The sequence below is a fragment of the Cyprinodon tularosa genome, unplaced genomic scaffold (assembly GCF_016077235.1).
Source record: "Cyprinodon tularosa strain WSP-4 unplaced genomic scaffold, ASM1607723v1 ctg30, whole genome shotgun sequence".
In the NCBI taxonomy this organism is placed as follows: domain Eukaryota; kingdom Metazoa; phylum Chordata; class Actinopteri; order Cyprinodontiformes; family Cyprinodontidae; genus Cyprinodon; species Cyprinodon tularosa.
In genome coordinates, this window is record NW_024039008.1 from 6,219,541 (window position 1) to 6,363,719 (window position 144,179).

Below are 144,179 nucleotides of genomic sequence, written 5' to 3' on the forward strand. Positions count from 1 at the left end.
CATCCAGGCAAACATACAAGGTAGACCTAATGATAACTTTAAAACATTTTAGTGTGTACATGTAAGTTTTAGTCTTTGAAAGTTTAGTTAATGCTAACCAACTAGCTTCATAGATCCTATTTAACTTCTATCTGATGATCCTCTCTACATGCTTTCTGTTCTTTTAGTCAGTATATTGAATGCAGTGCGTTCACGTATAAAAATTTGCTTGATTCACTCAGTCAACAAAGTGTTCAACCAGTAACAGGTTGCCAACTCTATGCAAGACCACAAAAATAGCTCCTATTTAGGAAGACGAGCAAACCAAACCCACATATTCTTTCATAGAAGCTCTCATCTACATCTTATGTTTGCTTCAATCTCCATGTAAAGATGGAACCGCAAAGAGTTTCAAGGAGGCAGATTTTGCTTTCTGTCATACCAATGGCAGATGAGATATAACCAGGAGCAACCTTGTGTTTTATAACTCGTATGTCTGATATTTTGTGAGTGCATACAAACTGAAAAAAACTAAAAATCGCCCCAAAATCTGAGGAAATACGGTATTTTATTCGATATAAGATGAAAAAGATCAATGCTATGCGTCTTAAAAGGCTGTTGTACATAAAAAAAAAAAAAAAAAAAAAGTGTAATCTACACTTTTCATGTTGGTCTAGCTATTTTGAATGTAGCTTGAACCCTAGGGATACAAAGAGAGATTAACAGGAAGATGTAGTTTTCCTCTCTGTACCAGTTTGTTTTTATTGCATTTAAAATATATTACCAGTAAAGGAAGCATAAAACACAACTTATTGAGTACTTAAAGAACATACTGCTCCAATCTTTCTACTATTCAGAATCCAGAAACCACCACAAAGGTTCAGGGAAACATCAAACCATTTTCTGGGTTAAATCTTTTTTACTCTGGTAGGGGGTCAGTGCAAATAAATAGGAATAAACTGGCTTTGTTAGTGAGAACACCATTTCTGTTATGTGATGGACAGGCCATTAATAATGAATGGCCACACCAGGCTGAATTGTAAGCAGGTGGAAGATAAGCTCATAGGGTTAAATGTCAGATCAGAAACAAAGCAGTAATCGCAATACCAAAAAAAATTAGGACCAAATTAGGAAAAAGCTTGAAAAACTGTATAACCTCTTGAGACCCAATCGAGCAGGGCTAGCTGGTTAGCATGAACCTTCAACTGAAAACATCTGCATAAAGCATTGTCAAAGTGTGGATTTTTCTAACTCTACAGTAACACTGCTTTCACAAAGCATAACACAGCATCCAAGAAGATATTCATCATTTTTCTTTAAATTACCCCACAACCCCCACCCATATATAGCTCAAATCTTCTGTTGCACTTGAGTTAAAAAATTATATCTGAAATAAATTCAAAAAATTATACCTTATACTGTACACAAGGTTACCCAACTACACAGATAACAAAAATGCAAGAGAATTCCAATATTTATACATTTAAGGGTTCCAAGTTGTGTGATACCATTCAGATTCTATTCATATACAGAATCACGTTTTTTATTTTACAACAAATAGTCGTCATCGATAAATAAAAATAGAATGTCGTCATGTAACTCTGGTGTCTAACACTGCTGTCCTGGGAACAACAGAAAGGCTATCTGACAATACAAGGAAAACACCAAACGCCCTTTGAGATACATGTTAAAATGACACTGTACAACTCTTTTGTTCTGACAGGAAAACCTGATTTTTTTCTGTTATTTTTTTCAATATTCAACCAGTGAACTGACTCATCAATGCAGCTGCCTAACACTTCAGTACAAGTGTGAAATTAAGAGTGATAGCTTTATCTGATGGTAGCATCAAATAGGATGCAATGAATGTCATAAGACCCTGTAGTACCAGCATGTAATGCTTGGAAAACCTAACCTTATGTAGCCACTTGGATTTGTGTTTAAATAGATTGATACAAACCACTGACAACAATCATTAACAACATGTTTGTTAATAGATTTGTGATTAATCATGATTGTAGAACTTCTTTAGTACCACTGTAGGTACTACAGAGCCCCTAAAGTGACATGGAGGGAAAAAATCGCAAAAATTCGCAAAAGATTTTGCAAAAGTTTTGCAAGATCCCGCAAAACTTTTGCGAAATCTCGCAAAAAATAAACTATTGCGGGATCTCACAAAAGTATTGCGGGATCTCGCAAACGTATTGCGGGATCTCGCATAAGTATTGCGGGATCTCACAAAAGTTCTTTTTTTCCCCTCCATGTCCCTTTAGGGGCTCCGTACGGTACTGGTTTTACTCTTTGTAAACTGAGATGTACGATTGTGGAAAAGTTTGTCACAGAACAAAGGAAAAATACTCTGTCCAGGTCTTCTGTCAGGCAGCTGCAGTGAAAACTTTAACAACACAACCAGACACTGACCAGAGGAGGATGGAGACAGAGGCACAGACTTTAGAGAAGGAAAGAACCCAGCTGTCTAACTGCAGCAACACAAATGTTATGTATGAGATGTGTACAAATACTATAGTTACATGACGTGAAACAGTTCCACAATGCTATACGTAAGTTATACAATACTGCTGGATAGGCTGCAAACCTGTCGATTGGGTTCAAAAAGGGTTACAGGAGTGTCTGGTTTAGGTCTGTCCTCCGGTCAAGCTGCTAACCTTGGTCCACGATAGACGTTCTGTTCAACAGTGCCGCTCTTGGTGGGGGTCATTTTTCAGCCAGATATTTTCCTAAAACATAAAGATAAATTAATTCATCTCTTTATCGGCTTCAGGTACATGTTATATACATGATTAATTTCTGTCTAGCTTTAGATAACCTTTAATGTAAATGTAGGCCTACACCATGGACAGATCGCCAGTCTGTTGCATGAATGATTTTTTAAGTCAAAATACAGTTCCTGATGCTCCATGTGGGCAGCTCTTCTAAAGACTCGCCCAAGTAACTTAAAGCTAAAGCTAAAGGTTGGTGCTAACCAATGTTGTGGGAAATAGGTACTCAACAGCCAGAGTTCTAATGAAAATTAAAAAGAGAGATCATATCTCGCCTATCCTGGCTTCTCTTCATTGGCTTCCTGTTAAATCAAGAATAGAATTTAAAATCCTCCTTCTCGCATATAAAGCCTTAAATGGCCAAGCAGAGATCTGATTGTTCCTTATGTTCCTAACAGAGCACTTCGCTCTCAATCTGCAGGTTTACTAATGGTTCCTAGAATTTCTAAAAGTAGAATGGGAGGCAGATCTTTTAGTTATCAGGCTCCTCTCCTGTGGAACCAACTACCAGTTTTAGTCCGTGAGGCAGACACCCTGTCTACTTTTAAGGCTAGGCTTAAAACTTTCCTTTTTGATAAAGCTTATAGTTAGGGTGGCTCAGGTTATCCTGAGCTATCTCTATAGTTATGCTGCTATAGGCTTAGACTTTTGGAGGACATAGGGACCCCCATTTCATCATTCTGCTTCATTCTCTCTCTGTTCTCCTATTCTGCAGAATCTGTTAGTTCAATCTCTAACCTTCTGCTCTCTCTGCTTTTCCTCAGAGTAGCTTTGCCTCGTCTGTTCCTGTTTGGCTGTGACGTCATCCTGGAAAGAAACATCAGCTGTGCTGCTTCTATCAACACCCTTGTTTATAGATGTTGGAGATCGGCCTGTTTTCCAGTGTGGTCCTGTTTCTCTGACCGTGACTGAGTGGATGTGCTCTCTTCGTCCTCTGGCATGGGAGCTGCCTTGGAGCTCGTCTGCCTGGCTGCGTGTTTCCTGGACGGGGCCGCCTTTTACAGCTGCTTTTTGTATCTCTGCTTCTGTCTCCTTGAACCCCAGTCGGCCTCGGCAGATGGCCGCTCACACTGAGCCTGGTTCTGCTGGAGGTTTCTTCCTGTTAAAAGGGAGTTTTTCCTCTCCACTGTCGCTACAAGCATGCTTAGTGTGGGGGATTGTATTTGAGTCAATGAGTCAATGCAATCAACTGGTTTTCCTTAGATAGAAAACTTTGTATCAATTTGACTGTATGATCTGGTTGAACTGTAAAGTGCCTTGAGATGACATGTGTTGTGAATTTGGCGCTATATACAGTAAATAAACTGAATTGAATTGAATTGAACTATGCCGTCCAGTTTTTTTATTTATTTATTTATTTATTTATTTTTATTTCCTTTATTTAACCAGGTAAACCCCGTTGAGATCTGGATCTCATTTTCAAGGGGGACCTGGGCAGAGATCTGCAATACACTGCAACCTGGTTACAAAAATAAAACCAATAAATACGTATGCACAAATCTAAAAAAATAAATAAAAACAATTTAAAAGCAGTGACACGGTTTCATGGAAGCTTGTTGTCTATCTTTAAGAACCGTTCGAAATAAGCCCAATGAAATAGTGTCTGACATCTTGAGCTCAGACTGGAGCTGATTCCACTCGGTAGGAATCAGTTAAATAAATGGAGATCAATGCATTTGGTTGGCATATTATTTTACTTTGCAAAGTAAAAAAAGAACAAGACAACAGCACTCATTGCATTGTGCTCAGCCCTGTTCTGAGCTAGACAGAGTTTGACTCTCTAATTAACCCTGCAGAAAGGCTCTGAAGGTCTCCATATATCTTTACCCAAACAAAGACGGATTGGTATGAAATAATCCCTGAGAAACAGTCTAGCTTATTACGAGAACAATTAATTTGATCCCAAATGCTCCCTAATGGGATAAACAACCCTGGCTCTCTTAGACACCTTGTACCCTTGCAGTTCTGAGGTCTGAATGAATCTAAAACTCAGCACTCAGAAAATATTAATTTACATAAATATATATAAAAGGGAATTGATAGGAGATAATTTTTCCCAACACCACAACAAAAGAGATATGGGGCTTACACAATCAGACATATTTTTATTTATTTGATCTAGGATTTAATCTGCAGGGGTGAAAGAGGCCTCGTCTTCCCTTGGAACTCAATGACATCTAAATCTACTGGTGAAAGTGGTCGGCTATCAGACTCCAAAACACAGACAGAGACTGGCTCATTATGCCATTACTGCTAGTTACTTTCAGGGGAGCTAAACCTGGAAATTACAGGTCTAGTGCCCCCACTGGCTAAAATTTAAACAGATATATGTACTAAAATATGTGTCTGTTATATCAATAACATATTGAGCCATATCTGTTCACCTAAAACATTATTAAAATGAAAAGTATCATAAGCTAAATACCTATGAAATAAAACAAATATAGTTAGATTAAACTGGTAAAAGTTCCCTATGAAAGTAAAGCTTTTATACATTCAAATGTTTTGGTTTGCTTTTGATGCAAACAAACTGACCTGCAGCAAACCTCTTTTTAACTAGAGAAAAGCGGTATCCTGGTCCAGCCAGTTCAATGTCACATCCTGACAGGTTGCTGCCCTCACTGGTGAACTGCACTGCCAGTGGAGCCGGTTTACTGGGACCCTCTGTTAGCTGGAAGCGTGCTAATAAGGACCCCACACCTGTTCCAAGAAAATGAATAAAGAAAGAATCAGGAAAAAGAAATTCAAATTACCTCTTTCTATATAATAATAGATATTTTTCCAAGGTGAATGTATTTGAAAACACATGATTCAATGGACATAAGTAATCACACTAAATGGCTAATTGATCTAAAAATGCAATGGAAGTGTCCTTCTAACCACGTCTTATACAGTATTATAGATCTAACGAAATTAGTTTGTATCTTGTTTTGAGATTGATATACTTGTTTGAGAATATATATCATAATTTCAAATAGACCTGGTTAGTGATATTGTTTTATTGCGCAGAAAGATTATTACGGTACCTTTTTTTCAATAGAATTAGTAATCCCAGAGAATCTGCTTTTGCTTAGTATATCAATCTCAAAATAAGTTCAAAAAGACATTTTGCTATATTTTAGATTGTTAAACTAGACTTGGTTAGACGGACAATTTTTCACAGTAAATGTCACCTAAACATGCCAGTCGGAATATTCTGATCAGATTTGAGAGGAATTAACTTTAATTCTAATCCCTCTGAGAGGGGAGGTTTTTGCCAATTGACAATCCAATGTATGAAAGTGCTTGCCAGGGTGAATTTATTCTAAACTAACAAGTTTGAATGCATAGCCCACACTTATGCACTGGAAAAACGATCTTGAAATAAGTAAAAATGTCTTAAATTAAGTGTATCCATCCTTAATTTGAGTTGGTAAATGAGACAGTTTGCCAATGGAGTGAGTATTTTTACTCTTAAAATAAGATCATTAGATAATATGCACTTGGAGTAAGAGAATGCAATTATGTTTTCTTATTTTAAGTGTAAATTGTCTTGTTTCATTGACAAAATGTATCTTTTATCTACTCAATCCAAGAACAAATGCACTTATTTTAAGAAAAAAATCACTTATCTGGATTTAAATTTTTTCCAGTGTGTGAGGTATTTCCACTTTGAGTGGCTGGATGCCTTCAGAATATTTTGATTTACATTTTCATGACACATTTTCAGTCTGATCAGTAATTTTACTCTGATTATTTACAGTATCTCCATATATTTTTGTTTTTTAATTACAAACCCCATTTTAACCTGATCATGACGTTTTGTGTAAAGTAAACATGGCTATGGTTGTATAAGTCACAGGTTAAAGGTGCAGTAGGTAACTTTTGTAAAATGTATTTTTAACATATTTATTAAACCACCACTGTATCTGTCAGGACTCTTCCTTCAGTTTATGTTTATTTTTAGTTTCTATGATATTCTGCATCTTTGTAGTTGTTTTCTGTCAGTTTGGTATTTCTTTAGTTATTCTCTGTTGCCCCCTTGTGCCCGTTTCTTCCCCTTTGCTCCCTCCTAGTTAGTCCTTTTCACACCTGCTGGATATCAGCTCATCAGCCCATCCTTTGTTCTGTTCCCCATATATGCACCACCTCTGCAGCTCCTCTTTGCTGGTTTCTTGTTGTTTTGTTGCTTTCTCGTCTCTTTGTTCCCCATGTGCATTTTCCCTGACTTTTATTGGAATGTGTTTTTGTTTTTCAGTATTTTTGCATTTCTCTGGATTTTTGTTAGTCCTTAATTAAATCAGCAACACTCATCTCTACCTACTCATCTCTGCATTTGGGTCCTCAAAGCCTCCGGCCTTACCTGAAAGTATCCTGACGTTAGAATATGAGACAGATAATCTATTAAAAAAATCGATCCCAGTGGCGCTGGCCTCTCTCAATAATAAGAAACAACCAATTAGAGCCAGAAGGAATATTTTTGATGTGTCAATCAGGCTCGTGGCAGTTACACCGCTTACATGAGCAGAGTGTACCATCATACAAAAATAAGAGAGCAACAGGGGCAGGGATCTGTAAGCAATGTTCACAGAGCATTGCACTGTGCAGTAAACAGGTGCTTCTTAAACTATGTGCATTTGGAGAGCAGGGCTGTTAGAAAGTGGTGATGGTTTCATTATTCAGGAAGCATAGACCGGTAAATAATTTGGGCTGCCAGATATTCCTCTTCTTTTGATGCACTGAATAAGAACATTTGCTGAACTTTTATATAAAAGACACTGACATTTTATTAAACATATACATCCAAATACAACTCTCTAATATGTTTTTTTTATTATAAAACTGATTTGATATATGAAATTGGCATTGAAAGAGTAGCCACAACAGCTAGATTTGGTTAATTAAATAAGCCAGCTTGCACATCAAGCATCCAGCAGGCTGAGATGCTATAAGAGCTCAAACAAAATAAAATAAAGATATGTATTTCATGTTCATACTTTTTTTCATTAGTATATTTAATGTGGTATGGCAAGCAAAAGAGGTTATCTGTTTCTCCATATTATGAAACATACTTTGGGGGACGACAGGGCAGTTTCTCGTATTTTAATTTGTTGGTTCTAAGTTGTAAATGATACACAGATTCAAAATGATACAGAAAAAAATGTATTAGTCTGATTTACAGTTTATGTCAGATTTTATTCTATGCGTTGCATTGATTTTCTTGTGCGCGTAGAATGTGCACAAGCACGCAGCTTAGAGGGAACATTGCCTGTATGGTGTCCTTGTTCAAATTTTCAGGCTAAGTCCACTATGTCTTTAGAACCACCTACTGCAGCTTTAATGATAAAATACTGATGCTGGGCATCATTATGTTTCAGGCACTGGATGTTTACAACATTTAGGAGAGTAAAAAAAAGTTTTACTAACACATTTTGTAAATACTTGGTTCAGTTGTGGGACAGCTACAATATGGTCAACTGTTCAGCTGGACCTTGGTTATCATCTGCTTGAAGGTTATGATTGTGTAAGTCTTTCAAAAAGTCCCCAACTGTGCATCAATTAGATCTTCTGATTAGTTTTTTTGGTTCTCACCTTCTTGGCTAATGTTTTGGGATTGTCCATATTCAGATAAAAATAGAATTATCCAACCCCTAACCCCTAACCCTATCCAATTAAGAGAAATATCCAAAACTGGTTACAAAATGAGCTGTAACTTATTCACACTCGAAAAATAAAAGGATTTGTTAGCATACTGCAGCACAAATATCACTACAGTGATCTTTATTTGCAGTTGCAGGGTTTCAGTTTTTAACTGTAGATCCAGATGCAGACAGCAGAGGGCAACGACAGCTTCAAACACAGCTGTTTCCCATGAGCACAAATCATGCCCTAAGTTTTTGCCCTCTGGCTTGAACAGCAGCATTGTAACCCCTTGAGATTAACATGGTTCGGGTTCATCGAGCAATATTTCTGCTTAGATCCGTCTATTTTCAAAACATTATACTTAATGCTATCCTCATAATTACAATGAAAATAAAATTAAACAATTCAAATAACAGATTCTAAGTCTGGTTTGTGGACAAAGAATATCTTCATGCACCCAGATAATTAATATTATGTATATAATTGTAATCAATACAGTTTAGATTAAGAGTTGGTTAACAAATAAATGATCAAAATGATGTTTGTATGTTGCTACCAATGTATGTTGGTACCCACAACAGTCTTTATCTCCAGCAGTTTATGCCATTTTGGCTTCTCTGAGCTCTAAAGGTTTTATTATTGTTAATCCACTGTTTCATTTGTAAAATAAATATGACTTTTTAGCTACTAGACACTAAACTAAAATATAATTTGTGATCAAATATTGCGAAAAGGCTTTCTGCCAAAGAAGAGTCTGTATTACAATCATTAGCTCCTTTCTATTCCCCAAACAGTTACATTGAATTGACAGCCAGAAAAAAACACCACCAAAATACCTCCTGAACATAAAGATTTGGAGTTAGTCAAGCTTTAGGGGGACTTGTATGATTGAGATTGACCTTTAAATTAATATTGAAGGATAGCTGTGCAATAAATATGCAAAAAGCCCCTTTAGGCCCAATATGAAGCAGGGGGAACTTGTTTGGGTGCATAGTTCCATTAAAAAAAAACAGAATATTAAGAAAAACTCTGGTAAAAGCGCTAAAAGGGGTCTTTCAACAGAAAAAATATTCAGAACAATAAAGAAATTATCAATTTGACACCTTATCAACTCATTGTGAGTTTGGAAGAGAGAAAGGCATTAAAAGAGCCAGGATTGTAGATGATCATGAGGATTTGGTCAAAGGTTCCTCCTTCTGTATGTTCCAACCAAGTTAACGGTCATCGGAGTAGACCAAGAGCTTTTCTGTTAGCAAAGAGGGATTGTAAAAGGAACGAGCAGAACAGCCAGCAATAACTGCTCTGAGTGTCATTTTAATAAATACAAATATTTGTTAAAATATCACACCATCCAATTTAAAAACTGCACTTGATTTTAAGTGCATAAAGATTTTTCAGAGTGAGACATTGCGTTAATGCAAAAAATAAATAAATAAATAAATAAATAAACAATGAGATTAAAAGAAAATTAACTTGGGAAGCTTACTGCCTTGTCAGCATCCGTTTGTGGTTTTATTTTCTGTATCATTTACCGTGAAAACAAGGCATCTGATAATTGGTTTATAGATGTTGGAACAAGGAGTATTCCCACAGAAAGAACTTGACTTACTTATTTTTGGTGCAAGTTAAAATATATTAAATTCTGCCTTTGAACCAACAAACAGATTTGACTGCATTGCTATCACAGATGTTAATCATACCTCCGTTTTCTGATTTCTTGGAGATATCAGGGATTTTCCATAAGATTCTCTGCTGCTCTGCATTCCTGTATGCATAGAGGAGGAGACATACAAGCAGATCAAATCAGCGTTCTATACTGTAATAAGCCTACATTGTAAAATTAATGTTTAGATTTAAAACCTAAAGCAAATAAAATTGTTTTTCAACAAACAAATCTAAACAAAGCCGTAAATCATGTACAGAAAGCCTGATCTGTGTTTTATTGTCTGTTTTAATGAGGAGGTTTAAGGAGCATACCATACAGCAGGAGGTAGGATAGCCTGTAATTTGGAAACGCCCCCATCGATTGGAACGAGGAACTGGACGTTGTTTAGAGCAATCGGCGTGGACATGGCCTCCCCGTTGTATTTGTAATCTATCCTCATGTCAGTGCTGGTGGGCTCACATCTCCAGCTCACAGCCAGGTTCAGAGGAGCCGACTGGAGGCCCTTTGTTGATACCTGAACACAGAAATGTGTCAGGTACCCAAAAAAAAAAAAATCACTTTTCTGTGAAAATGTTTTGGCCTCTCACTGTGGAAACATCCAGAGGGCCGAGCTCACCTGATACTTGAGCATGTCCACATTGTAGTATGTCGCCTGCGGCTTCTGCTCAGCCACCTTCTTTAGATGAGATATTAGGATTGGCATATTAACCCAGAAGTCCTTTGCATCAGCCTTGGCTTGTGTGGTGGTGTCACTGGTTGGTGGAATAAAAAAAAAAAAAACACAACAAAAATTAAAACAGAAATGGCACACGTGTCTACTTACTTAAATCAGATCTCTCTCTCTCTCAAAAAAAAAAACAGTTGTGGTTGGAAGGCAGTAAGGAATAAAGTATTATTGTAGTATTGTAAATACCAAAAATCAAGATCAAAATTGCACTTATTCTGTAATTTCTAAAAGAAGGTTATGATACCTGAGATGAGGTAAACTTTGACCTCTCACAAGGTAGACAGCAGCGAAATGATTCTGAATGGTGAGTTCTGCACTGTTAAACATGCTCTAATGTCGGGTTTTTAGCCAACGCAATACTGTGCAAACATAAAAAAAAAAAAAAAAAATATATATATATATATATATATATATATATATATATAAACCTGTGTCTAATCATTTACACAGTCTGACACACTGAGTAGATTGAATAAAATAAACAATAAATTTGTTATTCATTATTTTTTCAAATGTATGATGCCTAAGCTCCTCTCCCTGGTGGTGTTCATACTTCAGATTTAGTCATGTATTATTACTACATTACATAACATAACATAAGGCTTGTCTGAAAAGCACGATTTGATGATGAGTAAATATCACTACAGTTTGCTCATTTCCTGGGTCAGACCTAAAATCATCAGTTTTTTCAGTTGCAGGCTTTTTAATCTAAAATGATTTTATGTGGCATTTTAGTTGTTTTAAGTCTACTATGGTCTACTAAACAAAATGTATACAAACACGTGTTTACATGTTCCTGCTGCACTTCATGAGTGCTGTGTTCAGGACACGTTAAGTGAAAACTAAATGCAAGATTTTTTTTTTTGTGAATTGCGATTAACAGGCATAAGGAAGTATGATAATTTTTTATAACAACATTTTTTGAAATATAGATTTTTTCAAACAGAAAAGCAACAATTTCTTCAATTGTCTTGTAGGTAAAAGACAAGTCAGTAGCCAGCCTTGAGCCAGCTGACTAGCAGTGCACAACAGATGGAAACATAATTTTTAAGGAGGGGTTATAAAATTGCATCTTTTTAAAACTTTGATATATCTTGGTACCAATTAATAAAAGCTTATATAACATCAACCCAAATAGAAATGGAACAACAGCAACTTTAACATTTCATGATTTCTAAAACCCAGAATGAGATCTTAACCTACATATAATACATATACCATAATGTTAGTGTGTAATGTTTTGGTTTGAAGAGGTCACAGGAGGAGGATGCAGTCAATAATCTGTTTAATTGTGAGACTTAGACCTTTTTTTTTTCTTTTGGTGTGTTTTGTTTCTCACTAAAAGAGTGGTGAGTTCACAGTGATGGTATTACCAGCAGAGCAGCTGGGGGTTAGGCAGGACATGCTCCAGTCGGCTGTAGTTGGTTATGCTGAAGGTTAGCACGGCAGGGGATGGGTTATTGGCAAAATGCCGTGTAATTCCCGCCGGAAACGATAAAACCATCTCACCTATGATCTTTACAACACACCTGGAAGAATGAAAAAGTCGTAAGTCAGACATAAACCAAACCCCAACACTTTGTAATAATCTTAATTGTGTCTCCTTTCCTTTTTCCTTTCGTAATTTAACTAAATAGTAGCTGTGCTTTTGTCTCCATTTTAAAATGGAATAAAATCAGTTTTCAGTCAGTATAAATTAAGAAAAAAAATAATTTAAGTCACACAGAAGCAATGCAAACAAAAACCTGAATAACATAAGGAAATATATTTTAAAAAATGCAAACCAACTTTGTTACCTATTAAAAATATAACATTCTTAATATATCAAAAGAGTGATACAGTGGGGAAAAAAGTAGCAGCAATATCCTTTTTTTCCTAATAACTAAGAAAGCTGCATTCTGAAATTCAAAAAGGGAAATAGTGATAAATGTTTCTAATGAGGCATGACTCCAAACAACTAAAGTTGCTCTGTTCTGTACAAGTACTTTCTCTAAGAAAAGCTTGAATGAGTCCCTGAGGTTCCCATAGAAGATCTTCTTTACACTTGGAGATGTTGAAAACCAACAAAATCAAAACCTTGACTGGAAGTCTAAAATGCACCAACTATCTTAACCATCGATGCTACACAGGGGGCCAAAAGGTGACATATTATTCAAAACATCTTGATATCATTTACATTAGTTTCTTTCACATAAAAATTCACAAAAATTTTTTAAAAATTGCGTATGCATGAATACATACTTGCTGGGGTCAGCTCCTTTAAACAAGGCATTGACTGTTTCTGTGAAAGCAGCAGCAACAGGAAGTGTGTCCTGGGCTCCCATGGTGAGAGGACTCGGTCCTCGGGAGCAGCCTAAAATCAGGACAAAGCAACACACAGAGTTAATCTTATATGGTGCATAATGAACATACAGTACAATCTAATCAATTTAAACATATACTGAACATTAAATGGTGATTTTTCATAATTTTTTTTCTTCAGACAGATATGCAACTAAACATTTCCAGGCCAGGAATTTACACTCTTCCTATCCAAAAGTGCAAGAGTGAAATGAAGACAAAACGAGTACAGGCGGTGAAATGACATGACATGAAAGATCACACAAATATATAATGAAGAGAAATACAAGTGTTAGTAAGGAAGAACGGCAAAGAACACACAGATACGACACATTTCTCTCTGCTTTTTGACTGAGAAATATCACCTTCACAAGTACATTTTTATTCATTTGCGTAGCTCATAATAGAGTGAAGTTTCCCCCCCACTAAATAAGCATTGCTAGGTGCAAAAGATGAGAGCAAGGCAGACTGAGAGAAAGAGAGATATTTGCATGCTTATTCCAGATGTTTTTAGCTGAAGTAGTTCGAAAAGATCCTAAAAAAATAACATCTAGAAGACCACCGAGGGAACAGGTCATGACAAATAGATTAATAAAGTGCACAAAGAAAGATGAATCTTCAAGGAATAACAGGTCAGCGAAGATGAAATGAGACCGAACAATATTAATAGAGAAAAAAAAGAGATAATATCGAAAGAGATAGTTCAGTACACAGGAGTAATGCTCAGCCACATATTTAAATGATGAGGGTTAGAAGATGGAGGGATTTCTAAAGGGTGGAGGTTTAGGAAAAGGGCAGGGCAGAGGAAGGGCCAAGCTTGCACAAATGAGTCTCAGAAGAGTGTTTTTATGTCGGTGCACGCTTCCCTGGTATCGAGCAACTTACCTTCAAAGGTTAAATAAAACTTCCCTCTGTCAAACCAAACAAGGGATGGCTGGTCATTCTCTGTGTGGGGTGGAGGAGGAAGGGCCAGTGAAGGGAAGGAGGTAGAGGGGATGAGAAGGTGGGAGGTGGGTGAGGAGGGGGAGAGAAGGACAGAAGCATGAGTCTCACATGGAAAGTCTATCACACGTCACGGTGAAGTGAAACGTGGGAGGTGAGGGCCGGGTGAGAGGAGAAACAAAGCGCTGAGACACCGCCAGGGCGGAACACGTGACAAGATGGGAGAGACGCCATGTTTTCCAACACAGGTGAATGAGACTCAGGTAGAGCTGGGGACCAGCCAGCTGCTGCTGGGACTTGGTGGGGATACATTTAAATATTGAGTTGAGCTAAACAGGAGAGGAAATCTCAAATGATCAAATACAGAGATAACTTTAATCTGTTGTATTATGACTGCTAGTCTATGACCATGTTCTTTTGTGCAACCATGATCTGTTGGGGTGTTAACTCCACTAGACCTCTTAGGATGGTAGAGTCAGTATGACATCAAGATGTTAGCAGTCAATCCTTCATGTCCTGAGTTGAGAAGTGGGACCTCCATGGATCACCTTTGCTTTCTTAGCAGATCACAGATATTTTTCTGAACTGATTTCTAAACCAATGCAATGGCAGTGTGTGTAAGGGGCTTCTACTGTATGAAAGGAACAACGCCAACATAGACAGCACAGGAAATGACTAAAATGTCATATTTACTCTGTCAGATTCACTTATTTTTCCTATAGGAACTTATACCATAGGATCACCAGGTCTGCCTCTGCCTGAGGTCTCTCTTGAAAAGGAGATTTTTAATCTCAAAGGGAATTTAAGGGTTAAAAAAAATCTTGCACATCCCCCAACAATTTGTGTTACAGTTTGGATTCACACATGCCCTTATAGGTGGATCAGGTGGTTCTGGGGTCAGCATGGGCATACTCGGTATCTTACGACTATTCACTCATTCATAGGAAGCTAACATGTATTTTATTCAGATGCCTTTCTATCAGAAACAACACTAAGCTCTTCAGTGGTACCAGCAATACTAACTCAGCTGTTGAGAACCAGCTTTCACTTCTGAATGCACCCCTATATAAACATAACCAACAATGCAAAAACTTCACAGAAGCTACAATTTTATAGATGGGTGGACCCAGTAGTCACAATGAGGCCCCAATATCCCCAGCTATCATTATGAGGTATGTGTGACTCATGTCATTAATGGTCATAGTCTTTAGCGTTTTATACACCTTTCTTATGCAAATCTATGTTTAGACTTTCATAAAGATTACCTTCTTCACATTATAAAACAGAATTGATGGATGCAATAGATGAATGATGCTTTAGATGGCAGTATTGGCAGCTAATTGGTACAAGTGGAGAACAGGATCCCACATTTTAGGTGCTTTGCCTTAAAAGTCCATCAGACAGCTACAGCTGGCCTAAAATGCTGCTGCCCGTGTTCTCACTAGAACTAAGAAAGTAGAGCGCATCAGCCCCGTCCTTCCACTGGCTCATTGCAGCTCAGAGAATAGACTATAAAATCCTTCTCTTAGTCTATAAATCACTGAATGGATCAGCACCTCAATATATAACATATTTGTCATCAGTGTAACCAATGTGCAGCTATATTATAGTTTTTTATTTATTGACTGTGCAATATCCTGTGCAATATGCTGAATGTGCAATATTTCTCCACCTGTATCTACAGGTGCTGGTCATAAAATTAGAATATCATGAAAAAGTAGATTGATTTCAGTAATTCCATTTAAAAAGTGAAACTTGTATATTATATTCATACATTACATACAAACTCATATATTTCAGATGTTTATTTTGTTTAATTTTGATGATTACAAATGACAACAAATGAAAATCTCAAATTCATCATATCAGAAAATTAGAATATTGTGAAAAGGTTCAAAATTGATGGCCCCTGGTGCCACACTCTAATCAGCTAATTAACTCAAACCACCTGCAAAAGCCTTTAAATGGTCTTTCAGTCTAGTTCTATAGGCTACACAATCATGGGGAAGACTGCTGACTTGACAGTTGTCCAAAAGACGACCATCGACACCTTGCACAAGGAGGGCAAGACACAAAAGGTCATCGCTAAAGAGGCTGGCTGTTCACAGAGCTCAGTGTCCAAGCACATTAATAGAGAGGCGAAGGGAAGGAAAAGATGTGGTCGAAAAAAGTGTACAAGCAATAGAGATAACCGCACCCTGGAGAGGATTGTGAAACAAAACCCCTTCAAAAATGTGGGGGAGATTCACAAAGAGTGGACTGCAGCTGGAGTGAGTGCTTCAAGAACCACCACACACAGACGTATGAAAGACATGGGTTTCTGCTGTCGCATTCCTTGTGTCAAGCCACTCTTGAACCACAGACAGCGTCAGAAGCGTCTAAAGAGAAACAGGACTGGACTGCTGGTGAGTGGTCCAAAGTCATGTTCTCTGATGAAAGTAAATTTTGCATTTCCTTTGGAAATCAAGGTCCCAGAGTCTGGAGGAAAAGAAGAGAGGCACTTCATCCACGTTGCTTGAAGTCCAGTGTAAAGTTTCCACAGTCAGTGATGGTTTGGGGTGCCATGTCATCTGCTGGTGTTGGTCCATTGTGTTTTCTGAGGTCCAGGGTCAACGCAGCCACATACCAGGAAGTTTTAGAGCACTTCATGCTTCCTGCAGCTGACCAACTTTTTGGAGATGCAGATTTCATTTTCCAACAGGACTTGGCACCTGCACACAGTGCCAAAGCTACCAGTACCTGGTTGAAGGACCATGGTATCCCTGTTCTTAATTGGCCAGCAAACTCTCCTGACCTTAACCCCATAGAAAATCTATGGGGTATTGTGAAGAAGAAGATGCAATACACCAGACCCAACAATTCAGAAGAGCTAAAAGCCACTATTAGAGCAACCTGGGCTATCATAACACCTGAGCAGTGCCACAGACTGATCGACTCCATGCCACGCCGCATTGCTGCAGTAATACAGGCCAAAGGAGGCCCAACTAAATACTGAGTGCTGTACATGCTCATACTTTTCATGTTCATACTTTTCAGTTGGCCAACATTTCTATAAATCCTTTGTTTTTATTGGTCTTCAGTAATATTCTAATTTTCTGATATGATGAATTTGAGATTTTCATTTGTTGTCATTTGTAATCATCAAAATTAAACAAAATAAACATCTGAAATATATGAGTTTGTATGTAATGTATGAATATAATATACAAGTTTCACTTTTTAAATGGAATTACTGAAATCAATCTACTTTTTCATGATATTCTAATTTTATGACCAGCACCTGTAAGCCATCCGGATTGTACATATTTTTATTTCTTATTTTTATTTTGTTTTTCATTGTGTGCGATACAGGTACACTTGCACCTTAATCCTATTTATCTTGATATACTGTATATACCTGGATATAGGGTGTATATATATTGCTTATTCTTAATGCACCTTTTTCCTCCATGTTTGCACCTTCTGTAACTTCTATGCCAATATGTGACAAGTGAATTTCTACGCTGTGAGATCAATAAAGCTCATCTAATTTAATCTAACCTCCCAGACCACTCAGATCCTCTAGTTCCTGCCTACTCTGTTCACCCAGAACTAGAACAAAACATGGAGAAGCAGCATTTAGTTCCTATGCTCCACTGGTCTGGAACAAACTCCCAGTGGGGAGTGTTGGTCTAGTGATTAGAGTAGTGCGCTTGTGCTTGTTCCCCACAGCGTGCACTCTGGCTCCCTGAGCAAGACCCTTCACCCAACACTGCTCCCCGTGCACTGCACAGTGGCAGCCCACGGCTCTCAAGGGGATGGGTTAAATGCAGGAAGTGAATTTCTCCGTTGTGAGATCCATTAAGTTCAATATATATCTAAAAGACTGTAAAAGTGCTGAAGGTCTGAGTTCTTTTATATAAAAGTTGAAAACCCTTTTGTTCAAAGCTGCTTTTGACTTTTGAAATTAAACTGTTAACTTAGTTTACTTTGTGGTCCAACTGTTTTATTTGTTTAACTACCTGATTTTACCATGTTTTTATCTTTATTTTATTCTGCTTTTATTTTGCTTAATTCATGTAAAGCAGTTTGAATCGTCTTTGTACTGAATTGTGCTATATAAATAATCGTGCCTTGAACATGCTTGAAAGAAAACAGACATCTGAAGGACCCCAAGACAAGGCTATGTTTGAACAGACATGTTCACAGAGAAAATCAGCCATGACCTCATAAAGTACTGATAAACTACAGTCACAAAAGTTTTTCTAAGACCACTACTTTGAGAACAGATCAGGGTAGAAAATATTCTTTAAAAAACACTTTGTTTCTTTAATATGTAGTGAGAGAATGTGTAGTTGTTAGTGGAGAAAAACCTTAATTAAATTGCAATCATATAGGCAAACTGGAACGAAACGGTTGTGTGTGGGGAGCCAAAACATGACCTGGAACTTCAAACCACCAAACCACACTGTTTTCTTTTAAAACTCTGGATTGTTTGACAGTTTCAGGTGGCCAAAGATAAGAGCAATAGAAATATCAGAATAGGAGAAGACAAAATTATGGTGCAACTAGGATGGTTCTTTGTGCCGGTAAGACATCAGCAAGAAAAGCTAAATGCACAATTATTCTTTAATCCTGTCAGGTTATGTGTTTGAGCAAAATGTTGGTTCCTGCATATCCTACATTTGTTGTAGAGTAATAAGCAAATCGCTGCTGTTGGAGGAGTAAACCGACCAAGACTTTAGAGAAATGGAACAAAAGAAGCATAATGTGTTATGTGGCAAAACCAATATAAGGCCTCTTGATGTTTTTGCAGGGATAAAAGGTTTCTATGGCTGGGAAGCGCACGAGAGACAGATGTGAAAGGTGAAAGTTCCAGATCAAGGTGCATCAATGAGGCCAGGTACGCTTAAAACTTGTTCACCAGTTATAGGGAGGCGAAGGCATGAATACCAAACAGCTGCCTGTCCAATTCAACCCGACTCTTATGCAAGACTTCAAAACAGGCTCCGACAATGTGTGTGTGTTTGATCTCAAGGACCCAATCATGAGGGCCCTTCAGACTAGTCCACACAGAAAATCAGCAGACAAAACATTTTGTGTTGAATACAGAAAGCAAAAGTATCTAGGACGGACTTTGCTGCACAAGAAAGGAATCTTGTGAAAGAGATAGGTGGCTGCCATGGTGACAAAGCAAGGCAGTCAGTGGTGCACAGTCATAAGACAGAGAGAAAGGTCTCACAAGCAGACAGATGAACGAAGCAACATAAAGTTGTTTCAAAGTATCAACAGTTTAACTGTAGGTTTCATTATTAGTTGCATTTCTTGACCGGAGGGAGAGATAAACGGGGTGAAAAAGAAGTCTGTGTTCTTAGATGAGATAAAGACTAAATTTCTTTGAATGTGTGGGAAGGTATGAGCTGGCAACTGCAAAACAATGAGAAATGATTTCACCAAACAGTTAGAGGAATGACAGCTGAATGTGTGGAATGTCTTTACATTACAATAACAAAAAAACAGATGTAAATGAGGAAAAAAGGTATTTCAACAATGGCAGAAATGGCCTTATTTGGACTATCTGGTGTGTGCATTTGCCCTAAAAAGCTTTATAGAATATTTTAAGCTGAAATATTTTTGAAACAACTGCTTAGTTTATTGTTAAAATACCTTCATTTTTCACCTACATTGCACAAAGGGGCAACAATAACACTCAGGACTGGCCTTAATGGTTCTCAACCAGGTCAGTTTTAGCCAGAAATCATCAAACGGATTACAAACTCACAAAAAAACACTTCCATCCTACACCTTATAAAATGCCATTAAGTCAATATAAAAAAATACCTTCAAAAGCACAAAATAATATTTAGAAGGCAAAGAAAAGTTTACATACATTCACTGTGTGCATGTAGATCTGAAATATTGGGCTTTAAAGTAAACATCCACGATTTTTTACAATGGAGTGATCAAACGACAATCAGCTGGGAGGAAATAAATGCAAAATACAATCAGAGTTAAAATTATAAATATGGAGTCCAATAATGTGTGCCTTGCTATATTGCAGCTCAACCCCATACTTTCTATAATTATAGGCAAGCTTTAGTAAAACACTGGATAATTTTATCTTTGTTGAGGTCAACAGTAAGAACTTATCTTGGCTAGGAGAGGAAGTCTGGACAGCTGTGCTGAATCCGGACAGCCCTCAGCCCTCCAGATGCCATTACATGACCTAAACTCACATGGATGGTGTGTGTCCAATATGGGGCTACAGCCATATGGAAAAGAATTAATTCAGATTGAGCTATTGTCATTAGTGTTTGATCTCTTATCCTGTCAGAAATGAGTTTGTTAAAATAGGTTGGTTTCCTAATAAGAATCAGGTCTACTCTGTAAACATGATCACACATTATTAGTAGGATTGGTAATCAGTTATTGAAGAATCAAACTTCACCTGTTGTATTCATTCCATTAGATGAACATTAAAGATCATTATCAAAGGAAACTAGAATGTAAAGTTAATAAGAAGTTGTAGAATATAAAAGTAGTACTTTCTTTATTTCATCCAATTAGCTGAATGAGCCCATAAATCTAGTAGGAAACCTTCCCATGATTTGATGTTTCCTCTACCATGCTTGACAGTTGAGTGAGTCCTCTTTTCTTTTAGGAGGCCTCATATTGAAGATGTTCTGATCAACATGGATAATTAAGTGAGGGTTCAGAAAATCAGGCTTTTGGAATGGCCAACAACCTCAAACTTAGTGAAAGCTAAATCTATTCCACTGAGTGTTAAACAAATCTACCAAGAAGCTGGTTAAGTAATACAAAAAAAAATTAAAATGCATTTAATGTGGAACTTGCAAAGATATTTATATTACTATATAAGCTGGTATGCATAATTTAAAATCTGTGCGGTTCAGATGAAATCAGAAACAAATGTTTTAAAAATCTTTTTTCTTCTAATCTATTCAAATTGAATGTTATATAATTAATGCATCCTAAAGGAAGAACCTTGATGGGCATCTTTTAAGAAGCAAGATTTAAAGAAAACCTATAACATATAAACTTTTCTGCATTACTTTAAACTAATTCGAGTTGGACAGAAATCAACTGCAGTGTTTATAAATATGAAATACATGCAAACAGTGATCCAGAAGTAAGGTTTTCTTTGTCTTTTATGTCACATTGGTTTATTTCCCTCTTAAAAGGTCAGAACACAGTTTTTTGTTTGGTTCTGAAAAGCAGCATCATCTTTTGTCAGGTAGGATTTCATTAAGGTGAATAAATATTAATGAAAAGGTGATTCATTTCATATCAACCTAATTGGCATTTTACGTGTCCCTGCACCGCCCCAGTTGCTCCTTTAGACGCAAACTTTACCTGCAAATGAATCAAAGTGTCTCTCAAAGGTGGGCAGTTTGTCTACATAAGCATCATCTTCTGACAAGCCAAAGAGGAAACAAAGGGAAAACAGCAAAACAAACAAACAAACAAAATTAAACCAAAAGTAGTAAAATAAGCATACAATCAAGCATTTAAATAAAAAAGGCAAAAATGAAATAAAAAGCAGCAGAAAATGTCACTGTTAAAAGCAGAGGAACGACTACTATTAAATAGAGCTTGGATTTGTATCTTTTTAGATAAATAGCAATAATTAAATGTGTGTAAATTATGGGAAGATTGGAAATTACCTGTTAATCTCTATTATTGTTGCAATTCATTAGTGTGTGATTCAGTGAAGTTGTTTAGCTAGAGTCATAGTAAAACAAAAACACAAAACCCCAGTCTGCCTCGGCAGATGGTCGCTCACACTGAGCCTAGTTCTGCTGGAGGTTTCTTCCTGTTAAAAGTGAGTTTTTCCTCTCCACTGTTGCTACAAACATGCTTAGTGTGAGGGATTGTATTTGAGTCAATGAGTCAATGCAATCAACTGGTTTTCCTTAGATAGAAAACTTTCAATCAATTTGACTGTATGATCTGGTTGAGCTGTAAAGTGCCTTGAGATGACTTATGTTGTGAATTGGCGCTATATAAATAAACTGAACTGAATTGAAAACTAGCTATTATGGCCTCATAAAATGATCTAATTATAACCTCCAAAAAATCCCATAAAGAGACATTGATTCCTCTTTGTAATTACTTGGTGAAAACAAACTTTGTGGATTAAACTCATGCCATACTGCAGTCACAAACCCACATGAATTCATACACCGATATGCAGATCAGATGGTAGCTTTGGGCCTTGTTGCAGGAGGAAGTTAGAACCAAACCTACAACTTTCCAAATGATCCTCAATCTGAAGAGGAACAGCTGTGTGTGAAAAACTGAGTTACTTCCAGACAGATTGAAGAGGAAAAAGTAGCAGTCTGTTTCTGCTAATAAAATACGCATCAGCATGTGTGACCTACAGTAAACATCAGGTTTTAATATTTTGTTTAACTATACAGGTGTTTGTTATGAATAACACCGATGATAAAGAACATAAATAATGACCCTAGAGATGCAAGAGTAAGTAGACTAACATTAATCTGGTTATAAACCAATATTTGTCTAATGTAAAGCCAACCTGCAAGTTCAAACGCTTAGAGAAATCACAAAACGTCCAAAACCTCCATCAAATATTCAGCCCGGCCTTAGTTGACATGCTAAATGCTGAAGCTAATAACTAATTGCTTTGATCATTAAAAAATTAGGAATTTCCAGCTAAATCTGTTTAATATGGAGGATAGAACTAAAATACTTTGCTGTAACACACAGCAGTTACAGAGAAAGTCAAACAGGTCATATCATCATAAACACCTCATATCAACTGTAAAGGAAGCAGATGAATGTTTGGGCTGGTTTTGCAGCCACTGAACCAGGGCACATCTGCAATCCAGTCTCAACTATAAACTATTCAAAAGCATTTAATTATTAAAGAGACAAATGCGAGACCATGTATCCGACAGCTAGCATTTGGACCTAACTAGGTGATGAAACAGAAAAACAATCTGATACGGCAGAAAATGAAGAACAGAATGGCTGACAAGGAAAATCAAGGGTTACGAGGGCTCAATACGTCAATAGTGGGATGTTAAGAAGAAAGAAATGTAAACCTCAATAAATTGACACAATTTGGTGAAGAGCCGTGAGCAACGGCGATGAAAGATCGATGAAAGAAAACATTGTCAGTGTATTGGGTGTACTTAATTTTTAACACACAGCTTTTCCACTTTGGTTTAACCCTTATTTCATGAGTTATTATATAGTAGAATGTATGATGTGCTGATTCACACTTAGGGTGCATAATATATGAAATTATTTTAAAGCCTGTTAAATATCCGATCCTATATTTTCCTAATTATGATTTCTAAAACACTGTATTTCAAAGGCTGGGTACTTTCTTCTAGAAACAGGTCCTTGAGAAAAAAAATCCCCCTGCACTCTGCGTTTTTAAAAGCTCCATGGTGTTTATAATTTTTTCATCCAATGACTTAGCCATGTTAAAGCCCACTGAGATTAGATTTTATCTACTCCTAACTCTGCACTGCGGGCTCCTCTACGTGTTAGATCAGGGAATATAAGGTGTTTGGCTGCTAACTCGAGAATGTATATGAGTGAAAACCAACACCCTGCTTCGTAATCTCATGTACCACTCATGTTCTGCAAGTTTGCAAACATAAACAATAATCAACCCAAATGCTGGTGAAGATTCTCAGTCTTCCAGGTCATAGTCATTCAAAAAAAAAGGGAATGAAAAACAATCCACTGGACTTTGTTTCCAAGTTTGAAAACGTTTCGCTTCCCATCCAAGAAGCTTTTTTTTAAAAAAACAATTAAAAATGTCAGGAATAGCGTTGAGTTCAAGGCTTTATACAGTAGCTCAACAAAGCCTTTTTTGTGTTTTTAAAACATGTAAATTGAAACGGAAGAAGGGGTCCACCACTTTGGAATGGGGGTCGTTTGGCTTCTTTTGTTAGCCTGCAATGCCCCATACCCGGCTAACGCCCGGCATACACTGCGATTTTTTTCAATCGTTGCACGCAGCTCCAGCTCACAGCTTATATTCGGCTCGACGCTCTGATGCGATCTACCTGCTCACACTGTATGTCTAAAAACCACGTCGGACTCAGCTCCGCAGTGAGATGGAGCTACACAGACTCGTCTATCCGGAAGCCAAACAAATAGAGAGGGGAATATTCAGCTCATTAGAGTGTAATTTGTGCAATTTTGTCCTGAAAGCCTTTTTTTTGTTATCTATTGACTGTGCAATATTTTGTGCAATATACTGACTGTGCAATATATGTCAATATAATAGTCATACCACTACCTCACCAGTGTTCCTTACCTACTACACTTTAATGTAAAAGTCACTCCACCTGTATATAAGCCATCCTGATTGTACATATGTCACCTCAAATCTCTGTGTTACTCCCTTGTATTTTTTTGTTCTCTTTTATTTTTTTTTATTTTCTTATTTTTATTTTTTTATTTATTTATATTCCTAATGCACCTTTTTCCTCCTGGTTTGCACCTTCTTTAATTACTATGCTAATGCTGTATGTGACCAGTGAATTTCTCCGCTGTGAGATCAATAAAGCTCATCTAATCTAATCTAATCTAAAAAGAAAAGGTGACATGTTTGGAAAAAAGACATGGCTGAGCAAAAGTGGCTACTACGGTCTGTCAATTCTACAGAAAGAATTCCATTTCACTCATTGCATCCCTGCCATGCTGCTGGGTTTACATCTGAGAGGAAGAAAAAAAGAAAATCCTTGTCTGTGGATGCCCACTGAGCGATTAGCCCACAACGGTAGGGAGAAAATCAGAAAACCAAACAGGTTTGATTTTCACCCAACCTCACGATTCCTGATCGGGAGGTGGTCATGAGATGCTTATCGCCCCCCCTTACCCCCTGTACACTAAACGATGAACGACTCAAGAGCAGGCTGAAAGTCGGCAATTCGCAAGACTGGAAAATTGCCCCAAAAATCACAAAAGTGTACGCCCGGCTTAAGTGTCTGAAAGGGGGGGTAATCAGCCAGGCCAACAATACCCCTTAACGACCCCCCCCCTTTCAGACACTTAGACGGGTATGGGACACTGTAGGCTCATAAAAGAAGCCACGCAACCCCAAAGTGGTTGACCTTTCGCCCACTTCACTTTGCATGTTTTAAAAAACAAAAGCAAGTCCAGTGGATTATTTTTTATTTTCTTATTTTTGGAATTAGCCAAAATCACACCAGATGATTCTCAGTAAAGCATTTCTACTATGAAAATGTCACTTTTTTTCACTTTAACTTAAACACAAAAAAGAAAGAAAGGGGCAAATAACTCAAGCAACAAATAAATGAGAAAAAGCAGGGGTTGAGTTCAAAAATAAATAAAAAGTTTAATATTACAAAAGTACAGCTGAGAGCTAGTTGTTTTTAGCAGAACCTTCAAGCTGCAGAGCTTGTTCACACACCTGACACAGAAACACACAACTCCTTGCTGACAGTTGGTGTGGTGGCGGCACTCAGGGAGTTGGTGGAGGAGATTGAGGAGGTGCTCTCGGCTCGCGCCAACGGGGCAATGGGAGGGGGACTTGCTGAGTGGATTGGTGGGCTGAATGGCCGACTCTAAAAATATCCACAGGAAAAAACAAAGGAGAAAAATCAGCTTTTTGTTGAAAACTTTTATGGGGTTCTGCTTAAATCAAAATATAAAAACATGTTTCGCTTCTAATATTTCAAATCCAATGGATTCTTATTTACAACAGAAACCAATTAATTAAACTACTTCTAACTTGGTTAATAACTGGTTATAAAAAAGAAAACTTAGATCTTACCACATCTCCAACAGAAGGTTTTCCAGGAGGAAGCTTGGGTCGCGAAGGGGGGCGAGGCGGAGGTGGGGGTGGGGTTGGATTGATTGATGAGGGAGTGGAAGGTCTGACAGGTGAGGAGGAACCTGCATATGACATACACCAAGCAAAGGCCCAAAATTAGTTATGTAAAAAGATATAAACAATGACACTGATTTATATTTCTAATAAAGCTCATTAATTTAGATGAACTCCTGGATGGACAGCCTACTGCACATTTATTTGCAAACTTAGCAAAGAGACACTTAGTTACAAAATTGGAAAGTAACGGAATGTCACACTGATAAAAAAAAATAAAAAATCAAACCTTTAAACAGTGCTTCAGTCTTGGGCGATGAAATTATCACTATTGCAAACCAAATATTTATAAAATACTTAAATCTGAAATTATTTGGCAAACTAAATTCCTAAAGAACAAATACCATTAAATAAGCTAAACAGCATAAGAACTTAACTAGTCATTTATCAATTTAATATATGCAAATTTTTTTAACATAACAGAAAACAATCTGGAACTCTGAAAAACTAAAGATGGCCGACAACAATCGTTACTATTTAAGAAAGCAAAGAGGGTTGAAAGGGAAATAATGTATTTTTATCTAGAGCTCTTTAAGTCAAAAAGTTTTCATCTCAACCATAAAACAGCAGCGGATAGTTTCATTCTCCTATCTTCACAAACGGCAATTACTGGAGTCTGCTAAACTTTGCTCACTATATATGTGGAAAAGCTCCTCTTGTGCACTGATCATTATAGAGAAGTTATTAGATCATGTTGGCCAGTTTCTCTTCCAGAAGTACATTATCATCATATCTATGTTGGAGATTTAAATCCTTTAAAAAAATCTTTGGAGTGACAGAGAGAAGCGTGCACACGACAGAAACCATGATGCTGGATGATTTATAGCGATGGTTTGGAAGAGGTTGAACAATTTAATGATAGAAAGGTTCAAAATGTGACATCAGTGATTTAGTAACAGTTATATTTTTATCGTTGGGATGTTTCACTTCCAAAATACATGTGCACAAATTAAAGATAGTATTTTCCAAATCATTCCGTGTAATATTAATTCATTTTAGAAATATGTGGAAATGTATCTGTGAAAATACTTATTACTCCAACAAACAGATGTATTATGGTGGTGAAGATTCTCAGTCATCCAGGTCATAGTCATTTAAAATTGAAAAAGCTTCCTGGATGGGAAGCGAAACGTCTTCAGAGTTCGAAACAAAGTCCAGTGGATTATGCTGATGAAGATTCCCAGTCATCCAGGTCATAGTCATTCTGTAAAAGTTTAAAAAACATTCCGTAAAAGTTTTAAAAAAACAATCCACTGGACTTGGTTTCCAAGATTTGAAGACATTTCACTTCCCCTCCAGGAAGCTTTCTCATTTCAAATATGAATTAAGAAAACCAAGTCCAGTAGATTGCTTTTTAAACTTTTATGGAAGTCCAGTAAATTGCTTTTTTAACTTTTTTGAAACACTGTTAAATATCTGCTGTATGCACCTTGATGCTGTATCTCTCCGGTTCGTTTTCCTGAAAAGAGATCACTGTGCAACCAAATCCTTTCATTTGTTTAAAAAAGTGCAACATTGTTCTGGTCAACGCACTACAACAAAGTATTAGGGCCAGGCTAGAGATTTTTTTTTCTTTCGAGAATAAAGTCGTAACATTACGAGAATAAAGTCGTAACATTGCGAGAATAAAGTTGTAACATTGCGAGAATAAAGTCGTAACATTGCGAGAATAAAGTCGTAACATTGGGAGAATAAAGTCGTAACATTACGAGAACAAAGTTGTAACATTATGAGAATAAAGTTGTAACATTGGGAGAATAAAGTCGTAACATTGGGAGAATAAAGTCGTAACATTAGGAGAATAAAGTCGCAACATTGCGAGAATAAAGTCGTAACATTGCGAGAATAAAGTAGTAATATTATGAGAATAAAGTCGTAACATTATGAGAACAAAGTTGTAACATTATGAGAATAAAGTTGTAACATTGGGAGAATAAAGTCGTAACATTGGGAGAATAAAGTCGTAACATTAGGAGAATAAAGTCACAACATTGCGAGAATAAAGTCGTAACATTGCGAGAATAAAGTAGTAATATTATGAGAATAAAGTCGTAACATTATGAGAATAAAGTCGTAACATTATGAGAATAAAGTTGTAACATTGCGAGAATAAAGTCGTAACATTGCAAGAATAAAGTCGTAACATTGCAAGAATAAAGTCGTAACATTGCGAGAATAAAGTCATAATGTTGCGAGAATAAAGTCATTACGTTGCGAGAATAAAATTGTAACATTGCTAGAATAAAGTCGTACATTACGAGAATAAAGTCGTAACACTATTAGAATAAAGTCGTAACATTGCGAGAATAATCGTAACATTAAGAGAATAAAGAATTAATATTACAAGAATTAATATTACAAGAATTAATATGTATTTTATCACAACTCTTACAAGGAGCACCTTCTTCCCCAAAATGAGGAATGTCGAGTATCATGTGAAGTTATACTTTGGCATCGGTTTCAAAATAAGAAAATCTTTTAGCACATCAGCTTCTCGTAATATTACGACTTTATTCTCATACTGTTACGGCTTTATTCACCTAATTTTATGACTTTCTTCTCATAATAAATAAAAACAAATCTCTAGCCTGGCCCTAATACTCTGTCGTAACACACAGTCAGAACGCTGCTGTTTAAATTTTAAAAAACTTTTCTGGGCAAGTGAAATATTTTTATCCTTGCAGTAAAAGTCAGAGATGGTCTTTGAAACAAAAAAATGTATTTGTTTCTGATATAAAGGATAACACAAAGATCAAAGATGACTGCAATATTTCCAAGGCTAAATAGATGCTTTATAAAAAGCTGAAGTTGAAAAACTAATCATAACTCAGAAAAAACAAAGTAATCAGCAAAGATCTTGTGGCAAAAATCCTATTCTATATTCACTTGGGCTAAACCTCCCCCTGGAGACACCTGTTTTTCAAGTTTTATCACAAAGGTGCAACCATTCATCCTTTCAGGGTGAGCCTCCAGCGGAGCTGTCCTTTTAAAACACCAATATCTTGAATCGGTGTTTCTAAATGCATCACAACTTTTTTATTTCTACCTAACATACACTGTATTTTAGTTGACAGATAACTTCAGGAAGTACTCACCACTGTTTGTGCCACCTGCTCCAGTTGTGGGACCCGGTGATGACACTACTGCACGGTATGTTGGAGGAGGTGGAGGAGGTGGTGGTGTGCTCCGACTTCCCTGGCTGGCATCTTTGGGAGAGGTGGCTGCTTCTTCCCCTCTTTCCTCTTTGGGATGAGAGGCGTTTGTGTTCTTAGGCGGCTCCTCTTGAGGGAGAACAAGAGGTGGCGGGACTGAGCAAGCAGTGGGTTCCTCAGATGGTGGGGTCACCACAGCAGGGGTGCCCTGCTTCGGGGCTGGGACTGGTGGGACACCGACCGGTGAGCTGAGAAGAGGAGGGGAGGATGCTGGAGGTGATGTCTGCTCCTTTGATGCAGGAGAGGGTAAGCTGGCAACTGTGGGTGGATTTTTATCTTCTGGTGAAGAAGGGCTTGATCGGACAGGAGGAAGAACGGGCTCTTCTGATGGAGGCGGGGAGGTTGGAAGAGGAGGAGGGGAGTCTTCTTTTGGAGAAAGAGAGCTTGGCAGAGAGGTAAGCGATATAGGCAGGGGGGGAGCAGGGGATTCAGAGGAAGGTGGGGAGGCCGGTGGTGGAGGCGCTGGTTCTTCAGGTGGGGGTGGGGAGGAGGGCATCTGTGGTGCAGGTTCCTTTGGTGCAGGTGGTCCAGCAGGAGAATGTTCACTGAAGCAGACCCACTTTTCCTCTCCTGCTTCGCCAGCAGAGGGAGCATCCTCCGGTCCAAAGATGTTGTCCAGGTCTGCTATGGACGGCTTCCTGCTTGTGCTGCCGGCATCTGCTGCTGCTGCTTCTAAAACAGAAACCATATATCAAGAAATAATGCTGTTCTAATTTCCCTTTATTTTAAATAAATGATTTTTAATCAAAATTTCAATACATTTGATATAAGTGTTATTATTATATATTTCTTAATAATTCTGTAAAATCACTTCATATTAAATGTTTTAGTGCAAAAACGCTCCATTAATAAAATACTTGTTTGATTAATAAAATTAATCAAACAAGTAAGTAAGTCATTAATACATTTTTGGCAGTGAGTCATAGTAGGACTGAAGTTAGTTTTAATGGAAATTAGGATGAAAAAGAGGGAGTATTCACCTGCGATGTCTTCAGAGGGAGCTCCGGTTGTTGGGGGGGAGGTTGGAACATTCTTGGGTGGAAGTGGAGGAGGACCTGAACAAAAAAGTAGAACTCTTTAAAACTCTTACTGATGCAGCAATCCTGCAAAATCATAACAATGTCAATCTGTTGATATTTTGTGAAACAACCCAAAATAAGATTAAAAGCACAGTGATTTCCATGAAACTTTAAAGTGGAAATGAAATGAGATGTTTCTTACTGATATGAATAATTATTTTACAAATGTCAAAAGTTTTTTTAACGAAAAACCAAAAATATGTAGCAATGCTTTGTAATTATTTTTGGCAAGGGCGCCGCCATGTTGCAGTAGTCCAAGCGGTGAAGTTACAGGATTGGTTGATGATTCAGCTAGTCGTTAAATACTATCGGAAATACCTTACAACAGTTAAACACTTTTGGAATTTGGTATGATGGAAGACGAAGCTGAAAGGATACTAAAGCACATTAATCCCATTGCTTATGCTGTTGAGCCCATTTGTTGGATGACTTGAGACATAGTAAGGAGAGAAGAGGCAGCTAAAGAGCCTTGGGTTCTGACTCTCCTTGCTACCCGACAGAACATCGGTTGTAGAGATGATGTAAAGCAGCAGACTTTTGAGTCTGGTGATCTAGCGGCCCTTTGGACAGCCAGATGAAGCCTGAAGCTGCGCTGAATATTTTATTCAACCGTTGCATTTCTGAATTCTACCGAGTGGTGCGCGACTTTACACGTGTGAATAAAGTGAATGTGATTGGTCGTTTATCAAGGGGGCAGGATTGTTGTGACGGAAGGGTCGCAAGCAAGTTTTATTGTGGCCGGTGTCTCAGAAGCATCTTGGTTAGCAACTTAGTGCTAGTAGGTTCCCAACGGGAAATAACCCTGGCACCAATTAGCACTAAATTGGTGACTTAGAAACGACAATGTCAAGGAACGCTATGGACAGCGGAAACATGCAAGAGGAGGAGAGTTTTGTGTCGGAGGTCGTGGATGAATCTCCTCTGTCATTCATTTTTTATTTAGAGGAGGAAAGCGGGGACGAAGATGTTGTGGAAGAGGACGCCAGGGCGGCAGAAGCTTGGTTTGGTGTAGAAGGCTTCCAGCCGTACATGTTTGAGCCCTTGCCTCGCAACGCTGCCAGTTCCGTTAGCTCTACGCCTGCTGAAGACACAGACGTCCATCCCCGTGAACACTAGGATGTAACTCAATGGGAAAGGAAATTATTCTGATTTCAACCGTTGCGTATATTAGCTGCGACATATGAATCAAGATGCTATGACCGAAAAAATTTGATTGACAGATGACTGCTGATATATGATTGGCCGAATTTAGGTGTACAGGCTGACGTATAACTAACTGGCCTACATAAGATAAAAAAAAAAACCCCCACAGATTTTAAGGCGGATTTTTTTTAAAATAGAAATTTTCTAAATTCTGGGACAAGATTGTCTGATAAAGAGTACATTTATATACATGTTTAAACCAGAATGATTTGACATTTAAATATGATTTCCCTACGATTTTAAGCTTCGTCTTTTATTTAATTTCTTTTATTTATCTTTTCCCCACTTTCCTTAAATGTTTCCTTGATGGGCCCTACAATTCCTTTTTAAACATTAATCTTTGTACTAAAATATTCTGTCATGATTTGTGGACATTAAGACATAAAGAGACGTGCCATCTCCTGGTCAGAACCTGTAATTCAGTGAAAGGGTGGAGTCAGAGTAAAAAACTATGCAAGAGGGGATAACTACAGTGGCTGGAAAATGGCTGCCATTTGACAGGGAAGTCATCTATGGTTGTGAAGTATCGCTGGTATTTCAATGTATTCAACTGCTGTCTGAAGCATCAACCAACCCTGTGATGTCATCGCTTGGAGTACTGCAACATGACAGCACCGTGGCAAAAAAACAATGCTAAATTTATACTTTCTAGAAATATATATATACATCTACTATTCTTGTGGATTAAGTTAGTTTGGTTAATAATTTAATTTCCACTTTAAGCTGAATGTCACACACCTGTCAATAAAACATCACTGTTGACAGGTAGACAACAAAACCATCCATCATGCGACACAGAACTTTAATATTCAGTAAACACCATGCCGAGTGCAAGGGTAGGGCAGCAATGGAGGGAAGGGTTGGTGCAAAACCAATACAGAACCTCTTTCTGTATGATAGACATGACACCCAAAAATAAAGGCTGATGAAATTAAACAGGAAACAAGCCTTTGTTTAGAGGGACATGGAGAGGATCATGGCCACACGGCTGTTTGATCAGGACTGTTTGCAGGGTCTGTTTGTTTAGTCAGATGATGAGGGAGCTCACGTGGTGAACTGGTATGTTTCTGCAGTCATTCAAGGCATACGGGGAGTGGAATAATGAAACTTACTTCCTGTGGGGAAGGACCTCGTTAAAGAGGATTCAGGCTCTGGGAGAGAAGTCCCCCACACATCGGGCTCAGAAAGAACCACTAAGTCCAGGAGGGGACACAGAAGGTCAAGTGAAGCAAATTAGTACCACATTAAAAGGTTTCCCATCCCTTTTAAATATATACTTTGTGGGAAACAATCAAAGGTCAGCTAGTAATGAAAGCCTTAAATACAGTAATTAAATCTGCTAACAGACAGGAAGTGTCAGGCAGCTGGGAGGAAAGAGACAAGTTGTCAAATATGAACAAACCACACAACAAAAAGGCTGAGTCATATACTGGAGCAGAGCATCATGTTCATGCCTGAAGGTTCATTTTTTTCTAGTGGTTGTATTTATAGTAGAAGAGGTCATCTTTACATGTGAATCAATGTAAAGGTATAGTTAAAAAATTTTGAATATTGTCAAACAGTTCAAGGTGAAGCTTATGATGCTCATAACTTACTGATCGTGTGAACCTAAAATGTACTTTCTCTAGAAATTAGATTGTTAACTGGATCCACAGAAAATGATTTTTTTCCCCATAAATATCTGGCTTTGGAAAAGTTTGTTCATCCTTATGCATGGGACTGAAAAAAATTTATCTGATTAATCGCGATTAATCGATTATTGAAATAATCCTCAAATTATTTAGTAATTGATTAATCGTTAAATGGAGTATAGAGACTTTACAACATGCGCTTAGCTGACAGAGCAACCAGTATCTGTCAATATGCTCCAGAACTCCTCAAGTGGAAAAGTTTAAGTTTCACCTGGTTTAATTTCAAAGTCTTCTTTAAGGAGCCTTTTGCTATCTGATTATTAATCAAAAAAATAATCGACAGATTAATAGATTTGCAAAACAATAGTTAACATGAATTACTTAATGTAGATTGGTACGAAGGATCTGAAGTATAATGGAAACATATGTCAGTCTGAACGTAGCATTTAGGTAATTAGGGTTGTATAGTTTGGTGTTTGTCATCTTCCTACTGATCATTATAGCTTCTCTATGGGGTTCAAGTCAGACCAGAGTCCTGGGCAATCAATCACTGTAACACCACTGTCATGGAAGCAGCTTTTAGTACCTTTGGCATGACAGGCAGGTGAATCTGAACGGCTATATTTACTGTGCACTCAGAGACAGAGTGGGCTAAATGCAGCAAATGACATTGCACCCTAAATCATCACTGACTGTGAAAACCTCACACTAGACTGCCGTCTTACTCCAGACTGTTTATTGTAAATTCCAAATGAAATCCAAACTTTACTTTCATCTGAAATTAGATAAGGACATTGGACCACGAGACAAGGATTGGCTCAGGTTCAATTTATAATTTTTGACTGTGCATTGTGACTTCAGCCTCAGTCCTCTAAACTATTACATTGATTGAGCTTAAAAATTCCCTCAAGGCTGAAATAAATTCAAGTTACAGTTGTTTTTAGAGATACTTTTCCTACAACACATTTTCCTTCCACTCAACTTTCTTTGAATACGCTTAAGTAAAGCACTCTGTTAGCAACCACCAATTTAGCACAACCTCTGATGGATTCCTTAGAGGAAGTCAGTGACTGTCTTCTGAAGACCTCTCCAGTCAGCAGCCTTCCCCATGATTGTGCAGCCTGCTGACCGAGACAGAGAGACCATTCAGATGCTTGGGAAACCTGTGCGGAGGTTTTGAATGAACAGACTGATCAGGGTATGAGGCCACAGGCATCCCCTATTCACTTATTTAAAATTATTCAATATATTTATTATGAAGCAAGATTGTCAAAACCTCAAGAGGCTTGAAGATTTAGCGAGACATGCCTAATGAACTTATATAATATACGGGTTCTACTTTCTAAAATGGGTAAAGAAAGACGTATGTGTATCATATCAACCTGCATTCACATATGCCTGCTATGTCTGCATCGCAAAACCCAACAAGGCTGAATGTGAGCAAGTGACGGCAGCACGTGCAAATTAACCAGGCTGCAACGTGATCATGAGCACATCTATAACTTTGGCCTCAAAAAAGAAACACTAAACTAAATCTAATACGGCACAGTCAGTCCAGAAGAAGAAGAATCAGTTTATAAATGAGAGGAAGGAGGAGAAAAAGGAAGTTAGAGCAAATGTGTTATGACAGGCAGGCAAGACTAAGCTGACAGCAAAAAGAGAGAAAGCAAGTGTTTTTTTCCCCAGAAAGCCTGTATGAATAAATCTAGAGAAAAAAAAGAGAGAGGATTAAAAAAATGGAAGAGAGAGAACAGGTACCTTCGGTTTTCTCTTCTCCGAAGGCTGTTTCCAAAGGAGGCCCAAATAAGGCTGTGGTGTCTTCAGAGGCTGCTGTCTGCTGAGAGCTGCAGCAGAAGAAGGGGGCAAGTTGGACAAGGAAACTAATCTAACATTAAAATTAGGGAATAAAAAAAAAATAAGGGTAAAACATTGCCTCTCTTCAACTCATCTAAATGAACCAAATATCTAATATACTATTTAGAATAGAACAATAGAAAATCCCTTTATTGTCCCACGATGGCGAAGTAGTGTATATTAATATAATGCTATAATGATTTTGATACTAAAAATATTTTTCTTTCATTATTTTACTAATTTTTCAATTTTAAAAACAGGAAGGTACTTAAAGAACGTATTTGCTGCACAAAATTAATGCACACAGAGACAAAAAATTTACTTGAATTGTAATATTCAAATCGGGTTCATCTAAAATGCATATAGTTTTTGTGTGTTTGAAATAAATTCTTAAAACATAAATTAAAAATGAATTTATCGTCCATTTATCTGTAACGTTTGGTTTTACATTTTCTTAAATTCTTTCAAAAGAAAAGGCAAAAACTCCTGTCATTTAGCTGCAGAACAGCTGTTCATTTTAGTTAAGGGTTCGTCAGTGTGATTCATGGTAACATTGATGAATTAAAGGGTGTAATCTAGGACTCCAAAATCTAGCCTGTCAGCAATTTGTTCAAGGCATTGATTTGTGTGGGAAAAATGACTTCCTTTAGCTCAAGTTTTGCACACTTTGCCAATGTACTCCATATTTTAGAAAAGGAGAGCCACTTTACGATAACAAATGTTATCTTTAAATTGAATAAATGCTCTGTTTCATGCATCAAGACAGCATACACGGTAGATATTAAAGATAGAGGTTATGCATGGAGAAATGAATGCTTGAAGTAGCTGCTGCACACATCTGCGCTCTCTCAGCATTAGAGAAGAATAACCAAGTAGAAAACAAACAGCAACAACAGGAATATTTCTTTAAGCAGAGTCATTTGGGGATACAGGGAATAATCTCTGCCTCTGTGTGCAGAGAGCGAAGGGGCCATGTGACTCATCTGACTCAACAAATAAAAAATAAAGCAACCGGACAACAAAAACACTGACATTCACGCAAACCACTAGAGCCCATGCAGCATGACTGGCCTACACAGCACTCCCCATTTACACGACTGTTTTTATATATTAATACAACAGCAATGTTTGATTTCCCTCTATGCATGTTTACTGTGGTGCACACAAAAGCTAATAAAGGGAAATACAATTTTGCGTAGAAAATATTCAATATTCCTTCAAGGTGGAAAAAGTGGGGCAGCCTTATAATGAGCTCTTTTCTGTTAGACGAGCAAAGAGTTAAATGGAGAACGATGTCCCATTTTCCAGCTCCACTGTGGCGCTTTACTTAGTGAGGCATTGACTTAGTGAAAAATTATCTGTAGACATCATGGTACGCTCTTATGCTCATGTTCAGGATGTGGACGGATATGCTGACAGTTAAAGTGTAATTAGGAATGTCTGTTTTTAGCAGTATTAGTTGATCTACAAGGTGATGCGTACATTAATCCCAGTTTATTTACCCATGACAGAATGTAACATGCTTTGATGCAATGCAAAAACTCAAAAAGCCCCAAATACATGATGTAGTTAACAATATTTGATGTTTGTAAAATAAAAGTAGAACATTTTTCTTAAGGTATAGAGGAGGATCTTTTATTTTCGGGTGGATCATCTCAATAAGTGGTCCTCCTAATTGTCAATCATTCTGGGAATATGTTCACGTTAGTCTCGTTGGCTATGCGCACTTTCACGCGTAGATCTGTATTGAGTTACGGTCAGTGATGGGACTAACGGCGTTGAAAGTAACAAGGTAACAAGGTAACGGTGTTACTAACGCCGTTACCTTGTTTTAGTAACGAGTAATCTAACTAATTACTTTGACTGTAACTATAACGCAGTTACCATTGCAGACAACCTGTTACTGCGCATTACTCAGGTCGCACAATGAACCTTTTTTTCAAGATAGGACTCGTGCGCGCCTTGTCATGAGAGAGGGGAGGATGAGATTGGCTGATGTATAGTGAGATTCCGTCTGTCAGTTGGGTAGGTGGGTGTTTCTGCTGGTGGGTGTTAACGTACAGCACACACAGAGAGATGGAGAGTGAGGAGGACTCCAGCAGCAAAAAAGCGTTTTCCACATGGAAATACCGGTGTTACGTCAAGCTGAGTTTCCCCATCACATACAGTTTCCCCTGCATCTCCGCACAGCGCAGGCAGCACGATTCACCGCGCAAGCGACAGGAAACGCGTATGCTCGCTAAAGGCGCGCAACAGTCGCCCTGTGCTTGCGCCACAGGAGAACTATGGAGATCGTGAACAATCAAATGATAGCCTATGTGGAGAAAGGGAGAAATCTGGATGGATGGATGGATGGATGGATGGATGGATGGATGGATGGATGGATGGATGGATGGATGGATGCTCTGCCTTTTCAACCTACTGTATTTTTTATGTTAAACATTATTTGATGGCCTTTGTGGCACGGATGGAGATCCATATTTTATGTCACACACAGAGTATACATCTATATAGATAGATGGATAGATAGATGTTGCAGTATCTATAACAACCCAAACACACAGGATTTCAGAATTAGACACCCCCAGTTATCAATTTCATACACTCACCAGATCTGAACGCCCTGTTAAAAAACTTCACATGGCTTTCCCCCCTGATGTCATTTACGTTGAGTTGCAATAAATGCAAAACTCTCTGCAGTTTCTTGTCTTTGTCGTCCACTCTATTCAGCTGGCTTTAGAAACACGCGGCGAGAAGGTGGGGGCTGGGTGGTGAGGGTTACGGAGGCGAGAAACGCAAAAGTAACGCAATAGTTACTTTTACTAGTAACTAGTTACTTTTATTGTGGAGTAACTCAGTTAGTAACAGTTACTTTTTGGGAGAAGTAACTAGTAACTATAACTAATTACTTTTTCCAAAGTAACGTGCCCAACACTGGTTACGGTTTCAGACAGTCACTGAAGCCTTCCTTTCTCACAACGGTTCTTTTAAAATGGCTGAAGGTCGTAAGACAAAAATGTGTCAGGTTCTCAATATGTGTACTTGTGCGTACTCATGTGCTTCCAATTCACAAGAACAGCAGACCAAGAACGTACAAAGTCCTCAGATGTTGTTCTTGCCCTTCCCTATTTATAAATACATACATACATTTTGAGTTGCTGCAATGAAATTTCGGCAAAATGGAATAGCCTGCCGCATTATTTGTACACTGTAATTTTTGGGGTGTCTTTGAATTAAGCCCTTTGTAGGTTGATAATTCTCATTTCCATCAAATGATGTGGTATCCTTTTGTTCCTAACAAATCACCCAGTCCATATCAGTAGAAATAAACAGCATTATTTTTTGCCCCATTGAGATCTGATGTTTTTTCAAAGTGTTCCTAATTTTTTTGACAGTGTATATCATTATGTTCACTAAAGTCTGCAGTTGTGCAACAAAACACTAGCATATAAAAGCTGCTATATGGGAATATAGTTAAATATCATCTATAATTATATGCTTAAAAAAAGGCTTTAAGTGAACCGTTTTCTATTGCATAATCAATGATAAGAACATTTCAAATCAATACCAGTTTTTTACAATGAAAAGGTAAAAAGCGAGCAGCATACCTGGGTGGTTGTGGGGCTGGAGTGTGTGTGGGGGGCACTGTGGGGGCAGCAGGAGCGCCACGCCTCGGTCTGGCAATTTCCTCACCTGGGAGAAAGAAGAAAATAAAATTATTAATGATTATTTAACATTAGAGCTACATTAATTGCTCTGAAGGGCAGGGAGAGTGTGACTTACTCGATGTGTTCCTTTTCAAACCCTGTCATGACAGAAAAGAGAAGAAAAGTTTAAAAATCCTAAGATTCAAAAAGTAACAGAAACTTTATCATATTTTCCCAGCGTATAAAAGCAGCAAATAAATGTAAACATTGATAACGGGCAGATAACGTTTTAAAAATATGATTGATTGTTCTCCAGCCTTTAATGACGTACAATCTCTAGCTTTTATATTAAACTAAGGGTTTATAACTTCTTATCAGGATAAAGATCTGCCATAAAAAAATTTTTTTTTTTTTGCAGAAGCATAATAAAACTCAGAAGAACTTTACTAAAGTCAGCTCTTAATTTCGGAACATTTAGGGAGGAACAAAAATCCAAAGAAATCACAAATGACAAATTTTTAGCAGCAGATGAAGAGACTCATTTCTCTTCACTGCCTCGTAGGCCCGATAAGGGTCTAAGTTTCTGTTGCCACCAAAGATAAAAACTGTTCTCAAAGTCCACCACAAGAAAACTAGAGCAGTCTACCAACATATAAATTGGATGTTTAGGAAGCATGCCAAAGAAAGTAAATATCCCTTCAAGTAGAGTGGAAGGACACTGAAATCATAGAGTGAGGTCTAAGAGTGGAGATTGTTAAACAGAACTTGAGTTTTAACTGGAACTTACAGCAACAGACACCACAGATACACCTGATCAATAGTCTAGTTGTTAAAAAAAAAAGGTGGATTTTTTTTTTTTTTTGGAAGCATACATAGCCTAATTAATATAGTCTATTAACCAAAAGCACTATGTATGATATGGTTGTTACATGTCAGGTAGGTCAGTCTTTGACCTTGACCAAGACACCTTACAGTAGAACTGCAGTCAGTCCCTGGACTGGCATGGCTATCACTGCCCCTACATAAGTAGGGACAAATGCAGAGGACAAATTTCCCACTTCATAGTCATGGTAGGCCAGTTCTTTGATTTTATTTGTTTTTCTCAGGCTACACATAAGCCCACAGCCCTCCAAACGTCGAAAAGGCAATATTATTGCCATTACAGTTAATATCTAGTAGAAATCAGAATCAGATATACTTTAATAATCCCAGAGGGAAATTACTTTTGTTACACATTTTTGTTACACATTGTGTAATAAAATGTCACAGGGGATGGTGTGGGAGGATGGTCATTTAAGAAGGTTTTTAAGAGTTTTTTAAGTAGGGGGATGCCATTCCCCCTCATCCTCCATCAACTCAAGTACTGCACCTGATGATAAAAAGTAAAAAAAAAAAAAAACAATCCACTCAAATTTGTTTTCCAAGTTTAAAGACATTTCGCTTCCCATCCAGGAAGCTTTTTCAATTCAAAATGTCAGAGTTAGCGTTGACTTCCATGCTTTATAAAGCGGACCAACAAAGCCTTGTTAGAAAACATGCATTTTCAAAATCTTTTGGAATGACTATGACCTGGATGACTGGGAATATCCATCAGCACCTATTGATAAAGAAAAAAAAGCTTCTGTTGCCCACTGTTACTGTAGGTACAGCTGAGGATATACTGTATGATGATATGAGCCTGTTTCTCTTCCAAAGATCATGGCAGCTTTGACACAGCACCACATTTTAACTAATTTTAGGATCCTCCAGACATAAAATCAACCTCAGCAATGTCCATTTGAAAACCTGCGGGTTGAGCTAAGGAGCACTTTCAAAAAGAAACTGTAAAACAACGTAGAGATGGAGTGATTAGAAGAAATAATAATTCTCAACCACTTCCAATAAGAAAACACACCCAATTTAAAATAGAAAATTTTCTGAATGTTTTAGTTTAGGAGTAAGTTACTAAATTTTAAAAATCTATTCATTTGAAGACTTTCTAAACTGTTATTTTAGCATCGTAATTGAGCAAATTATTCGTTTCTAAATTATTACCATTGACTCTACAAAACATGCAAAAAGTCATTCTTTTCTTAAAATAAGTGCATTTTTTTCTTGAATTGAGGAGGTAAGTGAGACACTTTGCTAATGGAACAAGAACATTTAAATTTAAAATAAGAAACAATAATTGAATTGTTTTATTTCAAATGCATGTTATCCGATTATCTTATTTTAAGAGTAAAAATACTCATTCCTTTGGCAGATCATCTTATTTATCTTCTCAAATTAAGGGTACATACACTTAATCTTAGCCATTTTTACATCGTTTTTGCAGTGTAGTGTGATGAGTATGGCTTTTTATGTGCCTCTATTAATTTTTACTTCCATTAGAAACAAAAGACAAAAAACAAGAATTGTATTATTTTCATGTAACTGGAAAATTGTAATTTGATAGGCTCTCTTGTCTCCGCTGTAGCCAGAACTCATAACAATTGTTAATCTTTAAAGCTTTTAAAAGTCTAAGCAATATGCTTTTTGAGGTGTGTGCAATGCATCAATGTGACAGTGAACAAAGTGTAACACTGTGGTAATATTGGTGTAAAAGGAGTCTTAAATAAGGCGGCCTGAGTGCCCACTCAGACGTTACAGTTTGTCCTGCTGTGATGCTAACAGTGGTATGAATTCATTGTGGTGGAGGGAACCGCCAGCATTAAAAAGGAAGTTAGAGGAGAGCTGGAAAAGAGGGGATGAGACACGAGCAGATGAAGCGACACGATGGGAAGAGACTAGTGTGAGACATCAAAGGGCCAGCTGTCTAAAGTACAAATTATAACCGAGTAAACTGAAAATAAAACATCTTTTTCTTCAAGGCGGAAAACCAAAACCACCATCAGACTAGAGATAGAAAGCAGCAGGATTTATTTTTTTGAAATGCTTACATTTATTTTCATCAGAAAAATGTCAACTCCTGTTCAAGGATAAAGGAAGCCTTAGATCTAGTCTGACCTCAGTAAGACAGATGAAAAGGACACTTACCGGGCTACGTCTCTGTGACCAGCATAAAGGAAGAGAGAAGAGATACCTGATCAGAAAGTGACAAATCAGTGAAAAAGAAAGCATATGCACATAAGAAGACTGTTTGGCCTGGCTGATCATCATGTTAAAAAAATTATATTTCTCTTTTATTTATTGAAATACACCTTTAAGCATTTTTATAGAGGTTGATTTACTGAAACCAATTTGTGTGCCTATGTTTGGAGCTTTGGTAGCGAGATAAAAATGGATAAGATCTTGTAGAGCTGCATCATTAATTAACTATTTCTTCTAACCCTTCATGCATTTCCTGATCAGCTGTTAAAACAGAGACTCCTCCAGCCAATCCCTGCCATGTTCCTTTTTTTTGCATGTATCTTTCCATATTGCCCCTTTGCACACTTGAATTTCCAGTGAAATCACTCCATCAGCCTACATCTTATCCACCTCAGAGTAACCATCTCTCCCTCCATCCCCTCACTCTTTAGCTTGCCCCAGTTGTGCAGTGAGCCATCAGTGATTAAAGTGATGTAACAGAGGGTGGGACCTGCTGGTGGTAGGAATTCATTTAATTGGATACGGCCATGAAGGACAGAGATCAGTGAAGGCTGAGCTAGCCAATAGCTGTAGCTCTACTGAATATAAACAGGAAAACCATCAGAGCTGTAGAAGCTGTATGAGCCAAAAATCATTTTAGTGGACATACTACATAATACTACATTTTCAATTTTCTTTATTATCAGTTCAGTATTGAATTTTGATATATATAATATTTTGTAAAAGTGTCATTTAAACTCAGGAGAGATGAATTTAAAGAAGACAAACTATTTCAGAGAATTAAATGCAAAACACTGCAATTATGTAGCCTGGGTGCCATTCCGAACTTAGTCCCGCCCACAAAGTTTGAGGTCGGGAAGTTTCGGTCTGGCTCTGCTCCATAGTAGCGCGAGTATGATCGCCCACCCACTGGCGATCCAATCAAATTGTCAGGGCGGGCTTTATACGATGATGGACAGATGATCAACAGTAACCTAATCACCCACGTGACCAATGCGCGCTTGGGTGACAACAACAATGGCTTCCGCTGGAGAGTTTAGGTGAGTAGATTCTGCTATTAGGTCTGTTCTAGAAGATATCGACAGCAAATTAATTTTAAAAGAGGAACAGAGAAACGCGATCAAGTCTCATCTTCTTAATATAGGCGTGCAACTGCACGCTTTGATTTTTGTTGACAACAACTATGCCTCGCTTAACATACGTCACGCACTCCATTGCTCTTATTGGTTGTAGGTCTATCCAATTGAGTGCAGAGGCATTTTTTTTCCTGGTTCGTTCGAGACACGCCCCATAATCACAGCTCTATGGAGCAGTATCAGACTCATATTCTGACTAGAATTGAGTCGGACTACGTCAGGCTAGCAATTATGGTAAATACGGTCAAATTTTAATAAAAAATAATAAAAAATAAATGTTTTCTAAAGAATAAATGGGAATACAAACATATATTAAATGAATAAAATAAAGAATTACAGAGATGACGTAAACTGCATATTTATTTGGTTGTCATCACCTACTGAATCTGAATAATCGTTGGTGAATCCCATCTGGGAAAGCATGTCACCTGGTGTGAGTAAAGTGATTATATAAAATCTCCCTGTAATGTCTCAGCATTATGTATACATGTGTATTGTAACCTATGTAATGTTTCCTTTTTATGCATAATTTTGATTTTTTTTTGTTCAGTTTTCTTAAACTGACGTTTCTTTGCAGAAATGTTTCATTTAAATTTCACATGGTGGGAATTTAACAGCATCCAGCATCTTGTCTTGGTAAGATCTGCCTTCTATAAAATACAAAAAATTCCCTATACTGAAGACAAGAGCCCACCGCTCTCTTCAGGTGACCATAAAGCTTTGTTTTTGGGCCGTGACAAAGTCTTAAAATGCACATTCTTCTGCTGCACACTTTTGTTCAGTTAAAAGCAATGTAAATAAATAAATAAATAAATAAAAAACTGCACCATATTTAACCTTCTGGAAAAACACTGAAGGTTTTGACTCCAAGCTTATTCATATTTGGAACCTATTCATAATTGTCAACATCTGGTCAAAAAAACTAAGCTCCATCTGGAAAAAAAGTAACCCACAAACGATGTCAAGATGTTTCACTGTGGATGTGGTGTTCCTTTCTTGACTGATAAGTCTGGACAATAAATATAATTCTATTTTTTATTCCCCCCTCTGGGAAATATGGCTGTAATACAAGGATTTAGATTAGCAAATATATTTTGGGTTGATTAAATTCACTATAAAAGATTCACTAAAAAGATTATGGAAACTTTTGTGATTGTATCACTTTAAAAAACATGTTTTAATTTTTTTGTTGCAAAGTAAAGGAAATATTTACAATTTAAAAAATATTTTGAAATTATGTCTTAATTTTGTGGATGCACTTTGTACACATTGTGTATTTACTTAATCTGCTTTAGATTAAAGTAGACAACAGGCTTCATTGCTCATTAGTGCTGATCATTATGAGTTACTGGTTTAATAATTTTTTCCCAAATTCAGGTCACCAATTAGCAACAGCACAAACTTAAATCGTGTTTTACGTAGGAAGTACTTTAAGAGGTTAGAGAGCACAAAGTTAAGAAAGGCCCAAAAATAAAAACAGATAAAAAGCAGAGTCTTACCGGACTCCTCTACAGTAGTTAGGGTCATTTAAGGCAGCAAAGCAAAAATAATCAAAGGAAGAGAAAAAGTTAACAAAATGTTAGAAGGTGGTGGGGGGGGCATTATACTGACACAGCAAAGCAGACAGGAAGTTATTGCCGTTTCATTGCATTCATTAACACCCATTTGGAGTCGACTTTGAATAGGACAGCGGAAAATTTGTGTGAAATCAGCATTTAACCTGCATCATTATTGCTTCATTACAAACACATCCAGTTCTCCAATAGCAGGGCTTCCTCCATTCAATTAAATATTCTCAAATAGTCTAAGGAATAGCTTTGTAGTGCACTTATTGGGTGTATCTCACACTGCTATTAATTTATGAGGTCTATTCGAGAGAATCTGACTTTTGCTAGTTTAAAAAATGGCTACAATGCTCTTTGATAGTTAGTTATTCAAAACATGCAAATAGTAAGACTAAACTTGGCCGCTCATGATGCATATTAATGACTGACACACTGATTTTGCTTAAAGATCATAGGCTGTAATAAAAAAAAAGATGCAAAATAATTTCATGGCAACAAAAGCTTGTCTGAAAATTTCTGTCCACAGCTTCCCTCAAGGAAATATTTAAAAAGTTTATCGAAAACCTTGAATCTGTCAAGTTGTTTTTTTTTCCCTCCCAAGGCCTCCATACATGAACTTAACCATTAAAAGCATAAAACCTTCACACCTGATAAGGTCGACAAAGGCAGTGGGTGAGACCAGTGAAGCTTGATTCAATTATTGAGGACAGAAGATCAAATGACCTCAAGTAATATCCCTGTATACCGAACTGAAACACAAGTTCATTGTGCCCACTTTCCTATCTGAATAATTTAAAGCAGACACCTAAGCAAACTGTCCTTACTGGGGAAAGGCAGGATCTAAGGCTAACGGTCCAATAGGCATAAAAAAAGCTTACAGCTACATGAGGAACCCCGATGCAGACAAGACTTATCATTGATCCACTTGGATCAATAGCAGTTCTGATTAGGAGAACTCGTTTTAAACTAACACTCAAAACATGTCAATTAATAACAGAAGTCTTACAATAAGTAAATATGCATTTCAAGATTCTTGACAATTCTTTCTTTTTTTTAAGGCTTTCAGTTCAGGTCAGTAATCAGTTAAATTCAATTCCGTTAATTGACACTACAGACCATGCACACATGCTGGATCCTCCGATATATTACAGTATGGCAATAATCATGCAGATGCAAATGGATTATTATGAATGTAAAATAAAACAGGGATGTTTAGTTTAAAAATATGTTAATGTTAAGCAGATGGCTCTTAGGAGATCATGATGCGTCGATCGAAAAGAAGAGAAAATTACATCTACAAACACCCAGATCTAAATTATATAGTTATATAGATTAAAATCACCATGGAGGATAGATTTGAAGCATTTATTTCCCTTAATGTCAATGTTTTCTTAAAAACATAAAAAAGATATTAAATGCTTAGATATGGTCTAAAAAAAAGTTATAGGAAAGCCCAATGACTTAACAGTGGTCCATTAGATCGTCACTGGGATCCTCTACAGCCTTGAGAGGTGGTTTGACAAAAACTTGCTGCTCACAGGGAGCTGTTGTCATTTTAATATTAATAAAGAGTTAAGTAGAAGAAAAAGGTTTGGTTGAAACCTTCGCACAGGATACCCCGTGTTTAAGGGGACTCTGAATAAATCCACTGTCAGCATTTTAGGGCAGATTCACAAACTGTTGACTGGTGCTGGTCACCGCAGATATAAAGCTGGGCGCCATTTTTTATTTATTTTTTTTACTTCCCTTTTTAGGTCAAACAAAATACATTTTTTTCTCTCTTAGAGTTTCAATTCAAAAACATTACTGTTGATCTAATGAACACAGATAATATATGTATAACATCTTTAAGGATTTCTGAATGAAATCAATCCTCTGATTAAATGCACTGAGAATCATGCAAACATCTCAGCAGGAAAAAAAAAGCAACTTCCAGAGCCACAAGATAAAGATTGGATTAGATTGAAGAAAAAAGAAAAAAGCAGATATGAGCTGAACATACACGTGACAATGACCTAAACATCATGAACCAAGTCTGCTAACGAAGGTCAGCAGAAGGAGGACACAGCCGTCAGGCTTACTCACCATAGGAGATGGGGACAGGGCGATGTTGCCTATGGAGGCTTTGAGCTCATCCACCGAGGGAGCCGCTATGACGCAATCAGCTGGCAGCGGTTTGATTTTGATTTTAAATTTCTTATTGTGGTCCTCCTCCTCCTCAGACTCATCAGAGGAGAAGAAGTGGGGCTTTTTTGTAGGTGAGGGTACAAAGTCAAGGAAAACGTCCCACTGCATAAATTTAACTGACCTTCAATCCTTTAATAGCATCTAATTTCAGGTGAAACTTTGTAGGCAAAAATTTTTTTTAGGAGAAATGAAAGATTTCAAATACCTAATGCAATGTCTGCTCTTAATAAAAATTTTTACCGGTTGTGGGTTAAACAACAACCTTTCTTTTATTCACTTTGTCGATGTCCAACTTAAAACCAATCGCTCCACTCCACAGTTTGAGTAGCATGAAGCTCATTCAACATTCAGTGTTCTGACTCATTGTTTTGACATTGTGATAAACTACCTCTAAGCGGTCTAAACAAAGTCATACTTAAACCACATTAGGAGAATATTTAAATAGATAACAGCTGATCCATTTGAAAGCATCCTGTAATTCACTACTGTTGCTGTTTTTAGGATATGTCCTTCTTCAGACTCATCTTCAGGTCTGATACTGTAGCCTTCATCATCCACCTCTGGAGAGTTCTGAAACACATCGACTGGAAATTAGTCCAAACCGTCAAACATGAGCACAGGTGGAACGAGGGAACGCTAACCATGCTTATTGTAGCAGCGCTATTATATAGAGGGTTCTCCAACTGTAATAAAAGCTTTACATTAAAGCATAATTGGAAACTAACTAAATAAAATGTATTATTGACTAATGCTACTTTGAAAATACAGTAAGCAGAGGCCAGTTAATGTAGGCTGATAGCAAGGAGCATCTCAACCATCTCCTCTACTGTTTTACAGAGAGAGCAAAATATAATTCGTCTGTAAATATTTCTTTTTGTCAAAAAGATAAACAGCCAAAAGTTGAAAACTGAAGGTGTTATAAGAAGACCCTTGTTTATAATACACAACCAGGAATCCTGAAAGTTCTTGCTGTTATTTTTGGTTTGCATGTTTAGCTTTGATTTTCCTGTGTGAATGAACAATTAAATAGCTAATTTTAATAGCTAATATCATAAAATATGTTGGGCAATAGGCTATTACTATACGTCATAGTAAATTTAAAGAGTCCTTGTGCTAAAATGTGTCTTAGAGCCATGGTTTAATAATAAAAAACAGACATTATAGAAAACAAAACTGTCATAATCAATATCTTTTAGTAGTATTATGAAAAATAGCTGCTTTTCTGTTTCAAATAAAACTCATTAAATCATCCTTTATGTTTTGTTTTTATATTAACATTTGTTTAAACACACTCCAATGGATATAAATATTAGTTTGTTTCAGTAAAAACTGGTGCATTAATCTAAAATTGGCTTTACCAAGCTATAATGAAGAAAGCTCTATATTTTAACTCTTAAGGATGCTAATGCTTAGTTAAGCTGGTGCAGAGAAAGCATAAAAAAAAAAGCCACTTAAAACAATTAACTGTACTTACATATCTTTCCCAGTCGATATCGCCGTAGAAGCCATTCGGGGCTCCGTTTGTCTTCTTCTGAGACTGAGAAGACAGAAGCTGTTTGATTAAAATCCCTGCAGACACTAAAGAAAGTAAGTTATGCAAGAATGTCCTACATCTATCCAGACTACAACTTAGCAGCATGCTTTAACTGTTCTGTAGATAGATAGATAGATAGATAGATAGATAGATAGATAGATAGATAGATAGATAGATAGATAGATAGATAGATAGATAGATAGATAGATAGATAGATAGATAGATAGATAGATAGATAGATAGATAGATAGATAGATAGATAGATAGATAGATAGATAGATAGATAGATAGATAGATAGATAGATAGATAGATATTTCTGACACTAATTCTATGCTTACACAGTGCTACACTACTGTCTAAGTCTAAAACCTAAGTTCAGTACCGATTCACCCTCTGGGGGTTCCTGGTGAGCAAAAAGAACACATAAAGCAAATGATAGATACCGTTTTCACCAGATTCAGTAAATCTTGTATAAAAATATTGATTTATTAATCAATGAGAAGCTTTTTGCTGATACTTACACCACTTTCCCTGTCTGGAGACCCTCTGTGAAACATTAAGGAAGAAAAAAAGGGAAAAATTAAAGGTTCCTTGCTCTAAAATCTACTTATTAGTTAATTTATTTTAAAAAAAGGTAAAATTAGCTTTCAAGGTATGATTAAAAGACTTTTAATATGATTCAACTTAATGAAAAACATTACAAACCATTCATCAGCTAAATTTATGTATCTAATCAAAGATCATATTTAACATCAAGTTTCATCCTTCCATCTTTGAAAAAGGATGAGAAGCATCAGGAAGCAAAAACTGCACTTACGTTGAGTCGTTGTCCTTCTCTTTCTTTCGTATCCCAAAAGCCTTCCTGGTGCGTTTTTTCAATCCTGAAAAAAATCAAAAAGAGAAACCAAAGGGATGAATAAAGGGGTAACTCCAGTGGGGGGATTAAAGGGTAGCTTGGAGCAGCCGCGCGTCATGTGGATTAAAGGTAAGATGTATTGTTTATTGACTGGCCTCATCACTGGGAAGAGAAAACTGTTGAAACTACAAATACATTCAGGGTCATTAGATATTGAATGACAGCCTTGTAATCATCAAGGAAACCTTTTAGGCAATTGCTATGGAAAATTAATCAGGATTGTGAAAATCAATAACCCAGCAATTCACTTGGGACAGTATATTTGGAGAAAACTACCAAAGGTCAGACAGTTTAATACATTACGATCAAAGCACGACTCAAAATACAATAGCTAATATATTCAAAGAAGAATTCTTCATAAAGTGAAGCAAATTATGGAGAACAGTGATTATCCTCTTCATCAGACTAATGAAAAAAGAACAGTCTTCAATAAGAGGCTTCTCCAGGTCAGGTGTAAGACAGACCTCTAAAGAAGATCCTTCCTGCCTACAGCTACCGACACGTATAACACCTGTTTAAGAAATAATCTATGAGTTACTGCAACATTTATTTTCCCTTGGTATTAATAAAGCGTGTTTAAATTTGAATCAAATTGAATATTAAATAACGGTAATAACATGCTAAAAAAAACTGCGATGGACTGGCGACCTATCCAGGGTGGACCCCGCCTCTCGTCTGTAGACAGCTGGAGATAGGCACCAGCACCCCTCACGACCCCACTTGGGATAAAGTGTGTCAGAAAATGGATGGATGCATGGAAAATGGTAAAAAATAAATAAATAAATAAATACAAACAATCACTGAAGTTTACAGTACAAAAACGACTTATGTCCTGCAAGAACCTGAAATCTTTTGCAAAAGAATAAGGTAGCACAGACAAGAACAGCTTTATAAATAAAGGCGGCAAAGATGTTCATTTTTAGATCCATCATATCTGATTTTAATCCCATTTTTCCTTTAAACATTAAGCATCGCTCTAGCTCAGCTGTTAATGAATACTTTGAAACATGTACTTTAAGGGTTAAATTAACTGAGCTACAGCTTTTGTTTTAAAACATTTCAACATTGCAGCACTTCCTTAATAGGTTTAAAAAAGAACAACTTGATTTTCATCTTCTTCACCCTAAATGAGATCAAATGTAGTTTGTTTAATTTATTTCTGCAAACTTTGACAGTAAAAAGGTTTAACATCGGACACACTGGTAAACCCTGAGGAAGTGATTGATCAGATGCTCCCACCTCTTTCTTACCCATAATAAAAGTCCAGTTGTCCCACTCCATTCTGTCCCTGCTGACTCCTCTACTTTCATTCTTCCTTGTCTTTAGTTTGCAGTGTACTCATGGTGTAATCTACCGACCGACCGACCGGTCTCTTCCTCATACCACCTGCAGACACACGCTGTACCTCTGATCAGGAACCTGATGCTCTGCTAGCTAAAGCATGCGCACACACCTGCACAGATAAGGAGTCCTGTCCTTGATCTGCATCTGGTGCTCAAATTCAAGGGAGTTTATTTATGAGTTCACCACAGATTTAGTTCAGAAATGTTCAGAAAAAAAAAACTGTCATAAGTGGATGCACTGTATATACTATATATATCCCATGCACCTCTTTCTTCCTTTGATTGATTGACTTTATTGATTTCACAGTGGAGAAATTTACTCATTACATACATTACCTGCAGAACTGAAGGGAGAGTCAAACTGGGTCCCTTTTAAGCATAAACTTAAAGACTTTTTATTGAGAGGTCAGACATGTGAACATTAATAATCTAACTGACCTGATCTTGTTTCTGTGATGTTTTAGTGCGTAATTTGTTCTGTTGTTTCTTGTGTACAGTCACTGTGTTTTGTGTAAAAGCCTAACTGGGGACAGGCATTGAGAATTAGCCTTAGCTAAAATGTTTTAGTGTGTGACATGATTCCTGAAACATACTTGTCCCTATCAAATAAACGAATAAAATAAAATAAAATAAAAACATCAGCTCAAATAGTCAAAAAATGTGCCAATCAATAAAACCATTTATGGTTCCCATCAACTATGTTAAATAAGTCAGTCAGTGTTAAAGGAAAGTTTAAATATTTGAAAAACAAAATGTTGGCATTCATTTGGACTTTTATATTATATAATTAAAGTGGGAAACAAACCAGCCCTTAAAATTGGTGTTAATATCCATAGACACAAGGTTCACTGTATTTTAACCTCTCAAAACCCGCTTTAATGCTTTACAAATAATACCTCAGAATGCATGAAAATTACACTGGTTAAATGTTTACCAATATACCCATGTAAGGCATCGTCGGAAAGCTTAGATTCTCCACAATTCAACCACCAAGTTCACTTTATGGACACAGCGAGCACCAAAGCACAATTATAGCAGCATGTCGAAGTGTAGCATGACAAAGCAGCCACAACAAGCAAGCATGTCTTTATAACTGCTGTTCAAAAAAAGACTATTTTTGAGAATAAAAAAACAGCTTTGAGTCATGTTTGAACTGATGCAGCTTGGCCGTTTTACTCACCCAATCTTCATGGATATACTCAGAAATTAGAAGGTGTTAGCTTTTAAATAATGTATCACACATGTAATTTTGGCCTAAGTTATTTGCTTTCTCATTTGGGTATGCAAAATAGGCGAATTTCCCAGAAATAAGGTGGCTATTAAGAGGTTTAAGCAACACTGTTTTAAAGAAAACAAAATCAGTAGAATGATATTAACAGATCTATCCTGTATAATATGGAGCAAACAGTTTATGAGCCGCTGAGGAGAGAAAAAACAAACGGCTTTCCGCACTTTTTGACTAAGGGGTCTCCTGAATGGAGCAGTTAATCTATGAAACAAAAAAAAGAAGCTAGAGACCAGAGAAATCACATCGTTCTAAGAGGATCGACATCACAAAGCAGTTGAGCTCAAGGCCTCCATAGGCAACATCACCCTGTCCCCGTCTCCAAGGTAACAAAATGGCTGACCGGACAAGAAACAGCATTCTGCCAGAGAACCAGAGATCATCCTTGTGGGGCATGGAGTTTTATCAAGGTGAAATCTGATTGTTTTTATTATGAAGTACGATCCATAACGATAGATTTTTTTCCCCCAACATTTAATGATCATTTACTGGGAATGATGATTTATTCAAAAATGACTAAAAATGGGAAATAATCGCAAGAAGAGCTGGAAAGCATCTGACAGGAAAGATAAAATCCTGGCACCAGGAGTTCAGCCATGACAGCAGATAACAGAAGTACTGTAACCAATGAGGAGGTCCAGAAACTGAGACTGGCTGCAGAGCTGATTGGCTGATATGAGTACAGAGTTGACAGATCAGTAAAATGCAGTGCAGCAGAAGCATTTAACAGGAAAAAAGATCCAGCAAATGAAACACTTTTTATTGATACAGGAGGTTAAAAGCTAAATGTATAAACAAAGATCGGAAAGTAGCCTGCTAAGAGACACATAAGTAAATCATGTATTAATTGCTGTGGTAAAATACCAACAAATTATAGATTTTTAAAGCAATGGTAATTTATGCTAACTGGAGTGTCTTAAGAAGACTTTCTTTTTAATTTGTTGTGTATAAAAATAATTTTTTATTTTTAAAAGCCAATCCTGATTATTTTGACATCAGTCTAACCGATCGCCAACATGTGCTGCCGATATTTATGGGCCAATTCTTTGACCCCATATTGCTTTTCCTTTCTCCGTTTGCATGATAAAAATGACACAATGGTAGCAAATGTTACATAACTTTCAAACAACAAAAAAAGATTTATAAAAAACAAAAAACTAGACATTAACAATGGATCGGAAACCGAAAGAATCAGAATCAGAAATACTTTAATAATCCCAGAGGGAAATTACTTTTGTTACACGCTCCAGTTACAGTTTTTTTTACAATATATACACACATCAAACTATAAAATGTAATAAAGATAAAAAAAAATAAGAATAAAAAGAGATAAAATATATACACATATAGCTCTTCTGTATATATATATCTGTAGGTATATCTATGCATATGTAAAAACTAAATCCAAATAAAGTGAAAGTAAAGTGATAAATCCACGTAAAGTGATACGTGGCGTGCGGCGAAAGACCAGCAATGCACCTTTTAAGTGATCCAAAGGCTACTAGACGCACTAATGTGTTTCCCAAATCTTTTTCATCAGCCCCCCCTATTGTTTACAAGAACTCTCTAACCTGTTTCAACCTTTTCAGCAGCTGAACAAAGAAAAGTCCACAGCAGTACATTAAATAATGCAATAAAGTAAATTACCATCTACTTTAAATCGTTAAAATTACCATCTTTAATGTGCAATTATGATAAGTTTAGCTGTTTAGTCTACTGTGGAACAAATTTACAAATTGCTATCCATGAATAAATACAAAAATCTAAGTAATTTATTCAACTACCACACCTGCTGCAATTATACTGCACTATCGCTTTGGGTCGGATTAGAAACCATATGCATATATCGCACATACAAGAAAAAAAGGCAGAAATCAACCAAAATATCTGATGACTGTAGTGGTTTATCTCCATTTTTTATTTTCTAAGGCTTTACAGTTGATACTTACTATGAATAACTAATCCCATGTTTAGAACAAAAACAACAAAAATCCATGTCTTTTACATTCTGCTTAATAGACAAACTTATATAACCATAAATTTATTGAGACGACTTATCTTATCCCGGAGTGGGGTTTCAAAGTTTCATGGTAAAAGAAACTCTCTATTGAACATAGACTTTGTTAAAACTGAGCAGAAATAAAACGCATACAGTGTAAGATTGCAGCAACATGCAGGTTTGTCCTTCTATAATAATACAGCAGAGAAAGTGACAGGCACATTTCCTATCCAGGCAAGGAAAGGTAATAAAGTACTTCAAGAGTTAAATGACAGAGAGCATGTGGTTCACCCTGTTTAAAGATGATTTCCGTTCACAATGATGCTAGGTCAACAACTAATATAATTACTGGGCTATTCTCATGACACACTAATGTAATTCTAGGGAAAGACCAATTGATTTACAGCCAAACAGGAAAAGATATTCAAAATCTTAAAAAAAAAAAAAAAAAAGATGTCCAAAGCTTTAAAAATGTTTTACTAAAGGTGGACAAAAGGTTTATGTTCAGGCTGAAATATATTGTAAAACACCTCTACTATTTCTGTAAATTGGTTGTAAAATTGTATTAATTTAGATATGAAAAAGATCCTACAAGTTGTTGTACGATCAGCAAAGGTAGAACCTACTGTATGTTAAATAAGTGCTTTAATGTGTGAAAAAAAAACATACAAAAAAGGAAAAACTTTTCAGAAAGTCTTGCTTTTATGAAGTCACCTTTTTAATGTACAAGAAATGGTTAATGTCATATCAAGCAAGAAGTTTATAAAATTATTGTAACAAAAAAATAAGATTAAAGTTAGCAAGAACAAGGTTAGCTACTGAGATCCTTACTGTACATCATCAGCTTTTTAATACATGGGTTTTTACCTGACTGTATGTCAGTCTGGTTAGTCCCTTTTATTACAGATGAAGCTGGACAAATTAGCAGCTTGGAGAATTACAGACCATTAGTTTTGGCCAGCATTGTTTAAAACTGTTGAAACAACTTTACTGGACAAGTTCTCAAAAGTCTGTTCCAGTTCGTTTGGCTTCAGAGCCAATGGGTTCAGATCTACATGCTCTTAAAAAAAATAAATCAATGCTAAATATAGGAGTCAAAATTCCTCAGTTTTTACTTGCTTTTTGGAATCTTCAAAGCCTTCGATCATCTTAGAAAATTGTTGATAAATCTAATCAAAAAGCATGCATTAGATTTTAATGTAAGAATCATAACACATTGGTAAGGTCAATGAGGATAATAATGGGAACATATAGGGTTTTCATTTCGAGCGCTGCAGAATGACAACAATTGCTGAATATTGGTTCAGGCTATGGCCTGGAGCATGACCTTAAATACAATGTAGCCAAAGGTATGGTAATTGTATGTGGAACTACGTTAAATATAAGATACAATATAAAATCCCTTCAGCATACAATAACAGAGGATTTATGTAAAGGTAGATTGACACAATGATAGAATGATCTCCATGTTTAGATTAGATTAGATTCAACTTTATTGTCGTTACACAGGTACAAGGCAACGAAATGCAGTTTAGGTCTAACCAGAAGTGCAACAGCAGCAAGTGCAGGATAAATAATGGTTCCATAAATACAGGACATGGTTTTCTACTTGATAAATATAAGGATGAATACCATTATAAACAGAATTTTACTAATAGATTTGTCCTATGAATATAATATATGGATAACTAGTGGTATGCACTAAATTTACAGCTGGGTATGTACCCTGTTATCCCTGTATAAAAGATGTGTTCAGGAACGGTTAATCGGCTGGCCAGTTAATTTGCGTCATGTTAACCAGTCAGGTACCAGTTGTGTTTGGGACATGAAGCTTAGTAGCCAATGGAAGCATTTATCTAGTTGGAGTTGGTGGAGCAGGTGGTAATACTGGGAACCGATCTGGTGGTGCTGACCCCATTACCTTTCCAAATCACTTATAGCGACGTTACTAACTCTCAGCCACAGTGAGCTGAACATACTAGTGTTGCGCCAATGCCATTTTTTGCCCCAGATACCGATACCAGATACCTGGCTGTGCAGTATTGGTCGATACTGATACCATACCGATACCATCTTTCTGAAAATTGATGTTGGTGTCAATATATTAAGAACTGCATACTACTTGGATGTAAAATAATTTTGTCAAGCTGCTGCCTACCTTTGTGAAGCAGGAAAATTACTAATACAAAATGAATCTAGTAGAACTTTTTATTGCTTACCTGGAATGGGTGACAATAGTTGAATAAACTTTTGGCTCTCAAAATGGTATCAGTGCCCTATTTGTTGGTACTCGCCGATATCGATACCACCATTTTAGTGCAGTATCTGGGCCCAAGACGATACTGGTATCAATATCGATGCAACACTAGAACATACACCAGGAACCAGTGAAGCAAGCTGAGCAGAATTTCACCCTGGTGAAAGTAGAAGAGCAGAACATCATATGTTCATGCAAACAAACTAGCATGCCATCTCAGATTCTGTATAACAAAGTGAAACAATGTTTTTTAAATCATGCTATTTGTCTCTTTACACAACTCCATTTTGGTCCAAGCATTAAAAAGGAAGCTTACAAAGGCTGAATTAACGATTATGCTTTTCATGTGCTTCTCAGGGGGCTTAAATGGACCTGTGCAAGTAAGAGTTGAAACACATTGCAAGTTACTTTGATTAAACGTATGTCCGGGTTTCTCTGTTATGTTCCTGGTTGATATCGAACGTAGTGCGATTTGTGACAATACAAGTCTAGGGTGTGGGGAAACTGGTAAAGTTGACTTTTTAAAGTGACATTGTTCTTTCCAAAGCCTGCTGCGGATGTATTCCTTCGGACTTGGGAGTCGATTATAAAGTTTGATTTGAATAGAATAATCCAACTTAAAGTGGACCTCACCATTTTTGAAAACATAACACCGCTCCAAGACAAAATCTGGAGAAAAAAATGGACATGGTCGGTGCAAAAGGTCCTTGAGGGGCAGTAATAAGTGCTGAGGTGACTTCTCTGGCTTATTGACCACACCCCAGCCTGACCCCCACCCCTCATCCCAGCTCTTATCCTTTAGGGTCTGTTGGCACCAACCCCTGTGGTGCCATTTCTTAAAATCTGTTTGGGGGAGGAGCTATGCTTTGAGATAAATTAGATTTTAAGTTTAAATAAAGTATGTATAAGTTAAATAAGAATTTATGATGACTTTATTTGCATCGGTTATTACCACAAGCAAGAAAAAAAAGGAAGGCGTGAATTAAGAAGGGAAGGAAACAAAGAAACATTATATTGTGAAAGGATGGAGGTACAGACAGAAGGAAGGAAAAATTAATGGACAGATGGACAAACAGATGGATGAGTAACTGATGTGATGGGTGATCAAACAATTCTTTGTTGTGATATTGAGCTGCATAAAATCAGTGCAGAGACAGACAATTGTCCCAGGGATGGCACTTTGGACAAAACTGGTCTAAAGAGTGCCAAGATTTATCTCTCGATTCACCACTGAACCAAAATTAATCCTACAAAAACAGATTCAAAAGAAAAAACATGTTAATTTGCATCAGGACAGGCAGAACAGCTATTCAACAAATGTCTCCAAAGGAGGCAGGCATGAGGAGACTATCAGCCAAACGAGTACCCATAAAGAAGCTGCCAACTGCACAGGAGCAAAGCAGGCCCCTCCACTCCAGACACTGAATGGGAGGTTTGTGCTGCCCTGCATACCAAGCAGGAAAAGCAACAGCAGTAAACTTTTTAAAAAGAGGGGTTCAAACCTAGCAGGGAATTATGAATTTGGCCTAATAAAAGAATAGATTTAAAGTAATTTGATTCCCCCCCCCCGAAATTTAAAAGAAAACCTCATGTTTAGGACCATGAATCAGTCTGGTCTGCATGTGAGAACATGCCTAGGTTGCAGAGAAGCATGCAAGGATAACAACAAAAGAAAGAAATGTTTTGTTGTGATATGTTGTGGCATTATGCAAGCATGAGGCAGAGGCAACAATCTCTACTGACAAGAGAGACACGCCACAAGACACGGAGAAAAGTTGGTGTTATACAAGAAATACCGACAAAAAACCCAAAAACATCAAAAAGGATAGACCACAGAAAAGACAACAAGCAGGGAAAATCAAGATAGACTGGCCAGCATTAAGTCAAACACACAGACAGAAAGGCAAACAGAGCAAAATGAAGGCTTAAAAGACTCCTTTGTTGGAATGATCTGGCCTTGAGAGGAAGGAACGGGATGGACAAACATGATCAGAGCAGATACGGAAAGCAGTCTTAGAATATTAGATTGATATTATAGCAATTATTCTTCTGGCATAACCTTATTAGCGCAACCTCTATTTTATTTAATCGCCTATTTTATTTTGACCAATGTTCCTATTTTCCCATGACTTTAAAAATTTGAAATACAATGTTGAGAAGGAAAATAGCAACAGAAACATGCTTATACCAATTTAGGTTAAGGAAATTATATATACAAAAAAAAGAGTATTGCTTCCTATCATTTACATTAAAGATTAAAACTTGTTGCGTGTTAAATGTCACAGTATGAAGAGAGAGAGATAAATTTAAGCTCTTATTTATTAGGATCTTAAAAGTCAGAAGTTTAAATAAGAAAGAAAGCTGTTTTTTTCAGGAGAGATCATGTAAGCTTCTGAAAGGTTAATTTCAACCATTTCATTTGAACTGAGACGCACCTGTGGAGCAATCCTAAAGCAAACTACAAACACACGGGAAACTTGTATGAAGTCATGAAAAACTCAAGAAATCACACATGGTATGAGGAAGAGATCAGCCGACCTGTATAGTCTGATTAATCCTTTGGTAAAAATTCAAAAAGCCTGAAGGTATTGAGCTTAAAAAGTCTCTAAAAAAGGTTCACAAAGCATGCAAAAAGATTTATTGTGTAAAATATGCACATCATACAACAGAATTCAAATGTCTGTATCGTATTAAGTATAAATGCATACCCGAACATTTACAAATCTGTGTATCTAAAAGGTACAAGTTATATACAATATGCACACAAGCCGATAAATGTGTGTTCAAATTGCTAGCTGTGGACAGATCAGTAAATTTGATCGCACGGATGAGCTTTCCTGTGTTTTCGACTCATGAGACTCTTAGTGCGGGTTGACAAATAAAGATGGTTTTGACTGGTTTTCTAAAAAAAAAAAAGTAATTTTGAGAGTTCTTCTTGGAAAGACCTGTCCTGGGACACCAACACCACATCCCTGGCCAAGAAAGCCCAACAGAGACTCTACTTCCTGCGGAAAATGAGGAGAGCAAGAGCCCCGTCCCCCATCTTGCACTCCTTCTACAAGGGCACCATCGAGAGCATCCTGACCAGCAGCATCACCGTGTGGTACGGAGCCTGCACTGCAGCCTGCCACAAGACACTGTAGCACACCGTGAAAGCAGCTGGGAAGATCCTCGGTGTCCCCCTCCCCTCTCTATTGGACATTTACCACTCCCGCCTCACCGGCAGAGCCACCAAGATCGCAGGTGACCCCACCTACCCTGCCCACAATGTCTTCACCCTGCTGCCGTCCGGGAGGAGGCTGCAGAGTCTCCGGGCCAGAACCAGTAGGCTCAGAGACAGCTGCTTCCACCAGGCAGTGAGGATGCTCAATTCCCTCCCTGCCCTGCCCCCCTTCGTCCCCCCGACCCCCTCAATACCCCCGTCCCCCACGTCAGGATTGCTACTCTATGCACTATTTGCACCATTCGCACTACTGTTTGCATATTTAAATATTTATTTTTATATCTTAGTTTTTTATTTCTATTTTTATTTTATGCTATGGTTCATTATACTTTATATTTTATTATGCACCGTGGGGTTGAGAGGACTGAAATTTCATCTGTGTTGTATGTTTAGCATGTAGCACATTTGACAATAAAGTTGAGTTGACTTGTTCTAGAACAAAAATAAACTCCCTTAAAACTAACCTAACCAGCAGCATCTTGCAGAGGACTTTAGACTCCATCATGAGACAGAAAGCACATAATGGGAAGTCAACAACATGGTCTAACTTCTGAAGCAAGTACATCTACGTAGAATATAGTTAACAGCCAATGTCAATGAACATAATACAGTTTTTCATAAAAATATATAAAAAAATTAGAGCAGACATTAGGAACAAACTGTTAACTTTATTCTTTTTCAAGAAAATGAAGAACCTAACCATTGCAAATAAATTATTTTCAGCAGAACATTCTAAAGCCCTACTTTTATAGAATCCAGTAAATGCAAATTCATTTGTCTAATAAAGTGGTTATTGGGCTTCTGCACCAATTTAAAACAACCAACCTCATTATTAATTTGTCTGCTTCTATATCTTTCAACAAAAAGGATCCTTTTTTGCGCGGGTTGCAAATTGTCGGAAACTGACGAAAATCAGGGAGATCTGCGGGAGTTTATGGGGACGAAAATCTCACTTTTCATGCAGTGGGAATAAAGTCATGTATTGCATTTTACCCAACTTCCTGTCTATACATTTTATCTTATTAACTTCCAGTCTTAAGGAACTACTGATAGCATGCAGCAACAGAAACACTTTCCTGTTTCATGAAGAACAATCATTTAATTTCAGCAGAACAGAGTAATTACGACCCCGGCAAACAGTAGCAACTAAATCACACCAGCCTCATTGTGTTTAAACACTGAAGAGAGGTTTTCAGTCAAAGTGTCAGCGTGGCACAGAAAAGACAAAGAGACGGCGACAGTTTGTGTTTGAGACCCTGGTTGCTAAAATGTGGACTGGACTGAACAAAAAAAAGGTGGTTTTAAAGTCGATTATGACATTTATATAGAAAAAAATATTTTAAATACTTATGGTTAAACAGCTTAGCATTGGGATAGGTCATGCATGTTTTTATGTAGTTTTACCAAATCATTCCATTTTAAGAAGAAAGCAGAAAAAAGCAAAGTGTTTTCCAATGATGTCAGCCACTAAAAGAAAGTGGGTCAGAGCCAGAACCCATTTATTAGCGTATTGGCAGCTGGTCCGAGGACGAACAAAAGATGTTGGAAAAAACAAGGATGATGGCGATGCATCCATCTGCGCTCACACTCCGTTTCCATTCAAGATATTCTGTTTCATTATTTAGATGTATCTATTTTCCTGTTAGAGTAAAAAAAAAGTAACTTATAGATCAAAGCATCATTGCTTTTTTTAATATAAGTGAATAATTATTTTTATTCCAGAAAGAAAATCTTTGGATCTGAGCCCAGAAATGCATTTATAGATAGTGGAAAACAGGATATTACATGTAGCTACATGTACGGACGAAGCATTTTTAGAATTATGGTACAGTTTGGCATTAAAAGCTTTGTGTCGGGGTTATTTATTAGACATCTCTGTCCATTTAATCTCTGCCACATCTACTGCCTGCCTCTCCTTTGCCTCCATAAAAAACAGCCCTCTTTGCCTAAGGCTCTATATAACAACCACCAAGGACTGTATGGACAATAAGCTTGATGCAAAACCAGCAAAGTAGCTTTTAACATGGGTTTTTTTTTTTTTTTTAGCACAAAGACACAGGGGGATACATGTATTTTAAACCACTCTTTCTAGACCTTTATAGATCGCAGTGTTAGATACGAGGATAAAGTGTCTTTGACTGGGAATCCATGTCTATGTCTCCAACTAATTTAACAGAATTTTAAAAATCAGCCTTTTTATGTGCAAGTATTAAATAATTTAACTGGCATTAAATTGGGTTGTACTAATTTGTAACCACTCTTTCAAGTTTGCCTAATTCTAATCAGAGGGGATCCTCTAATCCTTTGAAAAATTCATACTACCATTTCCATTTAATAAAAGTCTGTTAAACCAAGTTTCCAACAGAGAAAATGAAAACTGCACAAAATGTAAAAGAGAAAAATAAATTTGAGGGCAGATGGTGAAATTCTACATTAACAGGTTTGGTCATAACAATACAGAACCGCCATTTGCATGCTATTAAAAAATAAAAATAAAAAAAATTCCAGGAAATTCCCATTAAAACGTCCCACCCTCCATTAAGTGGTAATGTGTTGCCAAAACAAATTCATTACAATTCACAAGTTTTAAGCTTAAAATGAACGTTATCCTTATAATTTTAAATGTAAACTGTATTTTGTTAAACTATTGTATTGAAGTTAAAAAATAGCTTTAGAGCATTATGTTTTTCAGTACATTTCGGCAAACCATTATAATAAAAAACAGATTTGCATTTATTATAGTGATGCTAAAAGAAACAATGCTTTTGAAAGAAGTACATTTGACACTGTGGCATACCAGGGGCGTGCATACATAGACACTAGGTGGTGCTAAAGCACTAGGAAGTTTACCCTTTATCAAAGAAAATGCCCTTTTGAAACTCGTTTTTTTTTTTTTATTATTATTATTAATATTAATAAGATTTTACTGAGGTCGGTTTTGAAATGATCTTTTGAAAACCTGAGCCATTAAAAACGAGTGACACAATGCCCCGAAATGAGCCACCTCCTTACGCACACCCGACCAGCCTATCTCTCTTCCTTTGTCACGTGAACTCGCGCGGTCGCCTGCAGGGCATCCCAGATGCGCAGCATCATAGCAGTTCAGTAAGCATCTTCAGATCATCATAAACATTTTTTGATGATTTGCTTTTAAAACATAACCTAAATCGTTCTAAAGTAGTTAAACACAAAATTCCTTGATTCCAAAACACGCAAAGGAGAATCAGACGCATTAAAAGTAATAGCAGTTCAATCCAAAGTGGTCTAGTTGATCATGTGGGTGTAAACTGAAACAGGCCAGGATTAAAGAAGCTTTAAGCTACACTCCTACCTAAAAAATTACTCTTAGTTACAAATTTAATGACTGCTGGGAAATTCAAAATGGATGTTGATTATTTCCATCTTGGGATTTGCATTCTCTGCTTACAAAGCGAATATTTCCAAGTTCCAAGACGTAGACATAGACGTCAAGCATGAAGGTGTGAATTCAGCAGCTAGAATTTGTATTTTATTTTATTTTTTTGTCTGCAACAACAGTATAAGTGTACACACAGATCCTACATCACAAAAAGGTGACCAAATTATTCCGATAGAAAAGAGGTGCTGCTGTATTTTATAAGACTTATAAATAACAATATTAAAGCATTAAAAGTCTTAATCATTTAGTTACATTTTTTTTATTTCATACATGCCTCATATAGAAGAAATAATTGTTTAGTAAAATCCCATTACAGCAGAGTCGAGTGGATTAGCTCAACATTTCCACACTGACTTATTATGAACTTACGTTGTTTTTGTATTTTTTTTTTATTGCCCAATGAGATTTGAAACTAAATCTAAAGCTAAAAGCAAAAAAAAAAGAAAACATTTTCTGTTAAAAATGTATTCCCAAAATGTTTACATCAGAGTAAATAATTCATTTAATGAGCTGATTTTGTCAGGGCCATCAGTCAGATACAGAGCAAATCGATACACACAAGGAAAAAATGTAAGAGCAATCTGAGCCTGCGTATTTCTGCAAGGCCTGCAAATCAAAGATTTCTATTTTGATTAACAAGTTTTTTTTTTTTTTAAGCAATTCTCAAAATAAAGTTAAATCCTAGTGTCCCTCGACTATAACTCTATAGATAAGATGCATGAGCAAAGACTAGCATGGCTGATTTCTTTATTTTTAAAGGGAGTAAGCTACATAAAACTATATTTTCCTGTTATACCATTTTTACAAGCAGCAAGTTAGAACATTCTTACAACAGCTACTAAACAATTTATATTTAGAACCCGCAACTCTGTTCTCATGAGTGTTTAACACGTTTATTCTGTCATATTCAGACACCTTTTCTGTCACACAGGTTTTTTTTTTATTGTCAACAATTGAGTGCAAAATACGCCAGAATGCTGGCGGGATGATTTTCCTTCAAAAGGTTTATGACTAATAGGAAACCAGAAAAGATATTTTGGCAACTTTTCTTAGTTCATGAGCTCAAAGTCTTTAAAGCTAAAATAAATCTTTTTCATCATCCTAATCAAAATAAGGTGAAATTCCTCCACAAATTCCAGTCTGGATGGGATTATCAAAATCATTAAAAAGACTCACTGGTGTAAATTCTAAGTCATCCGGGTCACAGCTACCACAAAACAGGCTTGAACTGAAAAAAAATCGGGCTTTTGCTGGGTTTTTTCTACCACTATCTAGGAGTCTTTGTAGTAATCTGTAGTTGAAGCGTTTATGTAATTTAAGCAGCATGGAGGTCCATCCTCCTAAGCACAATCCAAGTCAGGTGCAGATCTAATACCAATACCCTCGATGAAAAATGCACCTGGATAGGTGCTAATAATAATAATTGAACTTTATTGATCTCACATTGGAGAAATGTACCTCTGCATTTAACCCATCCCCTTGGGGGTCTGTGGGCTGTCATTGTGCAGCGCCCGGGGAGCAGTGTGGGGTAAAGGTTCTTGCTCAGGGACCCAAACTGCAGGATTCGGGGATCGGACCAGGTACTTGCAACCTTCTCAGAGGACAAATGCACCGCTCTAACCACTAGGCTCACACTCCCCAGGACACTGAAGAGGTTTAAACATCTTCATGTAAAAAAAAGAAATGTGCAAAAGTCCAGTGGCCTTCAAAATAAAGGCTGTTTTATAATTAAAAAGACTTCATGCAGTCATATTATTTTACATTTAAACATCTAAGAAATATAATTTTTAAAAAATTAGGTTGGCTCCACTGCAATCTTCAAATGTAACTACAATAGTTTCAAATAGCTCAGTTGTGGTTAATGCAACAGAAACATCATTATCATTTAAAAAAATATGACTGAAGGGTTAAAAGCAGCTTATCAAAGTTTAACCAGACCTCTTAACATTAACAAACTCCTCCTCTCAGCTAACTGTGGACCAGGCTCTTCAGGACAATGTCCCTAGATGTGTTACTATCCTAAGAAAGACAAAACTTAGTTAAACTGTAAAACACTTGTTTGACGAAAAATAAAATAGAGCTCAGTACAGATGACTAAGTAACAGTCAGTTTACAGCAGCGGCCTCCATTAGTCAACAATGTCTTCAATCCTACTGCAGCACTCTCCAGGAATTGGGAGGATAAGATATGTTATAATAAAACAGGGTTTTACAGTTGAAAGCTTAAAAAAGTATGATAAAGCATCTTAAGAGTTCTCCTTTTAACCTTCTAGTTATCTGTTTAAAGCCTTACAGTCTAACTGTGGGAATGGAATGTGTGGACACTTTGTAAAAGCAGCAGCTTCCTTTTTCTTACATCTGTGCCTTTTTGTATTCAGCTCTCAATTCTTCAATTTGCTGAAAAAAATACTCTAGGAAAAGGTTTTCTCAGTGCATCTTGGTATTACTTAGAGATAGTGAGTTAACTGACAAAAAAATATTGTATTTTTGTTTTTTTTTTGACGAGCTTAGTCAAATTTCAGGCTTCAACAAGAGGAAAACCATCCGGTTAATTACATGATGGATGTCTTTATTCCTATAAAATACATCAATAAACAAAAATATATGTAGGAATTCAGAATCAACTTTCAAATCTGACTTAATTTTATGATTTTAAATCTATGTTGATTGAAATAAACATACAGGAATCTTTTATACCAAAGGAATGTGAACCGTTATTTAACTTTTATTTCCGTTTAGAATCAAATTCTGTGCTTTCAATCACTAAAGCATTGTAGCAAAAGAATGTGTGGGTGTTTCTCAGTGTGATTCACTGATGACAGGATGGATGCTTTTAAACCATGAAACTGATCTTTCACCCTTGTTAAATTCTCATTTTCAGATGGAAGAGGGAAGATGGATGATTTGTGGTAATAATAAAAAAAAAAAAATTATACACATACATGGACAGATAAACACAGGCTAACATTTGCCATGAGTCAGTGATGAGTCAGTTTTGCACTCTTACAAAACAGATTGACCATTAATAAATCACGAAAGACAGTTAACAGAGAAATGCACACTGTACCTACTCTCATTTTCTCTTTGAAATACCTAATTTATATATTTATATATATATATATATATATATATATTAGGGATGCACGATATTGGGATTTTGGCCGATATCCAATATGCCGATATTTTAAAACTAAGTAGCCGATAACCGATATCGATACCGATGTTAAAGCTGGACAAAAATAAGTAGTCATTGAAAATAGCAGTTTTGTTATCCATTTCTGACACTTTGAAAAATAATATACTCAAATATATTTTCATATGCTGATATCAAATAGATTTTTTAAAACGTGGTATCGATCTATTTTACTTTCCAAATCTCGTGAAATTTCATCGTTCTGTTACAAACTCTCGGGATATTTTGCAAATTCTTGTGAGATTTTGTTAGTAAAATAGATCGATACCGCGTCAATATATCAACATATAAAAATATGGCGAAATTTCGTAAATTTTCGGGGGATTTCGTAGCATAACGATAACATATAGCAATATTTCATTAGTAAAAGAGATTGATATGGTGTTTTTAAATGGCAATATATCAGCATATGAAGATATTGTGATATTTTAATTTTTTCCCTCGTCTTTAGAAGTTTTTAAATCTGTAAAAAAGAAGTTTTTGAGGAAGAAGAAGAAGTAGTATTTTTTATTTTTTTTAGACTTCAGAAACGCTGATCAAATATCGGGTTAAATATCGGTGGGGTGGCCCATGTCCGATATTCAGATAGATATATATATATATATATATATACACACACATACACACACACATACTCACACACTGATAGTGGCAAGCTACATTGTAGCCCTCTGACCACCATCAGTAGACAATGCAGGTGAAGTGTCTTGCCCAAGGACACAACGACGTTGAAAGTCGGGGCTTTAACCGTCAATTCCTCGATTTCAGGGCAAACTCCTACATCCAACACCACTGTCGCCCTTAATTTATGTATTAAGCTAAAGTTCACTGATCTTAAAACTCACCTAACAATTAACTGATATTGTATCTTTTTCTCTGTATTACAGAAATATAAAGCTTCTATTATAAGACAGGATATGTCACCGACATGCTAATGTGCTTTCCAAGCACAGCACAGAAGTGGATGCTGCTCCGCCATTCAGAACGGCTAAATGGGCGCTATTTAGGTGATAATTAAAGAAGTTTATCAGGCGTTTATATTTACATGCCGAATTGCATAAAGTGCTTTCTGCACTATAGCTAGGCTATGTAAATAATCCCAGACCTGACATGTTGTTGTAGTCTGACCATTAGATGTAGATGAAAATTACACATTGTAGCTTTAATGCCGTCTTAAAGTTTATGCTTATCTCTCAGGGTAACAGGGAGAAATTTTAGAATGGCATAACTGACTGTACATGTATTATATATTTCAGTTACTGTTCAGAAATCCGTCTAAGCCAACATAAGAGATTTCATGGGTTTTTTCTATTTATTTGCTTGATGGCAAATAAACAAGAGACTGAAAATAATTTTGCACTAAATACAGTAGCAGACAAAGCATGATTAAAAAAGCATTACCTTTCCCTTTTTTCTTTACAACAAGAAATCATTTCCCATTTGATGCTGTGTGAGGCTGTACATCCATCCTTCTGTTCACTGTGTGCACATGTTTGTCAAGTCTTAGGAAATCACAACTGTCCTATAAATGTGAAGTTTGCATAACACACTAAGTCACACCTCTTAATTCCATCCAAAGGTCAAATAAATTACCCCTGTTCTCTCCACACAATGCTTTAAAAAAAATTTGTTAAATCTGATCAGAGCCTTTTACTATAGATGTAAGTAGAGATTTATTACCAACCGAATAGAAAACACAGCAAAGTTGGAGGTATTGTAGCTGCAAGCCAGAAAACAAGGACAAATTTCTATTAATGATTTAAACTGGAAGAAGTGTGAATAAAACATTGTATCAATCACCTTCTCTACATTGCATGCTTAGCCAGGTGTTTGGTTAGTCCATGCTTGGCAGAACCTTGGATCTTATATTTTCTCACTTCCCAATGGCTAAAGGCCAGAACACACTGCTTGCGTCCAACTCTACAAGCTTTTTTTTCCCCAGACATACTGGTTGCCTAGAGTCTTCTCAAAGGAGTTTGTACTGGAAATTCCCCCATCATAAAAAAGCTGAGTATTAAATGCAAATATACATTTGTTGCTCTGACAAATGAAGATCGTAGTTTATGTTTAACTTTATCTGTTTTCTGCAAACGCTGAGCTCATACCATGGATAGGTAAACCATTCATTGAAATGTATCATTGTTTTTTTTTCTTCCTCACTTGCAAATATAAGCCAAAATTTTATTTAAAATGCATTGTGTTTAAAAAAAAAACAAAAAAACAACAACATGGTGATGAACTAATTTTGGGGAACTTAACTTTGTACTGAGCTCAAGCTGGATGTGTTTTAGTTTGCCATTGTGTCTCTCTTCCTGCGAGCCTCATGAGATTCCTATAAACTGCTGCACAGGTCTGACCAAGATAGACCAGAAATTTTGAGAGAATTTGCTGAGAATCATATCACTCTGACTGGCTCCACTCATCGGAACCAGGTGCAATTTCTGCAACTTTGTAGGATTTAATTTTCTATCAGATCAGATGTTGCCTCGGGTCCTGTGTGTTTCGGCCTTAAAAAGCCCAAAACAAATGCAGCTACCTTAACAACAGTCGTAAAATAATCACAGAAGATGGTAATAAACAGGAAAATAAGGAATAGGATTTTATTCCTAAATAGGTAGGATTAAAAAAAAGGTCATACATATATCCTTTTAGTCTTCAGCCTTAAAAAAAAAATCTTTGGCATTAGTCACTAATTTTAGGAGTAAAAAAAAGCAATTACGTGCAGACAAGAATGAGTCTGAGTTAATTAACAAAAAATCAAAGCTTAAAAAAGTCCTGCACTGTTTATTTTTACTATGGTTTTCTGGTTGAATGTTATGTCAAGGATGGATTAATATCTGCATTATTCAGCTGCTCATCTGAAGCATACTACTTCAAAGCTAGTTTCCATAACCTGCCATTATTAGTGGCTACAATGACTGGATTTATTGTAAACTAGGACTGGGCATTTTGCCAAAGATCAAAATTTTGATTTTTTTTTTTTTCCAATTCAAACTGCAATTTTAATTTAAATTTTCCGCTGCACTAACTAGTGTTGCGCCGATGCCATTTTTTGGCCCCGATACCGATACCCGATACCTGGCTGTGCAGTATCGGTCGATACCGATACCATACTAATGTAAAATAATTGCCATCATGGCTTTGTCGAGCAGCTGCCTACCTTTGTGAAGCAGGAAAAAATCTAATACAAAGTGAATCCAGTAGAACTTTTTAATAAAATGTTCTACTGGATAATAAAAATAAAAAGTTTTTATTGCCTACCAGGAGTGGGTGACAATAGTTGAATAAACTTATGGCTCTAAAAATGGTATCTGTGCCCTATTTGTTGGTACTCGCCGATACCGATACCACCATTTTAGGGCAGTATCGGGGCCCCGTCCGATACTGGTATCGGTATCGGTGCAACACTAGCATTAACCATAGGCATCAACATGAAGGGATCCTGGCTTTCATAGTTTGGCCATTGTCTGTTTTTCTCCGGGTTCTTTGATCACTTTTACCCTTTAAAGGACGTGGGATCCTAAAAATATGGCCAGATTCCTGTGGATTTCATATTTCCTCCCACCAATCTAATCGCAGTTCATTTTGGTAAAGGCCAACCACAAACTCCACCTATCCGTTCACACCCAGATTATAGGTTTGGCCGGATTCCAGTTGCAAAACAAATATCTCATTTGACTTTCTATTGTTTGATAAGGATAGGATTTACTGGACACCTCTAAACATCATTGTCGTCTAACCAATTCCTTGATTGGATGTTTTAAACACGAAGGAGGAAAACTGAATGAAGGGGTGGTAGAGGGAGAGGCAGAGGGAAGAAGGGTAAAACCGCAATGAATACCACAAGATCTGGAACCATTTAGAAGAAACACACCATCAATTCACATGTCACTCAAAAGCCCCGGAAATTCTTCCTTCTTAGCGTTGTTTAACCCACAAGTTGACCGTAGCCAAACATACACACTGGAGCCAATTATTCTCACAGTGGATGTAAATAACTTCCAGGAATGGAAACCCCCAATGTAACCACAGCAAATGTATCACTCTAAATCAAAACTAATGTTTTTAAAATATGATTATTTCTTGAACCTTTTGTAACAGAATTTATGTTGTTATCTTAGGGGTTTTGTATAAGGTTAAATCACTTCAGTTATAACAGCAACCAAGCACAGATTGTCTTTTAAATGCGATCTACTAGATAAATAAATATAAGTCATATAAAAGAATGAATATTTAACTCTCTCCAATAAACTAGATGATTTCAGATTAAATTAAAACACATTACTAATCAGTCCATGTTACAAAACAATGCAATTGCATGTGAATCACAATTTGCATGGGATTCCTTGTCGAAGTTGGAAAACTTATCGGCTATCCAGTGGATAAATAGAGATTAGTGGTTTACTCACTGGACCCCATCATCAAGGTTTGTGCATTTTTAATGGTCATTTGTAAAACCGAATAAATGAATAAATAAAAAAGATCACATGTGCTGCTGTTGTTTCAGAGATATTAAAGATTATTTTTTAGACCAGAAATCCCAGAAATCAACTATCCCCCCCATTAAGCTCCAAATTGATTCAAAATTATCCATCCTTCTTTTTCAGTGCTAATTATTTGCGCAGGTAAAACTATCGTTTGTACTGATTTGAATTTTTAGATGGAATAATATTTAATTACAGCTGATGATGTCCCCATCCTAGCAGACGTTAGTGCTGCACTCGTTTCCTGATATAAAGTTATTGCATAGCATCACATGTCATTCCTGTGCTGGTAATGAATATAACATTGGGCATGTTTACCTTATTTAGTGGCTGGAATGACTGTTTAATATTTAGTAAATCAGCAGCCTCCCAGACCCTCTGCTTTGGACCTACCTGTACCTTTGGCAACCCCATGTTCTTTCTTGTTAAAGTCTAGCTTTCTGTCTGCATTTCACAATAAAAGCAATGGTGAAACTTAACATAGACTAATGCTAAATTGTTCCATATAAGGAACTTTTGAATTGCCTTGGGGAGATCATCGTTTTGAAAAGCCCTAAAAGCTCTGGAGAAAAAAAAAAAGTTCACTTTTGGTTCATCCAAATGCAGCTTTGATTCTGTCAGATTCAGGACTTCTACCCCCACAGAAAGCACCTATGCTGGGCAGTGGGCAGTCACAGAATGGGCTCTGTGCTGGAGGTAAGGGAGGATGAGTAACAGTCCTTCCAGGACAAAATCAAAACGGCTTTTTTATTTTTAAAGCCACCTAAAAACTTCTTGGGAGCATTCCCTATTTCTAACTTTGTTAAAATTATCTTCTCTTTTTACATTTTAAATGAAAAAAAGCTTAACCTACAAACAGTCCCTGACTGGCCGCCATTTCGCAATTTCCTTGAAAAATACGGAATTTTCAATTTCATCCATCACCACTCCCCTCTCTCCATGCGGTGCTGTTGTTTGACAACACCTCAGCTGTATCTGGCAGCACGAGGTGAGGGCAGAGCAGTGAACGCTCTCACCGCTTGACGCTTCACCGCTTGACGGTGTATAGAAATTTTGTGGGAATCCACCTCGTCTGTCGCACCAGATGTGAATGCACCATGACTTGGAGTCAGGTCTGACTTTTTTAACTATAACTAATACTTTAAGCTCAACTTAGATCCAGTCTAGAGCAGGGATTTTTAACCCTGGTCCTCAAAGCCTGCTGTCCTCATTGTTTTAGGAGTTTCCCCGCCTCCACACACCTGACCTGAATGGAAAGGTAGTTAACTTTTGCAGCTTAGAGGGCTGTCAACGAGGAAAAGCAATCATTTGAATCAGGTGTGCTTGAGTAAAAACACATCTAAAACATGAAGGACAGTGAGCCCAGGGTTAAGAAACCCTACTGCTCTAGGGCAGTATTTTTCAACCCTGGTCCTGCATTTCTTGGATGCATCTCAGCTTTCACATAGCTGACATCAATTGTTAGCAGATTAACAGGTTTTGCTGAACTGAAATCATCCAATTCAGGTGTGCTGAAGAGGAGAAACAAAACATGCAAGGCAATGTGCCTTGAGGACCAGGGATGAAAAACACTGCTCTAGAGTTATGACACAGACTCAGTGGATGAATTAGCCTTCTGAATAATCTTTAGTTCAGGATTTAAAGTAAGCTGAGAAGTTTGCATCATTTCTATAAATAAATAATATCTTATGAATTATACTTATATAGCAGTCGTTTTTGTAACTTTAAGCATAATAGATACAGGTTCCTATAATGAAGACATTCTTAAAGTGAGCATTTAATTTATTGAACTAGTTGAGGGTGGTTGGCTATTAAAGGCTCATAATAACCTACTAGCGGATAGCTAATTGGTATCTGACCATGTGAATGTCTCTCACACCAAACTCTGAATTCATTTGAATTCAATTTTAAACACAATCACAATTGAAAGACACCAACAGGTTTTTGTAAATAATAAGGTATATAAAGTATTTTAAATTTTTAAAGCAAAATTTGAAACTAGGTGGTGAAATGTCCTGAAAACAAAAACAATGTAAAATGTTCCTGTGTTAAATTAGACAGGAGGATGATTATCTGAATCAACAAACTACAGCAAGTTTATCTTTAGGCAAGAAAATGGCATTTATCTGATTGTGAATATGTTAATGTCAGTGATGGAAAACCTGAAACATGACTTTAGAAGATGTAATTTGATATGAATTTGGGGGGAAAATATGAGATAACATCTCTGGTAAAGTTTAATAAATCACCTCTGAAATTAAAAGGCCAGAAAAGATAAAATTGCAACGGGATCAGCACGTTTCACTGAGAAGCTTAGCTTAATACAACAACATGTTCAAATGCATGTCAGTTGGTGTTTTGTTTGCTCCTTGGAGATCACAGAGATGCAGACTACAGCTGTATAACATACCATCATTCCCATAGTCACAGGCTCCTACTCTGCTAAAACAGAACAAGGAACAGAATTTTATTTTGGCTTGTTTAATAGACTTTAGTACAGAAGAGGATTAGGGTCACTGAAAAAAAAATAAATAAAGTTTACTGATTTTTAAATTTTATTTCAGTTTAGTATTGGAAAAAAGTCAGAACTCTGAGAAAAAAGTCAGAATTCTGAGAAAAAAAGTCAGAATTCTGAGATTAAGGTCAGAATTCTGACTTTTTTCCAATACTAAACTGAAATAAAGTTTATAAATCAGTTAACTTTTTTTTTCTCAGTGGCCCTAATCCTCTTCCGTACTTTAGAGCAGAGGAAATAAAAAATAAAACTTGTTGCACAAAAAGTTTTTATGTTTTACAAAATAACTATTTTCATAGGATTAAAGAATGATTTATTTGACGGATGTATTAACTGTAAAGCTATTGGGGATTTGTGGTAGAAAGACAGACACACTTTTATATGTTGAAATTAGATTTTCTAACAGAAAACTGACCAGAAATGTTTAACTAAACAAATGGAGATTAGGGAGAAAAAAAAACAACTAAAATTGATTCTGATAGATAAGGTCTAAGCATTGCTTTTTATTTTTTAAAGATCCTATCTGAGTGCCCTGAATGTAGAGCACTAAACCAAACAATTTTAACTATAACCTATTGTATTCTGCAGAAGAATCATGGCCTACTTAGCCTTCTTCAGAGCGAGCAAGAAGTTAAGTAGAAAATAAGGGTAACATCCTGGTGAAAATAAAGACCCATACAGTCCCTTTATTCTTAGATTTAATTAGAGCAAATTAGATTATAGATCCTGAATGGGTCTAATTAGCATTTCAAAAGACAGTAGAAGTCCAAGAAATAAAAGCACTCCTTTCACAGGCATTTCATCTAGCGCTTAGCTGTGATTATAAACTTGGCGGAAGTAATTAGTAAAATAAAAAAATAAAAAAAACTTTTAAAGATATTTGACTTTGATATTCGTTTTCATGCTTTCCAACACAGATGTCATTGTTTTTTTTATATGTTAAAAAACATTGAAGTTACCAGCTTTTGTTATATACGTTTCCATAATCTTGTAAAATAAGTATGCACTTTATGATGCACTTTAAATATTTATTAACACATAATCAGATATATCATCACTGCAATATTAAGCACTGGTATTGCATACTGCAAGTTTTCTTAATGTCATGTAGCCCTAGTCTGCATATGACTGTTGCATTGTACATTCTGATATATTTTCAGTGATGCAGAGTGTGATCTCTAGCTCCAAGTCTTCCTTCCATTCCCTGCTCTCTCACTCTGCTGATAGGAGGAAAATCAATAAGTCTTCATTCTGTGTCATGGTCCAATGTGTGCTAAAGAAACCTCATCTGCCATGAATCTTTAAATCTGATAGCTGCTGCGACAGAGGCTGGCAAAGGAGACCGTCTTTCAAGCCTCCTTTATGGTCACACAAAATCTGATAATCTAATAATTTAGATTAACCAACATGAGACACTTCTATAAGAATAACTTAATTTTTCATGAGGTAAATCTTGTGATAAAAAAATACACAGAAAATCTATGATTTACAACCTCTTTTCTAAAATTTATTCTATGAATACCTGAATAATTTCTGAAAATCCAATTTAAACAAACTTTTTGGGCAACACCAATATCTCCGTCCTGAAGCAAAACATAATCGCATTACACAAAAAACTTTTTCTTGGAAGACCTGGCAAGACAGAAATACTGCACGTATTGTGCATTGCTCACAAGCATTTCAGAGTTCAACAGCTGGTTATAAAGGACAAAGTCTCTCGCCACACTGTGACCCAATTTAATGCTGACAGCATGATGCGTCTAAAAAAAAAGATCTAGATAAGTACTGTATGTGCTAAACAAGTCATGTTTTTTAGTTTAATAAAATCTGAAAAATGAGCTGTGTACGTATTTAAGAAGGACCAAAGCATTGATTTTACATTTTGATTTCCTAAACCAACAACCCAAATCTTTCTCACTCTTGCCTAAAACCTCCCGAGGATCCCATCATTGCTTACATCTCTCAATGCATTCAGTATCAATCTAAACTCTGCTAATCTCTTCCTGTAGCTCAGTGTGTTCGTCACCCTGCCAGTGCATCCTCAGCTGATTGAAAATGACATCTGTTTGCACTGGTATGGCTTGTAGCCATGCAGTCCAAACAGACAGGCAGCGTTCGACCCCGACAAGTCCACAGGGGTGGCAAAGAGGGGATTTATCACACATGCACTGATGAAAGCATAACCTCTCATTCTCACAAGTGTAGTACTGATTCTAATGTATGAATGCACAAATCCCTGAAAGGTTGCAGAATTTAGCTACAATTTGAATAAGAATAAAGTATTTTAAACATGATTAAAAATGATATTCACGTTTTATTTGTTCAGTTTTAAGTACAATTTTCCCTTATTACTCTGGAAACATCTAAACTCAGTAATGCTAAAATACCTAAATGCAAAAACAATAACAAAAAAAGAGTTCTAGAGAAGCTTAAAGTATCACAGCAAGTTCTTAATATAAAAAATTTTCATGAAACTTATGTGACTCCAGGAGTTTCTTTTACAAAGAAGATCAGGCTACTTTGCTGATGGTTAAAAGACAGACGGGAAAACAAGAAAACGTGTAAGCAGATGAGGCAGTGTAGTTCAAGGTCCACTTATTATATTCCTTCAACCATGCAGAGGGAGAAGGGAAGATTTACACATTGGGTCTCATCTTTGAAAAGGTTTGTATGACTTAAAACGATGAAATCACACCTGCTTTGAAGATCAAAGCAGGTGTGATTTGCATTGCTTGTGGGAATTTAGCATTTAGCATTTGCATGTTTGCTTTTACAAATATGCAGATCATATTGTTAATAGAAAGCTACACAAATAAGAGAAACATTTTTTATATACCGAGTAACTTTGAAGTCAGTTGATCGGAGGGGAAACTGCGCGGCAGGAAATGGGGGTACAGTGATTGAAGACAGAGGGAAGTAGGGGTAGAGGACGAACACCAGGGAACCAGAGAGGCAAGAGATGGGAGGTGCAGCTGAGATGAGAATCCAGCTCCAGTGGATCATGCACTGTTGGGGTTATGGAGTCACCCAGGTCTGACATGGAGCTGCAGCAGCATGCAATGAGGGATCATCGAGACCCGGAGAGGATTGAGTGCTTGAAATCAAAACCACCTGAGAATGACGTGCAGACAATGAGAGGATCCAACCCATTAGTTAAGACTCGGCTTCTTCTGTTAAGAAGAGTTTTTCTGCCTCTGAGGCCCTTTACTTAACCTTTTATTCCACTAACTGCTCTGCCTGCTGGGTTAACTTTTAAACATTGTCCTGCATGGTTTTAGATTCATTTATTGTAATGAATTCTAGTAAATTTGGGGAGTGACGGCCAAGCGGTTAGGGCGTAGAGCTTGGAGTTAGAGTTCAAGCCCAACTCCCACAGCCTGTCACTCTGGGTCCCTGTGCAAGACCCTTAATTCCACTCTGCTCCCCGGGCCCTGCACAATGGCAGCCCACTGCTTCTCAAGAGGATGGGTTAAATGCAGAGAGTTCATTTCTCCAATGTGAGATCAATAAAAAAAAAAATCTATTCAATTAAATTGGAACTGGATGATCTTTCAAACACTGCTAACTGTGATTGTACTAATCTTTTTCTTAATGCTAGTCCAACTTGGCAGTGTTGCTGACTTATTTAGATATGTCTTCTTAAAAATTAACACATTCCCTGCGGCGGCCACACTTGACCAACGTTTTTTTTGTTTATTTTTCCCACTCAATTTAATGCGTCCTAAATTGATTCTTTGAAGATCAGGCATATTTAGTAAAAGCAAATAAAATATATAACCAGTTATCAGCAAGGGATTTACATCTGTCAGAATTCTATATCTTCATAGGAATGAAAAAACACAAACAAAAAAGGGAGGGACAAAGCTCAGGCTGAGATTTTCCATGCATGCTAATGTAACATGGAAGAAAAAAAAATTCATTCCACCAAAATTCCTTCATCTTATATTTTTATTAATGTATTCAATTTTGGTTTTACTTTGAAATTATTACTTTAAGGAACGATAATCTGTATAATAGGGGAAAGTTTAATTTTACTTTGGCGGGTATAACCTGTGACATCACTTCCTCCTTCCTCACAATGTTCGTTACTGCAATGGAGGAAGGTGAGTTTTCATGAAGGTCTTGTCAATTTCTTTTGTTTAATTAATGTAAAAGGAAAAAATGTTTAGTTGTGTTTAAGCTAACATGTTCGATAGTTGTTTAGTTAAACATGGAACGATTTTTATCGAGTGAAAAGTTTTTTTACTGTGGCAGCATTTCTGTGAACAAGCTGACTGTTTCTCCCGCGCAATGCTTTTTTTTTATGTGCTCCTTTTGTCATGGGCAGGTGGCTTGATGTCGTCTGGATGTTTTTATTTGCTGCTGAACAGTTTTGTTTCACTCTTTTCAGGTATGTTATTTCTTTTTTTATTTCTTTTTTTTATTATTGACTTAACTTTCTTGGTCTGTTCTGGAGTTTTGTTATATATATATATATATATATATTTATTCTTGTTTTCAAAATGAACACATTTTTATCCATGTTAGATATTCATCGTGGAGGTTTGTTCGTGATGTGTTTTGTAATTTTTTTTATCTCTTTGGTCCTCATTTAAAATATTTAATGAGGTTATTTCTAATAATATCTGATGTTAAATATGTAATGAGCCTGACAATGTTCGTTACTGCAATGGAGGAAGGTGGCTTGATGTCGGCTGGATGTTTTTATTTGCTGCTGAACAGTTTTGTTTCACTCTTTTCAGAATAAACACGCCATTTATTGGCTGACTTGGAGTGGTTGAACGAGAGATTATTACACAACGCAGAGGCCGGTAACATTGGTGCCGTGACCCGGATTCATCTTGGATCAACAACAGCTTGGTCACCGATGGGCTGCTGATCGTTACAAGAGGTTCTGTTAAAGTAGCTGTTTTCGAAGCCACGCTGTTACACAGTTGAAAGGACTTAAAAGAAAAAAAAAAAAGGAAAAAAAAGGGGTTTTCATTTTTTTTCTCCCGCGTACTGTGTAATTCAACTAAGTTTGATTGAACTTAAGAACTTGTTTTTGTTATAATATAGGGTTAAGTTTTCTTTTTATTTAAAATGGCTTATAAGTTTGGAGAAGGAGACGTTCCTACAACAAGTGAAAATACTCTAGGCCTAGGCAGAGGAAGGTTTTTGAGGGAGCTTTGTGATACCCCTGCTAGAAATGAAAACGGTGTTGGTTCACCAGCCTTCAGCTCTACTCGGTTACCTAGTCATCCAACCACTTTGCCTAAAATCACTGATCAGCCATCAGCAATACCAAACCTAAGTGATCCAGCTTTAAACCATCTCATCACACACATAGCACAGCAAGTTGGACAGGTTATATCTACTCAGTTAAAGGAGGACAGTAAGGCCAATGAGGATAGAGATGCACAAGCTCAGAGTTCAGGTGCAGATCAGACTTTCAACAGCCTTACTCATAACCTGGCAGGCATAAGATTAGTTATGCAAGCTGATGTAAGAGAACCCCCCAGTTTTCGGGGAGATGCATCAGATAAGCTATCAGTGTATGAGTGGGAGGAACTTATGGACACATACCTGAGAAAGAGAGGTGTACCACATGAAGAACAGCATCAGGAGATCCTATATAAGTTAACGGGAAAAGCTAGGGACATTATGAAGGTTACACTCCGTAGCAATCCAGCCCTAAAGGCTCAGGACAACCCAAAAGTCATCATTGACATACTAAAGCAACATTTTGGTGAAACAACAAGTTCAAGTATGCCCCTTGCAGACTTTTATGGCACTGTCCCTCAGATAGGAGGAAACCCTGTTGAGTACTGGCTCCGCCTCAACAAGGCAATTGATGTAGCTGAGGAGGCTCTGAGCAGACAAGGGCGACATATTGATGACCCTAGCCAAGAGGTAACGATGATGTTTGTCAAGTATTGTCCAGATCCCTCTCTTGCTGCAGTCTTACGATTTAAAGCACCTGACAAGTGGACAGCTAAAGAAATACAGGAACATGTCGATCGCTATCAGATCGAGATGAAGGCAAAACCAAATCGTCCCAGCTTGGTTAAGCGTTTGTCATCACATGTTCAAGCTCCTGAGGAGCTAATTTCATTCAGTTCTCCAGGTTCTTCTCTTGCTCAGGTTGAGGGGAACGACAACCTCAGTCCTCATTTAGATGACAACTGTATAAGGACTCTTATTAGTCTGCTTGACCGTACCCTTGTTCAGAATAACCAGACTGTGCTCAGAAACCCCTCTCATGGTCAGTTGCAGAGAAAGTTCTGTAAGGTTTGCCAGTCCACAGAACACTCAACTTTGGCTCATTGCAGACAAGACCGCTTGTGCTTATCCTGTTTCAAACCTGGTCACATCAAGAGGGACTGCCCAAACAAGGATGTCAGACAAAATACTGAGACCCCATGTCCTCTTGGAGGGCAACAGCATTTAAACTGAAGAACCCGCATTTGGGGAGGGGACGTGTGGGTAGTGATTTACAAACCCTCAATGGTGAAAGCGAACTCGTACAGTGTTATTTCAATGCATGTGAAGCAGTATCAGTTGATGCTAAGGTGATTATGCAAAATACACAAACGGTAGAACCTTATGATGAGTTGTTCTATGCACCTGTTACTTTGAACTCAAAGTTTCAGATGCTGGGGATGATAGACTCAGGTTCTATGACATGTACCTTCAGTGAAGAAGCAGAGGAAAGAATGCTTAGAGAGAATGTTTTGTCAGAAGCTAAAACCTTGACGCAAGAAGTGGTGTTAGTCGGGTGTGGTGGGTACTAACTAAACCTAAATGTATCTATGAAGTTGAGTTTAAAATATATGGACAGAACTGCTTCGTTCCAGTACTTGTGGTGCCAGGTCAGAGAGATGATTTAATAATAGGCACAAATGTGATCAAGTTCCTCATGCATCAGTTAAAAGATAGTGATGATTATTGCCGTCTTATTTCCAGGGACACTTCGACAGCATCTCCTGAATGTGAACAGTTCTTGGACCTGATGGCTAGTACATCACGTTGGAGAGGGGAAGAACAGCCAGAAAAAATCGGCACTGTCACACTGCGACAATCTGTCACACTTGCAGCACAGAGGGAGCATCTTGTTTGGGGAAAATTACCCAGTAACTCTCCTATGTCCCCTGGAAGCACAGTTTTTGTTGAGCCTACTACGTCAAAGTCCATGCCACGGAATGTTATGGTTGGTCGTGTTATAACACCATTATGGGGTGACAGATGGGTTCCTATGAAGGTCACAAACCTGTCTGACAAGCTGATCACCCTCAGGAAAAACTGTAAACTCGCTGATGTGTCTCCTTGTATGGCTGTAGAAGATTTTGAGATTCTGCAGGGTTCCACACAGATTGAAAAGTCCATCTCAGAAAAATCTGTGATGCCTGATAACCTTTCAGAACTTGAACAAAGATTACAAAAAATTGGTCTGGCAGATGTTGACATAAGAAATTGTACCACAGATAACGCTGGGGAAGAGAGACTAGTCAGTTTACTTGAGCGCTACAACGATGTTTTTTCCAAACATTCGTTAGACTGTGGTGAAGCTAAGGGTTTCGTCCATCGCATTCGGCTCACGGATGATTGCCCATTTCGCTTGCCCTATCGGAGAGTTCTCCCTGCTCATTACCAAAAGTTACGGCAGGTGCTGACAGATATGGAGGAAAAAGGGATAATTCGAAAGTCTGTCAGTGAGTATGCTTCACCATTGGTGATGGTTTGGAAAAAGAATGGAAACCTCAGGATCTGCACTGACTTCCGGTGGTTGAATGCCAGAACCCTCAAGGATGCTCATCCTCTTCCTCACCAGTCTGATTGCCTTGCTGCTGTGGGAGGGAATATCTATTTTAGCACAATGGATCTTACATCCGGTTTTTACAATATCCCTATGGCCGAAGAGGACAAAAAGTATACAGCGTTTACCACACCACTGGGCTTGCATGTGTACAACCGGATGCCACAGGGGCTCTGCAATAGTCCAGCTTCCTTCATGCGAATGATGTTAAGCATATTTGGTGACTTGAACTTCAGCAGTTTGTTATGCTACTTAGATGACCTGCTTGTTTTTGCACCGAGTGAGGAGGAGGCTTTGCAGAGATTGGAGGTTGTCTTTCAGCGGCTGCGAGAGCATAACTTGAAGTTGAGTCCCAAAAAGTGTCATCTCATGCGAGCTTCTGTGAAGTTTCTGGGTCATGTGATTGATGGAAATGGTGTAGCTGTGGATCCTTCAAAAGTTGAGGTGATATCCAAAATGTCAACGTCCGATTTGATGGAGGACAATGGATGTACACCTTCTGTTCGACGGATTAAATCTTTTCTGGGGATGGTATTCTATTACCAACACTTCCTCCCCAATTGCTCTTCTTTGGCTAAACCACTCTTTTCTCTTACTGCTGGACAGAAAAGAAGAGGAAAGGCAAGAGCAAGTGCAGGAACCTATAGGAAGCTCAAACCAGATGACTGGACACAGGAATGTGACACAGCTTTTGAGAAGCTGAAAGAGAGTCTGATGAATTGTGTGGTTCTTGCTCACCCCGACTTTTCACGTCCTTTAATCTTGTCCATCGATGCTTCTCTAGATGGTTTGGGTGCTGTGTTGTCACAGATACCAGAGGGTGAAAGCAAAGCCAGACCCATAGCTTTCGCAAGTAAGACACTCAGTGGGTCTCAGAGACGATATCCAGCCCACCGACTTGAATTTCTGGCTTTAAAGTGGAGTGTTTGCGAGAAATTTAGCCATTGGCTAAAGGGCAACACTTTCACAGTATGGACGGATAACAATCCCTTAACACATATTATGACGAAGCCAAAGCTTGATGCTTGCGAGCAGCGATGGGTTGCTAAACTTGCCCCATACACATTCGACTTAAAGCATATTGCGGGCACCAAAAATGTTGTGGCAGATGCTCTCAGCAGAGATCCATTTGCCAAAACAGTTGGTCATAGGCTCATTACTGAATGTTATGACGATTTACTTGTTGAGTCTGAAGGAGTTGGTGAACAAGGGATTCAAGATGTCTTCCGTCTTAAAGTTCAGTGTCATTGTGTAGGAGGAGCATCACAGGTCAATGCTGTTAAGCTTCACTCAGTTAATTCCAGAGGTCATTCAGCTATAAAAGCAATCATTGATGCACATGACCAGTGGAATGTGTCTACAGAGTCTAGGGCAGTTCCATTTGTCCAGACTGTTCAGCAGGTTGCTGATTCATGTAATGGATCTGATCCATTACCTGCCATTTCCATAGAAGAACTCCAAAGGAGCCAAGAACAAGACCTCAGTATTTCTAAAATACTGCCGTTTTTGAGCAAGAAAAGGAGGCCATCCAGAAGAGAAAGAGAGGGATTCGATCCAGGAGCACTTGTTCTTATGAAACAATGGGACAGACTCAAGCTTCTTGATGGGGTCCTTTACAGAGTAATCAAAGATCCTTTAAGTAAACAAAGAAGATATCAGTTTGTTCTACCAAAAAGTCTGGAAGTGAAAGCTTTGTGTGGGGTGCATGACTTAGCTGGCCATCAAGGTCAGGCAAGAACAATCTATCTGGCGAGACAGCGCTTCTTCTGGCCAAAGATGGAAAATCAGATCAGAAATTATGTAAAGTGTTGTCAGAGATGTATATTGGCTAAGACACCAGAGCCTTCCGCCAGAGCACCACTTAAAAGCATCAGAACATCTGCTCCAATGGAATTGGTGTGTTTGGATTTTTGGAGTGCAGAAAACAACCGACAGCAATCTGTAGATGTTCTTGTAGTGACAGACCACTTTACAAAGTTGGCTCATGCCTTCCCATGTGCAAACCAAACAGCAAAACAAGTTGCAAGAAAGCTGTGGGACCATGTCTTCTGTGTGTATGGGTTCCCAGAAAGGATTCACACTGATCAGGGGGCAAACTTTGAGAGTGAACTTATCACAGAGTTATGCAAGCTGTTTGGTGTAGCCAAGTCGCATACTACTGCGTATCACCCAATGGGAAATGATGGGACCGAGAGGTTCAATAGGACTTTGGGGAATATGCTCCGTTCACTACCTCTCAGAGAAAAAGCCAAATGGCCCCAGCAGATACAGGCATTGACACTTGCATACAATGCAACGATACATGAGACCACTGGTTATGCTCCTTTCTTTCTCATGTTTGGCCGTGTCCCGAGATTACCTGTTGATGTAATCTTTCAACAGGTTCTGCATGATCCAGTAGTGGTTGATTACAGCAGTTATGCCAAGACACTAATGTCCCATTTAAAAGAGGCGGCATGTATTGCTTCAAAACATGCTATGAAGGAACAGGATAAGCAGGCCAGGGAATACAACAAAAAGGTCAAGGGATTTCAACTGAACAAAGGAGATAGAGTCCTCCTTGCTAATAAAGGAGAGAGAGGAAAGAGGAAGTTGGCCGACAAGTGGGAATCAAAAGTCTACAGAGTCATAGACAAGGACCCCAAGACACACATCTACAAGCTTGAAGATGAGAAAGGGGAAGAAAAAGTAGTGCATCGGAACCACATTTTGGATGTCAGCTTCTTGCCTGTTGAGCCGGCAGATGCTTCTATGAACGAGACAATGTGCAGTTTTGATGAGACTGAGGACGAGTGTTCTATAGCAGAAGCTTTAGGCTCAATGGATGAAGAGGATCCAGGAGATACAACCAAAGCCAGGATACCCAGTGAAACGAGGGTTACCAGTCTTTTTGATCATGAGGAACATGAAAGTGAGCTGTGCAATAAACAGACAGAAGAGGACAGTGTAGAGTCATTGGTCTTGGGTCATGAATCTTTGGATATACATGAATCTGAGGTTGAGACTTTTGACCTCAAGGAGTGTGATGGCCTAAATGTAACCCAAACAGCAGGCAGCTTAATGGATGGACCTAAAGAAACCATGGACACAGCTGAGGGGGGTCAGGATTCAACTAGTGAGGCCATTAAAAGAGCTGATAGCTCAGGTGTGGTTAGAACACGAGTTGGTAGGGTTGTTAAAAAGGTTGACCGCTTGATTGAGTCCATGGCTCAGAAGCCATTTGGTATCAGGCAGTTTACTGGCTCAGTTCGCAGAACATCACAGTCTCTACTCTCCTTGTTTTAGTAAGGGTGTTATTTTTTTTTTCCTTCTCTTTGCTTATTTTCTTTCCTGGTTGTTCGTTTTGTGAGATGTCTATTATTATGGTTATATGAACGAACGGGACATAAGTAGATGGGTGGTTTGGTGTATTCGGCACCATACTGATCCACGAGAGTTTGAGGTTTGATCACCCTTAAATTTCTTTGGGCCTGTGTTAACAGGTAGCTTCTACAGTTGATTATAAAGATTGTATTCTTTGGAATAATACCATCCTACTTTTGTCCAGGTGTTGGTTTTCGTGTTATGGGATGAGTTATTTTGTTGAGCAATCAGGATTTTGGTGTCATCAGGGACGGTGAATGTAACATGGAAGAAAAAAAAATTAATTCCACCAAAATTCCTTCATCTTATATTTTTATTAATGTATTCAATTTTGGTTTTACTTTGAAATTATTACTTTAAGGAACGATAATCTGTATAATAGGGGAAAGTTTAATTTTACTTTGGCGGGTATAACCTGTGACATCACTTCCTCCTTCCTCACAATGTTCGTTACTGCAATGGAGGAAGGTGAGTTTTCATGAAGGTCTTGTCAATTTCTTTTGTTTAATTAATGTAAAAGGAAAAAATGTTTAGTTGTGTTTAAGCTAACATGTTCGTGAGTTGTTTAGTTAAACATGGAACAATTTTTATCGAGTGAAAAGTTTTTTTTACTGTGGCAGCATTTCTGTGAACAAGCTGACTGTTTCTCCCGCGCAATGCTTTTTTTTATGTGCTCCTTTTGTCATGGGCAGGTGGCTTGATGTCGGCTGGATGTTTTTATTTGCTGCTGAACAGTTTTGTTTCACTCTTTTCAGGTATGTTATTTCTTTTTTTATTTCTTTTTTTTATTATTGACTTAACTTTCTTGGTCTGTTCTGGAGTTTTGTTATATATATATATATATATATATATTTATTTTTGTTTTCAAAATGAACACATTTTTATCCATGTTAGATATTCATCGTGGAGGTTTGTTCGTGATGTGTTTTGTAATTTTTTTTATCTCTTTGGTCCTCATTTAAAATATTTAATGAGGTTATTTCTAATAATAACCTAAATTTAAGTACATTCAAAGTAATTACACCAACACTGAGAAAATGTATAACATAATCCAAATACATTCAATTATGTTATAAAAAAATGTTTTTTTTAATACACAGAATAAGGCCAAATTATGGGAAATGTCCATTACATTGATTATTAAGGTTTGTTGTGAATAATATTTCCTTTTTCCAATCCTCTTTTATAGATTAAAGCTGGCGTTAGCTCATTATGTCAGCTGGTTAATTATGGTTTTGCTCTGGTGACCAAACTGCATTAAGCTTCTTCACATACATGCTACTTTTGTGGCCGAAAATATTTCCAAACTGCAGAATTTGTCTTGTGTGGTAAAACTAAAAATTTGCAGCGGTTTTGAAACCATAACCTTATGAAACATCTGTAAACCCTGATGCCAGTATTTGAAGTGAGTAGAAATGCATTGAATGTTCAAATAACAGCCCAAGCCGCTATTAAAAAAAGATCATTATGACAGCAATACAAGGATGTTGTGATATAAGATAAGGCACAAAATATTTCCTACATCTTTTTCCCCAAGAAATATAAAAAAATAGCTCAGTTTCTGGAGCATGAAAAGAAGTCAACAAAATGAAGAGCTTTTATCATAAGTCCCTCCTCTCCTGAGCCTTCTTCTCCCTCAGGGTGTCTTACATCCATAGCTGCTCCTTCTGCAGCTTTGTTACATGGATGTGTTACGTCACCATACATCATTCCAAGATTCCACAAGTCCTCAGACTGGTTCCCTCCTTCTCTCGAGGGAGCTAAGGTATTCAAATACTCTTCGCTCACCCTCTTCATGCTTTTCCCTTAGTCAGCTTTTTTTCAAATAGTTTCCTCCTCCATAATTGAATACAGTGTTTATTTGTGTTTAAGCTGCACTGCAGTCTGGATATGTCAGGCCCAAGCCCTCATAATTAGTTAGAGATCATTAAGTATAAAGTGTTGATTCATTCTTGCATGCACATTTAAGAATGAATATATCAATAATAAATTTTAGTTGAGGTAAAACACTACATGCTACATAAAAACAGAATGTTTTTTTTATGTAGAGTAAGGGTACATATATATATATATATTTATAAATATACCGTATTTTCACGACCATAAGGCGCACCGTACTAAAAGGCGCAGTCTCAGTTATGTGTCCCATTTCTGTATTTAACACACACAAGGCGCACCGGACTATAGGGTGCATTTTTTATATACAGGTACATGTCCTCTACTACCTTTAAATAGCTCTACTGCGTATTTTAAAAATACAGCGGGCCCAAAACTGAGTATGACTGTGCTTTATTCATGTATTTATTACAAATTAATCAAACCTGCGTGCTGGCCATGAGACAGACACATCGCAGATGACACAGTGCTGTGATCACTCCTAAATTAACTTAAAATCCTGAAACCTGCCGACGGAATATGTTCGCTTTTATTGCCGGTATCCTGGTGCCTGCACTGTAAATTATTTAGATGAAAAACACCTGCCAGCCGCCGTGTGAGGCTGCTGTTGAAGGGATTTACTGTCGGTGTACCGCTGGTATGTGGGGGTCTGAGCGCCTCCGACAGAAATAGATAATCTGGATGAACTGACTGCAATTAAGTTTTCAGGTGGCCTTTCTCACTTAAAAACATTAAAACTACTTTATTCCCACTGATCACAGCAAATATAGCTGCAAGATTTAGATTATTTAGATTAAAAAACACCTGCCAGCCACCGCGCTGAAGAGGAGGAGACGCGCCCAGAGGCTGCTGTTGAATTAAGTTTTTAGGTAGAAAAATAGAGCGGGAGCAAAACTGAGTATGTTTGTGCTTTATTCATGTATTTATTACAAAGTATTAATCAAACCCATCAAAGTCATCATCCTCTGTTTCTGAATTAAACAGCTGCGCTAAATCAGACATGCCAATTTCCCATTCTTCGCTGTCAGTCACTTTCCGTGCAGCGCGGCTCCTCAGAAATAATGCCGGCTTTTGCGAAAGCTTGAACAATAGAGCCAGCAGACACGTTAGTCCAAGCATCTACAATCCATCCGCAAACGGTGGCGTAACTTGCCCGGCGCTGCCTTCCACTTATCCTGAAACTGTGGTCTCCGTCTGTCATCCATCGCTCCCACGCCGCTCACAGCCTTACTTTGAACGGCCGCTTCACACCGATGTCGAGCGGTTGAAGTTCCTTTGTCAGACCCCCCGGGATAACGGCGAGCACAGCGTTCATTTGATTCATCTTTTTTTTCCACATCGGCTGTGAGATGGGCACGCAGCGATGGTGATGCGTGGAAAAAAGCACCTGGTCTCCTCACATACACCTGCCTTTCATCATCTCCCCAGCCCGTTTCATTTGCGTTAATATCATGTCATCAGAGCGCTGTGTCTGTCTCGCTGTCAGCTCCCAGATCAGCTTCTCTGATTGGTTGATGCGGCGCGTCCAGCAGCAAAACTTAAATTTTTCCATCTCGAGCAGCAGCAGCGCGTTGGTGGCGCGCTCCCGACGCGCTGCACCTGCAGCTCAAAACGCGCTGCAGGACCTTTTGCTGCACCTATACGCGCGTCAACCATTGACTTTGCATGTAAACTCGCTGCTTCTGCTGCACCTGCTGGGTCCGGTTCACACCGATGTCCAGCGGTTGAACAGCGAGCACAGGGTTAATTTGTTTCCCCATGTTTTTCACATCAGCTGTGAGATGGGCACGCATGGAGTTACATATTAACAGCGATGGTGATGAGTGGAAAAAAACACCTGGTCTCCTTACATTCAGCCACTCTTTCATCATCTCCTCAATGAGGTGGTCTCAAAAGTCGCAGTTACAACACACATAGGGCGCACCGCACCATAGGGCGCACCGCACATTTTGAGGGAAAAAAAAGACGTTTAAGTGCGCCTTATAGTTGTGAAAATACGGTATTATCATTTAAGGAGGGTAAGGGAACCAAACAGCTTATTGTATCCTCAGTGTGCTTAATACTGTAAATGCAAATTAATCATCTGATATTTTATTTGGTAGAGAAAAATGTTCAAGTGTCTGGCCTTCCACCTCTGCATGCAGTGGGTGTGAGGTGTGCATCCAAGCATTAATTTTAAATTGACAGATACTATATTTTAAATACACTATTGAAATCATTGTAATATATAATCACACATACACATCTAATGAAATATTCTTCACAATATTGGTTTTGGCTAAAAAAACTTAAACAATTGCATATTCAAATAAATAAATCCTATAAAACTGTCATTTTAAGCAAAATATATACTCCGTGTGTTTTTTTTCTTTAACTTTCAAACATCTTTCTATTTGGAATGAAACCAACTTTTTCCAATTTGGATTTCAAAGAACGGTTCTCTGTTACCATTTAATACTCTCCAACTTACAGGTAGACTAAAAAGAAAAGATGCCTTCAATTCATATTTAAACAGGAATATTCAAGAAAATTACAATTTGAAAATCAAAATACATATGTTTTGTTTTAACACTGTTTTTACAAAGAGTTTGTTTAATCATCAAAAATTCCCCATTAAAAGTTTTTTATTTTTTTATTTTATGCTTTTTTGTAGCAAAAAGCTTATTTAGATTTCCAATACAATAAGTACTTGATTTGGTCCATTTTTTCCCCCAACTAACATATTTCACAGAGATTTAAAAGCTAAAATATAATTAATAAATGTTCATCTGATGGTTCAGGCCTGAGGAAAGGCAGTATAGATTTGGTGCCTAATGCACAGAAATAAGTTAGAGTAGCACTAAATGTGGATTTTTTGAACATTGCTTTTTGATGCAAGCAGCAGGACCTCTACTTGTTCTCTTGTTAACCAGATAAAAACGAGAGGCTACAGTTTAATCAAATTAATGAAACAGTTGCTGCAACAGCAACAGCCATGACAACAGCTTATTTTTTTAAGGGTTTGATCACAATTTATAACACTAACGAATGCAAAACCAACTCTTTTTGAGATTAGCGGCTCACTAAGATAACATAAGCAGAGGGGAATCCTGATAATATAGTAATTTTTATAGTAATATCCACCTGTATATTATATTCGGTACATATCCAGCTGTAGATTTAGTTCATAACACTAGTGATCTATATATTATATTCATTATTTATAATGGTATTCATCTCTATACACATTCAGTAGAAACCCATGTCCTATATTTTGTACTTCTGGTTAGACCTAAACTGCATTTTGTTGCCTTGTACCTGTACCTGTATAATGACAATAAAGTTGAATCTAATCTAATCTAATATCAATTGAAAGGTCATCATTTTAGGAGTTTTTCTTAGGATAAAAACACTGTATAGCATATAAAGCCTAGAATAGTATATATATATATAAAAAGCTTGATTAATAAACTGTGTTTCACAGAGAGAGGCCTTACATTTCTGAGTAGAAACCAGCAACCTCTCTGACTGCAGCATGACAGACAGGCCTGTCAGGCTGAAAACAGACCCTCCGTCTGCTGGGATCAGTGATCTGTGTGGCTGCCTGTTTGTATCCAATTAGCCATGTGTAAAACATTTACAGAGATCTAACAATAAATAATCTAAGACATGAACCAAAAAAAAGAAACTGCAGCTAAAATCATCTATAATTTCGGTATTCGGTTAAAGAAAGACCAGCAAAAAGCACAAATTACTTAAGCTAATGTTAAACCTTGATAACCTCAGTGATGAGGCAATTTTTCAAGCTGCATGTTATACATCACTTATGAAAGCAGCCAGATTATGCTGTAGAACTTCATCTTTACCCTGCTGCCAGGGGATTACACAAACATGTCTGTTTATCTAGCACTGGATCTTGGGTAACATTACATAAGCATGCCAGTGTGTGGTCATGTATGCATGAGTCGGTGTTTCTGTGCACGATGAAAGCTAAAAAGAATTTATGTTGAGACGGATGATGAATATGATGCTCAAAGCAAGTAGATTCCTTCCTCATGCTGTCTTTCAGCAACTCATCTCCATTCTCTGCCTTCTTTTACCCTTGAGGTCAGTGAATTCATTATGTGGTATAAACACCTCAGCTTTCTTTCATGTTTGCTTTATGGTCTAACAAATGCTGCAAGAAAAACATATATGCATTACACTGCCGATGATGCCATGCTAGCATCAGTGTTCACACCTGTGTTACTATTACTAGAAAAATCCAGTGACTCATCCAGATAATGTTTTGTCTACGTCAGGGCAGCCAATCACCCGTCTGTCCTTGCAGCATATTTCATTTAAAAGCCGGAATCTGGAGCAATGGTTTTGCTGAACTGCGATTAAGCTTAAATTAGGTGTCATTGAAGACATAGAAAATTTTTCGTATGTTAGACTGTTTCCTGCCAGGTATGCTGGTGTATTGAAAAACACTTTTAGTGTGCGAGAATAAAGAGGAACATCGAGTCCTATCTGTAACATCCTTACAGTATGGTAACGTTTTGCTTCTATCCAACTCTGAAAACGTATCCTTGGATGATGCTGTGAATATCACAGTACTCTGCTCAGTAAGGATAAAGTAAGCTGTCTTTAGTTTGACAAAATCGTCTCATGGCTTTTGTGGTTTGCTTTTAAAGTCGTAGGGAAGTCTTATTTAAAAGTCTGGCTTAAAACATGTATATAAATGTAATCTTTATCAGACCATATTGTTCCAAAATTTAGAAAATTTAGATTTAAAAAAAAATCCTGTCCTAAAATCTGCTTTTCCCCCCCCGCTATTTTATGCAGGCCAGGTAGTTATACGTCAGCTTGTACACCTAAATTCGGCCAATCATATATCAACGGTCATCTGTCAATCAAATTTTTTCGGTCATAGCATCTTGATTAATATGTCGCAGCTAATTTACGCAACGGTTGAAATAAGAAATAAGAATCATTTCCTTTCCCATTGAGTTGCGTCCCAGTGTTCACGGGGATGGACGTCTGTGTCTTCAGCAGGCGTAGAGCTAACAGAACTGGCAGCGTTGCGAGGCAAGGGCTCAAACATGTACGGCTGTAAGCCTTCTACACCAAACCAAGCTTCTGCCGCCCTGGCGTCCTCTTCCACAACATCTTCGTCCCCTGCTTTCCTCCTCCAAATAAAAAATGTATGACAGAGGAGACTCATCCACGACCTCCGACACTAAACTCTCCTCCTCTTGCATGTTTCCGCTGTCCATAGCGTTCCTTGACAGTGTCGTTTCTAAGTCACCAATTTAGTGCTACTTGGTCCCAATGGAATTTCCTATTGGGAACCTACTAGCACTAAGTAGTAACTGGTTAGAAAGATGCTTATTAGAATCTAGCCACAATCAAACTTGCTTGCGAACCTTCCACCACAACAATCCCGCCCTCTTGATAAACAACCAATCATGTTCACTTTATTAACTCGTGTAAAGTCATGCACCACTCAGGAGAATTCGGAAATGCAACAGTGGGAACAGTCGTTTCCCTACGACTTTAAGAATCCCCTCCTCCCATTTTAAAATGAGAATCCATAACTCTAAGAACATGCTGGCAGTAGGATAACTGCTTTTCAAATTAGTTAGAGACAGTTAAAGCTTTCACATTTATTTTCAGTATCAAGCAATCAGCATGCTGATGTGAGTCAATTGCTGAAAACACCAAAGCCTAGCATAGGATCAAATATTGCTTTTGTTAGGAGGCTGCTTTGATATGCAAGTTGAAATCTTATTGATTTTGTAGCAGTGTTGTGAGAAGTGGAGAACGCCTTTAGGAAAGCAAAATAAAAGGCTTAAAGTGCCACTTTTAAGCCTTAGTAGAACAGAAAGAGAGATATGCAATGAGCTATACAAGTTAGATTGTTTGTAACGAGAAGTTATTATCTCATTATTTGTAACAAGGAATAAATAAATAAGAGGAAACGTGAAGAAAGCAAAAGTCGATGTAATAGCCGAGCAGTGAAAAACTATTTTCTTGTGAAACATTTTTTAAATGCTGATAAAAAAGGCTATTAGGTTCATTTTGTCCAGTTTAATCTCCTGGTTTTCTTAAAGGCAGAAACCAGTTTTTTAGAATGCATCTTAACACACGATTGCGTGTGGGTTAGTATGCATTAGACCTGAGAAGTTTGCTCCGTGTTTTTCAACTCTCTACACTCCATTTCCCTTCAGACTAATTTCAAAATAGAGCTCAACAGGGCAAAAAAAAGTTTTCTTTCAGCATATTAAGCCATTTGCCATTATTAAGCCATTATAGATAATAAGAAAATCCCTCAGACTTCATCCACTGCTTTGAACCTACTGGCCACCGAATCTAGAAACCAAAACCATTTTGTGCACCGAGAAAATGTAAGGATCCATAAAATGAATGAATTGAATGAATTATGGAGCAAATTTTGTTCCATTATTGTTGCAAGAAAATGTTTTATAAATGGAAATTTGAAAAGATGCAAACCAGGGATTAAACATCCAAAAAAGTATTAATGCACAAAACATTTTGAGAGCAACTTTGCTGTTTTATCAGATTTTTTTTCTTACAATTTTATCTTTTGAGATTTTTTATTTTGTTATTTTCTTTTATTTTATTTATTATTTTAAAATTTTTTTTTAATTTTAAGTTTTCAAATTTGATATTTTCACATTTCTTTTTAGATTATGTTTTTTATGAATTTTATTATTTTCAAATTGCATTTTACAAATCATATTCACTTCACTTCTGGGGTCATTTCAACTGACCTGCATGGATGTTAGAAACATGTTTATTAGTCAATATGACATGAAAGGGAAGCTTTGATATTGACCTGCTTTTACAATCTGAAGAGAATGTATTTCTTATAGCTCAGTATAAGAAAGAGAAACCTGCAAAAAATAAAAATTTGAAAAATTTAATTTGAAAAAAATAAAATCCAAAAAATGTTTTACTAAAAATCTATATTTTTTAAACAAAATTAAATTGAAAAAAAAAAGAGAAACAAAGTTTCTCTCAAAATACTTTTTTTTTTATTAAAAAGTTTTAAATTTCCATTTGCAAAACATGTTCTTTGTTTTGCATTAATTATGGAACATAATTTCCTCCATGGATTAGTGACACATCAACAACTCAAAAAGGGAAATGTTTAAATTAAAATTACTGTGCATCTATTATTGTTCCCATTTGAATAAAAAAAAACAAATGTAATATTCTTAAATAAATCTTTTTCAAAATTTAGAAAGTAGATTTGCCCACTTATACTATAAAATCTAGTACCATAATGATAAAAATAGTTACACATATAATAGATCATCTACTCTAGAGTCAACAAAACGGATAATTTGTTAAGAGTAATAATTCTATAATTCCTCATACATCTGAAGACTTAAAAAACTACTAAGTAGAGCACCATATGGCCCTCGACTTTGCTACAGCGCAGTCAAAGGTTTATCCAAGTTTCAGCCTTGCAGCTTCTGAGAGACGGTTTAATTCCAATCACTGGTAACAAGGATTAACAGGACTATGTGTCGAAAGCCCAGGAAGTGTATGTGGGACGCCATACAGCTTCATATCATCTGCAAAATGTTTCAAGTAACCAACTTTCAGCTAACTTGGAGAATTTTTAAAAAAATACTTTAATGCCTTATCAGTGTGGAGACTTTTCAATCTTCCTTTGGTAAATCTACAGGAAATGCCAAAGGGCCATTAGAGATTTAGAGGGCAGTTCCGCTCAAGACATAAACATGAACAAATATGTAAAGTGTAGAGTTGTGTTTTAGGCCCTGGAGGGAATGGCCAAAAGAGATCAGTATTCCTTACATTATAACATGGCTTTTAATAAAAAAGATCACAGTGCTTGTTAAATTAAACTACTGTGGAAATAAAATATTCATCCAAAGATTTCTAATAGTATCAATTTGGGAATATAGATAGGGTTATATCTGTAACTGATAACATAAATGCAGACTCATATTACAGATTTGTTACGCTCCTAATGTTTTTGTTTTTTTTCGGGTTACTTGGTGGTTCTGACTTGTACTTATATCAAAAATCCCAGCTATGGAGAAATCTCCACACTCAACCTTTTGTTTTTTCTGCAATAAAAATGAGCATCATGTAGCGTTACTACTTGCTATGCCATAGTCTGCACTCAAGGGGAATCTTTTTTATCATTCAAATCAAATCAAATTTTCTTCATTTTAATCATTATTATAAAACAAAACCTGTAATAATGTATCATATTAACATGACAAATCCAGAGGATTTAAAAGAAAAGTTTGTTGCTCTTCTCCTGGATAACTATGTAAGAGAGGAGTGCCTCACTTTGGCCGGCCGGGGATTAAAAAGCCTTCTTCCTTTTGCAAACAAACTACTTGTGTATATCTGACTTTTCAACTTTAAAGACACTAAAAACAAAACAGAGTACAGGCAGACAATGAGGTGCATAAAATACCAACATACTTTAAGCCTTACAGGAAAAATGTGAAGTAGTAACAGAAACAGGAAGAGAGAAAATTCAGGACAGACTGCGATGATCTCTTTCTGTGTTTTAAGCAACTCCTCAACCAGGTGTGGTACTGAAAGCACATCGAAGGGCTAAAATTAATGCTCAGTCTAGAGTCCACTTTTCAAATAAAGGTAGAAACTGCTTTACATTTTGTGAATCAAGGCCTCAAGCTGGGATAAGATTAGGGAAGCTCAGATTTTAGTTTTTTTATAGTTTAGTTGGAAGTTTCTCCCATAAAGACAATGTGTGTCGCTCAGTGACTCGGTGTCCTATGAAAGCCACCACTTCCATCATAATGCAACCAGTGATTCCCCTTAAAAATGCATTTTGTGACAGCATGTTGTGTCACTAAAAACCCATGGAGAACTCCAAACACAGCAACATTTGAAATGATTCCACCAATGCAGACTTCTGTTTGTCATTGTTTTAACCAACAGAAGATAAGAAAAGATACAGAAAGCTCAGGTCAGCATTAAGGCCCAGCATCCTACGATTTAAATTTGACGTTTCAAACAGTTTGGAGCGTGAATAAATTATATTAAACTCAAAGTAATATATCTGCAGCATTCAGAGATATTTAATACAACAACAACAAAAAAAATCTGGGAGATGTTTCCTAAAGGAGCACAATTTGTCTTTGTCCACAGACGGCTGTAACAGGTTGGCAGTAACCCGACAGCCTTAAAAAGCTTTTGATGAATCATGCTGCATAACAGAAAGGCTGGGCTGGAATTATACAAGTAATTTGCTGGAAAATGCTACAATTTTAAAATGCCAACCACTTCCCCCCATAAACTCTACCCAAAAGTCCAAGGCTACAGTTCCTTTAAAAGGTTCCTGGAGTAAAAACTTTCCTTTGCAGAATCAGTGATGCACATGACAAAGATCAGACTTAACAGTGCAGATGAGCTGAAGGCTGCTAATAAAAGAAACCAGGGCTTTATTTAACACCTCAGGGGGATCGTCTTCGTGCCACACAGCACTGATTCAAAACATTTAACCAAAAGAAGCCTAGACTAAGTACTAGGCGTATAAACTGTTCAGTACGTGGAATTACTTTTTATTAACCTGACATTTCTGGATGTTTCTTCCCTTCAGTGTTACTTGAATATTTATTTTTCTAAGGAATAAAATTTTGTCTTTTCATCAGTGACAAGCTAACATAATTAAAAATGACAAAAACATGTCAAAATAAATCAATTTGAGTTTTATTTTTTTATTTGAAATCACTTAAATAAATCCCCTTTTAAATATCAATAAGGTTTATTAGGATGCAATCATACAAAAATACAGCAGCAAAGCGACTTGCTGAGTATAGTAATAATAACTAAATAATTTCCTCCATTTGCAAACTAGCAGCAGAGAAGACCTACTTGCGTCCAAGAAAATGGAGAAACTATTTATTTTATATCTTTAAGAAAATAGAAAAAAAATGATGTAGTTCACTGATGCTGATGCAGATAACATTATGTCTCAATTATTTTATTTTTATTTTTTTTAGTTTGACACAATTGCCCTTTAGGAACTTAGAATCCTGGTTTACATTTAATTCTGTAAACATCAAACCACATCTAGTGAAAAATAATTAACAATTGCTGATTTGCTATTGATTTCAATTAAACTGCCCCAATTTATCGTGCTTTTCTCAACATCATGTCTTGAGGCGAATAGTTGTTAATTCAAACTAATAGTATGAGACGCAATCACCTGTTTTGCTCTTGATTAAAATTAGATAACGCTCCCAAAACTTCTATCCTCGTGTGTGGGGAAGAGAGTCATGCTGGCAGTGGCACTGGGCTTTAAAAAGCACAGCTAGCAAGGATTAGCATCCAATTTTAACACCTGAATGTAATCCCGCCAGAACACACTCTATGTTAAGCCTGTCCCAGCCTTGCTAATGGAAGCACAGCGATTGTAAATGTTTTTTTTTTACCCTCTCATTTGTTACTTCATGTGAAGCTTGGCATCTGCAGACAGAGAGAGGAGAGCTCATTTCCAGGCCAAAAAATGAGCATTAAATACAGAAAGCTCATTAGTCAATTTGGAGATCAAGTTAGAAAGATGTGCACTAAAAACAGCTTTTTAGTCAATTATAATTAGGCAAATCTATTTTCATCTGTGAACAAATATTTCCAAATTATCAAGATTTCGAAACAGCTCAGTTTTTTAACATTATGGATGCAAGGAAACAAACATTTATAGAAGTAGAAACATTTATAACTAGGGATGCACGATATTGGGATTTTGGCCGATATCCGATATTTTAAAACTCATGTAGCCGATAACCGATATCGATACCGATGTTAAAGCTGGACAAAAATAAGTAGTCATTAAAAATAGCAGTTTTGTTATCCATTTCTGACACTTTGAAAATAATATACTCAAATATATTTTCATATGCTGAAATCAAATTGATTTTTAAAAACGCGGTATTGATCTATTTTACTTTCAAAATCTCGATGTCATCGTTCTGTTACAAACTCTCGGGATATTTTGCAAATTCTTGTGAGATTTTGTTAGTAAAATAGATCGATACCGCGTCAATATATCAACATATAAAAATATGGCAAAATTTCGTGAATTTTTGGGGGATTTCGTAGCATAACGATGACATATAGCAATATTTCATTAGTAAAAGAGATTGATGTGGTGTTTTCTAATGGCAATATATCAGCATATGAAGATATTGTGATATTTTAATGTATCAATATTTTTTCCCTCGTTTTTGAGGAAGAAGTAGTATTTCTTTTTTTTTTTTTTGACTTCAGAAACTCAGAAGCTGATCCAATATCGGGTTAAATATCAGTGGGGTGGCCGATGTCCGATATTCAGTTTTAAGGCAGATAAAGGCCGATACCGTTAGGGGGCCGATTATATCTTGCATACTATTTATAACATGTGCTGTCAATAGACAATGACACCTAAAACATAGGGGTTTACAATAATTCAGTATCACTATGTATCACAATATAAATTTTTTCAATATCAGATATATAACATTTCAGTATACAATAGGACTATAATTACGGCCTTTGCCACTGACTGACTTTTCCATGTTTTATTTGGTTTAATTTGTGTGGTTTTTTTTTAAAGCCAATTTATCTATATTTGAGTCTGTATGTAAAGGTACCTGTTCTTGTCAAAATAATATTTAGTTAAGGGGGTCATAGAATGCAAAAACTAGTTTATATTGTCATAGATAAATAACGATAATTCAGTGGGTGAAATGGACGTACAGAGAAGTTCAAAACCCATTGACACCTCCTTTCTCTGCAAATCTCACAATTCTAAACTTCCACCATAAAACGGGCGAATTCAAATGAAGCCCCGAGTTGACGTAAACTCTGGGATGTTGCCTTATTTGGTTCTGGCCTGTACTTTTGTCGGATTCAGTCATTTTTTTAGGTGTGAAAAGTAGGACATGTCCGGGAAAAAGGTGACATCTGTTCACCCTAGCTTATCAACAATTTCAATGTTTAGTGAGTGAGGGCTTGTTGCTATGATGCGTCTTTGCTCAGCAGCTTCGCTCGTTGTAAACCAACCAATCAGAGCACAGCTCATCTAAATATTCATGAGCATACCATAAAAGTAAGAAAACCTGTTGTTTCATTCTAGGACTTATAACTAAGCTTGCATTAGGGCTCATAGAACAGCAAATATGCCATTTTCACCCCAACCAATGTTACACACCTTATTCAGAGACCTTAAGGACCGGCACCAAATACCCTACAGAATCATTCTGTGACCCCTTTAATAACATCAAACCTCTATTGTAATTACCAAAAGTAAGCATTATATCATGAAATACATTTTGGTCATATCCTAAAGCCCTGCTAAAACAAAAACAAAAAAGAAATCAACTTTTATTGACTCATTTAGCTCCCCTACCAGGTTGTCTATAGAATCATGGAAGAGGGTTGATTTTGTTGTGACTCTAGGATCTAAATCTAAATCTATACTGGATTTTCAGTTAACTGTTAAAGTCTAACAGGCTTTTTGTTTTGGTATAATGGAAAATGGCAACATGCAAAAAGACTCCAGGGGATTTGGAAGAAAAACAGGCTTAAACAGGCCCACAGCATCATAGATCCTCCACCATGCCAGACAGTTACAGTTAGAACAGAAAACATTTCTGGCATTCCTCTCAAAAAAGTCTTGGATGTGAAAAGCTTCTGGTTTTGTTTGCAACATTTTAAAGATTTATTTTTCTTATTTACCTCTATTATAATCCTCTTAATCGTTAGCTAAATTTGTGGCCAGCAGCTGAAAGAAACCAGCAGTAAAAAAAAAAAAGAACACTCCTGGGAAACAATTCCATAAATTACAATTTCAAATCTCTTCATCACTTAAACTGTGAGGCACACAAATAAAATGTGTTTTGGTTACATCATTAACCATTTAAGAGGGATGATACTGGTATCAAAATTACCACCAATGTTTACTTAAGCTAAAAATATTTTCTATTTTATTAAACTGTCAAGATAATGGTTGGATTTTTTTTCTCAGTCTGAAAACATGACTCAGAGATAACAGTTGATTTAGTGTTTTTTTTTTTTTTTTTTTTTTTTTTTTTTTTTTTCTACACCTACAACAGTTTTCTATAAATATGGTCAGTGATGCATGCAGTTCTGGATAATCATGACTACAGACTGAAACAGCATGGACATATGGTCGTGATAAATATGAAAACACCCGAGTGGTTGGTAGCTGGATATTGGTGTAAAAAGAGATGTTGGTGACAGCTGTTGTCATTATGCTGATCGTGTGAGGCTAAGTTTAGCCTTTTCTATAGATGTGGGGAAATAAACTTTACCAAAACAATCAAAACAAAACTGTGCTGACATGTCAGGCAGAGTATAGACTAGAAATTAAATCCATCTAAACAGGAAACCAATACAATCTAGATAGTATTGCTGTCAGAAGAATGTTAGACTTCCAAGTCTGCAGCCTCTTGGTTAGCTTACACCAATTCAATTCAGTTTATTTATATAGCGCCAATTCACAACACCTGTCATCTCAAGGCACTTTACCGTTCACCAGATCGTAGAGTCAAAGTGATTCAAAGTTTTCTTTCTAAGGAAAGCCAGTTGATTGCATCGAATCATTGACTTGAATGCATGCCCTCACACTAAGCATGCTTGTAGCGACAGTGGAGAGGAAAACCTCCCTTTTAACAGGAAGAAACATTCAATCAGTGTCAACTTGAAAGATATTAAAAAAGACAGCTGAAGCAAAGACCTCAATTAAGGATAACAAAAAGATAAATAGTAAACCAACACAAAATATAAATTAAATTTTGTTCTGTACATCTTCCAGAGAATAATTCTCTAAGGACCAGTTTCTAGAAGCAAGCAGGAAGCAGTTATATCCTCTACTTTCTAAATATACACACAGAGATGCACACATCCAGATGACACACCAATTAAAGTCCTTTAATTGGCCAATCATAGCTCTGGATTCAATAATAGTATTCAAATCAGCTTGAATTAAGTATCTGGAATAGGCTATTTGTTGAGCCAGATGGTAAGCACTAATAGTGATGTTCCTTATAAAAATCAGTTTGATTTATATATTTATGCATTTCTTTTTCACAATATTCCTCATTGAGTTTCATACAGTTTAAGTTGTGTGTTTAATTTTCAGGTGATAGGGGATTCATCACCGGCCTTGCCTCAAATGACGTCATCAGTTAAAGAGATATGATAATAAAACTACAATCAAATCCCTGCTCACAGCAACGGGGAAAGGCAGCAGGAAAATTACAGCTTCCAACTATATTCCCTGATGTAGACACGAGATCCAGGCAGGAACCCAGAGTCAAACATGACAGCGGAGACCGGCTGATCCAGCATTTCAGTGCACATCATACAAAAGAATTTCTACAAGCAAGCCAGCTGGGCACATAAGCCCTCCTGCACAATAAATCCAAATAATCCCCCATGATGTGAAGTGGCAAAAAGGAGTGGGGGGCACTGCAACATATGCGGACGCGCTTCCCAAGGTGCAAGCTTCAATTACGCTCGCCATTCTGCCTCTATGGATGACATTCAGCGGCTGTGCCCTTCTAAGAATAACATGCAATTCCCTTAAATATACCAACTTAAAATAACAGAGTGGCTTATGACATCTGAACCTCCTAAACATAGCAGATGAGGCACAGTAGGACGGGGCATAAAAAAGGATTACCCTATATATGAAAAAAAGGGTGGAGGGGGGGGGGGGGGGGGGCAAGAACAGCATAATAAGAATAAAAAAACAGCTTGCCTTCCATCATGGTTGCAGATTTTCATTCCACTATTTCCAGAGAGCCTAAAATGAAAGCAGGAGCCACGCGGAGGAGATTCAGCAGAGCAGCTGCGCGCGCGTGGATCACGCCCTGGCTGAGCCTCAAACGCTCCCAGACGGTGCCTGTCAACTAGCTTGGAAGGAAGAAAGGAGGAAAAAAAGAGGAGAGAGGGGGGGTAGGGTTAGGCTTGCTGTCCATCTGAGCCCAGAGTTGGAGCCATGGATGCTTCTACTGCTGCGGCTCCAGCTACACGCAGGAGAGGATGCTGAGCGGTGGGGAAAAAAGCCAACTGAGGGAAATAAGAGGTAGGGAGGAGAGAAGGAGGGAGGGTTTATTTGTGTGTGTGTTTGTGTGGGGGTGGCAATGCTGAGGAGGGACACAGGCGGTGTGCTGAGGTCACAGATGAGCTCAGCCAATCTGTGCGGCTCTCTGCGGAGTCACATGTCTTCCAGCTTGGATCTCCTGACAGCGCAGCTCAGGAGGGACTGAAAGCTGTCAGCGCGCGCTGCAGACTGTATGCACACCTTTACAGCAAAGAGGAGGACTGCAAAGCCCAAAGGCAAGCGCAGAGAACAACTAAACAACACAAAAAGGATGTTATAATAAACGCAGAAGCACCACCAATCTTTAGCTACTCTATGTCAATGCAGTGGACCGAGGCTACCGACAGGAAATTGCATTTTATTAGTCACAAACTAGAACAGGCCACTTCCCTATTTCCAGAACAGAGGTGCTCCTAACACTGTGCAAGTCCTGCACTGTCCTATAAAGTCACTATTTCTGTGCCTCCTGCCCTGCCTGGAATACCTCTGTGCTTCAACCTCAGCCTTGCTGTGACAGCCTCACTTTAATATCACCCTGCTTACCCCCGCCGCACTGGGAGCAGGATCGATCTGAGTGACGTCAAGGCAACGCAGGCTCCAGCTGTTTGTGTGAGTGTTCATTAACTGTGACAGGAGCAGGAGCATGAGAGCATGCAGGCATGCACCTAATTCAGTATCATTGTGGCTACTATATAGGCTATATGTCATACATTTCAACTGAATTATGAAATTACAGATTTGTGTTTTAATCTAAACTCTTACTCTTGATATACACTAGAAGACATATGGCCAAGTGTAGGCCTACTAACTATAAATGTAAACATCAGAATTAGTAAATAAAATAAAAAAAGCCATGCAGTTTCATGGTTGAAAGAAGGTTAACCAAGGTTGGTAAAAGGCACGGTACACCCTGGTCAGGTTACTAGTCCATAGCAGGGCAACTCATAAGACATGCAGTCAAAGGTATTTTAGAGACACCAATCAACCCAACAGTTGTGTTTTTTGACTGTGGGAGGAAGCCAGAGTACCCAGAGAAAACCGCAGCACGCACAGAGAGAACAGGCAACATCCATGCAGAAAGATTCCAGGCCTGGAATCAAACCTTGGTGCTGCAAGGCAACAGAGCTACCAACTGCTTCACCATGCAGCCCCGTATATTCTATGTCAATGTTAATTTAAAATTTAAAAAGTCTATCAATGCAGTAATAATGATTCCCATACAATTTGTTCAACATTTGATCCCTGTCTAGACAAAAGTATGTTGTGCAATTCTGAACATTTCTGCTGGATTTTCTTATTCATGTAAACTCAGATGCGAAGTAAATAGAACACAAGCATACAAACTTAACCGATGGGTCAAAGTTTGAAAAATTTTAGATTGCAATTTTAAGATGTAGACTGGCCAAAGTTTATCTTAATCAATGAGGTTTTGGTCTACTTTATACTTTCAAAGTTTTCTTTCTGCCCTTAAAAAACCCAAAATACAATAATCAAGGAGTTGTATGGGTTCTTTTCCTTTTCCCTAACTCTGATTTTTTTAAAATGGACTAAGAGGAAATGTTGAACTGTATGAAAGGGAATTCAGATTTAAGTGTTTCTGAAAGACTCTTATAGCCACGAATAGTTAATCCATGCACATGTGTTCCTTTATTTGGCTTCTAGCCATATTTTCTCCATGGTTATTTGCATTTTAACATAAGACTCTTTTTTTATTATTATGCAACTTAGTGCATAGCATTTAGCACATACCATGGGTTAAATTGTACCCACCAGAAGGAGGTTTTGCATAGTTTTTAACAGCTAACAGTTTTCTAGATTTGTTTATAAGGTGCTGTGAGGAAATTGGGCTACTGACTTAAACACTGATCAGAATCACAGTACATTTTAAAAGAGCACTACAGTGTTTTAACGTAGTTTTATAGAGTCTAAACAAATTATAATAAATTATAATTATAATTTTTCTGACCTATTAATTTATCTACATATCTACCAATTTAATAATATTGCATTATTTATTAATATGGTAAATGTGATTGAAAAGACTAAAACAATGGGCAAGCAAAGTGTCTGATACAGTTTCTTTGTTTAGGTTAAAATATGGACAAGACATAAATTTGTAAATATTTACATTTAGGAATCTGGATTTAAAAATAAGACTAGAATAATAATCCACACACACCCAGCCTGATTAATGCAATTTAACAAAGTTTAGATCATTTCCAGGTGGTTTGCAGCAAAAAGGCTAAACAAATCCTGCCATCTGCTGGTGTTCTGTGGTAACACAACATGGAAATAATTTGCCGTTGGTTCAAGCCTATTCTAAACTTTAGCAGAACATGTTAGATACTGCTAAGAAAAAAAAAATATTGAAATTTAAACAAATGAATCTCAACGTTTTATGTTCAACATATGTGTTTTATATATATATATATATATATATATATATATATATATATATATATATATATATATATATATATACATATACATATATATATATATATATATATATATAAAAACACACCCTGTTTCTTACTAGAGTGGAAGACTTTCCAGGGCCTTTTCTGCTTTTACATTTTTAAATGGGACATGTTTGAAAACTGTTTTTTGAGACCCTTTTTGAATCATTTTGATCTGTGTAACACTAACACTTGTTACTTGCTAAATACTGTTGGGGAACCATTTTTTTTATTTGTGTCATAGGGGGCAAAATCTGTTTAAAAAGGCAGAACAAATATATTTCACTTTTTCCAATTAGTCTAATAAATATTTCCCTGCATTTACTTAAGAGTAAATATAGTTATAAAGTGTTTTTTTTTTTTTTTGCTTGTTTTTTGAAATAATCTCTAATTAATCACACACACCTAGTGCATCTAAATCCTTTTAGATGTTGTAAATTTATTTTAAAAATGACTGTAAATAAATCCCATTTCTGCATGCTCTTACTTAGTTTCATAAATAGCTGCCCGTTTTACTTGGTTTCATTTGTTACTTTTCTGTCAACTTTTTTTCTCATTTCTAAAAATCTTTCCTTTAACTACGTCTAAGGAATAAAATGCTTAAATGCCTTGGATATACTTTGACAGTATCCCCTCAATTGATCCTTATACAGCTTACAAATTTTCCATTATACCTTCTTTTGTACCTTTATTTTTTATGATTTCAACACCCCAAACACACACATTTTCTCCATATCTCAACTATTCTCTCACACTGAGAACAACACACTGAGATGCACTGCCATCTAGTGTTAAATGAGAATCACAGCGCTGTTAAACTTTTATCTCATAACATTAACAAACATTTGCCAATTTTACCTACATTTTCTTCTATTTGACCATTTCAATAAAATAAAATCCTTTTTTTAAACAAGCCTACCTATACCTAATTTCCAAGAGAGTTAAAACATTGTAATTCTCGTGATTTAGTCAAGAGAAATATTTTATGCTTTGTCTACCAATATAATACCCAGCCAGTTGCAAAGGGTTTTGTTAAAGGCCACAGAGATGTTAGAAGCACAGAAGAGAAATATGGCAGTGAGCAAAATCTAAATTTATCACACGCAATATGATAACCATATTTGTCAACAAGATCATCACTGCTTCATTTTCAAAACTGCACAATTCTAGAAGAAGGCCACAAATCAAAAGTGAAAAAGCTTTTAAAAAGCCTTACAAAAGCTTGTCTGATGGTATCATTATCCACAGTGAAAAAAATATATATTTTCTTATATTCCTTATATTAAAAGAACAAAAAACAACTGATTTGTTTAAAAAAAAAACTTTAATCCGTACGACAAACTGAAGCTTTAAAATGCCATTAAAAAAAAAGTAGGTACATTGTGTATGACAAAATTTAAAAGTATGAAGGAGGCGTATTGTAAATAAGATTACAGATGCAGCCGAAGTGGCTGTTAGTAAGAGTAAGCTGCATATAATCAGCCATAAGAAACCTATTATAAGTTAAAGGAGGAACACCCTGGAGCCATTCTATGGGACTGATAACCGCTAATTTCAGCTCCTTAATGTTGAGCACATCAAAAATGGGTGTCCTAAATAGACTGAAGTGCCACTCAGAGAGGAAGAAGAGAGTTATTCCTTAAGCAAAATTAAAAGATTATACTCTGTAATCTAAACTGTTAAAGACAAGGAAGGTGGCATAATGCTGTCTGTTTTCCAGCAGAACCACTGGTGCACTTCACCAAAAAAAATGGCATTATCGTGATTGATTACTATGTGAAAATACTGTACCAAAGAATTAAGACACACAAATGGAAAAATATCCCTAAGTATATACAGCTAGATTTATTACAAAAAGGCTCAACTGACAAAAAGAAAATACAGACACCCAAGATCTTATTCCCTTAGAAAGCTTGTATTAGGAGCTTAGAAATGGGGCCCAATGAAGCAGCCTACATACCAGACTCAATTGCACCAGTTTTGTCAGAAGGAACGCAACAAAATCCAATCAAAGTATTATGAGAAGCTTGTAGAAAAACAGCAATGTGGAGACATTTTTTTTTTTCTGTCCTCTTATCATTTGTTAAAGATATTTTCTATTTTAGTTTTAGGCCACCATACCATACCAACTTTATTTCTGAAGCACTTTATGCACCGGACAGGACCAAAGTGCTGTACACAATCATAAAATACAATAAAATTATAAAATAGAAAAAAAAAAAAAAACGAGTGTAAAATACATATTAGTATACAAAGAGAATAAAACAAAGCAAAACCTCTCAAATTGTGCCAAAAGCCAAGGAATAAAGATGAGTCTTAAGAAGGGACTTAAAAACAGCAAGAGAAGTGGCCTATTTATGCTCAGAGGCAGATCATTCCACAGCTTAGGAGCTGCCACAGAAAAAGCACGGATAATAAAAGTATATGTTTTGGATGTCACACGTTTGTAAAGCAATTTGTTACAGGACTTAGTGCATGTAACAACCTCTGCTCTGTCGGTCTTTGGGAAAGACACTTCACCTACCTTGCCTGCTGTTGGTGCTCAGACGGCCTGGTGGTGGCGATTGTATGGGAGCCCTGCTTCTGACAGTCTGCCCCAGGGCAGCTGTGGCTAAATGGTAAATAAGCGATGTCCGTGTGTGATTGTGTGCATGAAAGGGTGAATGAATAACAGTGAAGAGCTTTGGAATCATTTGGACTTGATAAGATGGTATACAGCAACATACCATTTACCATTTAAGATACACTTACTGTAAGAACCGGAGGAGAAAAATGATCATTGATGGTTTTTATATCATTTATAACCGAGAGGTGACATTGATGAAACTGACTAACAGTATTTAAATGCATCAAAATAAGTTGCGGGGAGGAGACATTTCAGGTAAGAAAGAATCATCTTGGATAACTCTTAAAAGGTTAGAAACTATCAAGTGAAACATACAATTTATCACAAGTTATGAGTAAATAATGGAGTTTAACTGCCTTTCTACGGCACTCAGTTAAAGCTACAGTGTGTAATAATTACAGGGATATACAGTCAGAAATGTAATATATTATACATAACTATGTTATTTATCATCATCTACGAGCTCAGCCTCTTAACCTTAATATTTGCGTTGCCTTAGAATTCGTTATTTATAATTACATAGGAGCGGGTCTCGCAGCCATGGAGGCAGACATCTTAGCGCTATGGCAGCGCAGAGCCAACAAACTAGCGATTGCGAGATCGCCAAAAAGTCACAACAATGTTAACGGTTAAAATAACGGGTATATTTATTATCTTAAGTCTACATGAAATCTATACCCTACACAGACTAATAAAATACTATCTGTAAAATTATCTATGTAAACAAACCTCATCATTTGAGAAGGTAGGTGATGCGGACGTCGTGGAAGACATTTTGTCCTGTAACGCTCGCCGTACTGTTGGGGGGGAGAAGCGGTGGGGGGGAGATGTTCATGTTGCTGCAGTCTGCAGTCTGACCGCTAGATGTCGCTAAAAGTTACACACTGTAGCTTTAAATACTCAGTTTTATTGGAGGGCAGAACAAGACCTTATTAATTTCTTTAACATTAAAAACAAAGTAATTTTATAGAATAAATCAAAGCCAATGTAATGAACAAAAACAGTAGCGTGCCCCAATATCTCCCTGTGTGTGACTGTTTCTACTGTGATGTGTGCATGTCATAGCAGGGTGTTTGAGAGGAAAACATAGTTTTGTTGAGAGTGTGTGTGTCTATTGAGGTGTGTGCATGGTTTTATTGGTGTACGTGAGAGGAAAAATAGTTTTTTGTCCTAAACAGCCCCCCATATCCCTGTGTTTCCTCCCACAGTCCAAAAACATCACGATTAGGTTAATTTGCTTCTTTAAATTGCCCCTAGGTGCATGTGTGTGCGTGGGTCTGTGTGAGTCTGGCGACCTGTCCAAGGTGTACCCGGCCTCTCGCCCATCGACTGTCAGAGATAGGAACCAACCCCACTGCTACCCTGACGGAATAAGTGGGGGGAGAACTCACAGACCACATTTGGCCTCATGATTTTGCCATTGGGCTGCTCAGTGGCGCAGCGGGTAGCACTGCTACTTTGCAGCTAGAAGGTTTAGGGTTTGATTCCTGGCCTGGGGTCTTTCTGCATGGAGTTTGCATGTTCTCCCTGAGAATGTGTGGGTTCTCTCCAGGTACTCCGGCTTCCTCCCACAGTCCAAAAACATGACTGTTAGTCAGTCAGTCAGTTGGTTGTTTGTCTCTATGTCTGAGATACGGGTGTATGTGTATGTATGTATGTGTGTGTGTGTATATATATAGATATGTATGTATGCTTAAACATGGGTAGATGTTAATATAGAACAGGGGTAGGATTTAATAAGTTTTATTACTTCTTCCTACTCCTTTTCAAACATGATGGTATGTACATATGTTTTTTCTTTTTTGTTTTGTTTTGTTTTGTTATGACTTTATTAATTTACTTATATTTGCTTTTTATTAAGTGTTCGAAATAAATGATCAATAAATGTCGCCCTGTGATGGACTGATGACCTGTCCAGGGTTGCTGTACCCCGCCTCTCACCCGTAGACAGCTGGAGATAGGCACCAGCACCCCTTGTTTCCCCGATTGGGATTAAGCATGTAAGAAAATGGGTAGATGAATGGATTTTGCCATCTTTGCTGCAAAGTGGGGTTTATATCAAAGTGACCAAGGGGTAAAAAAAACAAAGTATGGGCTAAAACTACATTTTGTACCCTTTTTCTGAAGTTTCCTGACTTCCAATCTTTGTGATTTGAAGACAAAAATACTTTCTGTTTACGTTTACAAAACAAAACATTACGATCCTTATGCAGAGAAAAAAAAAATGAAATTATAAAATGTCAGCTGATAAAACCACTAATACTTGTAAAGCTCAATGCAAAAGGAGCCCAGTCTTTAACATTATAGGCCTTTCAAACCTATTGAACTGACAATATTAACTGCAGTTTAACCTAAATCCTGAATGTATTAGTAAATTAACTGTTAAGAAAAACTGCACTGCCGCCTAGGTTACTGTACCTGCAACAATATGGACCAAACCAGTAACCAGATGCTCTGCCATCTACTGCTTCTCCTCTTGATTTTCTGCTCTATTCACGATCAGACAGGAGATGAAGATTGATCAGCTGCAAAAGATATAGATTCTGTGAAACCAGGATATGACTAAGAGGATAAAACTGTATGCTGCAGATCACACCAGGTCCTGTACATAAAACTGATGCATTACTGTATAAAAAGGCTTTAACACAACCAGTGGAGAAGAGCAATATAGGACAGCATGTGGGTCATTCCTCTGAAGCAGTAACTATATGAAGCTTAAGACTAACTGTACACAATTATATCTTGTGTTTCATCACTCAGGGATTTTGATCAAATCCTTGTAAAGAAAATAAAATATTTAGTGTAAGTAAATAATTCCGATAGCTGGGTTCGAGTTTTAAGCAGTAATGATCACATTTAACAGGTCAGTACCGGTAATAGTCAGAGGTGTCAATTAAAGTAAAAATACTTTGTTACTGTACTTAAGTACACTTTTTAGGTATCTATACTTTACTCCATTACTTATTTTTCTTCCTACTTCTGACTTCTCCTCATTACATTTTCACACAAGTATCTGTACTTTCTATTCCTTATATTTTTAAAACAAACGTTACTCGTTACTCTTGGCTTCGGTTTAATGTTTATAAATATTTATTTCACGTCATGTGCTCCATTTAATGCAGATCATTGGCTCCATCCACATCTAGTGAAAACTAGTGTAATTGGATGATTCATGTAACACAAACACTCATTGGTTAGCTAAAGGAAATCATCAGAAGCAAGCAGGTGTTCTTGAAACTGCTAACGTGAATTGTCTATGCCATGCTACAATGTGGGATTCAGAAAAAGATGTTGAAATGTCTGAAAGGTCGGACACAGGCGAGAGCGAATCGGGAGATGGAGACCAACAAGACCTTCCTTATCCTTGGCCCTATCTGCAGTATCTATACTTCTACTTATGTAACAAATGTGTGAACTTTTGACACAACTGTTAAAAGTTAATCAATGAGAAATAAAACATTTAGCTCTATGTGTTCCATTGTTTAAATGAGAATGAACGACAAGGTGAGAACAAAGAAAGCAAAGGTAGGAAGAGTTCCTGAAACCTGACAATGACTCAAAACATATTAGTCAAGCCCACCAAGGCGACTAAGCATTGGAATGTGGGCTGAACAAAAGCCCTGATGTTGATGTTATTGAGGTATGGGGTACATATTAAAAAGGGTTAGAAACTCCATTAAACATCTGACAGCTAAAGGCAGCGAGTGCAGGAAAATTTCCTCAGGTAGCAACAAAGAGTATCTCCCTAACATTATTTGATCCGAATAGGTTAAGACTGACTGTTAAGAGTAGGGTGCTCCTTAGCAAGACAACAACAATTTTATGTATATTCTTTAACAAGTAAAACAGGAATCGTATTGTAATTTACTTTTACTTAAAGTGAAGTTTAATGTCTTCTTAGTTATAAATCCAACATAAGATAGTTGAGCGGTGGCCTGGTTGTCAGAGCAGACCACATGAGTTCTGCAGAAGTCTGCAGGTATGCAGTTTGGTTCCACAGCCGCAGTCACTCTGGACCCCTCATTAGACACCTGATCCCACCCCACTTGCTGCTCTAAAGCTGCTCACTGCAGTGGTATATTTGTTTTCTCCGTTTCATGCATTTAACCCATCTCCCTTGTTGTGATAACTGCAATGACAGTTTCTAATATAATTTTTGAGAACAAATATCAATATTTGTATTTTGGTTTGCAAATAACAGTTTGTAGGATATTTTCCTAACTTTATTTAAATATGTTTAAAGGTGATTCTTGCACTAAAACGTGATAAGTACATCACGTGCAGTGCAGACACGAGTTAAATGTAAGGAAATGCCCTCTTTAAACAAATCAAGCAGGCTCTGGCGCCATCTACTGGTCACTTAAAAGAAGTGCTTTTCTGTGACCTTACATACCCTCATTTCTACACTTTTATTTTACACTGGGTTGTCCAATAATTCCAGCAGATAAAATAATCTTCTGGTAAATAGAGACAGCATGAACTACTGCCTCATATAAACAGATCATTTCAAAATCAAAGTTGATGCATTTGAGAGTATCTTAAAACAGTGTAGAATAGAAAAGCAAAGTATTCAAAAGCAGTTATGTTGATATACTATTTTCTAAAGTTGGACATATAGTACAAAAATAAATTATATACACAAACAAAAGAATATGACTATTTTTTGACTATTTGATTAAAATGTGTCTTATACTACAGCAGTGTAAAACTAGAATTGAAAAATAAAATTAAATGATTTGAACATTTTTCACAGCAACTTTACTTACAGGACCATTTTAAATGGGACATTTTAAAACAGTTTCCTTCATGCATAATATGATAGACTAGGCTATGAATCCCAATTTTAGGATAGAACTAGCTTGATATCTGCAGTGATAAAGCTGACATTTTAGATCATTGTCAGATTCAGACAGAGAGATTCACTTCTCAAGGTAAAAACACTCCCTTCTGAGAGCAGAGCTGTCTAGAGCAAGCACTTAGCATTCAGAAAAAGAAGCAATGTGTTAGGTGAGATTTCTTCACCACAAAAGTTTCTTTGTATTTCTCCTTTCTCAGCTGTTCCCACCATCATCTTTGCATTAATCTTTATTCACATCCACCCACCAGCAAACTCCCTCCACACCCCTCCCTCCTGACCTACTTTCTCATGCACTTTGCTCAATGTTATTTTTTCTGCCTCTAGGGTGCGCTGTTGCTTGAATCTAGGATGTTTTTTCCCAGAGATGCTGCTCTGCATCCATTTGGGGAAATAAATGTGTTTGTACCAGAGGAAAACCCAGGAGACAAATTAAACTGGGTCATCACTGGCTCTATATGTTGACAGTTAAAAAATAGATAAATAAATAAAAGCTGCGTTTAGAAGAATTGTGTTTAAACCAGCAAGTGATGAATCATCGAAAGTGGAGTATCTCAGGTCTCTGAGTTTATGATCATATATCAAATGTGTTCTAGTTAAATCCCCAGCTGGTGACAAACTGTTTTCTTGGTCAAACAATTACAAGGAAAAAAAGTAAGAGCAGTTATGACTGCAATTAAAAAGAAATGATTCTAGGTAATATCGATTTGTATTCCTGCTTTAGTTGCTGACATCTACTTTAATGTATATCAATGGAATGAGGATGAAAGGTTTTAATAAATCAGTTGATCTAAAGTTGACTGATCTTATTGAATGACAGATGATTTGTTCATAGGTAGCCATTTTCTACAAATAAATATACTACATGATCAACTATACTGCATCTCTGATTTACACTATATGATTAGAGATGTACAGTGTGTTCCTCTGACATACTGTCAGGCTTTATGATAAATGAATAGTTTTCTGTCGAGGGCATAATCAAAAAGTCAGAGGAGGGAGTTTCTGCTGTTAGCAGAGGTTCAGAATATTCTGTTATGGTTGGTCTCAGAGGAATGTTAAGGCATTAGCCAAGGCTTCTTTATCAAAACAGTCTTTCACATCCACAGAATGCTGGGTGTGGTGCACAACAAAAATAATAAATTTTTGATGGGTCCAACATATATATATAAGACAATTCTGCTATCTAGGACTGGGGAATTAATTGCATTTTCAATATAATCATAATTTATCGAATGCAATTTTCAAATGGGATGAGGCTCTCACTTTTGGTTGCTTTACATTTAACAGGAGTACAACACTGCGCTTTCTCACTCCAGCCCCAAATAGTGCAGTAACTCATAAAAGTCGTCACAAACTGCCATGCCTACTGGTATCTTGTCTTTTTCTATCATGTTACCAATATAGTGCATAATGCCTTACTCTTTTCTGACATCACGTTCTTGCATGGAAGGACATCAGTAATTTTTGGTCAGGAAGTTGACGCTGTTCCACCATGAAACACAGCTGAATAGGCTCCATTTAGGCGATTTCAGGAACTCATCTCGTGTTTATTGTATACAGAATCACACAGAGTGCATTCTGGATCCTTATCTCAACAAGCATGGTTAAACAGACAGTTTAAATCAATTTATATTTCTCTTCTAACATGCCTCTGGCAGGGTTTCTCTTGCAACTATCAATATGGCTAAACTTAAGGATGAATGGCAGTGCCCTCTTCTTGGTGGCTGTCGCCCTACATCATTAAAAGTAGGTCTATCTAAATCGAACACAGAGATGGGAAATGTGGAGTCAAGTCATCTCAATTCAGTACAAAGACAATGCAAAGTGCTTTACATGATTAAAATACAGGAAGACAAAACAGAATCAAAGCAAGTAGGAAAAAAAAAAATGCAGGAACAAAAAAGAATATTAAAAACAGTTGGATTAAAGAAAATATGTTTTGGTTGAACTGTTTAACTAGAACAGTCAAAGGCAATCCTAAACAAATGTGTCTTTAGTCTTGATTTAAAGGAACTCAGGCTTTCCGCAATTTTACAGTTTTCTGGAAGTTTGTTCCAGATAAGTGGAGCATAGGAACTAAATGCTGCTTCTCCATGTTTAGTTCTGGTTCTAGGTATGCAGAGCAGGCTGGAGCCAGAAGGCCTGAGTGGTCTGGAGGGTTGATACACTGATAGCAAGTCTGTGATGTATTTAGGTGCTAAGCCATTCAGAGATTTATAGACTAACAGAAGTATTTTAAAGTCTATTCTCTGAGATACAGGGAGCCAGTGGAAGGACTTTAGAACTGGGGGGATGTGCTCTACTTTCTTAGTCTTAGTGAGGACACGGGCAGCAGCGTTCTGGATCAGCTGCAGCTGTCTGATCCACTTTTTAGGCAGACCTGTGAAAACACTGTTGCAATAATCAATTAGACTAAAAATAAACACACAGATTAGTTTTTCCAGATCGTGCTGAGACATTAGTCCTTTAATCCTGGAAATGTATTTGATCTACCCACCCACTGAAACAGGGGAGTCCAATCTTCACCGTAAATCAACCTGTGCAAGGTTGGACTCACCCGGTTAATTGGTTGGGTAGATCAAATACATGACATGGAGATGACTTGTTGACTCCACATTTCCCATCTCTGAAGGAGGTTGTCGATCAAATAAAACACATTTTAATCTGATAAATCATTAAAGGTATAGTGGAGGAAGTTCTTTTTGGGGGTGGATCATTAAAATAAGTGGTCCTCCTAATTGTCAGTTATTCTGGTGACATGTTTACGTAAGGCCGTCCTACGTGCTCGTCCCCATTTAGCCATCTTGTTCTGTTCATGCGCACTTTCAGGCGTGTATTTGTGGTGAGCTACGGTTTCAGACAGTCATTGAACCTCACCTTTCTCACCACGGCTCTTTGAAAATGGCCGAGGGTCGTAAGAGAAGAGTTAGAGAAGTGTATGTGAAGAAAAGAAAGGCCTCAGAAGAGAGAAACAATTCCAGAGTGTCATGCTTTTTGGAAAAATCCATTTCACATCCCTGCAAGTGAAAACTATCTACCTCTGTATTGTAACTTCCCGGGGAAGATAAGTTTATTTATTTTGTAAAATCAATCATTAGTAGTCATAATTAGTAGCCACAGATCCTCATTTACCCCGTAAACATGTCCAAATTTCCACTGCAGCACACACACATACAACCATGAGAAATGGGTTCGTGCACGCTCTCGCAAGCGTTTAATACGTGTTCCCTCTTTGGAGCGGTTACAGGGTTGTGCATGTGCAATTTTTCCTAAAGTGAAGAGGGCCGGTCTTTTCAAAAATGTATGAAAAATCTTCCACTATACCTAAAACCTTTAATCAAAGAGAAAGCAACAACTTAACTTAAGCAACATCATAAACTCCATAGAGCAGAGGTCTGAAGGTCATTTTGATTTTAAAGGAATAGTACACCCAAAACATGATTAGCCTTCATTTTCTACTCACCCCCATGCTGAACAACACTCTGGAGTACTTTTTTGATATCTCAAATGCATCTGGAGATCTGGGAGGCTTCTTGCTGTCTGCTGACATTCAAATAATGGAGGTCTATGGTGCCCGAGGCAGAAAGGTCCATAAAAGTCCACAAAAAACGTGTCAATATTCCTCCATACTGCTCGTCCAATGTATTCCAAGTGTCCTAAGTGGGTAGCGTCCATAATTTACTCGAAACGAAGTCACTTAGAATGTTTTTAGAGCATAAACAGTAGTGTATAGCATTTCCTAAAAGCGCGTTCACGAGTCTACGGAAACCGCGGCAGACCAAACCAGATGAAAGAGCGCATTCAGCCCGGCAAAGAACTCATGCTCTTCCTCAACACTGAAGTCCTCAGACATTTTTCTTTCGTTGTTTCTTTCTTTGCACAGGTAAACAGCACATTTCTTCTTCTACGCTTGCATTATCGGCAGAGCAGACGCTGAATGCGCACTTTCATCTGGTTTGGTCTGCCGCGGTTTCCGTAGACTCGTGAACGCGCTTTTAGGAAATCCTATACACTACTATTTATGCGCTAAAAACATTCTAAATGACTTCGTTTCGAGTAAATTATGAACGCTATCCACTCAGGACACTTGGAATACATTGGACGAGCAGTAGGGAGGAATATTGACACGTTTTTTGTGGACTTTTATGGACCTTTCTGTCTCGGGCGCCATAGACCTCCATTATTTGAATGTCAGCAGACAGCAAGAAGCCTCCCAGATCTCCAGATGCATTTGAGATATCAAAAAAGTACTCCAGAGTGTTGTTCAGCATGGGGGTGAGTAGAAAATGAAGGCTAATCATGTTTTGGGTGTACTATTCCTTTAAGGCTAGAATATATTATAATCACAGAATATCTTAAAATGTAATGCAGTCCATGTCAATCCTGGACCAAAGGTCATTAAACTTCACAGCAACATTTTATGCACGTGCCCTCTTACTGAAGTGAACTGTTAACAAATACCATGGCATCCTGGTCATCTCTATGCAGGGATTTCCTTGAGCTCATGGTGCAAAAATCACGTCCCAAATCCCAAATCCTTATGTCATTTCCTACAGAACACTCAAAAAGAGAGAAAAACAGTCTGCAGGTCTACAACCCGCTCCGTCACTCCCCACAGCCAAAGAGCCCTGATGATGGATGATGATTAGGCTGCAGGCATTAAATATACACAAACACTCAACCTCTGAAGACTCAGCAGTGAGTGCACTCAAATCATAACATTCTGCAGGGGAACGGCATGTAGATAAGGTGTGTGAATGGCAGGGTGCAGCAATGTGTGCCTACGTGCGATCGAGCCACACACGACCTCACTGTTTATACCACCATGCAGACACATTTCTTCGTCACTATCCCACTTGCTGCCCTGTCTAGGTGCACATATACAAGACAAAAACACACCGAGACACAAACACACACCCCAGCAAACTGTTCTGGGAAATTAGCCTCCATGTCCTCATTGCTTGATGATGCAGAGGAGGCTGAGCGCAGATTCACTGGCAACCTGGTTGCATTTGATCCGATCCAACTGAGTAATTAAATTCTAGTTTCACATTATTAATGAGACATGCTAGATTTCAGCATATTTCTTTTTAACATTGAAATAATGATAAAAAGAAAAAAACCTCTTTAAAAGTTAAATGTTAAGTTTCAGGACTTTTCAACCTATTTCAAAGAATAAAAGTCAAAATCAGGGTAGATCTAGAGCTTTGCAAATGTGTTTACAATCCTTAAGCCTGAATGGAGTCTATCTTATACTAATGAAAAACTTACTGTCTGACATAAGGATGTTATACCTGTATAAGACACAATTACAGATAAAATGGTGGTAAAACGATGGTAAACGTTTAATAAAAGGGATAGTTTGCTTTATTTATAGTTTTATTTATAGATGCTTTATTTATTTTTTTATTTATAGATACAAATTGGAAAAAAGTCCCTTAGTGTGAAATGTCTGGGACTACACCTATTGATGGCTTTAGTAATTAATTAATCTATTGTTTATTATTTTATTTAATCAATGAATCTAAAAAGAGATCTGTAAAGCATTTGTAAATACACAAATATTTGGAATATAAAAATAAAACATTTGTGCTTTTTGAATAAATTGCAATTGAACATGAAAATAAATCTACATTCATACACATTTAATCATATTAATAGATGAAAAAAAATATCTATATCTTTCAATGAAATATGGCACAGACTCAACATTTATGGTTGACTTCTGTAGTTGTTGTCTCAATTAAAGCCGGAAGTAGATTATTCAGTTCAAATGCTATGTTTTATAGTCTGTGTTTCTTTACTCTAGCTATCAATTTTAATTTAAATTACCAAATTATTTGACCATTATGTATATCAGTAGCCCATTAATCAGGATTAATCGTTCCAGCCCTAGAAATGTCATCTATAAACTCAACTGTCCAGTGCTCTCAGAAGCTTGGTAATGTCGTGATTCTGCCCTTTGTGGACTTTTAGGTTCTGTGTAATTTTTTTTTTTTTTTTGGTTACACTTTAATTAATGTTCTTGATCATCGGTTTCTTTTCCATTTTGTCTCGTTGTAGTTATGTAGTTATATTTAAGCAATGTTTTATTTTTTTGAGTTACTCTCTGTTGCCCCCTTGTGCCAGCCTCCTTTCCTGTAGCTCCCCTAGTTGCTTCTATTCACACCTGTAACCTATCAGCTGATTAGCCCATTCATTAATCTGTCTCCCATATATACACCTCCTGTGCAGTTCCTCATTGCTGGATTCTCTTCGTTGCTTAACTTCTCAAGTATGTTTTCTCTTTTTGTTTAGCTGTTTATTGCTCCTGGAGTTGTACTTCTGTTACCACCTACATCTAAATTAAATCTGGAAGAAATCATCTCTCCCTCCTCATCTCTGCATTTGGGTCCTCAACCAACTTCCACCAAACCTGACAGTAATGAACCATCAGGAGGGGGAACCTTTGATCGAAGCAAAGAACATTATGTTGGAACTGTTTTATACTGTTTCACTTTTAGAAATGCCTGATGGCAGTCAAATATGACAAACAAGCTAAAAAAAAACAAAAAGTTACTCTTTTCTACAGTTAAATGAGGGCAATGTCTTGGTAACATTCTTTGGACGCCGAGCGGTTAAACAAAATTGTTAACCATGGCTGTGATCACTTCAAGTCATCATGCAGTTGTCAAAACATCATGTGTTAAACTGGATTATACATTTCACACAGTATTGATTCCCTGTTGCACCACTTGAAAGGAAACACCGTTAAACTCTGAATATTTCCTGACCTCAAACACGATCCAGAGTCACGGCCATGTTACACCCTGCGAAATCCCTGCTCTCCCTTCTAGCCTCGGATCACGGGATGGAAAAGATGAGCTCATCTCTCTGATACTACACGCCGGTGTGTTCTGTGGTCTCGCTAATGGTCTCCAGGATGTCAACACCAGCCCAATATGTCCCTCTTACTCACACCAATTACCATTTCCACCCAGGTCCGAGGCCTAAATAAACACACACCAGACTTGCTTTACAATCAGCTTATATCTATAAACAGAGGGGAGGTTAAAAGTAGGTCGCTCTCATGCATACTTTGCTTGGACAGGCAAACGAAGATGACAGAATGGAGTCAGATGATTCCTCTGCAGTATGCTTTAAAGCGCTATGCTAAAAACATGGAGGTCAATACTCAATATTTAAATGTATAAAAACTCAGAATACACTGAAAATGGTGATTTTAATGGTGTTTTATAGGTGGTAATTTAATCGAAGAGGACAATCAATCCTTTTTGTAAGCTTCTCATGGGAACAAAAAAAATAATCCATCCAATACTAAATTTTAAGATGGAAAAAAAAGATAAATAATTTGCCTACGCCTTGGTTCTGGCTCCCTGAAGCTTCCTCTGGACACCCACGAGAACGTTGCCGATATGGGTTATGTGAATGTGTGACGCGTTAATAGAAGACCACACAGGCCTCCCTGTGACGCATTTACAGGACCTATTAATTCATAAGGCTTCTCGAAATAGGAGTATCATTTTAAAACTCTGGGACTTGACAGCACATCAGAAAGCCCAGAGAGGAGAACGAAGCTCCCTCCTGACCTGAAAACGGGTCATGAGACAGGCTCATGCCAGGATGCCAGAACTATAAATGATCACTGGGACGTTCCTCTGCTCCCACTTCTACACAAACCCTGAGTCACCTACCAAAGCAAAACAATATCACCTACATTAAAGGAACTTTCCTCTGCATCCAAACAAGTACATGAAAGGAAGTAATGTGTTAATGAGTGGGAAGGAATCAGAGGCGTAGCCAGGAAATTTTTATAAGGGTGTCCAGGCATTAACCAATGTACACTGAGGGGTGGCTGAAGTTGGATAGGCACCAAAACCTCACGGTGAATCTACACTGTTCCAACAGGAAAATTAATGAGCAAATCATCCATATTTTCTAAATAAATACAAAGCTATACTTTCCCACAGCCTTTGGTAAAAATAGGTGAATATATTCAAACATCTGTGCTTTCTAGATAAAAGGTATAGTGGATTAAATTCTTTCAGGTTGGAGTTTTGGGCGAACATCTTTTCCATTGTCATTACTTACCTACTTTTATCAGTAATCATTCTGCATAAAATTGATATTTATAAGCAGTGTTGTATAAAGTACTGAAATCTCGGAGTCAAGTAAAAGTATAAGTACCTCTCCAAAATATGACTTTGGTAAAAGTCCAAGTCAGTGACTGAAATGTTACTTGAGTAAAAGTCTTAAAGTGTCTGAAATGGCTTTTACTTAAGTATAAGAATTACTGTAAAAATAGATGTACTCAAGTAATGTAGTGAAAAGTATAAGTAAAAAGTAAGTGCAGTTTAAATGACTTTTTTTTACATTTTGGTAAACTTTGAAGGTTAAATTCACTTAAAACAATGTACAGGCGTATTCTATTGGTGTTGATGAACAATCCCAGGCAAGACCCGACTTTGTAGTCAGTAGGTGGGGTCAAAACACTTGCGTTTCTCTCGCGCGTTATTTTATTTTATTATTTCTTTTATTTTTATTTCTTTACCTAGTAACTAAACCAAACATTGAAAATGTATCGGAATAAAAGTATGCAATCAAGTTTGTAAATGTAGTCAAGTAAAAGTGAAAGTCCTAAAAAAAAAATGTATACTCTTGGAAAGTATAAAGTACTCCAAAATATACTTAAGTACAGTGGTGAAGTATTTTTACTTCGTTACTATACAGCACTGTTTATAAGTACTAATATCTACATAAATTGATCATTTAATACGTTTTTATTAAAATTGTTATTTATCTGTGATTTCATGACGGTTTTGTAGCCAGTCACAGCAGGGAAGCTCTATACCATCAACATCTACCAGGACAGGAGATGAGGAAGAGTTCAGGGAAGACATAGAGAGAAAAAGACAAGGATGAGGGAGAGCAGATGGGTGAGGGAAAACAGCGAGATGAGCCAGATGAAAGAAGAAGAAAGATGAGCAAGCGTACTACTTTAAAGTAGTACACTTGGTGGTGTGACTTTTTTTCCATTGAAAACTCACGTTTAGAGAATGTTACAAATAAAAGTCAAATTTCATTCAACATGCGTGTGTATTTTTTTTATTTATTTATTTTTTTATAATTAAGTGTTCCACGTGCGCTAAAAAGTGCCCTCCCCCGCTCCTGAGCACCTGCCCCCCAAAATGTCCGTGCACGCCTCTGTATGGGGCCCACCCAGATAATGTTGCTTACGGGCCTATTGCTGTGTCGTTACGCCGTTGCTTGCAAGGATTGTAAACCAAAGCCCATTTGTGCCCATCTGCTGAGGTTGGTCTACTATGATTTCCTTAAGTCCAAAGACAGCCTAGCCATCTACTAGAGGAGGAAACTTCATGGATTTCTCTGCTTAAAAGCTTTAATGCAATGCTGATTTCATTTTCTAGCAGGACTTGGTACCTGCCCGCACTGCCACATGTTCCAATAGCGTCTTATTATGAACATCTGTGTGCATTATTTCTAGCAAACACAATTGATCCAGGGATTGTGGTCAACAACCAAAAATGCAGAGGAGCTAAAGGCTGGAATTAAAGGGCTTAGGCCATGTATGAGCCGACAAGCTCCAAAACTGATGGCTTATACAGTATCAGATCAATATCTTTCAGTGGCTAAACATTCCTGTATATTTATTGGTCTTATTTAATATTTGTGTTTTTCATCAATATTAACAGAAAAAAAAGCATTATTCATTCATTTGATTATCTATGGCAAATTAATCTATATTACAGAAGGAAACGCTGATAAATGAATCAGCTGGTAGGAAAGATGCCTCTATGAATAAAAATATATATGAGATTAATTGGAGATATAAAAGGAAAGACATGGTGTTAATGCCTGGAAAACATCCAGCCAAGGAACTTCAACATGCCTTACACTGTCTTACTCATCGTCAAGTGTTTTCACAAGAACTCCCAAGTGACAAATAATAAAACATACGTTCAGCTCTTTTTTTTTTACAGGAAGCCTCGCTCACCCACACTTATTTAGCTAATCCAAATCCCTCACTAACACTTCCGGTGAATTTTTAGTCTCAGAATGAATACACTTTATGCTTCACATACACACAAATACTAGATCATTCGTTTAATCCATTTCCCCTACGGTACCTCATATTCATTTCAAAAATATCTCACTCCAAAACGACTGAGGATTATTTTTAGCAAGCTCCTTTTTCACAGCCAACTATATTTGGATCCGGCGCATCCCAAAGCTGTAAGAATCTTTTGAACAAACACTTTAAAATAGCTCGAAAAACACTGGCACTCTGGGAATCCTCCCAGTACAGGAGGATAAGGATTCTTCATGAAATATAAATGAAAAAGGCAGCTTAACACTTTATCTTCAGCAGCAACAGTACTCCATCACGCAACATAAGTGAGGAGATAAATAATAATTTCCAATAGAAAAACACACCACGCCTTTCACCCAAAGACTGCCTGAGATAGGTACTGGCCCAACCGTGACCCCGACGGAATAAATGGGAGAAGATGGAGATGGAATAAAAAAACACTTAACTGTGTGCAAAAATAAACCCTCTGTCTTAAAAATAATTACTCTTGTTAACTACATATCCCTTTAGCAGCAGATTTCCTTAAGATTTTCCAAATATCACCACATAATGGCATTTTTTTTACTTTATATCAGGGCTGCATGTTATTTGACAGACATAAAACTCAGATATTATTACTTCAGCATTGTATTGATTTAAATTTAAAGGGTCAATTGGATTCATAATCTCACAATGTAGAATCGATTATTTTCAATCTGATCCGATCCAGTCCAATCTGAAATAAGATTGCTGGTATATAGGCCGTATGGTACTAGTACTACTATTATATTAACATTTAATGAGAATTGAATGAAGTAATAGTCATTAGTTGTAGCTATATGAACAATGGAAATGGCATTTTTTAAACAATCTTTGGTTAGATGTACATACAGTTGTGTTTAAAGGTTTGCAAACCACCCCTTAAAAAATTATAAATTCACACCGGTAATTCAAATAACACAAAACTGAAAAAAATCATGACAAATAAAAATTACTAAATGATAATTTAGTAATATAATACCTTGCTCATGAACTGTAAACCAACATACCTGTCAACAGATGCCGAAGTCTGTCTAAACTTTCCTGAACATTACAGAAAACAGCTGATTAAAGCGCAACATACTCATGAAATCTGGAGCATATATAATGCAGTTCAATTACTAAATTTAGTAAATTTGACTATCCATATTTTACCAATAATTATATGAAATTTACAGGGGAGGTTTAGCCTCTCTAGTATTCAATGAGAAATAACCCCGGCCGGACATGAAATGTACACGGCACAGATGCAGTTGGCATCCAGTCAGCCCTTCTGATAGCTGACAGCCATCTTTGACGACGTTCATTCTCTTTTGGTAAGCAGTAAAAAGAAACCTTTGGGTCACCATTATTTTTTTTAACACACCCGACTGCACAACATATGAACAGCATCTTTGACCAGCAGGGGATCAGTGCAGGTATTCAATATGTTCGCAGCTAGATTAGAACATTTGATGAGTTTGTTGAGTGCTTCCAAAGAGGCAGATACTAGAGTTTGCAAATCAGAACCTTTGCATCTCAACGCATAGCTTCAACCAACTAAAGAAGCTTAACTGGCTCTCCCAGGCTGATATATTTCCTCCTGCAGACCTGTTAACATAAAACCCAGAAAAATATACAAAGGAGTTACTCTAAGCTAGCCTCGTGAGACCATCCTGATCTCGCAAGCTTTCAAAATTTCACTCGCTAATCAGTCTGGAGACTCTCCGTTGAAGAAAATTTGGAGCCGTTCACCAAACGAACGTCCAATCAGCGTTGGCTTTGAGGCGGGTTGAGGTGTGACGCAACGAGAAGCGCGACAGTTCAGTCTAAAGAACATGGCGGCTTCAACCGATGAAACTAGCGTCAGCGTGGCTATCGAGCAAGTTTTATCAGAAATACAGAGTATTTCTTCACTGAAAGAAGAGCAAAACACTGCTCTGGAGGCTTTTCTCAGAGGAAAATATGTTTTTGCTCTTCTCCCGACTGGTTTCCGCAAGAGTTTGATCTATCAATTGGCTCCTCTTCGTCGTCGCTCTGTTACGTCATATGCTTCGTTGATCTGATTGGTTTATTTGGCCTGTCTATCACTAACATAGGCCAATCAGCTAACCAGTATTTTCGCCCTTTTCCAAAATTACTTCTACAGAAGGTTTCCAGATGGATATGCGGAGCAAATCCATCTGGCGGAGTCAGGTTAACTCTAAGCTGGGTTAAATTTAAATGGAAGGGGGTTATATTTTTTATGCATAAGAAAATTGAGAGTGGTGTGATCTATAGATGCACCAATCAGTAATATACACTAAACACCGATAACATTGTGACCAGTGGCGGCTGACCAATAGAGGGTGTTAGCGCGCTGCTGCACCCACCTAATGATCCCAATCAAGACATAAGAAAAATGAATATAAATAAAATTATTAATGAAATTTATTTAAATATATTAATATATTTTTTAGATATGCAAGATAGATATTGAATCTTTATTGACGAGTAAAGCTATTTCGTTCCCAAACTGAACCCTAAACATCCCAAACCACGTAGTACGTAGGACCAGTGGACCGTCCAGCCCTTAAATAGCGAGTCTGTGTCAGTTGCAGGTTTGCTGAAATTCTGTAGAAGGTATAACAGCGGTCTGGTGGCGGACGAAACATGTTCAGCCAAATGTAAATTCAGCAGGTTTGCTGCATCTTCATCACACTGACAAAAAAAATCACAAATTAGTATATGTAAAAAAACAGAATTAAAAAAGGGAAGGTCTTCTTTGAAATCGTTTTATTTGACCGTATACATTTGTTTTAAGAAATGGGCAAATGTTTGCCATGCTAACCTGCGCCAGAGAGCTACAGCCATGCACATGGGGCATCACTGTGTTGCCATAGCAACAACTGCTTTTCTTTTCTTTTGGAGGTAAGCTGCTGTCCCATTCTCGTTTATAGTCAAGGCGCCTTCCACAGCTGTGAGTACAGTAAGACTTAATGGGAAGTGACACTTGATAGTTAAGGGTTAAGGCATAGAGGGTGGTTTGGGATTCAGCCCTAGACTCTAGTAAAAAGTTGTCCATGTGCAGTAGCTCCACTTCAATGCAAAAGATAGAACTATCCTGGGACCCAGTGCTGAAGGCAACTGTATTTGCACACCACTTCCCGCCTCTGCGCTGATGTCACAGTCATTTGTTATCAAGTGCGGCTGATTGACAGGTTTATTTAAATATTTATCAAAAAGGCTTGTCTAACTGCATACAGCAAGGCTAATGCTTTATTCTGCTTTCCCTGATTTCTATTTCAAACATCAGGATCTGACCCAGCATGGATACAGACAGGTAGGACTTGATTTAAAGCACAGAAAATTTTGTAATGTTTTTTGTTTTTGGCATTCATGTATTCATGTGTGTTAAAAACAAGGTTAGATTTTTACTGCCTATGTAACAAAATAAAATCTAGCTTTGACAAGGCCACTGTATATCCTTTACTTTTTTTTTTTTAGGAAAACCTCTTAGATCAGTCCTTGAAGCAATCTTGTGGTAATGTTGGCATCTTGGCCAGTCCTGTGGCTATTCTCTTAGAGTAATTTCGGCCAAATGGCTTGGCCTCTCATCTATTTGACCAAGCAGGAAATGTCAATGCATTTTAGATTTTTTTTTTTAAACTTAAAAAGACAATCAGATTTCCTTTAGATACTGTATCCTGAGAGTGTGGAGGCCAAAACAAAAAAGAGGCTCACTGCTGCCTAGCAGGAGTGATAGTTGCTATTATGTGATTGATCCTGGGGAGGGTGACAAGACTGAAAATACGTAACAGATATCAGCTGCCCAAGTGAAATGCTTATGATTCTGTTCATTTTAACTGACAATTTCGGATTTGGCTATCTAGCATTATTAGTTTCCAAAGCCCAGAACCTCTACCCACAAAAAGTTGCTTTAGGGGGGTTTCTCAGCTCCACAGAGGAAACAGGGATCAGAATTTTTCCCAGGCTAAATTCCCAAGCAAAGTAAACCCAGAAGTGAAACCTTATACTCATTTAATCATGAAGTTCCTTCCTGCTCCCACAGTTTTTGCAACATGAGGTCCGTGAAAAAGGTTATTAGTAACCTTTTTATGAACTCACTTTTTTAACTCTCTGATGTTTGAACAAACTCTTGGAAGTTAAAACACACTGCCACATGATAGCGTCTGACTGTGTGACACCAGGATTCAAATTCTGTCATGATATCTTTCACAATTCGTAAGGTACTTTCTTAGTTCTAAAGAGTTTGGGCCTTGGGTCTACCTCCTTGGAGTTATCACATGTACGAACACCTGCTCTGTTCAATGACAATTGGAAAAAGCTGTGTTTGCAGACAGTTTGATTTTTACTAACATCGTGCAATCTCTGAAACGGTGCATGCTGTCCTCTGGTAGTTTGATTAAAATCTCCTCAGGCTTCCACAGCTGAAATTATTCATAAGACTATTAATGTACAAACAAATGATTAATACTATCCAGCTGAGCTCACTTTTACTGAGCATGGAACTCATGGAAAATGAACGTGACCCAACAGTCTAGTGTTTACACTGTTTGCAAACATAATTATTCATGTAAAGCATGAACCACAGCATGTGCTTGACATGAAAAGTAGCAGTTTAAACTTAAACCGAAAACATAATTGGCTGTCAAGAATCATCTTTTTTGTTGGATAATGTATAAAATCAAATAAACATATTCTTATGTTTTTAAAAATGCAAAACTTTTTCATGATATTTACAGTTACACATCCACAGCATCAACTGTAATTTCCATATGAATAGGGAATATGAGCGAGGTTTGCTCAAGTAGAGAAAGAGCACACAAACTGAAAATATCAAAGTTAATGCAAGAGTACCATTACAGCTCTCTACAAGTATTTTTTCTTGACAGTAAATTAAACAGCGTGTCTTGATGATGATTCTTTATGAACGTGAGGTGATTCAGATTTAAATTGATGGCAGGAGGTCTGGAGTGAATTTAAAAGACCAACTTTTTTTTTTTTTATCTCATTGAGTCACAAATATGAAAGACATGTATTTGTTCTAACAGAAAACAAAAATCATACCCTCTAATCTGTTTCTGGGAAGAAAGATATTTTATCAGAGCTTTCATCAGTTATGAGAATTTTACTGGGATCGTAAAACACGCTGTTTGAGCCTGATGTGGGAAGTGCACAATTTACTGTAACTCCAAGCAAAATGCTGGACTCCAAATCACAGTCATAGAAATATTAAGATACACTGAACACATTAAAATAGTTTAAAAATACCAAATATTTAATAATTTGTCATTAATCTAAATGGTGTTTTATAGTTTTTTGTTTTTAATCAAACATAGCTTTTTATCATTTCCCTAATTCACTCCAATATAAAGATCTATCATGATTAATAAGTCAAACTGCCTCATCAAATAGACTCAAACATCTGAACTGTTAACATTTCGGCTGGTTAACCTCAGGCCGATCATCTTACCCATTTGTTTTACAACACAGATTAATAAATTAGTGAAAAAAATAATTGCTATAACTGTATATAGTTTTTAAACACAGTGTGTTCTGAACTTAACATTGCTGCTTGTTTTGCAAATTAAAAGATTTAGATAACTCCAGCAAAAATATATTTAAATGTATGACTTCTTCAAATTTATTAAAAATATTTTTTTTTGTTTCCTTTTGGTGCCTTTGACTCTTTACATTTAAATATATCAACACTGTTTTTTTATCTGTTCCTATTTCAATTCGAACTGAAGAACTACCAACACTGACTTTTTCTTTCTTTTCTCTTTTAACCTATTTTTGGATTAATTATGTCTACAGAAAAATAACTAATTAGCAACATCCTATCATACTTCTATAGAGAAACATTTTAAGGGACAGAAAGTATTTAATCTTTCTTTCATTTTTTTTAAAGGACTATTACATGTTTTCAACTCAATTCAACTGATATTTTACTGATTTGATCTCCTTAGGTTACCTTTTTTATTATACAAATTGTTAAATCTGTTATTAAAAATACAATGAGATAAATATTAAGCCAAAGGTGGAGTTAGATATACACAACGTAACTATGAAATTGATTTATAAATTAAATGCAGGCAGTGGAATAAAATGTTACCTTACCTTTCAGTGTTTAGCTTCTTACAGTTGGCTGTATGCTAACTTCTCTAAATGATGTTTAGATTTGAACCTGAACAGACTGTAAAAAACTGCCAGAATTTTTATTTTGTTTTAATTCCTTTAGAAGTTGAAACTGTGATTACATATGTACTAACCATTAAATTTCAGGTTTATTTTGGATAAGGTGCATCACAATAATGCAGTTATGTTTGTTTTCAAATAAACATCTTTTTCTTGTTAAATTACATATGCAATAAAAACAGAAAAACATTAATTTACTTACTGCATGCACCTCTTTTTGATTTTTTTATTTAAATTTTTTTTGTATTAGTAGTGTGAATACAAATAAATGAATAATAAAGTAAAAAGGTAGTTAAGTAAATAGGGTAGAAGGAAAAATTTAAGTAATAATATGACCCATATGAAAAATTAAAATCATATAAAATCCCACTGGGTTAATTTAAATTGTTTAAGTTTACCTGAAATTAAAGAAGCTGTTTAAAGTGACTGTATGTTTTTTGGGGTTGTTTTTTACTTTAGGAGATGGGATCCCAGCCAGACCTTCACTAACAGGGCCACTTGCTGGTAAGGTTGCCTACCTTACCTATGAAGTAAATTACCCTATACCTTTTAGGGAAGAAGTTATTACCCTCTAAGTCTAATACATTTTTGTGCAACTTTGTTGCCATCATCAAACATTGTGATATCTGGCAATGAGCCTGTTGTATTTCTGGGAAATACTTTTTAACCACCTTTATAGATGTTAACATCGTGAGACCATTGCACCACAACTCATGTTATTTCCATTTCTGAATTACTTATCTGTTTTATACCAGATATAATGGGATGCACATCTTGAAGCTGTTTCACTTTCATCTTGTCAAACTCCCTAGTAGTGAAAATTGGCCTGTTGCCATTTTTGGGACCACAGGGATTTTTTGCCTTGGATCCTTCCCATGGATGCCTTTTCTGCCTCGCCTCTTTCTTTCTGTGGAATCATGACCACTGACCTTAACTAGACAGATGTGCTTCAGATAATAAATATGCTTTGTTTGTCGACCCCTCCTGGAAAGTTGCTCCACCGCTCGTCACCACTGTTATTCTTTTTTAACTATAACCAGACATAAACAAGTCAACAATATTATTCCCCATCATTAATCATGAACATTCTTTAGATTTTGTATTGACAATGTTTTACTTTAGAATGCTGTAAGTTTTTCTTTTTAATAACACATGCAAAATGGCTCACTGAATAGTTTTTACCCTAAAAATCTGCAGAAAGATATGCAATTTTTGCAAAAAACTATTCAAAATAAACCAATTTTGACAAACCAAAGCCTGCAGGAAAGAAAAACCCCAAACACCACAATGCTCTCTAATCAAAAGCTACTTACATTTAATGCATAACAAAGCTTGCAGGTCATCTGCATGCTTTTGTTTATTATTAAATCAACCAGAAAATGTCTTTTAAAAAAAGAAATAAAAACTGTCTGGTAGCCCTATTTTGCCTATAACTGTAGTTGAGCTGATTCATACATCTTGCCATTTCATAACTTCCCCCCTCACTCTCACTGACTCTCACAATAATTAATCAAAGCTGTCCTGAAAAGTAATTTTCTCTGAAAAATCACAATATTTTTGTATCCCTCCCAAATATGGTTACATAATAAAGACGTTTTGCCTTGTTCGCATACATCTGGATTTTTAGAAATCACAGCCTGACATCAGGGTTGGCTTAAACGTGCAATTGAATCCACGTGTTGCTCTTCACGTTCTACAGCTCTGCTGAAAAGGTGTGATGGTGATGTAATGAATGATGAATGGAGCAAACCACAGCCTGTTTACATGTAAACAGAGTTAGCTGTAGTCAAAGGCCAAATCCAGCCAATACCGGTTTTCTGCAGCTTTTCATGAAAAACACTTGATGCTGCAAGGAAAGCTTGAAAGGACAGTTTTATCCCTTTAAAACTTTTTATTTCTGAGGCTTTGATAACATTATAGATGTTGGTGAAGCAGAAACGCAACCGGCTGCCAGAACTGGACTGCATTAGAAAAAAAGAAAAAAACACGTTAAACATAAAGACAATAATTAGTTTTCAACCAGGCAGGTTTCATTATAATTCCTTACTACTTCCACTACAGTAATTGGAATTATTAGTCAGTTGGTATTAATGAGCAATGACCCTTAAAAACAGTCTCCTTATATTACTATTGTTGCATCTAATTAGGATAGTGTTACCTTCAAAACTTTTTAAATCCAATGGGCTAAATCAGCAGGTTGAGTTTCTGCCATATGCTGTCAACACGTGCGGATAATGATGCATGTTGTCCCTTGTCAGTCTATCTTTCCTGGTACGTGCTGTTTGAGACGGTGCCAGCATGCAATTGTTTTGATGTTATCCCACAGAGAAATACTGAAAAAGTTTCTTAGTATTCAAGACACGGTTGCTGTGGCAACTTGGTTGACAGTATATTTATTCATGCCTGTGCAATAATATAGAAGATAAAATCTTTCTTTTATTTTTCACTGTCATCCTCCCCACATCCCCACATGTTCACACTTTTACATACTTGCAAACATGTTTAACTGATACAACAGAGGGAGGATTACCAATAAAATGGGACAAAATAAATGCTCAAAGTCTCTGTTCTCTAAAACAAGTAGAAGGGTGGATTTATATGATGCTGAATCCAGCAACATTCCAATTTAATCAAGGTAGCAGTTTACAATAAGGCCTTTGGTGTTTAATTCAATTTCATTCATTTGATTTATATAGCACCAGTTCACAACACGTTATCTCCAGGAAACTTACAGACACAGAAGCGGGAGATTGGTTAAAAAAAAAATCAAAGAAACCAATTAATTGCATCTACTCATTGACTTGCAAGACATAGGGCTCCTGGATGAGCTTGCATTGATGACTTTTACTTGCATTGTCCTATTGACTCTTCAGCAATCCCTCACACTAAGCATGTCCTCCATCAGCCTAAGTTTATAACAGCAAAAATCTAGAAAATATCTCAGGATAACCTAACCACTTTGGATCAGGTATGAGAGAGGTAGAGCCTCCCCCGTAGATGGCTAATAAATAAGTTTACAAATATGTTACTTATTCATTTAAAATCACTTTATAACTCATTGGGAAGCATTTATTATGCATTTTAACAGATTACGAATGCTAAGAAAAGGCCTATGATGTCATGGTTGGGTGGAGGTTTTTGAGGAGCCAAATGCAGAGACCAGGAGGCAGATGTGAGTCTTGCAGATTTAATGAAGCAACTGAGGTAAAATCCAAAACACTAAAATACAAAGAACCCAAAAATCAGCAAACATCAGGGAAAACTCAGGTGGGGAGCCAAAGATGAGGAAGCAACAAAACTACAATCCAGCACAGAGTGACTGCAGAGGTGGTGTAGATATGAGGAGACTGAACCAAGACAGGTTAATCAGCAGATTGGGAGCAGGTGTGGGCCTGACCAATTAGGAGGAAGCCTAAGGGAAAGGAAACAAGCGCAATGGGGCAACAGAAGGTAACTAAGAACCCAGCACGGGTAGAAATAAACTACAAAGACACAGAACACAAAGAAAGTAAAAATAAACCCAAGCAGAGGGCAGACCCCTTACCTATAATACGTATTGTTCTTGCAAAGTATGACTTTAGAAATAAATATTGAGCATAACCAATGCTAGAGGATATGCATAGCTGAACATATTATTGACCTATTTATAAACTATTTATTAGCATCTATTAGGGGAACCTTATTGTAAAGTGGTAACTTAATTCATTAACCTTTAGTCTGGTATAATCTTAGCTTTAAGATTTTCCACCCATGACAAAATTGAAGTTAAGCAATCAATGGTATTATTATAGAAGGTATACATATTTATCTTTTTGTTGTTGTTGGAGCTTCAGCCTCATGTTATCCAGTTAACTTGGTTAGTTAACTAGATAACAAATAACAATACTAAATTCTGGTATGCACCTTTATAAATGCTGTGGGCCTAATCCTGTATTGTTTTGCACCATTTTTCTTATAGCTTATTGTGCTAATAAATGCCTGATGCTGTACATAAAATTAAAACTAAACTTCTGACTTGGGTGTCTAATTGTTCCGATTTGTTCCTAACCACTTTCTTCTACCACTAAGAGGCAGTGGAAGCAAGTTATGTATACTGGCATATGATCATGCTTAAATTGAATGGTTGTGAAAATTGTGTACAAGTGGACTACTGACAATTAAGTGTGAAATTCCAATGTTTATATTAACAATGTTTATTTTACAAAATTTCTATGGCTCATCAACTGCTTAATGCTTTACTTCAATCAACAGTCAATCACTATTAAGTGATTGACTGTTGATTGAAGTAAAGCCTAAATATTAAGCAGTATTTTCTGACAGTTGATTTAGAAAGTGTAAAAAAAAAAAGGAAGGAAATCAGTGTACCTGGAAAGAACAAGGAGAGCTCCTTACTTCCTAGAATCCAACCCAGAACCTTCTTGCTGCAAAATAGCAGCACTACCAGCAGTGCTTACAGTACGTGCAAACAGCCTCCGACTCATAAAAAAAAAATAGAAAGTGAGCTCAGAAAAAAGTTGAAATATTACATAAAAAATAGGAAAGTAGAAGTTGTGGTGAAATGACTTGATCTGAAGGCTTTCCAGCAGAGAGTCCCTGAAAAGCTCGATGAGCAGGTGAATGTAAAAAATCCACTAAAGAAACTGACAGTCAACAGGGAAACTTCTTTATCCAAGCTTATTTATGAAAGGTAAAAAAAAAGTTTAAAGGAAGGGAAAATGTGGTAGCTACTAGTTTTTTTATAATCCAATGTTATTCTAATTCTGTAATTGACATATTCAGCTCTATTTATCCAAGAACTGGTGGGTTTTTATTATCTGTAGATGGTGAAGGGTCTTTACTTATGAGGCCCCCATACTATTAGCACCACCAGGCCCTCTGAGCACCACAGCAGGCCAGGCAGGCTGAGATTGGACAGAGAGAGAACTCGATCTGCTGGCCCCCTACTGTAAGATATGTTGTTTTTTTCAGTTATAATTTACTGACATTGGCTTACAATTTAGTTTGATTTTTCTAAACATGAAAGCAAGATAAAGTGCTTTCTTTTTTTAGTGGTTCAAATTGTTGAGTTGAATGAGTGGGACTCGGGTTTGAAATCCAGGTGGATCAGGGAGGGCCAAATGTGCGGCAGGCGGTATGGTAACTCTGTTTTCAAATTGCTTCGACATTAAAGTGCTCAGTGAATCAATCTGTGTACTGTTTAGACACGTTTAAGTGTGACTATGAGGGTAAAGTTTATGTAAAAAAAAAAAAAAAAAAAACTTTTGCAATTTTACCAAATGATTAAGAATTGATCATCACTATAAATGGACTTCTCTCTTATTCTGATACCATTACTGAACAAATATTAGCAAAAGACTTCCTTTTTCTCACCATCTCTTCATTTACTTCATGGTTTGCAACACTGACATTTGAGCCCCGTTGTTTCACCTCTGTATCCTCCTAGCTGATGCATGCATCTTGAAAATCTATCAAATTTCATCATGGAGGCAAGAGGCACAGTACTACATTTATTCATAATAAGAAAAAAAAGTGTCATCTGGCTGGTTTACTTTACCAGACTGTGTGCTTTCATTCTCAGCAGTCTTAAAGCATTTAATTCTGGTGTTTTTAAATTAAAACATTAGTACTGAGAATATATTAATATATTCTCCTTCCAAATAGTGCTACATTAAACTTTGATTTTCACTTTAGGTAATTCTAAATTTGATTAATTGTGTTGCTCTATATCTCCAAAGACATTTATGTGCATGAAGACTTTCATTCAGCCACTTTATTAGGTACAGTGTACCTCATGTATTTAGCACATGATAACAATCAATAGTGCAGAACTCCCCCCCCCCCCCAAAAAAATAGCAAATGAACAGAAGCTTGATATGTGGCAGGATGGATCCGTGCTTTCATGTTAAAATTCGGACCCTACTGTACCATGTGATCAGAATTTTTACATTTTTTCCAGATGAACAAGTTTGATACAGTAAGTTCTGGTAAGTTCTGTGTCCCATCTAACTTTTTAAACTAATGTTACAGACCTGAGGTGGAGAAAATGTTATGATCTACTGGTTTGTACCAACACGCAGTGTCACACTCTGAAGCAGCAATATGAGTTTTAAGAATTTAATGAACAAAGATAGAGAGGGAATATAAACCTAAACTGAGAAACCACAGAATATCGACAGCAAGGTGAATAAGGAAACCAGGTGCAAACAATGGGGAAATTAGAAGACAGGTGAATTTAACGGGAGGCTCTGGCTGAGGGAGAAAAGATTAAACCGGGAGAAGCTGAAGGAAGAAACTAAGAACTATTCCACATGTTGATATAACACATGCTTCACTTTTGTTAAAAGTTTGCATCCAAGTCTTAAACAAAATAATTATTTCTTGCTGGTTTTCTATAAATGTTTATGACTGTACAATGTTAAGTTGGAAAAGTTGGCTTTGTTCACAGCCTTAGTTGATGAAGGTCTGTCTAACCAGTGAGTCTGTTGTGCATCTGCCAGTAAATGACTCAAACCTAATTTAGGATCTCTCAACTTCTGCTTTTTTTAATGTTTCTTGTTTGTTAAACTGATAGAATCCCCTTTAGAGATACGGCTGTCAGAGAAAAACTATGTTACAGCTTGTTAAAGGGTGGTGATGTAAGCCAACCTGGATCATAAAATCATCTAAATGGATTAGAGAGTGTGAAGGAGATACGTTTCTAAACAAAAAAAAAAAAAAAGGCCTTGCTAAAGCTTTGCAGATGGTCGACAGATACCTTGAAGTATAGTCAAATTATTTTAAGGCCTGGCATTACACAACAGCAGTGAGCAAAAGACGTGCACACATGTCATTTCACAAACTCACGCAAGCCAGAGAATGGCTCCCATGTGCTGCAGATCTTTGTGATTTGGCCGAATTGCGTGAGAGCAACGAATGATTACAGACTTTAGAAACCAACTGATTCGGTACCGCAGCTGTTACAAAAGCAACACGATTGAAAGCAGAACTTATTTGTCACCCTGTAAAAAGTCTCCACATTGTTTCTTGTACTATTTTAAAAACATTCTGCTGTACTTTGTCAAGTAGCTAAACAACTGGGACACTGTGTTTACAGCTTTTTGTGTTTTAAAGACATTGTAGATGGAAAGTGTTCTCATGATTTGCACTACTTTTTTGTTTTAGGGGGCTAAGTTTTGTGTGTGTTTAGCCCAGTCCAGCTAAATGTTCACTTACAGTAACCTGAATCAAGTTAATGCATCTATATCAGATTACCCTCTTTGCTTTACTGAGCTTTTTTCATGTTGTTCATCTTGCACATTTTTTGAACCTTCATGGTTATTTGGATAAGAATGAATCAGGGATGCTGTTTTGCACATGCTGTCACATTTAGGTGTGACTAAGACGCAGTCAGACAACACTTTTGTAATTAATTGCGTCTTAAAGGTACACTATGCAACCGGTGTTGATTTTCCAGCGAGGCTCCCCCCAGAGGGCGAAAGTAAAAGTGCACTGTCGTAAATATGCTCAGCTGTTCTCCTGGTTTCTCCGTCAAGCCAGGCGCGGTTGTTTTGAGCTGAGCAGCGAATGACTAATGCTGCGTTCACACTGGACGTAGCTGGCGCGACAGAAGCAGCGAGTTTACATGCAAAGTCAATGGTTGACGCGCGTCAAGGCGCAGCAAAAGGTCCCGCGGCTCGTTTTGAGCACCAGGCGCAGCGCGTCTGAGCAGCTGAAGCAGCGCGTTGGGTGCGCAGGGAGAGAGACACAGCGCTGATGATCACTCCTCCTAAACAGTTTGTTGACGCCTAAATTAACTTAAAATGCAGATATCTGCCGGCAGAATATGCAGTTTGGATTATTTAGATGAAAAACACCTACCAGCTGCCGCGGTGAACCGCTGCTGATGAAGGGATCCATACTGCCGGCGCATCCCTGGTATGTGGGGGTCTGAGTGGCTCCGACAGAAAAAATATTGAAGGCAGGATAATAATCTGTATGAACTGACTGCACTGATTACGTTTTCAGGTGTATTTTCTCGCTTAAACACATATTAAAACTACTTTATTCCCACTGATCACAGCAAATATAGCTGCAAGGCAGAGAAAGGATAGTGAAGCTCCGCCCAATGCGCCTCAGACACACTTTTGCACCGCACAGCCAGAGCAGCAAAGCTGCTTCAGCCGCGCGTCAGAACTAACTGGTACAAGCAGCAAAAAGGAATCAGCAGACGCGATTTTGCTGCTTTTGCTGCGTGAACGTAGCATAACTGCACAAAGATTGCCACTGTGCTAGCAACGAGAATGCTTTTAACTGGGGGGTGTAGCAGTTCTCGCCGTAAAGCAAGACTGACTCTCACAAGACTTCTGAGCCTGTGGGTGCGGGTCGGTGCTCCTGCAGTTGCAAGTGCAGTATTTCCCCCACAGACCACCAGGGCGGCCGAGAATACCTTTGTTCAACCTGAAATGACTCATTTAATCATCCATAACGTTATGGAACACATTAATTAACTGAAAAATGTTGCATAGTGTGCCTTTAATATAACCAAATATGACTAAATATATATTTTTAAATTCAAATCAAAGTGCTCTATTGATTCCAAAGGGAAATTTAATATTATTTAACCTCATAGTTTTTTTCCGCTGTCTTGCAGCGCTGGAAGATTAGAGTGAAAAAGACCATTTTCACGTTTAGAAAAATCAAAGTCCCACTGTCCTACAAAGTATTAAAAATGTCTTTATTATTTGGATTTAAAATATATTCCATTTATAAGGCTAGGTCAGAGCTAAGATACCAAAATGTTAAATATTCACTTTTTTTGGAAAGAGATGTCTGCTTATTGATATCTGTCACTGCTATTATTGATACCACAAGGGAAAGAGGTGTAACTGCATTTAAAAACAAAAAATGTTAAACTCTTAAAGTTTTTTTTTTTTTTTTTTATGTTTACTGCCGATTTTAAATTACATCAATAAATTTCAGAGAATTTTACACCATCTCCGGATTTTAACTTAGTTGTTTTTTAGTCTGACCTTAGCAGATGATTTAATTTTGGGTCATCATTATGTGTTTGGTCTAAATTCTGCTTCAGCTTAAATGTTTTTTACAACCCAACTCTTACCCAGGTCTCACATTTTCCCTAAAGACTCCCTGACATGCAGGATAATTGATTAGGACAACTTTTTTTTGTCTTATTACAGTTTTAATTAAGGGTGTGCAAAATAATCGTCATGACGATGCATCGCGATTCTAATTTTTGTGATCTACTGCATCGATTCTTGAAGGCAAGAATCGATTATAAAAAAAATAAAATAAAAAAAAAGGAACAAATAAAACACATGAATGGTTGGCACACATCAGCCAAACCACGTTGAATACAACTTCCAGTCCAGCATGTCGCTGCGGATGTGTTGACGCCCGCTGCTTTGTGTCACAAGCATCTCCGGCTGCTGAGACGAGTCATTCATAAACAAAATAAGGAGGAGACAGAGAAAATTCGCCCCCCGGCTCCATCACATTTCAAGTCAGATGCTTGGATGCATTTTGGCTTTAAAAACAAAGAAGGTAAAAACTAAATTGATATGATGCACGTAATTTGCCAAAGGGGAAATGTCATACATTTGAATGTTTTCATTTCATTGGTTTAAAGGACCACTGATGCCATGTAAACGGCACTGATTATCCTTATTTTGTTATTTTAAGTTTGATGAATCCTAAGATCTTTTTGTCAGCATGTCCACACCAGTAATAGTAATATTTCTGTCCAGTATTTGTTTCCATGGCAACACCTCCAAAAGTCACTTCAGTAAAGCTATGTATGAATTCAGTTGCTTTCAGTTATGTACCAATTGAAGACACTATCCAGATCATACCCAGCCAGTCAGCCACTGGTAAGGGCTGTATCTTTTTCTTACAGTGTTCAGTGAAAATATCGCGATGCATCTCAATATTTCAAGTATCATGATGCATCGTGATAGAATCGCATCGTGGCATGTGAATCGGGATTCAAATCGAATCGTGACTTCTTTGCCAATACCCACCCCTAGTTTTAATAGTGGTGTGACACGATTTACAAAATTCAGAGTTGTTAAAGTTGACATTAAATATCCATGTGTCTAAATATGTTGGAAAATACAGCTCTAATGGGCTGTCCTACGTTTTTACACTATTGTCGTTGTCAAGTTTACCCGGTACATCAAATGTTGTTTACTCCCTGTGTATTTCCCCCAGTGTTACCAGCTTCTTAGAAGCACAAAGGGACTCATTATTTGGCTTCACTGCTCAAAATATTCTCCTGGTCAAAATCAGAAATATTTGACAGTAATATTTGACTCTATAGATTTCTTAGTAATCTGAGTCAACAGAGATGTTTGCACATGTAATCTTGCATGCCTTCTATATCTGAACATTAAACTTTGAAGAGCACACCAATTGATTTGTAAAGTTTGAGGGTTTTTTTCCTAACTTTAATGAAATTTTTGTTTTTTTATCCATCATATTGACCTTAATTTCTAATTAAATAGAAAATGCTAAAAATCTGTTGCAGGGTTGGGTCCTATAATGAGGATGTATTTATTTTCCAAACAGACTGTCACTGGTTTTTCTATGCTCCCTCAAACACTTCATAATCTCTCCCCTAATTGGCTGCAGTCATATAAATAGCTGCATGTGTATTTACTTGCTTTACTTATGAGGTTAATGATTTCTCAAGGGAGCCAGTGGGGACATTAGTTGGGATTTTCTTTTCCTAAATACCACTAAATCAAATATAAAACTGCTGGTTTTCTCTCACAACTTCAGTCTGAAACAGTTTAAACTTTTGTTTTTACCATACAGTAATTCTGTACAGTTTAATCATTTAGTTTTAGTGCAAAAAACAACAACAACAAAAAAAAAGCATTTGCAAAGCTCATCACTAACAGTGTATTCCTGTGAGATCGGCTGCAGTATGTGACCCTGCTGGCCCTACAGCCGGCTATAAAACCACAGTGACGCAAATCCAGGAGCCACATAATTTACTGTAAAACAGAAGATATTTAACCCCATGTGGTGAGGACTGAAGATCACCGCATTTACCACATACAGACCCAGTGTTGGTTATATATGTTATATATTTCACAACTATCACTTTGATTGGTATAAAAATATAAATATATATTTAAATCAAATAGATATTTCTGGTTTCAACTCATTTTTATTTAGTTTTAGGCCATTAATTGTACATGTCAGATAAATCATTCCTGCCTTGATAAGAGATTCTTTTCCGTTTCTCACTTGTATTAAAAAATAAATGTCTCACAGTTATGTATTTTACTCTACCTGTGCTTTTAATATCTTGATCCATTCACTCAGGTACACGATCTCATTAATATGTTATTTTTTAAATTGTATTTCTTGATAATATTACATTTTAATGCAGTGTAAAAATGACACCGGTCTTTGATGTCAGTAAAACTATTTGTACTGTTGACAGTTTAATGCATGTAATTACATCAGGTATAATTACATGCATTGTTGTACCACATCTAACTCTATTGGCTCCTGCTTTTCATGCTTCATGCATTTTCTTACATGATGCTGATAATATTTTTGGTAAAATCTAAAGGCAGTAAGACTTAAGACAGTTTCAAACATTTTGATCTGCTATTTATTAATCTCATTTATAAAAATAGTCACTGCTGACATGACTTCCATGCCCTGTGTTTTGTCACAGTGGGCTGGAGGTTTAACAGGAGGACCCAAATGCAGACTGAAGCTGAAGGAGGTTATTTGAAGATTTATTATCCCAAAAAAAAAAAAGCTCAACAGAAGCATAAATCTAAAAACATAAATCCACACAATCCAAAAAGGCTGAAAAGCAGGAATACTCACAATAAGCAGAGGGCAAAGAAATGACGACAAACCAGCAACAGTGACTGAGCAGGAGGTGAATATATTTGAGAGGGAAACAAAGACCAGGCTAATCAGCAGATTGGGAGCAGGTGAGAACAGAGGAGTCTAGAAGGGAGGTAGGGGAAAGGAGACTGACACAGGAGGGCAAAAGAGGCCAAACAAGAAAAACCTAAAAACTCAAATACAATAAATAATAACCCAAATAACACAAAATGAAAATAAAAACAAATAAAAACTCAAAGATAAACCTTAAACAGAACCAAAACCATGACATGTTTAGATACAGGTTTAACATTATACTGCGATGAGAGTTTGGTTGGTTTAGCTAACTTTTTTCTTTTCTTTTTCTTTTTTTTTACATCTATCTCAAAATTCAAGATACTTTCTTTTTCATCTGCTTTGGATTCTATGATCTCAAATTATTTTATATATGACATATGATCCTGGAATACTGAATCTGAGAAAACCTTTACATTTTCACCCATAAACACAAAACACCAGATGGTAAGATTTTTGTATTTTCTCCATTACTCATCATGATTTTTTTTCTGTAATGCCAAGGGTGTTGCTATTGGAGTTTTTCCCAAAATGTCAACATACAGTACCGGTATCAGAATGGTGAATTGAAAAATAATTTTTATTGAATACTAAAAGTTCAAAACCTTACAAAATAAAGGCTGAGTGAAAGTATCATGTGAAGTCAGAGAAGCTTTTTTTCCCCACAGCTGCAGAGCTACTTATGTAAAATCAGATGTAGGATACTTGTAAAACATAAGGAAATGCCAAACCTGTGGTCTTAGACAGTAGGGCAGGATTATGATAAATAAAAAAAATATTCAAATAATGTCTTGATATTTAGATAATCCCATAAGACATCTATGTATACAGTTTATTAGAAAAAAAAAACAAAAAAACAATGCAGAGTGAGTAATAATTCAAGCCTTTACATTAAGAAAATATTTTGGCTTACTACCATCTTGTGAAAGTAGCTATAAGCAAAGCTCTTTTTTCAGTAGTATTGTTTTACTACCAGTGTTGCATAGTTACCGATACCAGTATCGGACGGGGCACCAATGCTGCACTGAAATGGTGATATCAGTCTTGGCAAGTACCGACAAATAGCGCACCGATACCATTTTGAGAGCCAAAACTTTATTGAACAATTGTCACCCATTCCAGGTAGGCAATAAAAAGTTCTAGTGGATTCACTTTGTATTAGTCTTTTTCCTGCTTCACATATGCAGGCAGCAGCTTGACAAAGCCATGGTGGCAATTATTTTACATCCAAGCAGTATGCAGTTCTTCATATATACACACACACACATCAATTTCAAACAGATGGTATCGGTATCGGCCGATACTGCACAGCCAGGTATCGGGTATCGTATCGAGGCCAAAAAAAAAAATGGCATCGGCGCTACACTAATTACTACATATAGGTTACTGAGTAATTTTTGGTTTTTATTATTGATATTGGTATTTCAAATCCAGAATTTTAGGTGCAGAATTGATTCTCATTATTTGGCATAATTTTTTTTTTTTATGTAAATCATGACTTGGGTAAAATACTTCCATAGGCTTCTTACTAAAGTTTGTTGTCATTTTGACCTTTTCTAAAGAAAGGGCATGCTTTCCCACCCCCAAATTTCAAAACTACAAAAGCTCAATTTCTAGATTTTATTTCTTAAAATTGACATCCATATAGAGTAATTTCATCAAGCGTTAATCGCAAAGCCATCCTAATTATATCTGCACATATACAACCCTATAGTTGTAGCTTTAGCCTTATAGATGTCTGTTTTTATTTGCCATCGATAATGTACAGTATCTTTGTGCATAATATTTTTTATTTTTTCTGTTTTCTGATTTTATATGTATATAACAAATATATAAAAAAAACAGTAGTTTTCAGCTAATATTCTGCTAAAAGGCTTTTATCATATAGTAAACAAATATATTGTTCAGGGTAATGAAACTATTTTATTGGGCTTTTGGTTAAAACAACATTATAAGAACCTTACACTTTATCTTCACCATACCTAATTCATTTTTTTTAATAATTCAAAGATTTAGGACACGTTGGGGAATTTTTCCAACATGGAGTCAAGATCCTATTACTTCCTGAGTGAGCTATTTCCTTTTTTGTGGTGAAAATGTCTCATCTTTCCTTTTGTGCCACTTCTGGGAAAAGTTAAGTGGTGTCATTTTCCTACACTGTTGGGAAATGATTTGCTCTGTTTTTAGCTTTGTTAGATAACCGGATCATCCCCATGGACCGCTACTCATTTAACAGGAAGGCCTCCAGTCCTATTTGTAACACATCTACGCAAGTAGTTCTGATCAAATCAGAGGCAAGAGACCTCCTCGATAAAAAGTGTGGAAGAACTAATAAGAGATTGGACAGTGCTATGCAGGCGATTGCATATGAAGAGTCAAGGATGTGACCTAAGACAAATGTGGAAAGAGATCAGTGAATGTAGAGGAAAAACAAGGTGAAAGTTGACTGAGTTTACTCATAAATCTCTGTATGCAAGGTCAGAGTGAGCAACCTCATGTGTTTTTTTTCAGTCAGGTCTGCTCTTATTTCCCGTAGATGGAAAATGTTTTTTACTGGTGTCACTGAGTTCTTATATTAGCTTCACACACAGTGTCTAGTTCAACATGTTTTGTAAGAACTCTTCTTGATGTGGTCAGAATTACCCAAGCAAGAAGAAAAAATATCCGTATCTTTGGTCTATTGGAGGGAACCGAAAAAGACTCTATGGTGTCATATTTAACCCATCTTTTTAAGAAGGAACTAGGTTTACCAGAAGACATCTGGCTCCACAGCCAATAAGCACACAGAGCCTCGCCTCTTAAACCTAAGCCAGGAGAACGACCCAGGGCAGTAGTGGTAAACTTTCTGAAATTTGAAATGAAATGATTTTGAAGATAGCATTGGAGAAGAAGATTTGAGTGCCTGATGAACCTACTGTACCTACCTTCTGTAGTTCTTCATATTTATGTTTTTCTATTATCTTTATATTAGGTTTTCCCATTGCAGAGTAGTCATCTAAATTCCTCCAGTCTCTTTCCAATCCTCTACTATTCCGTATTGGTCATTCTTGTCAGGGTTTGGATGACCCAAATGCAGAGGCAGAGAGGCTGGGGAGATTTCTAGCAGTTTAATGGGGCAAAACAGTAAACAAAGACAGGAATGCAGAAATCCAACTAATAATCAAAAGCAAACCAGAACTATGGAGACATCTGGGGAAACCAAACACGAGGAGCCAGGGAGAGACGAGGTAGGTGGACAACAGCATGGGAGGACAGCAAAGACAAGGAACCAACAAAGAGTGAGAGCAGAGGGAGAGCATATATAGCAGAGAGAGACAAAGGGAGGGCTAACGAGTTAACAAGGAGCAGGTGTGAGAGGAGACAACAAGGAAGCCAGGGGGAAAGGAACACACACACAAGAGGGCAACAGAGGACAACAGAAAAACATGAGAACTAACATAAATCTGGAAATTACAACAAAACTGGAATTAAACCAATAAAACTAAAAAACAAGGAGCAAAGTAAAGAACAACAGAACCAAGACCATGACAATTCTGTGTTTCTTAGTTGTTACTTATTTTCCTTTTTGCGTCATAATAGGTCTTCCCAGCACCATTGTATTTCCATTTTTCTCACTGTTGCCCCTAAGTGCCCCTCTGCTTTGCCCTTAGCTCTCTTCTAGCTGCTTCTGTCCACACCTGCTCCCTATTAGCTGATTTTCATTATTCTGTCTCCCATATACTGTAGTACAGCAGCTACATCTGGTGCTCTGTTTATCTATGAAACCATCCTGGAAGGATGTATAACCTGTATTTACTGATGATAGAGTTTTTACTGTGACTATCTCTATGTGATATCTTTTATCCTTTTGACCTGAAAGCTAGCTCAGAACTAATCTGCTTAACTGTCTTTCCAAGGCAAAAACTCCTATGTTCTATAACATAGTCTGTATTGATCTGCTGCTGTATATTCTTGTTTTGTATCTCTGCCTCTGCCACATGATCGGATAAAGTGTGTATGTCATTAGATTTTTCCTGGAGGCGGTGGGTTTACACTGCCCTGCTTAGGACAGTGATGGCCACTCTTTCAGGACGGGGAGGGGCTGCTGCTCAGAGAGCAGAATTCATGAGGATTACCGGTACTCAGACTAGCGTGAATTAGGGTGGCCATTTCTATAGCACCAAAAAGGAGGACATTGTGCGGCATATCAATAAATTACTAAGGTGTACATAAGAATCGGGTAAAGTCACATTTATAGCACAATTCTTAGTAGTTTAAAGAGGATGCTTGTGTAGCTGAATAGAACAAAATATTAAAGAAATGTAAAAAAGAATTGGTTCCCAGCATTTGTATTTATTTAATACATTGTGGTGTTTAAAAAGTGACCATTTTTTAACACGATTAATTTGCGCAGAACTGCTGCAATTGATCATAAAGCAGTTGTTTGGAAAAGAAGCTCGAGAAAGAGCTAGAGAATAGGATAATGCAAACTGCAAAAAGTGGCTGGAAAAGAGGAATTCATGACATGGCTGCAGCCTGTTGAGAGTAAAGATGATTTCACCATGTTCTCTATCTATCCATATATATATATATATATATATATATATATATATATATATATATATATATATATATATATATATATATATATATATATATATATATATATATATATATATATATATATATATGTATAAACTTGAGTCATGGAACTGTGCTTACAGCTCCTTATTTCATGTAAACTAATAATTTGTGTACATGATACTTGTTGATGGCATTAAAATTATTTCTAATAGCATTAAAAGAGCATTAAATTAGAGTTCCTCATTCCTGTATAAAACCTGTGAACGCTTAATTTAATCTGACATATTAAAAAAATCCCCATCATCATCCAGCAGATGTTCAGTTTCTGCCCAAATATTTTCTTTCTGTTGTGGATTTTTGTAACAGGGATAACTAGGATCATACATAGTTTGTATGAACTCTGTTTGTTCTCTGCTTCCAAACTCATCGTCTCTTCATCCATTCCTGCAATAAGAATTTTCTTTTAAAGTTGTGAGATGCGCTCTAGAATCTCACAACTTCTTCCTGGTCTGTTGAAGCACCAATAGTCTGCATCAACTTATTTAATTAATTGCTCTTAGTTTTTGGGAATATATAC

At 37.0% G+C, this 144,179-nt stretch overlaps 1 protein-coding gene across 13 annotated transcripts; it reads right to left on the minus strand.

Annotated features, from left to right (window-relative positions):
- Window positions 1-2,188: 2,188 nt before the first annotated feature.
- On the minus strand, window positions 2,189-100,861 carry sgip1a (SH3GL interacting endocytic adaptor 1a). 13 transcript variants are annotated; one of them, XM_038291674.1, is made up of 26 exons: window positions 100,518-100,861; window positions 48,888-48,951; window positions 48,592-48,616; window positions 48,453-48,473; window positions 48,010-48,072; window positions 47,042-47,105; window positions 46,434-46,612; window positions 44,283-44,291; window positions 41,594-41,605; window positions 38,715-38,736; window positions 38,540-38,624; window positions 34,836-34,921; window positions 32,559-32,639; window positions 30,145-30,219; window positions 29,048-29,836; window positions 25,839-25,960; window positions 25,476-25,629; window positions 21,410-21,469; window positions 14,000-14,059; window positions 13,016-13,127; window positions 12,148-12,303; window positions 10,664-10,799; window positions 10,359-10,561; window positions 10,082-10,146; window positions 5,295-5,459; window positions 2,189-2,717 (listed from the first exon to the last, which is right to left on the minus strand). In XM_038291674.1, the coding sequence occupies exons 1-26, from the start codon at window positions 100,525-100,527 to the stop codon at window positions 2,695-2,697; spliced, it is 2,841 nt and encodes a 946-aa protein (XP_038147602.1). In that variant the 5' UTR covers window positions 100,528-100,861; the 3' UTR covers window positions 2,189-2,694. The 13 variants fall into 13 exon arrangements, with proteins under 13 accessions (XP_038147602.1, XP_038147597.1, XP_038147598.1 ...); XM_038291669.1 differs by lacking the exon at window positions 100,518-100,861 and adding an exon at window positions 50,237-50,349; XM_038291670.1 differs by lacking the exon at window positions 100,518-100,861 and adding an exon at window positions 50,237-50,347 and having other exon boundaries at window positions 46,434-46,606.
- Between the last annotated feature and the right edge of the window lie 43,318 nt (window positions 100,862-144,179).

Coding starts and splice junctions, on each gene's coding strand:
- sgip1a (XM_038291669.1), bottom strand. CDS start 50,267: ATGGAGTGGGACAACTGGACTTTTATTATGG. Junction 21,470..25,475: donor GTTGTGTGTTTCTGTGTCAG/GTGTGTGAACAA, acceptor TTGGCTTGTCAG/AAGATGATGCTTATGTAGAC. Junction 2,718..5,294: donor TAAAAAGAGGTTTGCTGCAG/GTCAGTTTGTTT, acceptor TTTATGTTTTAG/GAAAATATCTGGCTGAAAAA.